General features: G+C 37.6%; 1 long non-coding RNA gene across 3 annotated transcripts; it reads left to right on the top strand.

The window, feature by feature from the left end:
* Positions 1-25,888: 25,888 nt before the first annotated feature.
* LOC136290571 (uncharacterized) lies at positions 25,889-85,667 on the top strand. 3 transcript variants are annotated; one of them, XR_010721222.1, is made up of 4 exons: positions 25,889-26,028; positions 58,962-59,037; positions 77,180-77,292; positions 84,702-85,667. It is a non-coding gene; the product is annotated as an uncharacterized lncRNA (long non-coding RNA). The 3 variants fall into 3 exon arrangements; XR_010721221.1 differs by lacking the exons at positions 25,889-26,028; positions 58,962-59,037 and adding exons at positions 72,406-72,489; positions 72,616-72,726; XR_010721220.1 differs by lacking the exon at positions 58,962-59,037.
* Positions 85,668-113,252: the final 27,585 nt, after the last annotated feature.

Below are 113,252 nucleotides of genomic sequence, written 5' to 3'. Positions count from 1 at the left end.
GAGCGGCCGGAGGCTGCGCCGGGAGCGCGGTCTGGCCGGCGAGTCGCTCTGGTTCCCTCTCCGCCGGCGAGGGTTTGCGGTGTCCAAAGCGGGGACGCCTCCGGTGAGGCTGACGGCGCCTTCGCTCCTCCGAGTGTGTCACAGCTGCGGGATCGGATTTTTATAGGAAAACTGCTGCCGGCTCATCCTTTGGGCTCGGAAGACTTCAGAGCCCTTCTTGTGTTCCGTAATCTCCTGCACAGGAGTCCCACCTGCTCAGATACAAAAGAGAAATGCTTTTGCTGCTTTTTTCTTTCCCTTGTTTTTAATCAGTTATTTATTTATCGGAATAAATGAAAAGCTGCGGTTTGAAGAATGAAAGAGACAGGAAGCAGCGAGACGCGCCGCCGGCGGGATGCGGTCCCTTTGCAGCAGTCAGTGGCGGGGCATCCCGTTGGGCAGCGCCGATGAAATATTCAGGAGGGCGGCGGGGTCGGGCCGCGGCTCCGCCGAGCGCGGGGGCGGGCGGGGGCGGCGGGCCGGTCCCCGCTGGAGGGCGGCGGGGCGGTGCGGGGCGGTGCGGAGCGGAGCGGTGCAGCGGCCCCAGCCCCAGCGGGCGGCGGGCCCTGGGCGAGCCGCGGAGTTTAGAAACCGCCCCGGGAGGGGCGGGCAGGCAGGGACATGGCAGCACGGCGGAGAGGAGGGGCTGGGGGGGCAGGGGCGGGGTGGGCACGGGGCTGCAGACGGCCTGATGGGTTTGTTGGCCGTGAGAATCCCTTCTGGGGAGGAGGATGGAGACTTCGACGCAGGTGTTTGTCCGTGTTTGAAAGGCTGGAGACAAGTCTTTAACGCGGGTGGTATTTATACATTTTATGTGCTGTAACTGATACAAAGCTGATTTGTGTATTTCTAGGTATATGATACAGTATTTACAATGTACACGAAACAATCTTACTGTGTTTTCAAAAGCAGTGCTTAAGACCTGTACTCGGTTGCGTGCTGCCGTGGTCCCAGCCGGACGAGCTGCCCACTGTGGCAGCAGTAGGGGAGCCTGAGCTGGCTTTTGCGAAGGCATTGCTACTGAAGTAGGCGAAAGCAAACTGCTCAACTCTGTTTCAGAAACGAAGGTGACAGCCAGATGGGTTCCTTAAGTACTGATGAGCAGATTTGTTAAAAAAAAATAAATCACGATTTCTTAATGAAATATGTCTTATGCAGAATTGCATCCCGTATGTATTTGCATGTGAGTATAAGGAAGTAAATTTGGTGCTGTTTGCTTGCTCTTGCTTTGTTAGTTCTGCACCTCATAAATTTTGGGCTGATTTCAAGGATATGAAACAGAGGGTATATTTTGAGATATTAGTTCTCAAACAAAGAACATTCCTCTAGGTTCTGTGAACATAGCTGGGCGGGGGAGAATGTGCTTATGTGCAAAAAGGAAAAATATGCAGCATTTATTTCAGCCATTAATACTGAAATGTCAGCGTTGGGCAGAAGAGTTGTGGGACTGTTGGGAACTGAATGTCCAGGAATTGGAAAAATCACACTTTTAATCCAAATGTATTCCTGTAGCATTTAGCAGTGTCCAATAAGGAGCTAATCTCACTTGAAGCCTGTCATGGTAGACATGCATATTTATCTTCTCTTTGGATTCTCTGATGTTCTGGTTAAGAGAATCCTGAAGCTTTGGTATAATTCGGTTTAAAAATCTGACAGTCATGAGATGCAATTCCCTAGGAAATGAGGCTTCATATATGTCACTGCCTATAAAACTGTTGGTCTTATCTGCACTTCCCTTAGCCTTTGGGTAGCCAATATGCTTAGGCGTGCCGTTTTCTGGCTGGTGTCACAAACAGGTAATTTCTCTAATACAGAGATGAAAAGCAGCTCCTTGAGGCTGAAAGCAGTTAATGAGTGCACAAAGGAAATGATTTATAGTGTGGGCTGAGTTGTGTCTTACGTACTTTTCTGAGACAAACTCTCAGCTGGGCTATCTCCTTTGCTTCTCCCCCATAAACTACTAGGCGGTTCTTAAGTAGGAATTTGCTTGTGGAAGCAGCTCCTGGTAAGGATACAGAGACTATCACTTCATATTTCTGCTGCCTTAGTGTTATCATCATTTTCTCAGACAGCTTCTTTGGAAGATGAGGCTCATTGATCTACCCCTTTACCATGCCAGCCATAATGCACTGGTTTTTTTAAGACTCCTTTTGGCAGTCATCTTTACTAAATTGAAAACTTGAGTTTGCATAATTTGAATTCTTTTGAAATTTTGTCTTTGACAGCATTGACAACAACATCAACTTTTAACTGAATATATTGTTTCATGAACCCAGGCTGAATGAAATGGGACCAGGCGTATCACTTCCAGCTGTTCACCCTGTCTGTTTGTTGCCTGGCTGATGGTGTGCTGGTGGCCGGCATAGCTGTGTTGCATATGAAGCAGGTAGTCCATGCAGCTTGCAGCCTGCCACTGTGCAGCTCAGAACTTGTGCTGATCTATATTACTATTTTGATCTGTACACTGGATTGCCTTTATGCATGACTCAGCTTCCTGTCACGGTAGCTGCCACCTCTGTGAAAGCTGAAATGGACAGATGCCTCAGAGTGGTAATCTCTTTTGCTGCCCAGCTTCAATCTGTTTGTGTTTGGGGCTCAATGTCCTAAGCTTTAGCACCTGTGAATATAAAATGCTGGGAATGAAGTACAGTGAGGCTGAAATGAAGAGGATAAAGAAATGACTACAAATAAATGAATTTATTGCTTTAACTGAGACTTTATCAGTATGAAAACACTCTGGGTGAACTCAGTTGGGAGATTAGTTGGTAGCTTTTCTCAGATTAAAAATAATTACTTTGTTAATTCAAAAAATTAAAACAATATCAAAAAAACATTTTGTAAACCAAAGTAAAAATCATGTCTAGGGTTCTTCGGTGTTTGTTACAAACATACATCAAAATGACCCTGTTTCATGTTGAATAACATGTTTTTTAAATTGTTCATTTAGAATTGTTATGTTAGAATCAGTGTCTGTATTTGTATTTGATCCACACTAGTTATGTGGAGGCCACCTGGGCAGAGGTTCTTGTCCTGTGGAAGATGGTGGAGTTTTGCCTGGAGGCATGAACCCCAAACTTTCACCCTGACTTTATTGTACTCATAGCAGATCTACAGTGTCTGTCATTAAAATTAGTGCAGGAAGTATCCTTCTGTCAAACAGGAGTTAAATCAGATCTGTAATTCTGCAAGTCACTTCATATAAATATGGCTTGATCATTAAAAAAAATAAATCTGCATAGTAGCAGAGAATCTCTGAACATATGCACTTGGTGTATGTTTTTTTCCCTTTCAGTGTAAGTTTTCTTAGTTATCCTTCTGTCCTTATTTGCTCCAAGTTGAGTTACATTTAAATGAAGCTACAGAATTCATTTCTTGGTAAAACACATTAGTGAAGTCTAGTTGTTCCTGACGGCCTGATGCTGCTGTAATTCAAATAGAGTAGTGCTTTATTTCTTGGGTAGTCCCACAGGAAATGGTAAGATACTGAAGGTAGGAAGAACAGTTCAGTAGTCCTGGTTCACATCCATCATGGTCAGTAAAAAATGCACCAAGTTGTTTGGCTTAAACCCAGCATGATAAGGGTTTGCAAATTAAAACCAGCTCTCTGAATCAAGTTGTTTGAAAATGAGCATTACCAGATCAGTTCTACTGTGCTGAAGAGCTTGGGAAGTAACCTGAGTGATATGCTACAGATAGTGTGATGTGAACTTAACTATGAGAAACACTTATTCTGTCTGCAAGCTAAATATAAGTTCTTGTTCATATGTGTTCTAATACTTAAATATATATTGTGGGGTATGCAAAAGCACTTGGTAGTAGTTCAGTTTCAGTCTAACTGCTCAGTACTTCTGTTTGAAGGCATACCTGTAGTTGACACTTTCAGAAAACCTATACCAAGTATGTGACAGGGTCACAATAGTTGAGGGGTTTTATTTATATCTTTCAAGTAAAGTATTTTGCTGTGCACTAAAATACAGGCACTGTGGTATATACCTGAAATACCCATCAGTTCTCCTCAGATATTTAGAGCCTGATTCTGCCAGGGGCTGCATGTGCAACCTTGCTATTGTCTTCATTCCAAACCAGTAACTATTTGCAGGAGTTAGGAAGGCAAAGTTTTAAGATCAGGTCAAAAATCAAGGATTAAGGGTCAGCAAATTGACCAGCATCTCACCTTTCATGTAGAAATTAAAAGACTCCTGTGTAGAGTTACATCATCTGATGAAATAGTAACTCAGAGCTGAGTGTTACTTTGCTGCTCCCTAGCAAGCTGGCCCAGTTTTACGAGCAGGCGACAAAGGCAGTTGCCTAGAGCGACAGACAAAGGGAGGCAATAAAATCACATTCTAAGCAAGAACGAGACCCTGTGACTCTGTGCCTGTTTTTGGCGGCTTAATGAGGACTCAGTGCATTCCCCAGGCACCATTTGCCTCAAGGTGCTGATGTGTTGAGACTGAGCAAGCTCCTTACTACAGGAGGTATGGCCATGGTTTTCTGTACATCCCATCTATTTGTGCACGTCTCTGCTTCAACTTGCTGCTGCTGAAACTAAGTGGAGAAACTTCATGTGCTCCTTCTCTGCTCCTTTTTCTTGACAGTGCTGTATTACTTTTGCCAAAATGGTTGGATTGGCAGGAGAGCAGGGACAGCTGTGCTAGAGACTAGAGAGCTCACAAAATTCATGCTTCACTAAAAATCCCCTTGTTATTATTAGCCTTGCAAATTAGGAATGACAGGCTGTTGAGACTTACTGAGTTTATATTTATGTCAAGAAACTGATTGCAAGAAATAAGACATGTCTTAGTAAATCTTACATGTGTACTGGATTGTGATACAGACTTTTTGCAGCCATCTCAGGGTTCAATTAACACTACTTGATGTAGGCTTCCATTTTCCACCCAGTTTTGAGTGCTAAAACTGTTTCCTTCCTTTGCTTCACTGCTTCTTCTCTGATACTTCTAGACTTCTGGGATGGATCTCTTCCATGCTGTGAATAGGTTGCTGTATCAGGCTTTGCTAATAGACTCGTCAGAGACTTCAGTATCACTGACCACATGGTTAACAAGCTGTAACAGAGAACCTGTCTGGAGTGACAGTCATTTTGCCCTACTGCTTTTCAGAGGAGCTGCTTGGAGCAGCATAGATTTGTGAGCTGACTGCAGGGACTGAGGTGACACTGTATTGGTTTGCTTTATGTTCACAGTTGGTTTGTGGTGCCATCCAAAGGCATGCACTGAAAACATTGCTGGGTCAACCTTTACTACACATTGAGGTCTGTAACAGAAAGATAGAAAACGTGTATGAATTACAAAAAAAGAGACAATATAGTCTCATCAGAAGTCATAAGAATTTGGAAAACATACTACATTTCATTAGACTTTGCAACTTTAGTTGATCACTGTGTCATCAAAAGGAGATCTATGGGAGGCAGATTATCCCACATTGGTCCACTGGAATGTTCTTACGCTTTGTAACGCCTACATTACTTCATCTAAAAGAGGATGCTAAACTTGGGTCTCATAAAATAAGGACAAGTTTAAGTTTCCATATTTTTAATCCAGGAATACATTCTTTTCTTGTGGGTGAGCCTGTAATAAAATCCTGCTAACTTCTCCATTTTCTCTGTATAATTTCATGAAGATTTTTTTTCATTTCCCTTTTGCTATTTTGCTTTTGAATATACAGTAATGGGATATGTGTTAGGTTTTCGAATCACTTCACTTTCACAAATGCTAAGGAGAGGACTCCAGCCTAGAATATGATTTCCAAATATGGAGGGATAAGAACAATCCTGGCTTTCAGGAGATGTCAAGCAATGTGATTATGCACCTGTACAATACACAGATATTTCAAGGAAAAGAGAGAGGTTAATACCTGATTGGGTTTGTACCTTTGTAAGCACAGCTGTACTTTTTTCCCACCTCCAAGTTCCAGTTATTTTATTTTAAATCCTGCCTCCTGGGAATCTGCCTTGACCCCTGACTTGACAATGTACTGGAAATTGAAGACATCTGCACCCTGCATTTTTTGTTTGTTTGTTTGTTTGTTTGTTTAGGTTTTTTTGTGTGGATTTTTTAAAAAATTTAATCTCCTTTAGAAATTTTCTGGTTTTTTTGAAACTGAGCAAGGAAAACATAGCCTTTTCTCTAATGCTGTAAGTAGCTACATCGCATCTATAATTTTATCTCACACTTGATTAAAAAGGTTCTTCAGACCTAAAATAACATGATTAATTTTTTGTGTGTGTTAGTTTCTACTGGAAGATTAAAAGAAGCCCTTTTAATTCATACAGCATTCTCTGGCACACATATGTAGATGTACAGTCCCCAAGCACAGGTGCATACACACATGTACACATTCCAAAGACACACAAGAACATATGGATAACTAAATTCACATGGAGTACCCAGTAATGAGATTTCTATGTTAGTAATTCTAATTTGCCTGCATGCCTTTAAATTTTACTATGTTGCACATAAGCGTTATAGCAACCTATAATTAACTGACCCAGTACTCTCTTTTACAATCCCTTTTCATAACTCAGTGCAGAAAAGAGGGGCGTTCATTTAGTGAACAATTTTGAGCTTTTTGTCAAGGTGTGTTTGGAGGAGCGCTTTCAGGTCATTGTGAAGACCCTTTTAGAAGCAGGTTTTTAACTTGTGAAGTGTCCTGTATAATTTCCGAAGTTAGTAAGTATATAAGCATTTCCATAAGCTGAGGAACACCCAAGCCAGAGGAAGTTTCATGTTTCTTTATTGAAGCAAACTTGTTCCACTGAAGCACAGGAAAACTAACACCTAAAGTATCAATTAATTTTGGATGCCCTCTCTGAGACAGCAAGGACTGCATTTTTTCAGAGTAACTGGTATTAGATATTGAGTACAAGACATGATTTTTTATCAGCTTTGGTTGTAGCTGAGAGTGTTCACTGTTTTTGTATACCAGCCTTAGGACTTCCAAGTCAGATCCCCAGAAAATGGAGAACCTAGAGATTTTTAATTAGCATCCTAGGAAATCTGGGGTAGAAGCCAGGATGAAATGTCATTCCCTCCCCCTCTGCAATGTTAACTTTCTTAGCTGTGAAAGTGGTTCTTTCCTGTAATTCTTTGCCTCATTCCTAACCTCAGCTAAAAATAAATTTGCAATCTGCTTTATTTTGTGGTCCTGCATCATTCTTAAAGGTAGTTACAATAAAATAGGCAAAATATGCTCCCAAGTGCATTTAACTTACTCATTAAGCCTCCTTAGCCCACCCTCTGAGTCTTCTCACATACTTGTTCTGCTTCCCTAGGGACTTTATCCTACTCTACTCTCCATTTCTTTATCCCATTCTGCTTGTCTTAACCAATTTTTTCATACATTTCCCAGATTCCTGTCCAATGTGTTTGTCTCTTTCCATTGCCCAGCACCTATTTTTCCCCTTTTCTAGCTACAGGTCCTCGTTTTGTGCAATGTGTCTGTCTTTTGTTCCTCCTCCTCCTCTTTTGCCCACCTTGTCCTCATTTTTTTTGGCCAACCACTTTTAGTTCACCTCTCCCTGTGCTTTCTGGGGTTCATGATTTCCCTTTGCTGTTTTGAGCTTCTCTTCTCTTCTCCCCAGTTCCCTGTTTTACTTCATTCTTCCCTTTCACCAAGGGCAGTGGGGTGGCCCCTGCTCCTCCCTGACAGACTTCACTTCTAGGATAGTGAAAAGGAGCTTTAGTCTTCTGGAGTACATACTGGTGGTGGTGACAAGTGTTCCCATATGATGAGAACATTTGAGATAGACCTAAAGGCTTCTGGGTCTTGAAGTTGCTTATGGCAACAAAGGGGATATGCATTGCACTCTCTCTGGGGAAATGCATTCCAAATACAAACCAGAAAGTAAAGGACGAGGAGGGACAGAAGGCTGAGATGATTCTCTGAGAGTCTGTCCAAGTTTCTGTGTCACTGCTTTTGCATAGATTGTTGTGGCAAGGAATCTTGGAATCATGTCTGAAACAGAAATTAGGGAGAGGGTGAGCCTAGGGAGAATGTAGATGTCTGCAGCTCAGTTAAGAGAGGCCCATCTGCTGTGCAGGGTTTCATGAGTGTTTTCTTCTTCTAAGTGAACTTTACCTACTGCACAAGTGGCAAGTCAATTTTAGAAGCATAAGTCAAAATATTCATGTGCAAGGTTGCTGGTGAATAAAATTTAACATTCTGATTTTACATTTGTGTCTGTGTATGTATATTTATTCATTTGTGCACATTACATGGAAAATAAAATCACTGCTCTCTGATGTGTTTGTGCGAATAGAAAATGATGCCATTTGCACTCCATTCTTAATGCGATTTTATGGGATTTATTGACATGGCAAGTTTATTTTAGATGTATGAAGACCTGGGGGAGTGGGATTATAATAGCAACATTAATTTGTCTTCTTAGTGCTAAGAAAGAAATATTGAAGAAAAAGAAAAAAACCACTTGCTAAGCTTTGTTTAACCTGCAGGGGTTCTGGAAAAGCAGCTGTCCCTTTTAAAAGTCTTATTTAGTATATGCCATCATTTTTCATCTGGATCCTGAATTGATACTGCAGCTGTGCTGGAGGAAAAGGAAACTTCCAGCTTTCTAAGTCCAGAAGAATGTACTTAATCTTGGAGGCAAGCAGTGAGAACAAAAAGGAGTGTCTTTACATGAATCTGATTATTCTGGCACAGAAGTGGTGGCAGTGAATTTCTGTGTCTAGTCTACTGTTGCTAATAGTGATTTCTGTAAGCTGATGGAGCACAGAGTACCTTATTATCAAATGTCTTCACAGACATGTTTTGCAGTCATTGCCATGTCACAGTTGTACAGTGCTGTGCTCTGAAGTGTTGTGAACGCCCTTAGGCAGCCTCAATGTAAAAGCATTTGCTGAAGAACCATGAAGACAACTGTCATCATCCAAGGGTAAATTTTAATTCAACATAATTTTTACCCATAAAAAGAATTGGTCATTTGGTGCATTGCTTCAGTAAAATGATTTTTATTTACTTTTTTTTTTACAGATGCAAGAATAGTTTAGTCTATTCTTGGCAGTTAATAATATCTGCTGAGCTATTTAAATAATTCAGTAACTCTCTTCCATGAGTTATGCATTGCTTATTGTAGGGAATTACATCAGTCTGTCCTTTTATCAATGTAGGTGTGTGTAAACCAGCAGATGCAAAAATAGAATTATAGAATCATCAGGGTTGGAAGAGACCTTTAAGGTTGTCGAGTACAACCATCCACCCAGCACTTCTCCAGTAGCCCCTAAACCACATCACCCAGTGCCAGATCCAGATGTGTCTTGAACATCTCCAGGGATGTGACTCTACCACATCCATGGGCAACCTATTCCAGTGCCTGACTACCCTAATAGTGAAACTTTTTTTTAATATCTAACGTCAATCTCCCCTGTCTCAGCTTAAGGTCATTTCCTCTAGTTCTCTCACTGTAGGTATGTTGGAAGAGACCAGCCCCCACCTCACTACAACCTCCTTTCCGGTGCTTGTATAGAGCAAAAAGCTCCTCCCTGTGCTTTCTCCAGGCCAAAAAAAACCCAGCTCCCTCAGCTGTTCCTCATAGGACATGTTTTGTCTTATGAGGAACAGCAAAAATATTTTAGGGCTCCTAGCTCTACAGTCATTGAAGGTTGCTGTTAGGGTGAGATGATGTACCAACCTCTTTTCTGCATTCCCTTTTCTTGGAAAAAAATCTGCCTGTTTGGGCTGGATGGGAGCAGCAGCAGGCCCCAGGCAGAGACAAGTGCCTGGACACTCACTAGGTGCTTAACTCCAGGCACCAACCTCTGACTCAATCTTTGCCAAGTTTTCTGTGAGCAGGTAAGTGTGCTGAACATGCCATTTGATATTTCCTATCAGTTGAGCTGCCTGATGGATACAATCACTCAATTTTTAGTTTTCCTGTGTAAGAGAGTTGGCAGATGCTCTTCCAAGAGACACAGTTTTCTCTTGTTTGTCTGGATGCCAACTGAAACCAGTTGGATGGCTTTAAATCTTTTATAAAAACAACTATGTAAAAGCTTTGCTTTAAGGTGTCCAACTACCCACAAAAAAATCTAAAAATAATGATTTCCCTCTTCTTCAGAATTAGAGCTTGTTCTCCCAGTAAAGTGTGTGAAATTGCTTTATTGACTTTTTTGTAGCCACCTTCTATTGACAGAAGTGAGGCCTGAAGATGTGAAGGGAGAGTTCAGGCGTGTTTGGGAAACCCAACCCTGAATTCTTGAGTCTCAGTTGAGGTGGTTGTTTTTACTCTTTTTCTGTTTTAAAAAAAAAAAAAAAGGAATCAAAGCAATTGAAAACATTTTATCACTCCCCCCACCCAAATGAATTTGTTTTTCATGAATGGACATAAAAACGTGAAAGATGAGACATGTCTTCCTTTGAGGATGTGAGTACTCACACCTGGTGTTTTCAGTAGGACACAGAGCACAGCTGGAACTGGGATGAAGCACATACAGTTAAACAAATTCTTAAATTTGAGTCAGGAGGATGATTCCCTCCAGGCCAGGAAGGCATTGAGAGTATTTACTCCCCAAATTCTCATGCTCACAGTAATTTTGTGTCTTTGTAGTGCTGTATGCACTACAAGGTATGGAGGCTTCAGTTTATTACTGGGTATTGAAAAATGTGTTAAGGTGTATTATAAATTGCTGCTAAGTAAAATGGTTTTCCTTTAGGTTTTCTTTGCCCCAAGTATGTGTTATATATTCTCTTCAACTTGCTGATGGAATTTTCTACTGAATGAGGTATCGTCAAGGTGTCAGGACTTAACTTCAAGGCTTGTCAACATTTGCTGTGGCTAAACAAGTTTATTAGGACTAGCTCATCTGAGAAATTTAATGATATAATTCCAGGTGATCATGATGCATCTTTGGCTGCTGCTGAATCTTTAGTTCCATAATTGCTAATTTAGGTCATTCAGCCTTATGGTTTATGAGAGCCTAGTTCCTTAAAAAATAATTCTTTCCAAGGATTTGCAGAAGCTAGAGAGTCAAAACTGCAGCTGATGACTGAATAGGTTTAGCAATAAGTTTATATGCATCATTTCCTCATTAGTAAGCTGTGAGGGAGCTGAGATGTAAGCTGTAGTATCTCCTCACCTCATGGGAATAATGGAAACATTAGAAATCATGAGAAAAATATGAGCATAAGACCCTGCAGGTTGCACTGGATGTATTACAAATTTCACTAGTTGTGATACTTAAAATTAAAAAAAACTTTTTAAAAATTGAAATAGTCTAAATTACCAAATCAGGATTTGGCCAGGACAATGGACTTGAGTCTACTAGTCATGAGATAACTACTTTTGGTACTGTTATAACACAACTGCATAAGATGTCATTTAACTCTTCACCTGGAAAATAGCATTTCGATCCACATTCTCTGCTAAATTCAACTTGTGGCATTGTACCACTGAGAGCAGATAGTTGTTACAAGTTACCATGGCACCTCCTTGGTGATTTCCACTTCATGGTTCCCTTGAGCAGCAGTATCTTTTGAATTTTTCACAGCACTGCATCCTGGAATGGTGTGTTTGTACTGTGCTTCTTTTTCAATTTTCATTTTAAGGTATAACACCAAAACTGAGTTTTTAAGATTGGATGTTTCTCTTTGAAGACACAAACTTGAGGTGTGAAACCTTAGCAGCTCAGAGCAGGTGCTGGGGCTATTTGCATTGCTGTCTGTCTACCTCTGCAGCACTGCTTGGCAAGTAATGTGGTTACAGTTTGGCAGTATTTTGGGACAGCAGTAGCACAGAGGTTTCTTAACATAGGTGTGATCTTTATTTAGGAATGAATTAAAGTTTCATTCTTCATATTGAAGGTGTCATAGTGGTTGCTTGCTGCTCTCCAAAGGAGATGGGCAGCTGAGCTGTTCAGAATATAAAAGCACAGTTCTGAATAATCTGTGGAGCAAATAAGTGTGCCTTCAGAGTGCAGAAATATCATGATTGTTCAGAGAAAACGGCACTGAAAATATCTGTCAATAGTAAAGTCTCACAAAATTTAAGCTCATAAATTTATTACAAACTTAATTATATATCATAGTGAAATGTATAAAGCTGTTTACTTTGTACTCTTAAGGGCTTTTGGGACATTTTGAAACAGTATAGAAACAGATGGCACCTTATAGCTGTTACATTTCAGAGTCTTGCTGTGTTATCAAGACGCACTAAGTTGATCAATGACAATATTTTTTTTGGCCATATAGATTCAGCTCTCTTCAGTTCTCACATCTGCCTCCCCAACTGAGGCTGACTCCTATCTGTCAGGACGTGCTGCGACTCAAGGGAGATTTTCATTATGTACACTCAAATAGCCATTTCTTCAACTGACACATTATTTTCTCTGAAATCCTGTTTCCTTAGACCCTGTAGAAAAGCAATGGAGTGAGAGATACAATGAATTATTTATTGTAGTGACTGGGTCAGGTATGTGGCAGTAGTGTATTTCAAAACAGTGAACAGCTGTGCAGTGAATAGCAGCAGCTTCATGTGATTTTCTGCTTATAGTGGTTTTTCAGTCTCTAAGAACCAAAATTGAGAGTATATATTGAAGTGGATGATGGAGTGTTTTCCTGTTGTCTGACATGGCATGAGCTCTATCTGTTCTTAAAGCTCAAGGCTTGGGGAATGCTCTTGTTCTGTCTGGCCTGGTACAGGCAAACATTCAGCTCTGCCTGCGGCTTCCAGAGTAGCCCACAACTGAGGAAGAGGAAGAACTGCTAGGAGAATGTTGTGTGGGAAATCCAAGTTCAGGGAAAGATTGCCTGGACTTGGAATGTTACTGTGGCCACTTGGGAGAATATGCAGAGGAGGATCCTGTCTGTGGTCTACCAGGAAAGGATAGTACAGGAGGTGTTATGATCCAATTTTTGTGATTATTAGAGATGCCTCTACCTGAATTAAGGTGCAAACAAGACTATATGCCAAAACCAATAGTAATGAATTTATTTAATAGTAAATATGATGTAGAGAGAGATAGAAAGAAATAGGGAAAAGAGAGTGAGGGACAGAAAGAGAGTGACAGAAAGACAAATTAAATAGAAAGATAGTCACCACTTCTGAAGATCCAGTGGTGTCCCACTAGTCTTCTGGTTTTCTCAGTGGTGACGGTCCCACAAAACACAGAGCTCAGTGAGTTAGGATATGTTCAGGTACAGGTGGGAAGGCCCAAACACCTTCCCTGGGGGGAGTTTTACACTGCCTTTTGCAACACTGGAACACTGGATCTGTTGCAGCATTTGTGGATTGCGTGCAGTCCTCTGGTGAAAGGTCTCAGAAATGTGTCTGAGGGGCACTTCAGGGGTCTTTGATGGTTTGTGCACCCTTCTGAGACATGACAGATGCCTCTCATGTGAATGTCCCATGTAAATGTGATCTTCCCTTTGGGTAGTGAAAACATTTACAACCAAGCTAGTTTATATAAGAGAAGACAATTGGCATGATAAAAAGCACCATCTGCAGGGTCTGCTTTGTATCTGGCCCAAAACTTGGCTTGTAATCTCTGGTGATGGATGTTCACTCTTTCTGCTTTATGCAGACCAGAGATTTTGCCATCACCCCAAAAACTCTCCTGCTCCCTCTTGGTTCTTGGGGAAGAGTGTGGAAACCCAGACTCATCAAATGAGTCTGTGGGCTATAACTTCCCCTTGCCTTGTTTACATCTTTTTAGACCTGAGATAACTGGGCTACAGAACCACCTTCGTTTTATCTCAGGTTCCCTTCAGGTGGCTCAACTCACAGTCCGATTTCCCAAAATCCAGGAGGCATACTGGGTACATACACCTCAGGAAGGGTGGGCTTTGGTGGTGCAGATGAGCAGTTGCTTCTTTGCACACTTTGCTACAGTGGACAAAGTCCTCTGGTGATCTTAACCGTGTTTAAGAATTATGATTTTTAAGTCTCTTACAGGAGGCCAAAGAGCACACACTGTTGGGAGGGTTCCTGGGAAACCATGAAGGGGGTCCATGGGAAGAGACTGCCTTCCATTGGTTTAATAGGCTAAGCCTTCACTGCTACATAGAGAAAGTAGTCCTATTCTCCTGATATTTTTCTGGAGTTGGTGGCAGCGGATGACTTGTAAGCTTTATCAGAAGCTACCAGACCTTGATATGACAGGAAAAAGCAAGCCCTGGAATATATATTTACATGGATCAGCCGATTTTCTCATTTGTCCAGAGTGTTAATTATTCCTTTGGAAAACAAAACAAAACAAAAACCAACCAAAAAACAAACAAACAAAAAAACCACCAAAAAAAAAGACAAAAAAACCCCCAAACAACAACAACCACAACCTATTTGAAGACACTGTAAATCCGGGAAGCACACAGCTGTCATTTATTTTTCATGAGAAAAAAGGAAAGGTCTATTTTTGTTCTTAAGCAATCTTTTCACTTTCCTTCTTTTAAAAAACAATGAGAGTTAATGATTAATAGACACAGTCCACACTGCTGCCAGCAGGAAGCCAGCATAAGTGTGGAGGAAGTCTAAATAATTGAAGGGAAAAGGTGACAGAGGCAGCCATTAGTTCTTTTGGATAAGAAATTCTTTATTGCCTGGCTATTTGCCCAAATAAAAGGAAAAATCTACTGTTTGAGCAGCACAATCTGTAGACTTCATGATGCACTTCTCTTGGGGACAAAAGAAGCAACAGGGCTCAGTCTTTTGAAATTATTAGAAATTGGTGCAAAATCCCCTCATTTTTGATTGTATCACAACACATTGGGTTTGTGACAAACCAGCTTGTCAGAAGTAACTGGGCAGCATTCCAGAAACAAACACACTACAGCAGAATGAATGCTATCACACTGGACACTTGCCTTCACAGAGTGGCTCACCACCTAGACATCCTGGTGGTCACAGGATGGTAATTTTTAGAAGAGAAGGAGGGTGGTATTTTTTAGGACTAAGCAAAACAAAGTGGCAAATGTTGAACAGAAAACTAGCTTCAGTAGTTTCACCAAACTGGGTGGCAAAACCCAAAATTATCCAAAATAAACAAAAAATAAAATAAATAAAAAAAAAATTAAAGAAAATAAAAAGACTAAGCTTTTGTTTGTTTTCTGAATTGTGCATTCTGGACCTCTGTGTCATGGGATTAAGTGGAAAATATTATTTTATATTCTTGTGAGGAATGAGGATCTTTTCTGACATTTTTTGAACAAACTGTGGATTACTGTCTCATCTGACACTTTGCATAATTTAGTTTCCTTTAATTTCTAGTCATAATTTAACAAGTTTCACATCACAGGCTGTCCTGTCTTCTGTAGAAAAGGTTTTCTAGAGGAGCTGTTAAATGTGCTCATTTAACTTGTGATGTAAAATGAGAGAGTGGAAGCAGCAGTTACTTCCAGGTCTAGACAGCATCACACCTTGGACAAAACTTTCCAGGCCTGTGAGGTGATTGCAACAGTAGCAATGGTGCCCTGTGCCCTGAAAGGGCGTGTGTTGCTGCCTTTCCCTTTGGTGTAACAGCTGAGTTCTCTGTCAGCTGTTGTGTTCTGGGGAAAAGATGTGGTAGCAGGTATAAAGAGAACCATTCAGCAAAGTAAATTTGAGGTCCTTAACTGTGGCAGGTTTTTTAAAGAGTTTGTGTCTGCTACTATCCTCCCTCTTGATGAGGTCTTGATGCCTCTCCTCAGCCCTGGTGATGCCTCTCCTCAGCCCTGGTGTAGTGCTGTATGCTGTTCTGGTCTCCTCAGTACAGGAGGGACATGGATCTCCTGGAGAGAGTCTAAGAGGTAGTGAAGGGCTACAAAGATGATTAAGGAACAGGAGCATCTCTCTTGTGAGGAAAGGCTGAGACAGCTGGTAGTGTTTAGCCTTGAGAAAAGATGACTGTGATGGGACCTCGCCAATGTGTGTAAATATCTGAAGAGAAGATGTGAAGAGTCTGGAGTCCAGCTTAGAGGTGCCAAGCAAAAGAACAAGAGGCAGTGGGCATAAACTGATGTGCAGGAATTTCCACCTGAATGTAAGGAAGAGTTTCTTTAAAGTTCAGGTGACTGAGCACTGGCACAGGTTGGCCAGATAGGTTGTGGAGTCTCCTCTGGAGATGTTCAAAATCCATTTGCCTACAATCCTGAGTAACGTAGTCTAGGATGACCCTGTCTGAGTAGGGAGGTTGCACCAGATGACTTCCAGTGACCCCTTCCAACCTTACCTGTTCTGTGATTCCATGAACTAGAATTAATTTTTAGCACTTTTTCATCCAGGATTTTCTGAAAGTTTTTTAAAAAAATCTATAAAAATACAAGAAGATCTGCCAAGCATCAGTTTGCACTTAATATTCTGGTGAAGACAATGTTTTCATTGCACAACTTTTTTTCTGCACAGGCATTTAGGTATTTATACATGTTCACTAAGTGCTCATCGAAAGGAAAGGCTGTGATTTTGTATAACATTAATGGCTCTTCACAACTGAAGTTGTATGTCTGCTTCATGTATTCCAGAAAAGTGCAGAAACAGCATAAAGGAGGGTAGTAGAGCTTACTGCCCATTTAAAGGAGTGTTAAATGAAGGGGAATCAAAAATGTATGATTCTTTTCGCAGAGCAGTCACACTCATTGATAACAGAAGGAACAAAGGCTGAAGAGAGAAACTGTAGTCAAAGGATTTTATTTGAGAACATATGATAGTACGAATTCCTTGGATGTCAATGAGAAGGCAAAACACAAAACTAGAGAAAAAGCAGAAGAAGCAAACAAAGTCAACCAAGAGATGGTTATAGAGCAGGAAAGAGGCTGTGGCAGGAGAAAGATGGTTGAATGCACAGGAATAGGAAGAGTTCCACAGTCCAGACTCAGAAACATTTAGCTTATTTACAGACAGCCCTTTATGTTATGTCATGAGTGAAAGTCAATGATATAATCTGTTGCTTATTTAAATAGTATTTCCTGGAGGTATTTTGCCTTCAGAAACTCAGGATGTAGCAGCCACCTTCCCACAGTGACAGTCAGTGTAGGAAACTGCAGAGAGGCCGTGTCCTGATCCCACCACTATTTCCCATCTGGTAAGGCTGAAATAATTTTCCTTTCCCTGCTTAAAAATGTTGCAGCAAAAGGCAGTTGCAAGAAGATACCAGAGCAGTTCCCAAGGGAAGGGTCTCAGAGATGGGGTTATAGAAAGATGTGGGGCAAAAAAAGCACTTTGAAGGATGAAACTTGGAGGGGATCCTGAGGACCTAACCTGGGATCATCTAGGTGTTAAAGAGGGGGCACATCTAGTCTTGATGGAGAGTAAATTGAAGACTTTTGTTGAATTGAGTTTGCTGAAGCAAAACTCACATGATTACTGTGATCTTCTACAGGAGGTGAAATATAACTATTTATTTTGAGAAATATTTTTATGCACATAATTTGTGTATTTAAACTGTTGCAGCAGTTCTAATGCTATTCCTAACAGAACTAAATTACAGAAGAGAGGCTTTGTTTTTATTCATCAAATAACACATAGTAAGTCTTCAGAGATTCTCAGTGAGACTGGAGAAAAAGTAAAAATCATAATTGCTACTTCCGTTATGTTTCTTTTCCAATCCTGAGTTTTTTCCTACCATTTTAATATCTTCGAATTTGATAAATTATTTCTAAATAGAGAAAAGATGAAAACTGCCAGAACTATCAGTAAGGCTGCTTACATATTATAGTTTGTGAGGATAGTTTTCATTAAAACCCCACTATATTTAGAAAAAACTTGGAAGCTGATTTATTAAGTTTCCTCGGCACCCTGCAGTTCTCAATGGATATTTTCCTGAGCTCCTGGGACTTCTGTAAGTCTCTCCTCATTTTGCACAGGAGATATTGATGTATCAACCAGCTTGCTTAAGCTGATGAGAAAGTGTGCTAGAGGTAGGTACTACCAGATTTTGAATCCAAAACTAGTATTTTAAATGCACATTTTGAACAGGTCACTGCTCAGATGGATCACCAAAGTAATTGCAATTTGATTTCCTCACATGAATCTGATTAACGTAATATTTTCAGTGCATCAATATACTTAACTTATTCTATTATCTTGTGCTTTTTTGAGGTAGAAAAGGTGCTGCAGGTGCCTTTTACGTTCATTTTTTTCAGTTGGCTTGCAGAGTTTAATCAAGTTTTATTCACTAAAGAGTATTTCCATCTAAAGAGTTCTCTTACTGACAGAAAGGTCAATGACATCATAAGGGAACCATCAACGTTTTCACTCCACATCCATCCTCTAAAGTTTAAAGACACTCCTATTCTATTTGTTAGCAAGAACATCCTTAACCTTTCTCAGAAGCATAGGAGAATCTTTTTGTCTGTTTAGTGGGAAACATCTGTCTTTAAAGCTCTCAGCTCTAAAATCTGGTAAGTAGGCATAGGTGTAGGCTTTTTCGAGATCTGCTGCTCATGTACAGATGTGCAGGCATTAATATGTTGTTAGTAAGCAAGGTCACTGATGAAGGCTGGGTCCTTACCCTCTGTAAGTATATGGTGATGGAATTTTTTTTTTTAGATAAGAACTGCACCAGAACCATTTTGTTTTCAAAAGTTACTAAGTAAACCGTTTTGAAATAATCGTGGGGTTTTTTCAAAATTAAAAATGGTTGCTACACTTTGGTAATATTCTGTGAACTTCTAACGCTTTTCTAATTCATATTGGCCAGATGCTGAATTCACTGAGGAGTGGTCTAAAATTCCAGAGTTTGTGTTGGATAGAGGTGGGGGTTCTAGATTCCCAGCTCCACTACAGAGCCAGAAACTTGGGTTATTTATTAAAAGATTCACCCTGAAAGTGTACACCTTGTAAGAAATGTGCTCCTGTCTTTGGGAAGGTTCTGGGGACAGGCACACCACAGAGGGATTTTGATTCCATTATGGGCTCCATGACCTAGAACACTCAGGCCTAGAACACTCAAGCATTTGGCAAAAGATTGTCAAGTCCAAGACATTTTTAATAAAAGTTTGTGTTCCATACATTGACATTTTCTGACAAGTATTCATCAGAACATTTCCACTGAATTTAATTCCTAAGTAACAGAAGCCATAAAATTTCACCAAGCAGTCCTCAACAATAGGATGTATTTGGGTCAAACTACAACATGCATCTCCAGTGCTAAATTAATATCCTCTCTACTATTGTTAGTCCAGGCAGCTCATAGCTAGTCAAAGCTCAAGATAAGATGATATTAAAAATTATTGAGCAGTGGCTAAGATGACCAGAGAGGTATTGGTATATCGTGTAATTATCTTGATACGTAACAGAGGAGGCTCTGTTATTACTTATTCAACTTACATATTACATATAGGGGAAGCCACTTACTATGACTCTGGGCTCATTTACATGCCTTTGTCTAGTCAGAATTAAATGCAAATTTTATGAGAAAAGTAACCTTGAAATGTCCAACAAAAAGTATTCAGATTATTCAGAATGAGAGCTTATGAACAAGGATGATTCTCTGTTGATTTAATTATAAATGGCGTGGGCAATAATTTAAACATGTTTCCGTGAAGAACCTAAAATCAGATTTTTAATATATTCTTATAGTAGATAACTGTAGGTTTTCTTAGGATTTAAGCTTAAGTCCCATATTGTATTATCACCACCATATGGATTATCTTTGACTCACCCACCTAGACACCGCAAACTGTTGGTGACAACGTCTGGAGCTCCTGCTCTGATTCCATGCTAGATTATTTTAAAATAGAGATAACAACGTTTCAGACATACCGTCCATAGATGTGACTGCTGTGGGAGCACAGTCTGACATAACAGTACAGCTACTTTACTGCATTGCTGGAGGGATAAGATTTTTACCACCTGTTCAGATATGAATGATACATTTACTCCTCATATCTCTATGCTGAAAACTCATTTTGCTCTGAAGATAAAAGTAGCTCCTTCTGTCAAATCACCAAACACCCTCATTTCCACCCAGGAACCTGCTGACCCCTCAGAAGCAACCCATTCCTCCCAAACTCAAATCATCTGTTTCCAGATGGAAAAGGTCCACACAATGGAGCAAAATTTTGAAGAAAGCGATTAGACTAAAACTACATGCATGCCCTGGTTGCTACATTTTCAAATTGCCCCTAATATGTCAATCTGTTTAGAACAGATACTTACAGGGTAGTTGTGGCTCTCCTGTGGGAGGAAAAAGTGTTTGAGCTTTTTATGAGAAGAATGTCAGCCTTATTAAGAGGTTACAGAACAGAGTGGAAAAGGTTTATTTCGTATCCAGAGAGTAGGTGACAAATATGAAGGAGGCTAAATGCCAGGTGAAAAACAACCTGACTTGATCTCAACTTACTATTTATACTCTCTGTCATATTTTTCATTGTGTACCTGGATGATTCCAAATCTAGTATATGTCAACACTGCATGCACTGGTAGGTACGTATGAAAGTGGAGTTGGGACATAGCAGAGAGACCAGCCATGGGGAAGACCATATAATCCCTACACTAAGGAAAATGTGTTTCTTGAACATATACTGGAGTATGTTCTCTGTGTAGCAGGCCAGACCAAACCATCCATACATAATATGACAGTGCCTTCTGGGGAGATATTCAGTCTTTAGAAGTAATTAATACTTAGAAGTCCAGAAAGCGGAATTTAAGAGGCTACAGGAATGTCTCATTCTCCTAGGAATGTATTTGCTATTATAAAATCAAATTATTCATATTGACACTTAAGTCTCTTTCATGATTTTTCTCCTCTAAACAAAATTTTGGCTGAAGATTTTGTTTAGAAGCCAGAAAGCTCTGCAGAAGATAGGAAAAAAAAAAAAAAAGGCATTGGCAAACTAGATACAGTTAAGCTAAATCATACTATGCAGATCTTCTGTAAAAAGTTGGCTCCAGAACTTACTGTGCTCCTTAAATTAGGTGTGTAATAGAAAGCAAAATTATTTGCACTGTGGGTAGATTGATTTCTTGTTCTCTGAGATATGCCTATTGTGGGAGTAATTCTTCAGTGTCAGTTTAGCCACAATATTTATATGTGTCTGCGCACCTCTTTGGAGACAGAACTGACAATCCATCCTGTTAAAGGCTTAAATATTTCTTTGATACTAAAATATTTTTCTTTATTCCATAAATACCTGGTACCACTGAAGTGGGATATACTGCCTAATGTGACAGTGAGCAACAAACTTGGAGCCAATGGGGGATATCAAAGTGAACCTTTTGCAAAGTAATTAATGTGATAAAACTTTAGAAACACATTCTGTAGGCTTATAAAAAGATCTTTCAGCATTGCAGATACCTGGCAAAAGTTTTTGATTCCTGTAGTTGGCTTTAACAGCTATAATGGGGTATTTTTAAAATGTTTCAGGAACTTTTGGCAGTGCTGATCCCAGCAGAACAGTGAATATAGTACTGTGTAGAACAAACACTTTTCTGAGCGTTTATCCACCCACCATTTATGTCTTGACCCCCAAACCCCAGTTGCACTGGCCTCTGCAGGGACTGCGCCCTTTAGATTTACCTGAAACAGAATTGTAGACTAACTAGGAACTTACTGTCCACTTAACCATAGCTCCTCTGAAGAGGAAGAGGGGACCTTCTTTTGAGAGGCTCTCATAAATTCAGTGGATGTTGGTTCAAAGTCATCTCTTCCCTTCATGCCCCCATTCTAACACCCAAAACCCAGGCTAAATACTGCAGATGGAAAAAATGGCCTCTCTGATTGTTCTTGCAATGGGTTTTGTATAGTTAGGAGAAGGTACTTACGTCTCAGACTTTTTAAAATAAAACACAGAGTTTCAGTAAAAGTAGCATTATTCTGGTAATTGTATTCACATACTAATAAATGCATTGTGCACTCACTTCATACTAAAATAGGAGTATCATTTTAAATTAGTCTTCTCATTTAATTTTCCTTTCTTAGTATTTGCCGGAGGAGTCAATATGTTCATTCTTCATCAAGCAGAAATTCAACAGAAGTAAACTTAATTGGCATTTGAACACACTGTATTTACCTTGTAGAATTTTACATGAAGAAAAATATGTGCATTATGTCACTGTCAGATTGCTGTCCCATGTAAGACATGAGGACAAGTTTGATCAAGGTAATATTTGTAAAATACAAGACAAATGTTATTTCAAATGCATGCTGATATTTATTGACGTCTTGTAGAGTCATCATTGGATTTAATTCAATATAAAGGTCTGTGATAAAAACAACAGCAACAGCAGCAACTCTTACACTGCTGCTCTTGCTGCTTTGGGGATTTTAGCAGTACTACAGAACAATTGCCAAGGAGGAGAAAAAGCTTTGAGTACTCAAATTTTGACATTGCACCAGAAGAAAATAAAAAGAAATTGGCAACTTTTTACAAATCAATCTTACATTTCAGCTGGAGGGGAAAAAAAGAATGTTAACATGTTTCAGTATTTGACATGCTATGTATTTAAGGGAACATTTTAAGGCTATTCATGATCTATGATCTGTTTAGAATATAAGACACCACCCCAACTGGTGTTACTCTTTGACAGTCTAGGTGTATTTCTGAATTGAAACTCATGAAACTCACTTTTTTTTATTATTTTTAATTTTGTGATCTTTGCCTCTGTTATAGACTGTATAATTTATTTTTCTTCCTTTTTTTAAATGTCACACCAATGTATGTTAAAACATACACTGGTATGACATAAAGGATGTATTACTGACTTTTGAATGAATGAATTTTAACTTAATACCTATGGTGTGTCATTTACCAGCAGATAAGCCAAAATTTGTGCTATTTAGTTCACCAAGAGGTGGCAGCCTTCACTCAAGTCCCTCCAGACTTGTTCTCTGCTACAGGTTCACCAGATGTGTGCCTGGCATTGACAAGTGTGTGCAATGGTTGGTGAATCTCTGAGGTGGATCCTCAGACTCTCTCAATGCTATTAATATTCTGTATTATTGATTGATAATAACTGGGAAAAGACAAAATGTGTGTCAGCTATTGTTTGTTTGTTATAATTCTTTCTGTACAGAAAATCGAATGGGAAGAGTTTTAGGGAGGGTTTTTGTGGGTTAGTTTTCTAAAAGTCAGATATCCAGTTTAAACAATCATTTGGGCTGTGACCATTCACGAGAGAAAATCTCTACATTGCATCCTGAGAGTCTTTAGGATATATGAATTGAATATCTGGTTAAACATGCCCATTCCTGCCTGCAGGCTGTGGAGGAAACTGAGGTAACTAGTTTAGAGTAGGTCTGAATGTGAAGAATGAAAGTGAGATGTCCTGAATATTTGTGTCTTTAAATTCTATCTGAAGACAAGCATTAATTTTCATATTTCTTCTAAGGTCTTGTGGACATGTGTATGAATGAAGGGAACCTGAACAAAATATTCCTGCTGATCTTCATTGTCTCCTATTTATATTAGGAAGAGATGGTAAGAAAGAGCACATCCCATTTTTTCTGGAGATTTTTCAACTTTGAGAAGACAACATTTTGATGGTTTGGGGAAGATTCCATAAAATTTATAACTAAATAAATTTTCTAAAATGTTATTGAGGCCAAAGAGTATCTGAGGTAGGACTACATATTGTGAGATTTTGATTCCTTATATTTTGTTTTGTGAAACTTACAACAGCTTTGATTTTAGATTTTCTGACCTATGAGGATGAATACTGATAGAAACCAGATTGAGATATGATGCTCTGTTTGTGATTTAATCTCCCATATGCCTTTTGAAAGCAGATAAGTAATTTCCATCATCATTTGCATTAATAAAATTCTGGAAAAACATTTTGGAGAGTGATTTCTCTCTTGGTCATAACAGTTCTTGACATTTGCAGAATTCCTTTGGTAGCTGAAACAGAAACATCACAGATGAAGCCATGGAAAAGCAGAAGAGTTGGCACAGATAATCCAGATGCAGTGACTGTAAGAATAACACAGCTATGTGCCATGCTGCCAGTGTCTCATTAGATCACAGCACTCTTCCCCTGTTTCCGTGACCCCCACTGACACTGTGCTATCACACAATATTGGCTTTCATTCTGGAGGTCCTTGAAAAGGTGATTTAAAACATGGGGGGTAGTTGCCAGTGTTTAAACTGCTCGCCCATTCCCCAGTTTTTACACTAGCAGTTTTGAGGAAAGTAGATGTATTTTATCTGTGATGGTGATGCTCCTTGTAGTTTTCTTATTTCTAGAAATAAGATCTGAACTGTACATTTGTAATAAGAAACCCTGAAATATATTTATAATGGTCATAGTATTATTTGTGCACTTCAGAGGCTTCTCATTCTGACTGGAGACAACGTATGCATGTCTTAGGCTATTCAAATAAATGAGTGTCTGGGCTGGAATAGTCTGCATAGGGATGAAAAGGAGAGGAAGGTTAAAAGCTAAATGAGATCATTCAGAAGATTTACAATCAGCTGTGAAAGCTGTTTCCCTGCACTAAAGCTAATCAAGACAATGAATTTTCATGTTTGTCTTGTACTGCAGAGGAAATTGAATCAGATATCTCCTGGGGATTCCATTATTATTTGGTATTCACACGCTGGCACCCACACTTCTTCAGCTGCTGGCAGTGAGAGAACTTCGATGCACACACAGTAACTAGGCTTCTTGCAAGAAAGTGAAGGAACAACATTTCCCAACAACCCCCAACATATATTACCCAATGCAGAGAGATCCAGCACTTAGAAAATGAATGTGCTCATTCGCACCTGTTGGGTGGTCCAATTTTGTCAGCTGTATGGGACAGAGTTGGGTTTTCGGATCCCTCATGGGCTGTATTTTGTTCTCACGGCTAGGAGTAAGAGAAATGGTTGTTCCTGACACAAGGAGCTGGTTTGCTGGTGGATGGGGTGATGATTGAGGCTGGTGACAAGAGGTGAAGGATTTGTACCTGCAGCAGCAACCATAGTGGTCTGCTGTGGCAAAGCACAACTGGGGCAGAGACAGGAGGAGACACTGTTCATGCATCATGCCTTTTAAATTTTTTTAACATAAGCCTGCTATTCTATTGCTGTTTCAATTCTTTCTTTTTTTTCTTTTTAAGAGGGGCACAAAATAAAAAGTGACCCCCTCTTTAGCCCAGGACACCCTTTTAGTGCCTTGGGTAAAGAGAGAAATTACAAAGTAATAATTTAACTGAAACTATAATATACATGCCCAGCTAAAGTTAAAGCTGGCTCAGGTCATGTGTTTTAGAAGATTAGTCTTGGCTGGGATTAACTCTCCCTGGTGTTAGCACATGTTTTGGTAGTTAAGACTTATTCAGTCAATTCCTTTCTGGTATCTCAAGATTCATAAACTATAAGCCAGTCTTTGGTATTTCAGAATCTGCAAAAGGCTTAAATCAGTAAAAGAAGAGTATTGAGCAATTCCTGGGACATCAAAATGTCACAGAATAACTGTCCTGTTTTTATTAGGTCTAGAAGATATAACGAAGATTCTTTTTTTTTCTACAAAAAGAATGTGAGTTAGTATTTGATTTAAGAAAGCATTTTCCAGGTTGCACAGAACTACAGTTTCCCATAGATCATTTGAGGAAAGCTAGAAAAATCCTTCTGAGCTGCTACTTCATATAATACAGTTTTATGTTGTACTCAATTCAAGGATTGTATTGTACTCAACACAAGGACTTCTTAAAAAGCAATGCCATTAGCTTTCTCTAAGTAAAAATAGAAATTGGGCAGGGTTTCATTAGAAAGAACTAAGTCATTGACAGTCCATCTCTTTCTAAGCTATGAAAGCCAGTTAAAGCTGCTATAGACTCATATAATTGCAACTAGTCAGCCCCCCCCTGCTGCCCCATGGAGCAGGTGTTCCCCATCCAGCTCTAATGGGAAAGTGGACAGGCCAGGTGACACTTGCACCTAGAAATAAGGAGAGGAAAGCAAGACTACTCTTCATGGGCTTTTTTCTACTTTGTCTTGTGTTCCTTGCCTCTCTTGCAGTAGGAAAGGTAATGGGAGGATTGGTTTGCTGACACTGGTGAGAAATGCAGTAAGTGGACTCTAAGTTTCTGTCTGCTTGTTGCCTGGACATCAAAGGAGAAAAGGGTAAGTAGAAGTTTAGTTTTCCATGAGCTAAGGAAGAGAGACAGACAAAAGTTCCTAGAGAAGGGTGCTGGATTGCTTTTTGAGAAAAGCTCTAGGAAGTAGGGTTAGAAAAAAACTAGAGGAATCTTTTAGGTTTGCTCATGTTTGTGGTGTTGTAGTATGTGTGAGCATATTTGGATTTTTATTTCTGAACACAGGAGAGATAGTCTGTGAATGTTCCTGGCTTTATATAAATTGAGAAGGAATCTGTGACTCCTTTAGGAGAAGTTGGAGAGAAATGTAATAAAGTGTACAGCTATGTGAGAAAAGAAGCTGTAGCTTATTGATGATAAAGGAGGTGTAATCTACTGGCTTGTGATGAGGAGTTTTCCATGGAAATAAAAGAAGGAGAAAGAAAACTTAATAAAAAGCCTTCTGGGTAAACTTTTTATGATTTTCCACTTGGGATGAGCTCACTCTGTAATGCTCTTCTACAGACATACACAAGCTGCCTTTAAAAGACACTATGCAAAGGCTAAAGAAGTGCTTTCAGGTGTTGTAAGGTTTGTAAAGTGGCTATTGATGAAGAGTCATTCAACTGCATATCTGATACCTTTGTCAGGTGATTGTGCTTACAGGTTATCACTCTGCTGAAAAAAGAATCCATGCAAATGTGTGAAACTCTGAGCAATATTTCTGTTTTGTGTGGTAATTATTTTTTTATGTACAGCAGCTAGAGCACTAACAGTGTAGTCAAGTTTGAACAGGCTTTTCTGTGGAGATGCTTTTTGCTAATGTGCAAAATACTTTAATGATTGAAAATACTTTGAATTGTGACGTATTGAAACACCTCCTCCTTCTCGACGTGCACACCTCATGCATCCTGGTTTGCTGCTAGCATAGTCAGTTGAACTTGGATGTCTCTATCCTTCTTACAGCAGGGGTTTGTGTGTGAGTGAATTTGGCTCTCCAAGATGCTTACACTGCCTTTGCGTGTGGCAGGAGAGAGAGCAGATCCTTTGTCAGAGGAAGGTGAGGGGTAAACAGGGGCTTGCTTGGTTTTTAATTTAGTAACCGCTAACTAGTTAGTAATCACTCAGTTGTGCTGATGGGCTGATTATCCCTACCTGATTGCAGAAATAAAAATGCTATGTCCTTCTTCTCACTGTTCTCTCAATTCAGCATGTTTTACTTGGTGTTGAAGTCTAGCTGTCCCCTAAGACAGCCAGGATATATGCCTTTGCAGTCTGAGTACTGTTCTTGTCCTGCTTGGTCAGCCATACGGACAAGTGAAGCTTATGTCTGGGGTCTGGGTGAGTGAGCAGGGGTAGTGGTTTAAATTTTGCAGCAGCTTCTTGAAGACTGGCCTCTGCTTTTGTGGAAGGCTTACCCATGAGGTAACTGTGAGCTTCTGTGAAGGAGTTGCTCAAAATCTGTGCAGTGAAAACTCTTTAAACCTTCCCTTGATGGAAGGAGAATTGGTCACTTAACAACATCTGAAAGTTGTCTATATGAGTATAATGGAAACACTAAAGTGCATAGTGGTGGTTACGAATTTTGGGAGTTGAAAGCAAAACTTCCAGCTCTAGTAAACTGACTTGTAGTTGCTTATGTTGTCTATGAATTCCCAGCCCTCTCCCATGCCTTTTTTATAGATGCAAAAGAGCTCTGTGTGGCCTACAGGTGTTGGAGCAGAAGAATACTGGGCTCTCTTTCAGGTGTCAGACATGTGCCCTTGCTGTAAAGGGGGTTTTGATACTGTGATTTGTCTTGAGATTAGCCAGGTGCTGGTGCAAAGAGGTGCTGTCCTCAAATGTTCTGGATGTACTTGAGCTGGAAAAAATAATTTCTCACTGAGAGGGGGAGAGATGCCATCGTTTAGATGTCACCCTGTCCATCAGGGTTAGATTATGCTAAAGCTGCCTCGCATTAAATTGTATTTGGCTAAATTACCCATAAAACTAATATTAGTTTCACCCCTTGTTCATCTAGCCCTGAAGTTCCTAAGCATTGAAATGGTTCTTTGGTATAAGCAGTACAAACACTGTTATTAAAACAAGGGGTGAACCAAAGTCAGTGCATCAGAAAATATGACTATTATTACATTCATTTTCTTATATTAAGGTATCTAATTGTGATGTGTAGTGATATCGATAATAAGGAACTTTACCTGTGAATTTTCAGGGAAACTGTATACTTTTGGGAGGTAATAATGCAAATGTAGTAGTATCACGAGGTCTTCCAATACCAAGTTTTTTTTTAAATTAAACTCTTGCTTGTGTGATTTTTAGACTTCAGAACAAAGTATATGTTAGGTCTATCAGGAGATACCTGCCACAGAGGCTGTGGGTGGTTTTTTTTTTTGGTTTTTTTTTTTTTTTTTTTTTTTTTTTTTTTGGTGGGGGGGGTCTGGGGTGTAGGAAAACATATGTTGCTATCTTATTAAGATTTGGTTATTTTTGCAGCAGGTGAACTGAGAACCCTTAAACTTGTATCTTGCTATAGCTACTCCTGTGACTTAGTGTGCTTCCAAGACATGAAGACTTTAGAAACACTGCCTGGTCTAGATCCCTTCCCAAACAGTGTCTGTGCAAAGGGAAAATGTTAGATGAAACTTTTGTTTGGGGAGGTTGGAGACCTCATGAATGCTTGCTGTATCTTTAACCCTTTTCTGGTTTAGAGGATTCAACTATAATCAGGTAGGACCCCAAGATCTAAATTGGAAACTGCAATAGCCTGAAACATGAAATAGAAATAAGCTTCATATAGTCAGTTAATGTAAGTCTTAAACTGGCAGAAATTTGAGTAAAACTGTCTTCTATAGTTTCAGATCTCATTTTTAAGAACAGTCTTATTTAGTACCTTTAGATGGTAGTTATGAATCTTATCTGCCATGCTGGTTGATCCAGTAGTCACATGAGACTTGAACTAACAGGACATGTCATCTTCTGGGGATGTTGGAGGAAGTCTTCTGGAAGAAAAATCACAATGAGGTATCATTTTGATCTCTCTCATGGGAATGCTCTTATTACCATTGGCTGGTATTCACCAGGAGTACAAAAATCACTGACTTTACTGAAACGAAACAAGTCACTTGAAGTAAGGCTATGTGAAGAAGATATTTGAGATAGAATTCATTAGACTAACCCCTTTGATAGAGTGATTTTTGCAACATTCTAAAACTGCAACTGCTTCTAAATTTCAATGCAAAAATGTACGATATAGAGAAGCCCTGTAAACCACAAGAAATGATGCACTGAGCAGGAATTGTGCTGGTCATACAGTGATAATTTTTTACCAATTTTTAAGTTTTTCTCCAAATGCCTAGACCAATTGTATTTCAAAGAATTCTTGAATCCTTCTAGTGAAGAAAACTGAAATAGATCAGTGATATTGACCTTTGTATAAAACTCAAACTCGATTAGAAGAGGAGCCTTGAGGCTTCTTTCTAGCTGTCAAACTTGACCTTTCAGCATAGTCTGTTTTGTTTTGAACACAGATTTTCACATATCTACATATTCATGTCAAACTGATGCTCCTAGTGTCAGTTACTGAGTCAGGTATTCAAAGCAGAACAGCAAACAATTTTTGGTAGCCAGCAAGCATTCTGCACAAGATACAATCATCTAATACAGAGTAAAATCTCATTTCAGCATGAAGCCTGTTGGGTATCATACAAATTATAAGTAATGGGCATGTTGGGATACGTAGTTTTAAAAATAGCTTCAGGAATAGAATAAGCAATCTTTACTTTTATTCTTGCTGTGCAGACGAACTATGAAAGTTTGTTTTATTTCTGTCTCTGTTAGGCTGCTTAACAGGACCAGATGGCAGCCCATGAATTGTGGTGTAGCTAGAGAGAAAATAGGCCCTCGTCACAAGCAGCTAGTCATGAAAATTTAAGGGCTGTATTAGTCTTGATATAAATGTGCATATAAATCTTGACTAAGTGTTGATGGGTATAATTGTGCTGGCTTCAATACACTACCTTGTTTGCTAAACAGTGAATTAGCTGAGGATGAAGCTGCTCCTTCAAAAATAAGTGATTTTATGTGAGCTGGACTAAAGTAGGTGTGCTCACACTTCCAGCAATTAAAACTTTGACTTTGTACATTTCATGTACATTACAAGTTCAGTGGTGGAAATTTCCTGATTTTTTTAGTTTGGCATTTATTCTTAGAATTCTAGCTGGTGAAACAGAGTTTCTGTTTGCCTAAGTGTATTTTTGTTGCAACTGTGAGCACTGAGATTTAACTTAAGAGTGAAATGAATATGTTACATACAGTGGACTCAAGCAGCAACAATGTGTAGTTACTATTAGATTATTATTTAAATATTTTTATGGTAAAGCGGTGAAAGAAATTTGCAAGGATGTAACGTACATTTCATGTGGTCCTCAACCTTGTGTGTTCTTTCGTTCTTCTGTGTGAACTCTGTACTTTATTTCTTCAAATTTCATGAATGTATTTAAATGTAAACGCTTTTGCCCTTGCTGTGGCTCAGTATGCCATGTCCTGTGCGGCAAATCCAGAGTTCGTAATAAAAAGGTCTGCTGTCTGTCATTGGTAAGAGAAAATGGAATTGCGAGTTCTTTATACAGGTCTGTTGGTGAGTACTCTTTCCTGACAGTTCTACCTGGTTTGGCTTCCAGATTATTTAAACATTCTTCCTGTGTTCCAAAGGGGTAGTCCATGGAACTCCTCTGATAATTGGAACTACCAAAGTCTAAGCCTCAAGTTGTCAGCCTAGTGTCTGAGGAAGGGAAGTGAGCAGAGAATTAGGTTTTTACCTTTCTGCCAACTTCCCTGAAGCTGAAGGGATCTGAATTTTCTGAGACAGGTGGTCTTCGTCAACTTGAAATTGACTTGGGTTCTAAAGCTTACTTTTTCTAAGGCCTTGTAATGTGTATTGAGAGTAAAATTTTAAGTGTATTGGCTTAATTTTATTCCCTTTTGGGAGATGTGCTGATTTTAGTTAAGGATGCATTAAGAATGAAATAACCAGCTTCATGTTACACATGATCGTTCACTAACTCTCCCACTAGGGAGGGTGAAATCTGAGTCTTAAAGGCTTGCATTAAATGCTGCCTCAGTGGCTGACACTGCTGCCTGAAAGGTGTGCGGGTGGGTTATTTTCTTTAATGTTCTAAAGCCACTAGAAAATTAAAAAGGATATCCCTGTCTGTAGGGAAATCTATGGGATTAGATGAGACTGCTTTTGAGCTGAAGGGTTACTGTATTTGATTTGCTTTTAAGATTAAGACCAAAGACAGATGAGTACCAAAACATGTATGGTTTGTCAGTTGTGAACTGGCATCTCTGTGGAAATGAATTGGAAAGAACAACAGACTTGACAGAACAGTTCTCATATGCACAGTACTGCCAGGGCCACTAAATAAATGTGAGATCTCTGTAGGTAGGATTTAAGAGGTTTTAGAGCCTTATAACTTCATTTTGTTAATCCAAAGTGGAGATGAAGTAGTAGTCCTCCCTGACCTTGCATGGATTACGTTATAAGTGCCTGGATTTATGTTGCTGGCTGGCACTGTGATAGGGTTCCACTTTTCCTCTGCTTGGTGGTGGGAGGCCAGTAACACCCCAGTTTTGTCACAAGCCAAACTAACTGGGTTTGGAAGCCATCCTGAGCTTTGTTTCTGATAGCTAGTTCAAAGCTACCTGCCATACTGACTGCAGATTATTAATTTGGGTTATGCTTGTATCGTTTTGTCTGCATCTGTCTGGAAAATTTTGTGTCTTGCACATGGCTTGTGTGCAGATCACATGTGAGGTTAATATAGTGACCTACTGAGCTGATGAGGGGAAAGGAAATAAAAAGAAATGAGAAACTAGTGCTCTACATACTTTGGAAAGTAGCACATTTGGACAGCAACACTCTATATTTAACAGGATATCAATCAAGAGGTCACTCATGTGGAATTGTTTGTGGATAAAACTGCCCATGAAAAAGGTGTAAGGAAGAGAGATATAGATGCAGTCATATAAAAAGTGTCGTAGCTGTGGAAATAAATGCAGATTCTGTGAAAAAGAATATGCTTGAGGTCAAAATGGTCATGTGCTTATTTAACTGATGATATGAAAATCAATCCAGTTTATTGGACAAGAAAGCATGTAAAATGGGAATTTTAACTCTGAAGATCAGTAAGAATAAATGGTTTTAAGCTCTATTGCATAATTCACGATTTCACTGACTTATTTTTGTTCAAGAGTTAGGAATACAGAAGGATTATTGCATATACCCCTACACTTGTTTTCTAAGAAAAAACACATTCTGTATAACGACAATATAGTGGAAATTTTAAAAGCAGCTGTAGAAAAGATGTTAATCCTTTTTTGTTGCAAGTAAACACTTATATGAACTGAAACACTTTATAAAAAAAGTACTGATTAACATTCCAGTTCCTCTTAATGAAAAGCAATCACTTATCACTTCTAGTACATTATAAATAAACTGGTGAAAAGTACTTATACTCTTATTTACTGTGAAATGTGTATTTTTTGACTTGTATTTTTTCATCTGGGGGCTGTTGGATCACTATAGTCCAGCATTTGTCAGAGTTTTATTTTTTAAAATCAGCAAAGCACAATATTTGGGTGAAAATATGGGTATCTTAAGAGCAAATCATTATAAAAGAAAGTAATCTGTGAACTAGTTAATATTGTGACTAAATTTTTAGTAAACATATAATCATGAGAAGAACCAGTTGGCAGGCTATTTCTTGTCTCTTTCAATGTACATATAAAGTTAAACTTCCATATTAGTATTCTGTTTTGCAATAAAAAACCCCAACTTTGTACACATTAGGCAAGAGGTGTGGGGAAAAGAAAATGAAGTCTCTTCTATTTCTACTTTTTTTTTTTTTTTTTTTTTTTTTTTTTTTTTTTTTTTGTTATAGTACCATTTGAATATCATGCAAATTTAATCTTTAGGCTGTATGAGGCAGCACTTGCATTCTACATTTGAAATGGCTTCCAAGTGACTCAGCCTCTTCCTGATATTTTCTGCTGTTTTTGTAAGGAGAGAGGAATTAACATTTAAAAATAGGAAATGAAGCCATTTCTGGATGAACTACTAGGTATTGAATCAAACTCTAGGAAAGGCATATAAAGAAATAAGAGATTTTGGATTTTTTTTTTTTTTTTTTTTTTTTTTTTAGTAACATAAATTCTTTTCCTTATAGACCTGTGAAGAGCTATATTTATGCTATACATATTCATGCTCATTTTCTCTTAAGCCAGATCAAGGAATGCATCATTTTCTTACAGGACTTGTCAACTTTAACCTAAAAGATATTCTTCACTGATGATATTTATGGATTTGAGCATTTTCAAAACTGAATTGAAAGGAGAGCAGACTAAAGTTTTAATATGACAAAGGGAGAACTGTAGTATTGCTGAATAAGGAATGCATTACTAGAGATCATGAGAGTGGTCCTTCATTTATTTGCACCTGGTAGGCTTTAAATTAGCAGTTAAAGCGGGTATTTGCTGCAGTTTCTTGGTAAACTTGCAGCCTGTCTTCACAGGTGGTAGTGATTACGTGTGTTCATGTAAAGTGATTTATGCAGCATGTAAGTAAATCTAAAGGAACTATTATGACAATTATGGCATTTTTTCTAGTCAAAACTGAATGACTTCTTCCCCACAACTAATGCCAAGTCCCTCTTTACAGCTAGCAACTAACTCTCTTTGCTGTAGATTGCCTGCTTTGGTGAATTTATTTTGTTGTGTCTGCACTATTCCTGACGTGGTTGTGTCCTGGATCATGTTGAAGACTAATAAAATTAAGTAGCAATGACTAGCTGCTTTAGAATGAGCAATTAGTTCTCTTTGCCTGCTGTACCCATGACGATGTGCAATATTTTCCCAAGAACTTATTTAGGACTTGGTTGTGGTGAGTTCATGACCTAATTTTAGATATGGTCGGGTCTTGTAACATTATATCCTTAGTCTAACTGCAGCGGCTATTTGTGTAAATGACGGTTTTCTGAAGAAGCTTCTTTCTTGCTGGATTTACCATATGTAAACTATATTCTTGGGAGGTTGTGGTCTTTATGAGAGCTAGAAGACCACACCAAGTGTGTGTCTGTAAAGAAAAGCAACACAGTTCTCAAACCTTCCCCTAGGCTGCCCAACAGCATTTGGGTCAAGTAAATTAAATAGTGAAAATAAAAGAGCCAGTTAATTCAATGACAGCAGACACAGAGGTTTTGGGGATTTTTTTTGTTTATTTTTTTTATTTTTTTTTAATTTTTTTAAATGGTTGGACTATTCAGCAGCACAATGGAAGTGTGCTGTGACAGCCCTGGAGCAAATGACAGTGGAAGTAGGATCCAGTAAGAGAAGCATAATGTGTTGGTTTTGACTGGGGTGAGATTAATTTTCTTCCCGGTGACAAGTATGCTTCTTTGTTTTGGATTTGTGCTGGAAACAGTGTTGTGATAACACAGGGATGAGGGGTGCTTTTGTCCTAGCTGAACAGTGCAAAGCCTTTTCTGCCTCTCACCCACCCCGCCGGCAAGGAGGCCGGGGGTGCATGAGGTGCTGGGATGGAACACTGCTGAGCCCGGCTTACTGCACGGATGTTCAATGAAGCATGGTCCAGATGGCAATATGCTCAGCCAGAAAGTGGGGAGAGGAGAAGGGGATGTTTGGAGTGATGGTGTATGTCTTTCCAAGTCACTGCTATGTGTGAGGGAGCCCTGCCTTTGTGGAGATGGCTGAACATCTGTCTGCCCTTGGGAAGGAGTGAATCAACTTAAGTTGATTTGCTTTTACATTACCTGTTAAATTGTCTTTATCTAAACTCAGGATTTTTTTTTTTTCCTCAATTTAACCCTTCCAGTTTTCTTCTCCATCCCATTGTGTGGGGCTTGTTTGTCAGCTGGGGTTAAACCATGACACCTAGTCAGTGAAATGGTCAAATGTTGATCATTTTATGTTCTATTTGGGATCTCAGAATGGGTTTTTATTTTATTTAAGTGTAATTAATGTGTGTCTGCAAGCAAACTGAGTTTGCGGAAAATGTAAATAGCAAAGTTCCCATTTGAATGCAGGTTTCATGCCTTCTTGTGATTAATTACAAGTTGTGATGTGATAGCAATTTCCCATTAGAATCGGGTAACAAGAACCTTGCTTTTCAGAAATATGTGAGCAACAGTTAAACGTTTATAGCCTAATGGTATTGTGGCTGGGATACCTCCAAAAGTACTTGCAAATACTACTTGACATGGAGGCAGAACAAAGGAGGAACCTTAGCTGTGTGGAAGTCAAATAAGGGTCAAATGGATGAAAGGATTTTTAGAAGAAATAAAAATAGAATGATCTAAAAGCAGCAGGTTTGCCTCTTCCTATTAGTATTTTTAACGTGGAAAATGCATCACTGGTCTGCTTGAGTAAGAGTGTGAAATGCTTTTAGGCTCAACTTTATATAGTGATGGAGTGTAACTGTAAGATGTGATTTAAAGAGGAGGAAACTTGCTTGGTGCAGTTGTCTTTCAGACGTACATGTTAAAATCATTGTAAATGTATGAATAAAGAAGGATGGTGGTGTGTCATAGGCTGCCCTTTCTCCTGACTTGCTGTCTTGTATCTGTGCTTTCACTTTTCTAATTTTTGTTTAGGAAAAAAAAAAGAAAAGAAAAGAACAACAGAAAATAAAAATCCACAAAAGCTTTTTTACCCAAAGTGCTTTTTATCTTCCCTGGAATGTCTGGAACTGGAGACAGAAATGAAAAGCATGTGCTATAGCAGAGAAGTCTTAGAGGGTGTCCTTTGATCTTGAGAGTTGCCCTTTTCTAAAGGTGTAAAAAATCCCTGGAGGTTATTTCACCATGCATTACAGTAAAACAGTGAAATAGGTGAGAGGCTACCTGTGAAACAGCAACTGCTGGTCTGCTGCCTCTCCTGCTTGGTGTGCAGGTGCTCAGGTGAAGAGTGCCTAGGGGATGGTACCTGCAGTTCCTGCTGTCTCCTCCTTCTACCTGTCTCCCTCTCCTGTAGTGTCAATAAAATTAGAGCTCCTCCAGAGGGGTTGGGGTTATTGCTATGAAATGGAGAGCAAAGGCAGGAAATCCTTTTGACCATGCTGAACTGGGGGAGGGTGGGCCCAAGATTTATTCTTTGGATCTGTAGCTCTCGTGTTGCTCCTGAACTTTTTTTTATTTTGTATGTTTATAAGCTTTTTTCATCTGTACTGAATGAATTTTGAAGGGCTCTTTAAGCTTTAATAGTGTCATTTCTTGACTAGCTATGTTTAAATAGGATAAAAATGTTGAAACCAAGTGGGCAAAATATTCATGTACTTAGGAGTTCCAGAATAAAATCATAAAAATGGTTTAAAGCCCTTACGACTGTCTTATCATGAAGGTAAAAGCATTATATGGAAATGGTAAAGATGTACCATCAGCTTAATTGAAATATGAATGAAGGCATCAATGGAGTGCTCTAAAGTATTTTAAATCTGTAATTGCAATAGACTTGCTGTGAGTTGATGAGAGAGCTGTTGTGATGCCGATATCAGAAGACATATAGCGGGCTTCTGAAGCATATGTGAAAGACCAGTTTTCACTTACCAGAGGCATGTTTATCTGAAAATCTAGTTGATATCTGAGCTGTGAAAGTGTGACAGGATTAAAAAACTAGACTGTGTGTTAAATAAAACCCCACCAAAAATGTTTTTTTGCTCTTTCACTTGGTTTTATCTGGGTGGGTATCACACAGGATCACACTGTAAGACAATTTCGTTGTGTATTGTAACCATAATATACTTAATAATATATTTAATGTGTGTATGTGTGTGTTGGTATTTTTGCAACCAAAAAATTTCTATTTTGTGCCTATTTCTGATCTCCTCTTGGGTCTTTTTCCAATAGTGTAATTATTGCTTTTAAAGATTAATATTCCTACTTAATACTGTTTTTCAAGGCAGTCAGGCTTTGAGGACTACATTTTTCTGCACAGGTAAGTATTTCAAAGGGGTTGATACAAATATGCAAACTTAATAAAATCTGTTAATTTAGAAACTTAACTGGCAATTTATTACTGTCTTGATAATGGCAAAGCGAAGTGCATGTTCTTTCACAAATCCTTTCCTAGCCAGGGAAGGAACTAAGTTGCAAAGGTTTATCAGAGGAGGTACTTTATTTATGGCTGTTGGATGAACTTTAATGTTTTCCCTTCATGAGATATCCATGTAGTTCTGAAACACCTGCTATGGATACTCTAATTCTTATTATTTTTGAATTAGAAAGTTGTCTTGGAAGATATATGGAGCAGTTTATATTAAAAAAGTGAGATTTAACTGAGAAATAACTTAATCCACAATTTCAAGTTCAGTTAAACCAGCAGCCTGTTTGATTTGTAGAGAGACCATATCTCTTTTTTGAAGAGAACATATTCCTTGTTCTCTTTAGAGTTTTATCCTTAATGTCCATTGGGGAAAAAGAACCTAATAAATACAGGTTAGATAAGTGACCCTTTCATTTTTTAAATTGCTTTCTTAAGGAATTATATCTAATTTGTGACTCCCATCAAAGAGTATGCTAGTGAAAGCAGTTTTTTGAAAGCAAATAGAGGGAGGTGCTAGCAGTGATTGTATTGCAAAGCAAGGAGACATCTCTGCAAAGCCGACTGTCTAATGAGGGAGAGAGAGTGTTGGCTGCATGGGAAGAGGTGACATTTGGTTTCATGAAAGCACTCTAGGGTTCCTGATGACATTTGTTACTTCCTCAATAATTTAAAATCAGGTGGTGAGTAATGGTGCTGTATTTATCTACCCTTTTTAGATTGTTAAGCAACAAATTGCCTGAAGTTGAGGGAAATCCTTCATGTTCACCAAAAGCTGTGCAAGGCCAGTTCAAATGTAAGCATAAATAGGTTTTCAATGTGAGTATCTCGACTGATAGGCTAAGCTTCAAAATCCTTTCAATGTGAAATGATGAAAAAACCTTACATATACTTGCTATTTCCTTAAGTCCTTGTCTGTGGCCTTTGCCTTTCATGCTGTTAGTGGATTTTTATTTGGAGACAGGGTTATTGGATCTATAAACTTCTCAATGCTCCAGGGCTGGTTTCTCTGATAGTCTTGCAATTCTTAGCAAAAAAGAGACTTGGTCAAAGAGAGAAAGCGTAACAGTTGAGGTGCAATTAATTTTGAATGCTGGAACTCATTCCAGCCTTGTGTAAATCTGCATTATTTGAATACTGACATGCCAGTTCATCTTTCCACGATTGCAGGCTGCAACTGGAAGGTTCTAGTTTAATCTAGTTTTAAGACACTTAGGTGTCTTAAACTGATGATAACTAGAAGGCTTTAAACTGATGATAACTAGAAGGCCTAAAGGAAAAAGCCCAACTTAAGGATATCACTCTGGTCTCTCTGAGCTTGTTACAGACCTGTACAATTTTGGCTTCACATCAGCAGGCTCTCTTAGAAGAGGAAGTAGGTACACAAGTGATACTTATTCCCCAGGTCTTTTACATTCATGTCATTCTTCTATTCACTATATTCTTCTATACATTATTAGCAAGGGCTTCCTGAAAATTTTCTTTGCCTCTGGCAGCAGAGGTGACAGCCTTAAGGACACTTGTAGAACAACTGTATTGTTTTCCTGCCTATTTCTTCTAGAGCACTGACATTCTCCATGTTCCTCTTGGCATGTAAGGTTTTTCTCTGTGTTGGAGCTACTCTGTATCAGTAAAAGCTGATTTCTGAAAGAAAGGGATGAGTGGATTTATTTTCTGTAATTAACACAGAATTGTTGACTTCTGCTTTATTTATGACTGACTTTATGAATGATGGTATCAACAAAAAGATTGAATGAATCCTGTTTTTAATAGGAGCTAGTTTTACATGTCGGCCAAATAAAGGTTAAATTAGAGATTAGAAAACATTAAATTATTTGAGATGTGATGGTTTTCTTTATTTTCAATTATTGGGATTCAGGATTTCTTCATATGGAGGAGCTGAGTGCATGTTTATTTCATTATCTTTCTCTTGGTTTAAAATATTTGCTACAGGATATGCTGATTGTGGAGACTAGGGTGATCAAAGCTGAGGTTTGAAAAGAATTCATAACATTTATTTCAAAGAGAATAAATAAAATGGAAATCCTTTTTCAAATATTTTGCCAGTCAAAGTGGCATTTGAAAGTTAGCTGCCCATATAAAAGTGCCAGACAGGCTTTTCCAGGCAACATTACACACTTAACTAATTTTCCCTTAAGAAATCTATGTGCTTTCCCTCAAGAGTCCAGTGCACTTGAGGCTGCTGTGATTCACACTATAAATAACATAGGGAGCAGTGTCTTGGGGCTGGATGATTATTGCTAGGAGAAAACGACTGGAATAGTAAAAGATAATGGCTTGTATGCTCTTGAGAAGCTTGGAAACTAATGGGGGGGGGGTGGAATCTTGTACTGAAAGTGTGTACCCCATCAGAAATTAAAAACAAGAGTGTACCTTATTGGAATTTTTCATGGATAAGGTCCATAATAAAGGTTCTGCAGCAAATCCTTTACTGTGCATTTGTGGGATTGTGGAAGACTTGTTAGAAAGGACCTGGGTAGGTCATCTAGTTTGAGCTCATGCTCAGGATAGGATTGTGGTCAATGTTAAGTCAGCTCAGTTGTGTGGTCTAGCCAAATCTTGAGAGCCTTCAGGACTGCAAATTCCATGACAATCTTAATGAATCTGTTCCAGTGCTACATTTGTGTCCAGAGGCTCTGTCAAATATTCAGACTGAATGTTCAGAAGCTGATGACTGATCCAAGTGATTTACGGGAGTGGCATCCAGTGAACTGTTTGCTCATAAAATATGTCAATAGAATCACGGAATGATTTGGGTTGGAAGGGGCAAAATATCGTCTAATTCTAACACCCTTGCCATAGGCAAGGACACCTTCCACTAGTCAGGGTTGCCCAGGGCCTCATCCAGCTTGGCCTTGAACACTTCTAAGGATGGGAAATCCTCAACTTCTCTGGGCAATCAAAAAGATTTTTGGTTTATTTTTTCTTACTGGGGCTTGTAAAGATGTATACTTGTATACTAGAACTGAAACATGATTCTAAGTACTTGTTTCAGAAGCTAACACCAAGTGTGAATGTAGAGTTACAAAAAAAAATATTTTCTATTTAGCAAATACTATGATTTTTAGAAAGTATATATTAAATTTGCTATTTGAAGGTACAGTAGGGAAAAGGTGAGCTTTTCCTGTCACATGAGCTCCTATCATGCAAATATTGCTAAATTTCTTAATTTTGGGGTCTTTTTTTTTTGATCTCAATTTAACGGTTTTGAGTCAATTTGCGGAAGGTAGTTAGGGTAGATTTCACAGAAAGAAGCTTGATCAAAAGAGCTTGTGTAATATAGTATGACTTTGAGTCATGATGATAAACATGCTGTTTGTGGACAGTATCATAATTATTATAGATTTGATTTTACTTTTAGAATACCAAATATGTTTTAATGTATTTCTTTTTCTGTTACTGCATATGGAATGCTATATATGGTATCTTAAAGCTCCTGGAGTATGGCCACTTTTCTGCTTTTGAATGGTTCATCTCCAAAGGCCTTAGAGTATTTCTACTATTTTACAACCAGGAAAAATCATTAGTTGTTAACCTAGACCTTCATGTTTGCTACATCATGCATAATTATTAAAAAAAAAAAAAAGATAAATACTGTGACTTTTGGTGAGAACAAAGACTATAGCCATGCTTAGTCCTTGCAGCTTTCTTAAAAAGTAGTGTTTTCCAGTCCAAAGCTGGTGCAAGATCCTTGTATTGGTTTATCAGAAGAAACACAGTGGATGAAGCTGCTGTTCTTTCTACAAATACCTGTAATGTGTTATCTCTTTTCCAGATGCTGACATTTAGGCTACATCTGCATAACATGAGGCACTGTCCCTGTAGAGCTTTGAATGAGGGTGCTTAGATGATCAAACTGTTAGAGATGCATCACAGCACATAATCTTTGGGATAAATAGTCCTGTAGAGAAGCAGAAGGTATTATTCAGGGGAGTGCTGTGCTAATTTTGGTTTCTTGTTCTGCACATATGCCCTAAACTCTTCTTTCTTCTAAATAACATGTAAAATATACTTTTTTTCCTTATCAACTATGCAGCTACATCTTTTTTTCTAAAAATTTCCCTGGTTCTTTTAATGGGAATATGATCCAACAAAAGAATGCATAAGTAGAAATTCAGCTTAGCCCAGGAGATCACCAACTCTATAAGCTGCTTTGCTGTCACTTTTAAATGAGAGGAATTTTTTCTTGCTGTGAATAAGGCCTTCTTGGGTGTTGGGGTGGTGTGGGGTTGAGTTTGCTTTTTTTTATTTTTAAAATTTTATTTATTTATTTTTTTTTTTGTGGATGGGTGGTGTTCGAGCAGAGTACTGTTCTTTTCCTTCTGATAAAGGCAGTGTGAGTGTATGGGCCAAGGATGTACTTTCTATTGATGAATAAATCTTCACTGGCTTTATTTTACACAAACGATACATTATTTGATAGTATGAGATGTAGTAGTCAATCAGTAAATCTTTAATTATACTAACTATAGTAAATGGATCAGTTTTATGTGCAAATAGGGCTGCTGAAGGTAATTTCTTTCTACCATCCCCAGATATATCAATTTAAAATGCTTAAGCATTTTTTTGATTAAAAAATTCCTAGTGAAATTATAAAAAGTATTTATTACTTTCAGGGTGATATGTTATTGTTAGCAGTGTTCTGGAAATGGTTTTGGTAGCCATATGAGAAATGAAATAGACCTTTCTGGTGGGTACATTGAAAAAGTTTTAGTAAGATTTAATTTTTAAAAGCAAATGCATTTCTATAACCAAAGCTCTGCTGTCTTTACTTGAGCTGGATCATATTAACGTAGGTGTCCTATATTTGTGTAAAACTTCTTATTGCAGTTTTAAGACTGAAAATGAACTTCGGATAATCTAGTGTTAGATGAAAGAGACATCTACTCTTTGCATTCTGCTTCTTTATAACTTCATAAATTCACAAGCAATGACATGGTCTTAAAATTATAAACAATTCAATGTTATTTTCAAACTTATATTGACTTTTATTTAATGGCAGTCACAAAATGAATATCAGGTTCAAGGAAAAGAGCTTTCAGCTGGACTGTTGCGTAGGAAAATGTGATCTCTAGAAACAATTTCTGTTAGAATGAAGTAGACTCCACTGTAAAGCCTTTCATGCACCATGTGAGCACAGATGTGATTTATTTGATATTATCAGTAACTAAGAAGTAAAGTTAAGCTTTGTTTTCCTAGTAAAACCTTTTGGATGTGTTCATTGAAGGTTTGTCTTTGTTCTGTGAGTCTTGGACTTTGATACTCAAACACATTTTTAACATTCTGAATGTTCCTGTCTGAAGCCAGGCAGCTGTGGTTGAACCATGTGAGCCTGTGGCAGGTTTTGTCCAACAGGTGGCTGGAGGAATACAACATACTGTGGGTAGCTGTAGAGATTTCTCTTTTCTTTACAGTCCAAATTGACATGTCATGACAGCTTAATATTTGTTAGCCAGCAGATTAGAGCTTCTCAAAATGCAAGCAAACACTGTGGGTGGGTACACAGTAATGTGTTTAGTGTAAGGCCACTTGTACACTGAGCACTTCACTGCAGAGTTCTATATAAATAGCTGCCTCCAAATAATTTTCTTTTCATTTTAAGTCAAAAATTTACAGATCTCTTTGTTAGGTATGTATTGAAGCACAATCTTCAGCAATGGGGGTAGAATTAATTAATTGCTTCATGTGCTTGATTGATAGAAAATTGTGACCTAATGAAGCTGTTACATTGATTTAGAGCATTTGATTCTTGCCAGTCTTTCACTTAAATATCTGTAAAAAACAAATCTGTGTGTGTTTGCAACAATTTCCTCAGTGGAGAGACCTGCTTTTTTTTTCCCCTTAGGATGTAGTTGTAGGCTTGCTTGCATAGATGATAATTAAAAAAAAAATTGAAACTGGACAAAGACTTATTAGATACAGGTTGGTTTAGAGCTTTATCTTGTGGAAGTAAGGAATTGAGGGAACAAAACTTGAGCCTGAATGGAGCCTGAGAGTAGTATTTCTTTTTTATGGTCTAACAATTACTGTGTAATCAAATTTGGAAATGCTCAAAATAACCCCCTAAGGTTTGGTTCTGTATCATCAGCATTATACTTACGTAGTAATTATTTCATAAGAAAAACGTATTCACCTCAAAATGAGAAATGAGTTAATGTATTACTGAAACTTCCTGAAATGGATGCCTGACTCAGTAAATTCATTTTATGTTTGAACATTTAATCCATCTAAAGATTTTCTGATAGTGTTCCAGAAGTTAGCAAGTAATAGAAAATGGATTAATTTATTTGTTCATTTTTTTGGCTTTGAGCTGCTTTGCAATAACTGATTTTCTTAAAAAAGAGAAGAAATGCAACTTTGTGTAACTTTTGCTGATTACCACCATTACTGTGATAACTTTTACGTGTGGCCAAAATAATTCTCTTCTGGAAATGCAGAATCACAAGACTTTAGTTGTGTGGAATAAAAAACATGTCTCTAAGGACTTGCAGTTGCCAGACCTCCCAGAGGGAAAAGAAGTGTGTGTGGTCTGTTGATGGGGTGTGCCTCTGCTCATCCAGGTCTGCAGGAGAGCAGGAACACCATGCTCAGAAAAAGAATCTGAAAACAGATGTGAGGTGAACGGATTAAAATGTTGCATTTGCGCTGAACTCTCACCTTGATGTCACTGTTGTTACCTCGCGCTTTTATTGGTATCGCCTGCACGCTGACCTTCAATCTGCCTTCATCTCAGAGCCAACTGGCTGCCTGAGCAATATTGCACTGCAAACGAAAGTGGGCAAACTGGCTTTTCTCACATTCCATTCCTATGGCAATATGAAAAACTTAAGTTGCAGTTCAGAGAAAAAGATTAGAAGATATGTGGAAGTAAAATTGTGTGGGGTAATTCAGTAATAGCATTTGTTTCCCCCCTACTCTCTCAGATTCATTTGGCTTCCAAAATATTCCCCACTGAACGTCGAGAAAATGTTTCGGTAGCCTTTTAAAAATGTGTTAACTTTTAGGATTCATCATCCAACGCTGGGAAATAGTGAAATATTTTGTTTAAAAGAAAAAAATCCCCACACAATAACAAAACCTGTTAAGTATTCTTGAGTATTAGAGTAAGTGGAAGAAGTCCAGGTGATTTCTTGGAGTTACCTGTTGCCAACAGTAATCATAATTTTGTTTTATTTTTGAATGGTGCCAATTGAGTTTTCAGTCTCAGCATGGGTGGAGTTAACGATAAAATGTTCTCTTCTTTTCGCTTTCAGAGATTAGAAAATACAGATTAAACTGCTTTATGCTGTGCAACCCCTCATGACCCCATAATTGTGTTCCTGTTCTAGCAAAATATACAGACACAGTCTTATGGAAAAAGAGATAAATTTGTTGCTGAGAAAGGCACAGAAAAACCCCAGGGTGCCAAGTTTGAATGCTCCAATGCTAATTAAGACAGTCATGCAGATCTGGAAACAGTTAAAGATAAGATTGTGCCTTTCCATCACTGCCATTAAACAGAGGCTATTTTTGGGCATTATAATCAAGTCATCAAATCTGTGTATCTAGAAGAGGACTGAAATTTGTGCTCTGAAAGTAGAAATCCTTAAGAATTGTGGTTCTTTTGAAGATGTAATTCTCTACTTAATGTCAGGAAGATATTTCTAGTCTTTAGAGAACGTTATTATTCCAAATATTTGTATCATTCTTCTAGTTTAAATTTTGTTTTGAATTTGTGTGTTATCCAAGAGGAGGGGGCAAAGACAATGAAGGGGATGAAGCATCTGTCTTATGAGAAAGGCTGAGTGAGTTGGGCCTGTTCAGCCTCGAGAAGAAACAACTGAGAGGGGAGCTCATAATTGTCTGTATCAGAAGGGAGGATGGCAGGAGGATCTCGCAAGAGCTGGGATCTTGTGGTTCCAAGCAATAGGACAATAGGCAAAGGGCAGAAACAGATGCAAAGGAAGTTCCACCTGAATATGAGGAGGAACTTCTTTACTGTGGGAGTGACCAAGCACTGGAACAGATTGCCCAGAGAGGGTGTGGAGTCTCCTTCACTGGAGATATTCAAGAACCGTCTGGACACAATCCTGTGCTGTGTACTCTTGGATAACCCTGTTTGAGCAGGGGGATTGGATCAGATGGCCCACTGTGATCCCTTCCAACCTGACCCATTCTTTGAACAGAAAAGGGAAAACAAAAGAAGAATCAGAACTCCTATCTTAAATAAGTGTGGGGTTTTTTTGTTATTTTTTTTTCCACTTTAGTCTAACTCTCTGGAGAACATCTCTTAGAGGTGTATCTTATAGAAGGATCTCCTAAGAACTAAAAAGGAATGATTTTTAGAGCCTACTAAGTGGTTAGAATATTAAGGACCTCTATAGCACAGATGGCTTGATTCAATTGTATAAGGGAGCAAAGTGAGCATTCTTAAAATATTTGCTTCTTTTAACATGACTTAGCAATGACATCTGTTCAAAGGCTCTTTTGAAAAAGGCAGGTCAATGAATCACTGTGAAATTCCAAATTAAACTTTGCTATTTTGGTTTGTTATGATTGGCTCATGCTGCTTTTCTGGGCATACATGGGCTATTCTCTTCAGTGTGAGAAGTGATTAGTATTCTGAACTACAACAACAGAATCTCATTAAAATCATTAGATATCTTTGAGTCTACTGGCAGTGCTTTAACTTCTGTCTTGCCAGTTGTGACTCAATTTTTTTTATACTGTAGAAAGTTTTGTGCTGGGGTTTTTTTTCTTTGTTCAACTCAAGAGAACTGAAGTATTATATGATTGCAGGACAAAGACTGAGACTGAGGCAGTGACATTTTCAGCATCTGTATTTCCCTGGGCTGTTGTCTGATGTGTAGTGGCTGGTTGGGATGCACAGAGTACCAGCTGTTGAATTGCTGGAGCGAAGGTGCTTACCCACTGCTCCCAACTGTGTGCTTGAGAGCCTGTTTCTGATACCACTTCTTCCAGGGATCATACTTATGTAGCCTTGTCCAACTACTGAGAAAATTTTGATGTAATTAATTTTTTTGCAGCCAAAATTATTTGTTGTATAAACCATCTCACCATTTGCATAAAAGCTTCACCATTAGGTATCAGGAAATGACTGTGTAGGTGTTATGTAGTTTGGATCTTATATTTTTAGAGAGGATCACTGCTGCAAAGTACTGAGGAATTGTCAGCATCCATCTTGTGGAAAGCCAGCATGAGTAAAAATAATCACCACCTGCAAGGTCTTTTTAACTTGCTATTTAAAAGCCATAGGTTACTTATTTCAACATCAACAAGAATATAATGGAAGACTAAATGAAAGCTGACTTGTAAAGAAAGCAAGCCCGATGGTCTGATTTTAGAGTGTGATAATGTCTCACATGTGCTGTTTGAAGGATTATGAAAAAGGTGCTCTACATTTTCAGGAAAGTCTAACTCAAAAATTAGAATTTGAGGTGTTCTTTACTTAGATTGCAGTTGTTTAATTTCTTCATGGACCACAATGGTCCTTCAACTTATCTGTCACTGGCAACATCATAGAATAATTTAGTTTGAAAAGGAGCTGTGGAGGTTGCTTTAACCCCTGTTTAAATAGCAGGAGGTTGGAGATGCTCAAAAATTACCTGGACAATCTGGGGTTTGTCCGGTGAATTTTGATTGCTTCCAGAAATAGTTTCCACAATCTCTCAGGGCAACCTATCCCGATACTGGACTGCTGCCACGGTGAAATTCCTGTACCTAGACAGAACATCCCTTTTTGTAACTTTCTTGCTTCTGTGTACTTTGCAGAGGAGTCCGGGTCCATCTTCTCTGTATGTTCCCATTAGGTGTCTGCTATCTAATTTCATTAAAAAAAAATGAACAAATAAACCTGCATAAGGCGGCTTACAGAAAAAAACCCTAAAAATCTACACAGCACAAGATGTACCTAAGATGCACAGCATCTTAGCTTTTGGAATGGCCCTAACTGCGCATGAGAACTCATTTGCAGCTAAAGACATGTGTTGGTTCTATGGCGACATTCACTCGTGTAGGGCAAAAATGCCCAAGAAATTAAAATGTCTGACAAGCACTTACTTAACCTGAATAAAATTAACAAATGTTAATGCTTACAGAAGACAGAGCTGTCTATAAGTCTTATTGAATGGAAGAATGTGCAAGTATTTTTTTCCTTTTTGGTAAAAACCCCAGAATACTTAATTTCAGAATGTACTGCTGGTGAAAACCAGTTATCTTCTATATGCTGTAGAACTGGGATGTTGTATTGGGAGTGGGGCTCAAAACAGGGATTCTATAATCTCTAAACACTTTGAAAATTGACTGTAATGTTCAAAACAGGAAACTATCCTTTCAGCTTTCTTTGAAAGTAAAAGGTTTTGTTTCTTTTCAGACTCTGTAAGAGATGTAAAGAAGGAAATCTAGGCTGTTTGAACTATTATGAAGCCATAAGTGTAACAAACACATACTGTATTTCACTGTTTCAGTTTGCACTTTGAATCGTCTCATTTCACAGAACAGATACCATAAAATTTGGCTTGATATACAGTATCTTAGAGCCCTTGGGACTTCTATGACTTCAGCTACTGTAATCTTCTTTCTGTTTCTTATTCTTTACTTGAGTTCTTGATTCCTGTTATGAATAAATCATCTTGCTCCTATATTTATTACAGCTTGTATAGTCTGAGGGAGTCATGCTCAGCAATGTACATTATCCCTCTTAATTTTCTTAAGTCAAACTTGCTTTGAGAATTACTTTGCTTACAAGTAGATGCTTTTTCTTTAATATTTTTCTGATTTAGTTACTTACTAAAATGTAGTCATTGTTTCATAACCAATATAGAGAACAAGATAGCTTGTTTTGTTTTATAAAGAATTTTGACTTTTATGACAGATTCCTCTGGCTGTTCTCCTAGTTGAAACTTTTTTCACAGTTGCTCTGTAAACCGTAAGCAAAATGTTGCTGAGTGTTGAGACATGGTTTCTGCCATAACAAATTGCACCTTTAAATTATATCATATTTAAAATACAAATAAACACACAAACCTGTTCTAGGTAGAACCTGTTGAACATGTCTGCTGTTAGTATCAGCACTGCAACAGTAAAATATTAACATCTTGGCTTAATATTACCTGGACCTTGCTATGTCTTAGCACATGCCTGGATTCTTGTCCCCGTGTGCTTGAGACCTTGTAATGATATTGGCCAGAAACATGAAAGATTTAATATGAGGTTTCTATAAAAGTTCTTTTGTGTTCCTAGAAAAAGTGTCTTTCGTGTCTGAAAATGTACCAAGTATGCAGCTTTTAGATAGAGCATAAAGATAATGTGAGGGATGGGGAGGGGTTACTGCAGAGGAAAGAAAGATAGTTCCTTCTGAACCTGAAACTTTCCAATAGATATGTCACAGATTTGAAAAGCAGAAAGGAAGAATAACTTACAGGAGCGGAACAGCAAAACATAAAATATTAATTACTTGAAGCTTCATAGCTATGACCATGAATAAATGGTAATTAATAAGGTTGCTGGGAAGCATCTGATGTGAAGGTCAGGCTGGCTTATGCTGTAATCAATGTATAAGTAATTATATTGCTCTTTCTAATTTCTCTAGAAAGAACTGAGCTGTGAAAATAAAGGCTTGTAAAAATTTGTTGGAATATGCTATGTTGTTGAAAGTAAAAAGTGCCATGAAAGAGTTAGAGACCAGACACAGGATACAGAACAGGAACAAGAGATGGATAAAGACACAGATGCATCCACAGAACTCCTGCAACATGAAGTGCTAGCTGGGGGATAGCTGTGAAATTGTAGCTGACAACAGAAGCTCCGTGGTAGGAAAAGCTGTATCATTAGTGCTCTGCAAACCTTTTCAAAGTAAGGCACAAAGAGGAAAGCTGAATTAATAATGCTGAGGCCGGGTGCTCTTAAAGAAATGGTAAATGGCTGATATAGAGCTTTATGAAGTCCTGGTTACAACTTTACATGTAACAAAGCTAAAGAGAAGTTGCTTTTTCCTTTTGAATTTCAGCCCAATACATTGCTGTAGCAGATCAAAGCTGTTTGAGTTTACACTGTAGGGATAATCCTTCTTTTACAAGTGATCTGCTGTGACATCAGGCAGCATTTGTTTGTGTGATGTGAGCTGTGGCAGTAGTTGTCTGACAACTTCTTGTGTTTTTTTGTATTTTCTCATGTTCCAGTGGTTCCAGGATGTGACTGTAGGCATGTGATGTGGATTTTGCTGTCTCTGTTGCCAGGAGCGATGTTATACAATGCCTTTCTGCAAACATGTAGTCTGTAACATCAGCAGTGTTGCCATGGCATGTCAGTGCTCTCCTCCTGTGTCCATTGCTAATGGCCTAGAGCATTGTAGAGAAGAAAACCCCAAATATGATTGTTGTTATTAATATATTGAAATATTTCAAATGTTGGCTTCTTTTGAAGGCTGATCAATCTCTGTTAATGAACTTGTCTCAAGATCAAATTTCCTTTTCTGGAGTTGTTCATTCACAGTTCTGAATATGCCCTCTCCTGTGTGTGGCTCGGGCACCATGCAGCAGTCCCTTAGCCCCTATAAAAGATCACAAATCCTAGCCCTGCCCTAAAAGACACTGATGTTCAATGTTCTACCAATTTTTCCTGCTTTCTGTCCAAATCTGCCATGCTGCATAAAGCACAAGCTCCAAGGGATAATGGAAAAAGGGCCATAGCTCTACCTTTCTTGGTCTGTTCTCAAAAGGCACTGAAGTGAAAGTACCTGAAGAGCTGTAAAGTCTCTCTTCTTTAAGTTGTCTGGCTTTCAGCACAGTAACAGATTTGTTGTTCTAATGTTGTAAGCTCAAAATTACAATGTTTTTTCATTTAACATTACTGCATGCTGGGAGGAGAAAGAAGATCATGTCTCCACACCTGCTGCTTTCATGTCTTGTTAGGAGACAGTCACTTCATGGAAAACTTCATGCTGAGTACTTAAAATAAATAGCAACCCGCTGCTTGCATTTCTTTTTAAAAAAAGTCAAGCATAATAAATGCCAGTTCACTGTAAATTAATGTGAGAAGGAATGCCCATTTCTTTTAGTGAATTGTTGCTCTCTTATTTATTTAGTTGTGGAGTGATGCTGTCGCCCTCTGCAGATAATTTATCAACTAGAAAATCTCATTAGGTTTATGGCCATTTCCCATGATTTTCAGAGGTGTCTAAGGCCTTCAGGAAGAGGGTCAACAGGTAAATGAATTGCTCTAATGGTTTTACTGGCATGTCTTTCTTGCAAACATCTGGTAGCCTCATGACACTACTGAAGGGGTTATGAGATGGTGTGCTGGTTTCAGCTGGGGTTGAGTTAATTTTCTTCACAGTAGCTAGTACCATGGATATGTGCTGAATGTAGGGTTGATTTATAGAGAGAATTTTGGTATTTCTGATCAGGAGGAGATCAAGATTTTTGTTATTGCTGGTCACAGAGCCAAGACATTTTCTGCTTTTCATAATGACAAGCTACAAGTTGGGGATGTGTGGGAGGCTGGGGGCAGACACAGCCAGGACAGGTGACTAGAATTGACAAAAGAGATATTCCAGACCAGGTGACATCGTGCTCAGTGTATAAAGTGGGGAGAAGGATTAATGGAAGGATGTTTGGAGTGATGGTATTGGTCTTCCCAAGTCATAGCTACTGGTGAGGGGACCCTACTGTTCTGGGGATGGCTGAACCCCTGCCTGCCCATGGGAAGTAGTGAATTAATTCCTTGTTTTGCTTTGCTTGTGTGTGCAGGTTTTCCTTTCCCTATTAAACTTTGTCTTAGCCCATAAATATTTTACCATTTACCCTTTAGATTTCCTCTCTGATCCTGCAGGTGGGAGAGTGAGCAGCTTTGTGGGGCTCGGTGGCCAGTGGGGTTGAACTGTGACAAGTGGGCAGCTTATGAATGGCAAACACTCCTTTGAATGATGAAAGAACAACCAAGAAAATATGTGTTGCAGATCTCCATAAGAAATAGTATGTCTTACTCAAGTGTTTGGATGTGCCTAAGTTGCAGAATAAGCCGTGTTGGAGAAGATACACAAGGATTGAGTCCAGCTCCTGGCCCTGCAGAGAACTATCTGCAAGGTTCACACCCTGTGCCTGAGAGTGTTGTCCAAATGCTTCTGTAACTCTGTCAGGCTGGTGCTGTGACCACTACCCTGCGGAGCCTGTTCCAGTGCCCAACCACCCTCTGGGTGAAGAACCTTTTCCTGATATCCAACTTATACCTGCCCTGACACAACTTCAGGCCATTTACTCAGATCCTGTCCAGAGAGAAATGGAATGTAGAGTTATAAATTAAGACAAATCCCATATTTTATAAGTTTAGATTTAGAATAGCTCTGTTACTTGTTTTTCTGTGAAAACAAGATTAGATGTGTGTGTTGAATCCATGCATTCTTGGTGAAGGCATCTTTATAAGTGGTCCAATGGCTGCAGAAAACTTTTGCAAAAAAGAAATGCTTTCTTTTGTATTGACTCTGCTCACAGCATCAATTTAGCTGCTGATTTGAGTTACCAATGATTTCCGAGTATAAACAATTTTTAGGTGTGTTAGATTGATCAAATTACAGTCTTACAAGTGAAGGAAAACATTCAGAAAATATTTCCGTAGGAAAATGTGATGTGCAATGCTGTTGACCTTCAGTCAAGTTGTTACAGGGTTTCCTAGCAAAATCTTTGATATATGAGAATAATTCCTTTAAATAAAGTCTCAGCAGCTCCTCTGAACTAAAATCCAGTAGTAAAGCAATAGCATTTAATTTTAGTCAGGAAGAGAAATAGAAACAGAAAACTTTGGTGAATGAGGATGTGAATAAAGAGATAATGAAATCCCCTTTTTGGAACATACTCTTTGGTTTGTATTACATTTCAATGGCCTGTCCATCCAGGAAGGTGAATGAGCACTCTCTCATGGGGCCCTCTGTACCTCTCTAGGGAACTTGTGGGAGGACTGAGGTAATTCACACTACTTATTCCTGCTGATATTAAACAGGAAAGAGGCTTCCAAATATTAATTAGGAAATTCATAGAGAATTCATAGATTTGCAAAAACAATGGACTTAATTATTGGATTTTAATTGTAATATATAATAGGATTATTTCAAAATTGGTTTAAGTTGTCAGTTGAGTAACACTTCAGAAAAGTCTGCTGCAGTGACAGCAGGCACTGAATTTGCTGCAGCAAGGAAATCTATTCTGAATTGCTCTACAGGTTTGCTCTTGGTGTTGGCTGTGGGAGTAGCTGTGGGCATTTACAATGCAAATGAGAAAGGACATCTTTCACTTCAGATCTAGTAGATGTTAGCAGATTTCATATTGAAAGACTGAAAAAACCCATAATAGTCCAAGACTAGACTACTACCCACTGTAGTCCAAGACTGTATCTTCTCACTGATCACCTGATTGTTTACTGATGTATTTTTTTTCAGTAAAACTAAATGTGCAGTTTCTTAATCTAAAGCAGCTGTCTACCCTTTATTGAAGGAGCACTTGCTTGTTTCTCCTAATCTCTCTGGAACATTAGTCGGTCTGAGTTTTAAAAAGAATCTACCTCTGCAGTTGGGAATGTAATTTGATTTATCTCTTTTGTTTTATTTCCCATTGACTATGTAATAGCTGTTTGTCTCTTAAAAAAAAAAAAAAAAAGTTTTATCACTATACAACACAAAAAAGGAGGGAAAAATATAGACATGATGGGCTTGAAATGCATGTTGTACCTTGACAGAAGTAGGAAATGGTCTCTGGTTTTGAGAACTTCAGTACCAATTACGGAAGTGAACTTTATAGCAATTTAGCTATATCACAAATCCATTTTGAAACAGGAGAAGCAGCATTTCAGAAGTTCTTCTAAAATGATTTATGTATTGGCAAAGTGGTGACTGCACAGAAAAGGTGAGAGCTGCATCATTTGCAGAGGACATGAGGATGGAGCAGAGATTTTATGAGAAGCTAACTACAAGGAGAAGCTCTGGCAGAACAGAAAGAAAAGCCTATTTGTACCTAAATTTTCCCTTTAGATCTTCAGGATATTCTTGGGTCAACAATGGGGTTGAAGAACTGTGACCTTTATTAAGATTCACCAAAAGTAGATCTCAGTAGGATTTTGGATGAGAGTGGGTGTGTGGGGGAGGGGGATGGCATATTGGAATGTGAAGGCTTTTTTTTTTTTTTTTTTTTGAGCAGAGTGGGCAGCCTGGAGGGAGTGTGAAAAAGTAGCAGGAGAAGGAGACAAATAGGCGTTTCTGACTAAGTTGGTGTGACAGGAGGCAAGGTCCAAGGGATAATTTAGGATGATAAACCTTTAAGACCAGACCTGATCTGGTATGGTAATGTGGAGGAAAGTACTGTAGAGGTTTGAGGGAAGGATGAGATTTGGATAAAGAGGGAGATTGAACAGATGTTTATTAGAGTTTCCAGAAAGCAGTGCTATGAGTACTGGGATGAAGTTTTAATGTTTTGAGTGTGGGTGAGTGCTAAAAGCCATTGGACAAAGAAAACTTAGCTACCCTTCATGCTGATAAAAGCTTAGTGAACGTAATGTGACTGAAAGCATGAGGTGTTTTTGTGTTGCAAAATTAAGTAATGATGACAATAGAGGGGGTTTGTCAGAAGGAAGGGAGAAGTGCTGATGTGAAAGGGAAGAGGTATATTTTGTCCATAGCAAGCTTTGGCTTGCCCCCACTCATTCAGGACATGTGCTAGCTGACAAAGGAGAGACCAGATAAATTAATAGGTGCAAAGGCATTAAAAATCTAAGGAGTAAAGCAGATGGGAGACTGTCAAATAAGAGCACAATAGGTGAGAAGCAGCAGACTTCTCAAGACTTGCAAGTTCTTAGGAGACAGGCACAGCAAAAACCGAATTTCAAATATTTTACTGCCCGGCAGCCATTGTCACCTAGCTATTTTCACACCACAGTCCAAGCTGGTTTTTCCTTACCTTATGTTATAGGTGGTATTGTGAATCCTTAACTCTCCTGCACAGGAGAGATGAATATGTCTTGTGTTACGTTAAAATAAATACTTTGCTTGAAATGCAATTTGATTAAACTAATTAAAACAAAGCTGTTAAAACTCTGAACACCTGAAAAAATGTATTTTGAGTTATAAAAACCTGTAGGTAAATTCAGGCCTCATGAGCTCATATTTCTCTATGGCAATGGAAAATTGCCCTACAACTTAATTTTTGCTAGGTCAGTGTTTTCTTTCCATGGAGCAATATCCAGGCTATTGGGACCTTTTGATATACTGAAGTTGCACAGAGGTCCTATTCAGAGGTCTGGTTCTTTCTATGGCATCTGCACCAGAACTGTGTAGCCTTGGCTTCTTGTGGTACTTGTGACCAGGCACATGCTGTCAGTGGCCCTACTTCAGACCTGCTGATATTCAACTGGGTTCGTTTTAAGGGGATCAGCTCAAGCTAGGGGGAAGAAGATGAGTACCGTTTTGATATCTGGTCTTTTTCTTTCTGCACTTGAAGGATCCTGTCTATCAAGAGAGGGATTTGTATCAGAACTTGTATCACAAATGTCAGTCAATTGGTTTCCTTCAGTCTAAAACTTTCAAGCAGCTCAGAAGTACACCTAAAGCCCTGAACAGAGGATGATATAATAGTGGTATTTAACACAGCCCCGTATCAATTATTGTATAGCACTTTCTTGAAGCAGAACTGGCTGTCCCTTGCCCAGAAGATTTGGCTTCAATGTAAATAAACACTGAAGATTTCCTGGAAGAAAAATCAGATGTGATGGTGGAAGAGCCTGAACATGCTCCAACTAAGACAATTATGAATTTAGATAAAGTTAGTGTTTCCTTTTTTCCTTATACTTAATTATGTCTGTTTCACAATTCAGGTTTTCTATCTTCTTTTCACACTAAATTTTGTTGTTAAAGATCTACAAAGTTAAAAACAGTCTACCTTTTTAACTGTTTTCTTCAGTGAGGCACTTCTGCCATTTAATTTAAATACAAAAGCTGTATGTTTATGTCATTCCATTTGTTGACATAAAGCTGGTGCAATTTTAAATATGATGTAAGTGGAAAGGGAATGAAGGCAGTCAAATAAACACGTCTCCATTTTCTGTGGAAACAAACGTACAAAAGGCTTTTAGCAAGCCTCAAGCAATGCCTGTTATGAGATTATGCACCATAATATTATATTATAAAACATTTAAAAATAGTGTTAGTAAACCATTAAATCTCCTTAGACAGTTTCATTTTGACTTTTGTGTATATGAGCTTTTAAAGTGGTCTTAGAGACTGATAAAAAGTTCGCAAAGCAGCAGTGAAGATTTGGTGCTGCCTTGATAATCCTGGGCTGTAGTGACACTTGCAGTTGGATAAGGGCCAGGAAAGGCCTGCAATTGTCCTGTGCAAATGATGGCTGCAACAATTCCCGTGGCTGTTCATTGTTGGACACTGCATGGAAAGCAGTCATGAACCTGTGCCTTCTGCTTTATACTCCTGTGAAATCAATGAGAGTTTGACATCCTTAGTAACAGCTCTGTACATGTAATTCACTCATATACACCCTGTCTTATTTGTAAGAATTACTGGTGGAAAAGAAATCTAAAACATCTGTTCTGCCTGAGTCAGATATCAAGCTGTTTGTCAAGTGGCATCTGAGAGATTGCTGTAGTACAGACACATCAGCTTTTGAATTTGGTAGGGATCACTGGCATGCTGCAGAAAAGCCACTTGGCAGATGGCAAGTGAAAACAACTTCTGTCCCTAACGAGGTGGGATGACTTTAAATCACTGAACCGAATGTAACAAAAAACTTTTGTCAGTTTTCCAGTCTGACTTAATATTCCATAATAGCTCAGTTTGAATTTTTGGGTAGAATTTGTGCATCTTAATTTTTTGGTACTTTCTTTTTGTGCTTGTTCCCATGGTTTTGGTTAGTTGCAGAGAAGATTTTTTTTTAAAAAATTAAATTTTGGTTTGTTATTTTATTTTGCAAGCAATAGAAATTGGTAAGTTTTCATGGGGATTTGAATTACTCATGTAAATGTGTGACAACAGACAGGAGGGATAATATTCTTCCATTTGCTTGATGGAAGTCCTTCCTCTTATGCTTGATTTTAATAAATATATATATATATATATATAAATAAATTATTACTGTTTACCACGGTCAAGAGGTCATTTATATAACCACTGTTGTCAGTTTTAGAGGGCTGGTGTTTTTCATTTGTGTATAAGTGCCTGAATGAAACAGGTTTGGAAACTTAGGCATTGGTCTCCTTTCTCAAATCCACTGTCATTTTGCTATGAAAAGGTAATGAGAAATTTTAGAGTATTAAGACAAAGGTGGGGGACCACATCTGCATGCTTTAGGACAGCTGGGAACAGGAGATGTGGACTTTTGTTAGTGATTCTGTGTACTTTTATTCTCTTTGAGACTTGACCCTATATAGCCCTTGTACAAAAATATGTTAAAAGCCAGAAGTTGTCAGTCATTCTACTTAAAGACCCTTGAAATTTGGAACCTGTATTTTTAGAATAAGGGGTGCCAACTTTTTCCTTGTGTGGGAAATACTTCCAAATAGTACTTAAATTTCCCTACACTTACATAGTTGTGTTTTTTTTTTTTTCCTGAAATATTGAATCATGAATATCTGGGATGAAAATCAAGCACCTGGAAGTGGTAGGTGATTAATTTATCTACTTTTCTTAAAAATGACATTCTGGTATGAAGAAAAAACTTGGAAAGGGAGAAATTTTTCCTGTCTGGAACACCAGCTCTCTCAGGCACAGCAGAACAGCTGTTGTGAGACTCTGCTGGAGGTGCTGAGTGGGCTGTGGTGCCATGCAGTAACCTACAAGAAGGGAAACATATTGTGAATAAAAATAAATATAAATGTCAATGATGATGAATTAAGGTTTGTTTGCAGACCACATGGGAATGTTTATTTATGTATTTTAAATACATATATATAAAAACACTTGCATATGGAGAGGCATGTTCAATGCAGAATGGAATATGAAGAACAATCAAGAATTGTACAGAGGCCTTTAAGTTATTAATAAGGAAACATGATTGAGAACTATAAAGTATTTAGACTATTCAGTTAAAGGAAGAAGTCATGAAATCGTAAGATGGTTTGATTGGGAGGGACCTTTAAAGATCCTCTAGTTCAACATCTTTGCAATAAGCAAGGAAACTTTCCACTTAGACAAGGCTGCTCTAAGCCACATCCAACTTGAGCCTGACAATTTCCAAGAATGGGGCATGCATAGTTTCACTGGGAAATCACCATCTTCATAACAAATTTCTTCCTTATATCTCCCCTCCTTTAGTTTAAAATTGGTGCGCTTGTTCTGTCACACAGACACTCAAAAAGAGTCTGTCTTCATCTTTTTTACATGCCCTTTAGTTGTTCAAGTTCTGTATTACCATCTTCCTGGTATCTTCTCTTCTCCAGGCTGAACAATCCCTCCACTCCAAATCTGTTGTCATATGAGAGGCACTCCAGACCTCTGACCGTTTCTGTGACTCTCCTCTGGACCCACTCTACCAGGTCCATGTCTTGTGGATCTCAAAGCTGCATGCGGCATTCCATGTGGACTCACATCAGAGCAGAGAAGAGGGGAAGAACCACCTCCCTCAAACCTTTGCCATGCTTTTGTTTTTATGCAGTCCAGGACACAACTGAATTTCTGGACTATAAGTGTGCATTCCTGGCTCACATCCAATTTCTGACAGAAGTAAAGGTAGATGACGTAGTATCTGTTGTTCACCCATTTCCCAGCAATTCAGTTACTCCAGTAGCTGGAGTGAATTTTTTTTTTTACTAACCAGCAAGTCATTAGTTGGAAATAATAATAATATAGTAGGGAGGACTATAGCTATTAATATAATATGAGCAAGACCAAAAGCTAATCTAAGTTTTAGCAGACTATCTTTGATACAAATAGCATGAAGAGTATAAAGTGTATAAATTGATATTTCAACAAGAAATTATGCTCTAAGTTTTTTGATGGCTTCCCTTTGTTATTCAAGAACTAGCAAAAGTGATCTACCTTGTGGATTCTCTATCTTAGAAGCATAAGTCTTAAGAGCAATTTTAAATCCCAAATATATTGATCATATTTTCAACTGCTGGAAACTGACATGGCTGTGCCTTCAGTGAAATGATGTTCAATTAGAAGAGTAAAAAATTTTACCCTTTATTCTGGAGTAACCTTTAGCACATATGCTTCATTGCACTTTTGGGACAAAGGCCTTTATTTACAGTTACAGGTTGCAACCAAGAGAATGAATGGAATAATCATTCTTTATTTATACCTAGTTACTTATCGTAGTCATTTTCCATGAGATCAGTCATCTATGGAGACACATAAAGCAGTGCAAAGTAGTGTTGAATGAAATAAGTGAAATGAGATGTTTTGGCAGCAGATCAAATCCATTTTCAGATGTGGTGAGGAATGATTGCTTTAGTATTCTTCTGTGTACTACAGCTGAAGTTTTCATAAGTATAAATGCTAATATAGTACTTGATTAAAAATTCTAATTCATAGATTTTTTTCTTTGTTAAAATGCTTTTTTGAAATAGAGAGGAAAGACTGGTTGTGCAAACTGGTAAAAGTGACTTAAAGTCATAAATCTGTCTCGGATTATATCTTGGAGTCTTAATAGTTTTCAAGCTCTCATCTTGTCATACATGTTTATTTCAGTTACTGAAAGAGAAAAGGTTTTCATAAGATGAACCTTTTTCTCTGAAAACATATTTTTTTCTCTTGCTGAAGTGGGAGCCTATTCCATCTCTTTGGACACTGTTTTAGAAAAGTATTTTATTTAGAAGCACTAAAAGGTGTTTTTAAAGTGTGATTCTATTTCTTCCTAGCTCCTGAATGATGTTTGCTTTGTCTACCACTGCAATGAGAAATTACTGAAAATAAAATGGAAAATAACCTTCAGTGGTAAATATAAACTTGTTATTCTGAATACATGTTAATTATTCTCTGATACATGGTGTAAATCTTGATCTCTGCTGTAGAGGTTTTTCTTATGGGGAAATATAAGTGAGGAAAAAAAGAGGTTGCACAAAAATGGGAGAGTCTGTTCAAAAAGTAGACAGATACCTTGATCTTTTTATCCAGGTTTCTAGAATGTTGTGCTGATTATTAATCTGAATATTGGATTTTTGAATTAAAGCCAGCCATTCTGTAACCTTGTGTGTAGACGTCACTATTCTAGCAAGGCAGGTATATTAGTCATTCACTACATACACTTGATCTGGATAAACTCAAGGTTTTAAACGATGAAAAAAGATGGAAATGTATCAGCTATCCTGAAAGTGAGAGTTTCAGTTACAGAACTTTTAAACTCAAAAAAAAAAAAAAGGAAGAATGAGTAGGATTTGGAGCTAGGCTGGAAAATATCATGTCATGGGTTAGGCAAAGTAAGTTTAGTGCAGATCTAGATGCTGGGGTGGGTTTATCTAAGAACAGATGAGCTGAGAACTTTTACCCTGCTTGACTCTAGCTCACAAGAGCTTCCTCACTCATGCACAGTGCTGCATTCTCTAGGTCTTGCTTTCTGTTCCTGACAAAGGGATTGCTGCTGATCCAGGGAGGTTGGGCAGAAGGTTGTGGTTGCTTCTGTGGGGATGCTCACAGTTACACAGCTGCAGTCCCTGGTATTAAAGACCAAGGTTCCTGTGCACCACTGGCATTTCTCTCCATCTCCAGTTTTTTCCCCAGTATGGATCAGTTTCTTTGTGTCTCCTAGCTCTCCTCTTGTTTTCTAGACAATGTCTCTTTGGGAACACTTCCATTTTTCCTCTTTACAGAACCCCAGGTCCCTGGTTATTTTTGTCTAGAGAGTCTATGCGCAGAAGCACAATCTGTGATGAGCTTTCTAATCTATAGTTATGTCTTATCGTTTTTTTTTTCTTTTTTTTTTTTGTGAGTTGGTGAATTCAGAATGTGCTGCTTTTGTGTAGATGTTATCAAAACATGCAATCAGCCCATACTGGTTGCAAGTAGCAGGCTTTGGCTTGAGACTTCAGAAATTGTGTTTTGGATACTCACTCCCTCCTTATACACCCCCATACCCTCTCCCCAGTTGTGTGCCCTTGTGTTCGTATTCACAGCTTAAACTATGTATTTTCTATAGTTGTGGAAAATTGAGTCTTGTGATGGACTGAGTTCAAAACTGCCTGTTTGGTTTTGTCTTGAGACCAAGGCTGAAATGGAGACAGTGTGTGATTACCTTATTTTGAATATGCAAATATTCACTGCTCTTTAGTCAAGGGAGCAAGACTTGTGACAGGCCATTACTCATTCCTGTAATTATCTTTTTGAACTATAGGTACGGAACCTTGTTTGAGAGCTGGTTTCAGCAGCATTGTTTACTGTGATTTCTCAAGTGCACAAAATTATTTTCTAAATTAAGCTGTTTTTGCATCTCCTTGAGAGTAAAACATAGCTTTTAGATAAATATGGAATGAATTGTAAGAGAGGTGAACCTGTTAATTTTTAGTGGAATGGTTCTTCATATTAGGCATCAGCTAAACTGCAGGTCAGTGTAAAAGTCTGGCTGAAGTTTTAAAGGACCTCAAGCAGAGCTGGTTACATTTTTGCTTTGAAGCCAGATTTTCTGGTACAAAGTACTATAAATTTTTTTTCTTAAAATATCTGGTTTTGCCTTCAAACATCCTGAGGTTGATATTCAACAGCTGTGAATTTCAAGGTAGTTAGCATAACTCTCTCAGCAGGAAAGTTGTCCTTCCTGACAAAGATGTCACTGTCAGTGTTATTTTCTCTTTGACTCACATCTGCTACAACTGCTGTGTTTTTATTCTGACAAGTCAAACAGGTGGATATCAGACAAAAGCTCTGTCTCCCAAGGTGGAATCAAGTGTGATTCTAGGAGCAAGTAAAATTGCTAGCATTTCTTTGCATGTTTAATTTCTTTTTCTGGGTATTGTGTAAAGAACCCAGAGGGGCACGTTCTCCAGACATAGGATCTTTATAAAAATTATGGCTTCAGATGTGTTTTTTCATAACACATACAATATTTTCAAGGCCCATGAAAATACATACTCCTTTCCTTTGTGAATTAACTGAGTAAAATCTGAAATGTTGAGCACTTTTATAGAAAGCAAAGGTTAGGTTTGGTGATGAGCACCTCAAGAAATGTGCTCACTCTGTCAGACTGTTAGGATATGATAATTTTAATTAAAGGCAGTGAAGAAGGGATCTAAATGTTAAAGGCCCTACATCCTCCAGAAGCTATTTCTGCCTTGAGGTGTTTGAGAAACGGGGTACTTATAAATGCTGTGAAGTTATCGTTAGTACTCTGGCTGCAGGTAAAAGAAAACAACAGGAATTTAAAAGAACCTCACAATCTCAGGAGGTAAAATTCGGATGCTAAATTGGTAGGAGATAGCAGCAGAGTACATTAGAGAAGTTTTAAAATTCCACATTACAGAAATAATTTCCATTTCACTTTCATTACATTTGTCAAAGTCTATTTCAAGAATGGATTTTTTTTTTTGTTTCATTTTAAGATTAACCTAAATCTCTGTGTAAGACTTTCAATTGCAATTGTGACCACTTGAGTAATTAGAGAATTAGAAGGAAAGCTTTGTGAGCAAACCAAGGCATTCTAAGTGGTTCTTGAAGATGGAATAGCTTCTCAGGTGCATATATAATTAAGAAGGCTTTTTTAATTCTTAAGGAAAATACTATTTTATTTAGAATATTCTAGTCAGTTCTGCAGTTGTTTTTCTAGGATGCAACTACATACTTCTTTCCTCTGCCAAAAAAAAACCAGAAAATCACCAAAACCCACAACAAAACCCAAGCCTCACAGTAAAAAATTGTATTGTATATACTCTAAGGCAAGATTGAAACCAAATAATTTGGGGTATTTTTCTCCTAAAATTAAGACTGCTAGTTCCTAGAATATATGTAGTAGTTAAAAGTGTAGCTATTGATCATGCTTCATTCTTTTTAATGCTAGTATCTGGCTGCCTAATTCAGTATCTGAATGAGAAGTATACCTAGAATTTAACTTTCTAATCTTAATATATTGTGTCATTAGTCCCTCTGGGTCTATATACTGGATGACTTTTGTCCTTTTCGAATGTACTTCTTTGAAAACTTTCTTTTTACTATCTTCATGTCTGTTGGAATGATACTGCCTGGTGTAATGCCTTGTGGCTGGAGATGTGACTGTCATCCATTTTCCAGCTGTCAGGTCTGTTGGCTTCCCTGTTTCCTGCCCTGAATCTTACCAAAATCGGTGTAAATGAAGCAAAATGTGTTAGTCTTATACCGTAAGAATGCTGCAGAATCACAGTTATGGAATGGTTGAGGTTGGAAGGGACCTCTGGAAGTTTTCTTGTCCAGTGCTCCTTCTCGAGGCACAGTCATCCAGAGCCTGTTGGCCAGGATGGTGTCCAGACAGTTTTGAATGTCTCCAGGGATGGAGCATCCACAACCTCTGTGGGCAACCAATGAGAAAGTTGTTCTTGATGTTCAATTTGTGTTTCAGTTTGTGCCCATCGCCTCTGGTCCTTTTACAGTCATTGAAACCCTGATTCTGTCCTCTACACACTCTCCCTTCAGGCATATCTGTACATCAAGAAGAAGATCTCTCAGCCTTTCCTCATATGAAGGATGCTCCAGTTGCTTCATCATTTTCATGGTCCTTCACAAGAGTCTCTCCAGTATGTCCATATCTCTTCCTCTGTAGCGGGGAACGCAAAACTGGACACAGCACTTCAGTGTGGTCACTGCTGAGCAGAGCGAAAGGGTCACCTCCCTTGACTTGCTGGCAGCATTCCTGCTAATGCAGCCCAGGACAATGTTAGCCTTTCCTGCCACAAGGACACATCACTGGCTTGTTTTCCACTTGGGTAGTCTTCCTTTATTTGTATGCTATGTTTTTTGTCACTCTTTTCCCTGTGTCTAGGTTGTGGAAATAGGGTATTTTCAGTAATTATTTCAACCTTACTATGGCATGGTAGTTATCACTGTCAGGTCTCGGACATCCGTGTCCTTGTTTTCCTTCAGGAGACTACCAAGGTGCAAAATCCTTCTTAATTCAGTTCTTCTAGGCTTGAAAGGACTTACATATTGCTTTGGTTCAAAACAAGAATATTCCCTTCTTAAACATGGAAGGTAAATAAGACCTCTGTAAGGGGAATTGGTATATTTATTTGTATTTACCCTTGTGGTTTGTTTAGGACCCTTTTTGATTTGGTTGTTTTTGTGTTTGGGTGGTGTTGGTTTTGGTGTTTTTTTTTTTTTTTTTGTTTTTTTTTTTTTTTTTTTTTTTTGTTTGTTTTTTTTTTTTTTTTTTTTTTGTTGTTGTTGTTGTTTTTTAATTTTTTTTTTTTAACTTTTCCTGTTGTTTTTTTCTTTCTGGTTCTGTTTCAGATCCTTCTGGTTCTGCTCCTTGATTTTGTATATGATTGTATCAATCAACTCAGAGAACTGGAAAAATACTTTTTAAATGTGTATTTATTGTTCTTCAAAGAGAACTATTATAGAGCCAGTGGCTATTTCCAGGATGTAATTAATAGGAGTAGAGGTTATTTATTGCCATTAACACTAACTGTACATAGAGGAACTGCATGAAATCTGCAATTTTGCTAACCTTCCCTTGGGAGGTTGACAGAAGTATTGAAGATCAGTTCCTTTTTACTGTATTCTTAAAAATCACAATTTTTAATTCATCTTTTTTTTTCCAGCTCAGAGAAAACCTTTCTGTTGTGGGTATGTCTCATTCAAGTAGGCATTGTGTCTACCCCATCCACTATATCTTTATTGGGTGGTTAATATGAACTCTTCTGTCTGTGCTTCACAATTGCTATGGGTTTAATTTTTAGTGTAAAGAAGTTCTTTAACAGTTACAGATTCACAGTTTAAATTTTACTTGCATGTCTGTCTCAGGAAGAATGGGTGAAACATACCAGACAAAGGAACTGATGCAGCTGTGGGCAAAATATCTCTCTGTCCATAAGTTGGAGCATCTGACATCTCTCACTCATCACAGTGGACGGTAAAAACAGCCAGTTCTACATTTAAATCTTAAAGGTTTTACTTATTTCTTTTACTTTCCCTGCACTGTGCTGAAGATGTTGGAATTTGTTCAGTTCACTGTTTCATCCAAGTCTGGACTTTCAGATGACTGATCGCATTATTAGTCTACTTGTTTTTGTCCTTAGGGAAGAGCTGAATGGAAAGGACTGAGGATTCTACGCTTCTGAATTTTGAAGGGTGGTTCTGATTTACATTTAATTAAACTTTCTGGATACTTGTAGGTACAACAAATGTGATCTTCCTGTCAACATAAAAAATAACACTGCTGTACTTTCAAAGTTATTGTTATGTTACTTAACTGAAGATAAGAAATTTTGAATCATATTTAACTGTAACAGGATTTTGCTAGTGCATCTTAAGTCTGCATCTAATTGCAGAATGGTTGAGGTTGGAAAGAGCCTCTGGAGGTTATCTGACCCAACTGCCTGCCAAAGCAGGGGTACATAGATCCAGTTTCCCTGGACTATGTTCAGATGGCTTTCGAATATCTCCAAAGAGGGAGACTCCACAACCTCCTTGGACAACCTGTGCCAATGCTCAGTCACTCTAACAGTGAAAAAGGACTACCTGATGTTCATTTGGAGCCTTCTCTGTTTGATTTGATGTTCTTTTCCTCTTGTTTTTTTACTTGAGCACTGCCAAAAAGAGCCTCATTTTATCCCCTTTGCACCCTCTCTTTCTGTAGATCTATACATAAATAAAATAAACATGGACCTTCTCTAGACTAAATAGTGCAGGTCTCTCAGACTTTCCTCAAGATCCCATCCCTTCATCATTTTCTTGGCTCCTTACAGGAATTGATTCAGTATGACTATGTGTCTCACACTGAGGAACTCAGAACTGGACTCAGCCCAGGTTTGGGCTGATTGGCAGTGGCAACACTTTCCTGACACAACCCAGGACACTGTGATCCTTTTTTGCAGCATGGGCATGCTGCTGGCATATGACCAACTTGGTGTCCACCAGGACCCTCAGCTGCTTTCCAGCTGGTCAGTTGTCAGTGAATACTGGGGGACTGAGGTTATTCTCCCCACATGCATGTCTTGGCATCTTCCCCTTTATGAACTTCAGGAGGTTCTTGTCAGTCTGTTTTTCCAGAAGCCTATTTTTCCAGCTTGTTGAGGTCTCTGAATTTCTGCACAAACCTCTCATGTAGGGCAGAAAACTATCTATTCTGCCCAGTTTTGTTTAATCAGCCAGTCACCTTCTGGTGGGCTTCCATTTTATTCAGTTTGTGAACTTCTGACCCTCTTAAATGAAGGACCTGTCCTGCTTATATCAGTTGTAAGACAAAACGTGTAATAAAGTATGCATTTTACTTTCTTGTACTAATATTAAAGTTAACACTTGCCTTTTTTTTTCCTGTGGACTTAACAGCTGTGAGTATGAAGAAAATATATTGTGAAAAGCTTTTATCAAATGAACCCCATTGGCAGATAATGATTTAAAAAAAGACATTTATAATTCTGAATGCTATTAAGAAGATACCTGTCTTCAAGGAGGGGAAAAAAATATCAAAGATGAAAACCTGTAGAGGTGTCACTTACAAAGCTGGAAAGCATCATTATTTTCTTGTCAGCAGTATTAAATAATGTGCATCACCAAAAACGTGGTCATGTTTGACAGTCACTTATGTTACTGTTCTCACAATCTGATTTCCCAAATTTGGAAAGAAATATATTCTTCAGTGATTTAACACATATAGTGTTGTTCCCTAAAAAAAGAAATGTGTTTATTGGCAGCTGTGGATATCAGGAACTGCTGATTTACAATAATGAAAGTTTGCTTTAGTCTTCAGTCTATTCACACTCTGAAAAGCCTGTTCTTCCATGCAGGAAGCAGATGCATGTTTTTGCACATTTTTCCTCTCCATGAAAAATACGAAGATATCTTCAGGCAGAAGGTTAGAAGACTTAGCCATCTATGTCTCCCAGTGAATCAAGAAAAAATTTGGAAAAAAATGTTGTAGATGAGCATTACATGAAACAAAACTGATGATGTCTTAATTCACACACAAGAGAAAAAACCCATAGTGCACTTGCTCTAAAACACAATTCATAATGTCTCCCAGTCTACTTGAAAATGCTTTTGAAAGAAAAGTCCAACGTTATGTTTATGAAATCATTGTCCCTAAAATGGACATGTCACCTTTGCCTTGTAAGATTCAACTTTTGGGATGTTGCTCGTCCCATGGCTGTGTGTTATAGAGAGGGAAGAAAACAGGGACAGTCGTTGCAGGTTTTCCTTCTGGTATTCAAGTGTGTTGGCTATTGTGATGATGTTCAGAACATGGTATTTAGATTTCTAGTAACTCTTGACTTTTCTTGTCTGAAAAAGAAAGAATGTACAGAAAGCAGTGATACTGCAAGAAAAAAAAAACAAAAACAAACCCTACAACATCAGATTCGAGAGTCTTAATACATAATTCTGTAAGAATAATATTTTTAATTTGTGATGATTTGTAGTATAAATAGAATTCTTAATAGACCCAGACAAGATATACATTGCTGAACAACTGTTGGATTTAAAGCTCCCAATACTTCAAAAATCAGTAATAGGGAAAAGTAGCTAATAAAGATTCCCTGAGATTCACTACTCTTCCCCTCATCATTGTGTATTGAAGATTTCAGTTACTGCAAAAAAGAGCTTTGGGGTACCTTTATTTTTAACTAATTTTTGTTGTTCTGATCCATGAAATAGCACTCTTGCACACCTAGATAAGAATAATCTGTGTGGAAAGCAAAGCTGAATTTTCTTGCAAGATCGAAGCAAAATACCCTAAATATATGAAAGTTTTTTTGAGTATCAGGAATCTATCGCAATATAGTCAGGCAGCCTAACACAGGAGCCTGCTGAGGATTTAATGCCTGCGTTAGGAACATGGATATGTATGCAGCCCCTTGCTCTGCAGCCCTCCCCACTGCTTTATGACCTGGTTTCTACAGAGAGGAGAGGGGAGGGTTCAGAGTGCACTGAAATGTATCCTACTTTACATGAAACGCTCCATGGAATGACTGCCCTGTGGACAGACCTAGAGCCCAAGTGACATTCAGAGGCCATTGAATTTTAATGCAGTACCCTTGAACAGGAGCCTTTCTCTGTAGTCTTCTGACAACTTGCATTGAGCCTCTGGTCTTTGTGCACCAGAAAGGTGCCTCAAAGCCAAATTTTTGTTTTGTCTGCTTGCTCTGCTTCTGTGCAAGCAGAGTGTGTGTGAGTGGGTTTATTTGTGTGCATATGTATACTCCCAAGACCTGGTGTTTCAAAATTTGTCTGAATTCCAAGCATTTAAGGAAAAAAAAAGTAGATATGAGACATGAAAAAATATTCTGAGTAGCCATATTAGAGCAATGCAAAAGCAGTAAGCCTCTAATTCTTAAATAACAGGTCTGCCTTTAGTCAAAGGAAAACAAGTAATAGCAGCTCTGCTGAAGTCAGGGAATGTCAGATTACGGTGATGTGAGATCAGCAGGCACCCGGATTTTGCTGTTAATCATTAGTGGAATTTCTGTTTCCAATAGAATATAAAAAAAATTACGAATATAGACTTTCTTACTATTATTTCCTACTGCTATGATATGACTAAGTGCTTTCATGGTGGAATAAGGTGATGTGTCCTGGTTGTATTTTGAAACATTTTCACAAGAAGGTGGTTTGCTTGGTTCACAACTGTCTAACTGACTTGGTCTGCCATCTGTAATACTCGATCTTTTTTCTTTTTGGAGATTCAGTTTTGACTGTGTTTTGTTCTAATGTATGTTCCAAACTCTGTTTAGTGGAGATCACTGCTGGCAGCATGGAGTGATACTTTTAGGCTTTTGAGCTACTTTTTTGCTCAGTGTCTAAAGTGGGGAGAAGAAGGAGCAATAGGGGGCTGGGATGTTTGGAGTGATGGTGTTGGTCTTCCCAAGTCACAGCTACCTGTGATGGGGCCCTACTGTCTTGGGGATGGCTGAACTCCTGCCTGCCCATGAATTAAATCCTTCTTTTGCTTTTCTTGTGTGTGTGACTTTTGCTTTCTGTGTGGAACTGTATCTCAATTCGTGAATTTTTCTCCTTTTGTCTTTGGATTCTTTCCATGTTCCTAATTATGGTAGGGAACTGAGTGAGTGACTTTGTGGAGCTTGGTGGCTGGCTGGGGTTAAACCATACTGTTTGAATATTTTCTTGCTTAAGTGCTGTAGCTTATGATGGAGAGCTTTCAAGGATGTTTATTTCAAAGTTGCATAGAATCTGCACCCTAGGGGCATGTGGATGGAAAATGAATGAGTTCTTATCTCCAGCATGGACTAAAAGGTTTAGAATATTAAATTTTATTTTTTGTCCCCAGGGTTTTATGAGATGTGAGCAGATGGGACTTTGATTTCAATTGTAAGCCCAATAATGAAAGATTGGAAATCACACCATTAAAAAATTATAAGCAGTAGGTTATAAATTTTTATCACTTCCTATTGTTAATTAACCTTTAAAGGCTGATCATGTAGAGAAAGCCTGGGGTTTGGTTTCTGTGGGAACACTTTTTAGTAGTAATGAGCACCTGAGGATTCTTTTCTCTCCCAGAGCGAACATGACATTTCAATTCTTGCAGATTTGTGCATGAGGCCAACATCTTTCAGTCTTTTAAGCATAGCAAGAAATTTTGGTATTTTCTGTATAGAGGGAGAAAGGGCAGTGATTTTTTTCTGCTTAGGCTGGATGTGATTCCACTCTCACATTCAAGAATTAGTCTTCTGAATAGCAGTCATTTTCAGAAGTGTTGCTGGGAACCTTTTGCTGACATTTTGCCATCAGCAGGAGTAAAAATGAAAACCTGTAGTGATGGCTTCACCTTTACTTATATTTATCCAACTGGCTATGATTGAATTTTTTAGCCAATTAAAATTACTCTTTTCTTTCAAACAACTTGAACTGCACCAAAATAGACATTAAAAATAATGGCAAAAGAACACTATTTTAGGATCTTGAATGAAGTTGCTTGAGACGGTGCAGAAAGGTTATTGGACTAGTCCAGTTGTATATCTAGCATGAGCTGGATCCTGCAAATGTTTTGCATTAACTTGGATTTTCTTAAAAACTGTCTTCAGATGGTGGAAAATATAGTGAATAAAATGCATGAAAATGGCTTTTAAATACATTTTGATGTCAAGCATATGCAGTTTAAGAAAGATGTATATGTTTTCGTGTGTTTCTGATCATAGTGTTTAACAGAAAATGTGTAAGGAAAAGTTGCAAATACTTTCACAGGTGAGAGAGACAATGTTCTTTATCATGAAGTAATTGGTGTTTGGCATTTCCTCATTGGGATTAAACCAGGCATTTTCTTTTCCATGGAAAACTACAGTCTAGTATACCTCCCATGCTAAGAATTAGAATTTGTCTGTAGGTAAGTTGAATATCTTCTGAATTAATATGGTTACTTTGTGGTGTCTTTCCTTCTCTTTACTTCAGACTGGGAGAGTTTTCTGATATTCCACGGGGACATGAATTTAATAAAAATAATCTGTCAAATTTTTTCTTTTTATTAGCTCCAATTAATACCGTATTGTTGCTATTTGGTATTAAAAAATTATTATCTCTACCTATCTCAGCATGAGATGAGATAGAAATAATGGCCTGTCCATTTTTTTTTCACTTGTTTTATATTAAAAGACTTTTTTGGCTTTGTTTTGCTGTATTTTTATTGGCAGATACAGACGGCCAAATAAATTCTGGTACAGAGATGGGTCCAAGTCTACCTGGCTGGGACACATGACCTTTTCACAGATATAAGAGCAACATGAGGAAAAGGCCTCCCCCAAGCAAACAATAATCTGCCAGTATACAGCCAGCAGTATATATCCCATGTAGGAGAAATGAATAAAATTTGTAATATCTGACTTGTGGGAAATTCTCATCTTCCATTGTTTGGTTTTCATACCAACACACCAAGAGTCTGAAGCTTTTGATTTTTACAGGGTCAAAATTCTGTCAGTTTGACTAGGAAAAAAAATAAATTTACTTACTTCTTGGGAGGTAAGAAGTAGGAACTAAGGTGACCCCCTCCCAGGGAGGATTGCAAGAGATGTGATGCCACTAGAAAGATAGGACAGCAAAAGTTAGGAGTAATATGTGGTGAAAACACATATTCTCCTTCTGCAGTTTGGATCTGAGTTTTGCTGTTCTAGTGCTTTATGTTTCTGCTCCCTGTGCCAGTCTTTCTTTCAAGATGCTGAAGCCTAGCTGGAGCTAAAATAATTGAATTATGGTAGTAGCTTCTGAGTAGCAGCCAAAATATTCTCTGCAGTCAGAGGAGGCTTTTGATGCACTTGGCTTCTTCACTGTTTAAAAACACCTACTCTTTCTCAGCTTTTAAATTAACAGTAAGGAAATCTGAACATGAAGGAGACTGAGAGTTTGGAGAGGCTTCTTCTGGAGTCTAAATAAGCATCTCTAATCTTGGCAACTACTTCTTGTTTCTGATAACTTTTTGTAAGAAAGACTTGAAAAGAGGGAAACCTTGTGGTAAATCACTGAGGAGTATCCCTCAAACAGATTTAGTCTGAAGCAAAAAACAAACAAAATATATGGTACTGATGCTGGAGGGTGTCAAACTTGCTTCTCACTTGACTCCTATAAATATTACCCAATGAAAGAATAGGAGAATGTGACTACTGGATGTGCCTTAGATAGCTGCAATAGGCACAAACCACTGGCAGGGCATTGTAACAGCCCAGCCATGCTCTGCAAATGTCAGTACTAGTGCCACCAGAGCTGAGCTAATGACAGGGCTAACGATATTGGCAGCGGCCCAGACAAAATTACTATCTCAAGAATTGCTGCCTTCTGCTCTAATGATCCTGTAACAGTACTCACTTATTTTTAGATTGGTCATCATACAGCTTTTTCACAGAGCATTTTATCAAGTGAGTAAAAAGAAAGAGGAAGTATGAACAGTTAAATCCTCTGTTTCTTTCTTACTTTTCTCAGGTTTCTTATATAGACACTGTACTTTGAAAGCTTTACTTTTCACTGGATGTATACAATGACTTAGGTCTGAAGATACCTGTTGAAGGCCTTTTTTGGTTACAAAGTCAGCTTTTTGTGCACATTTTCTTCAGTGATATATGTGTCTGTGCAGCAACTTATTTAGGATGCTGGCAGGGACAACTTTTTGTATTTGGGAAATTGGATCACAGGATATAGAGGATTTTTTTTAACTTTTTGTAATACAAAGTGCGTGTCTTGCCTCTGGTCTTGCACCATTTCATACTGAATCACTTTCTTCAGATTTCCAAGGAAATTTCTACTTCTAAGTTCAAGGCTATTTTCTCAGGTTAAAAAATGCAGATGATAAACTTAATGTGGAAGACGTTTTTGACAGCCCTTAAGTGAAAGATTCCAGAAAACAAATATACCAGATGAGGAACCCTTGAGGGAAGGGTTCTTCAGAAGCCCTTGAGGACCTGTACAGCTATGAGGAACATCACAATTTGCTGATTTTCTGATGGTGGTTTTATGAGGTACTGGTTGATAAATGGCAGGGTGCAAATAAAAACACTCATCAGTATCCCATCTGTATGTCTGTGCATCCATCCATTGCCTGCAGTGTATGCATTTTCTCTGCTTAATGTGTTTCTGTGTCAGAATCTGTTTCATACTGTATTTCAGGTCCTGCTTAAGAAAGAAGCTGCTGACTGAAGTTCCCTGGTATATGTTACAGGAAAAGGTGGTGGGGATGAAGTGATTTGTTTTTTTCCCTCATGGTCTATTATATTAATATATCACCTCTAATCATATAGCTGTTCATAGTAGCAGAGCATGCTTGCAAAACTCCTGCAGTAGGGAGAATTTTGTGGTCCCTCTGTGGTTGCAGGGCTATATACCTGACAGAAGCTGGAAATAGTACCTTCCTGGCTCACTCTTGTAGGCAATACCCTTTCCATGCCTTTAACTTAGCATAGCCTTGGGTTATACATTTCCTGCTACTGAATTGTGCCTTTCAGTTGAGGGTGGGAAACAGGTAAAAAACCAGAAATTCTGCAAGAGTGTTATTGCTTCAAGATTGTCTCAGGGTGAGTTTTCTCCATTCTGCCTCAAAAGTTAGCTGGGATTTTTAAACCTTTTTCTGTTCTAAACTTTGGTGCTTCTATTTTCCCTGGCAGGATTCCCAGAGAATCTTCCTGTCTATAGAACAAGATGAAAAAGCTGACCTCAAAGCTGAGCAAGATAGTTGTATTTGATCCAGTTTGGTGTGTTCTCCTACTCACATCATCTGTGAAGCTATTTGTCTCTATTCATTTTTGCCTGAGTTGACATGTAATTCTGGAAGCAGCAGAGGTGAATGACCTTAGTTAAGCTCCAGGATATCTAGTGCCTGTTTTCGTGTGTTTTTAAAGCTGTTTTAGTTATGATGGAAGAAGCCAATCCCTGCCACCACTTCCTTTTCTCTCCTGCTTCATGCAGAAAGTGAACTGCAGAAGGAGGGATTCTTTCTAGGAACGAAAAGGAAAAGCAGGAGTTAATTCTCTTATGAATGAGAGAAGGGAAAAATCTCCCATTACTTCTCACCTCGTGGTAAGAAAGAGGTTTTGTTTTCTTTCAACTATGCCTCATGCCTGTCAACTGGCACTTGTCCTGGTGGTACAAGGTTTTCTGGTTCTGAGCTTCTTCTCAGTCTTGTTTGATTTTAATTATGATGCACTCATTATTTTTAGGTTTAGCTCTTTACATATAGCATGGCACTTGTTATAAAATAGTTGTGTGAAAAACAGACTTTACTTTCCAAAAATCTTCTTTTTCTATAGCTCAAGGATTCTTTTCTTGGTGTGGGAACAATTTTAAAATAGTTAGATGATACTATCTGTTTCTTAACCCTTCATCCTGGATGTGCACTTGCTTCATGCTAGCCTTTGTTTTCATTCAGCTGGCAAACAGAACTGTGTCTAAAACAGTTCTAGTTAAATACCATTTTCCTTCTTGTAAACACCATTTTCCTTCTTTTAATTAGAGACTGCAGCCATCTGAATTTGACTTTTATTTTACTGCCAGCTCTAAGAATATAAACAGTCTTGTGATCCATGATTAATGTTTTACTGTGAGTCTATAGGGGAGGTCAGGGGAAAAAACTCAGACCAAAAGAGTTCCTTGGAAGCTCTATACTCTTGAGCTGGGTAGGTGTAGCATGTCAGATATCAACATGGCTATCTAAAATTCAGTAAAATTATGCTGATTATTTCCTGTTTCATGAATAATTTTACTGTCAACTGGCACTGTTTGTATTTTAGTCCAGAACAGACAATGTGTGTGTGTAAAAAGCCAAAGTGTAAATGAGCCACAGGTACATAATCTCCTCTGGGGTTTGGCATTATTTAACAAATTATCAGGAAGCAGTTGTAGTGGAACTTACTTTTTCATCCTAGAGTTACACCTTACACGGCTGATGTTCTAGCTCAGAAATATAGAAATGTCTTCCAACAAAATGTACAGGTAAATTATCTATACTCGAATACTCAGCTAGAGCATCTTGAAATTACATATTCCATTTGTAACTTTCTTTCTAGTACTCCAGATTTGAGATTTCTGTGGCAAGACCTCTTCCCCTCTCATACAGAAGCTCTGTTGACTGGTGCATCTGAGCAGAGATTGCAGCCCTGCTTGGGCAGCGGTGGGGGCTGCTCTTAGCCAGCCCTGTGGGAAGTCAGCAAGCACTAAGTCCCTCATTTGAGGCAAAGAAGCAGTACAAATTCCTGAAGAGATCTGACAGCTGTTGAAAGAACTGAATTTTAGTTGCTCTTTAATATTTCAAGCCAATTTTTAGAATAAATTTCCACAGAAATTTGGGATTCCTTTCTGTTACATTGAAGAGGTTCAACTCAAGCCAACAGAATTGCAACAGTGCTGCAAAAAAAACCCAGAAAGAACTCTGAGCTTTGTGCTCATAAATCCATGTTCTGGATTTTAAGGGCTATGTTTGTGTTGTGTAGATGTAGGCATTCCTACTGTAAACACAGCCCCTTTGGAAGATGACGATACAGTTTTAATCAAATTAATAGGAGAAATATTCTGACATTCAGTTTGAAAGTAATTGAAGGTGATCAACATCTTATTAGGCTGATTATCCTAAAAACTATGAAATGGGTTTGGATATTGAGTAGTTTTGATTGGCTTGCAATAGTTTCAGTGACATTAATTTGATATAACTACCAGTTTTCATTTTTTACAATTTATTGGTCTAATCAGATTAGTGTAGCAAGGAGAAAGTAATTAAAAAAAAGTTTTGCTTCCTGAATATTTGTATGACTTTGAACACTTGTGTCAGGGAATCTACTCTCTCCACAAATAAGGTGGAAGTCTCCCCTGAATGGATCCTAGGATATACAAACTCCAGATAAATTTTTTTCTTTAACTTTTAATAAAATAATTGATAAGAAATATTACAAAAGGGCAGAAGACAAAAGTAATAGAAGTCAAATGACCTAAAAATCAAGATGACTCACAGTTTGCACTCTTTTTTAAATAATCAAGCAAGGTAAATGTGCTCAGTTTTTTTCTCTGAAGATTCATCTTACATTTCTGTCTGTTTTATGTGAATGACTTATAAGACTTCTTAATAATGATATCTTTCATCCCCATTTTAATGGAAGTGGAAAAGATGTGTTCTGTGTTATGTTAGGAAAGGAAGAGAACAATTACAACTGATTAGAGTAAGGCTTAAGGGGTTCTGGAGATCCAATTAGCCAATGATCCTGTGGTCATCTGGCTTTAGGGGCAGGTCCCCCCATCAAGGAGAGTGTCAGTGCATTCCTCACAATAAAGAAATGTGAAGCAAGTGCCAAGAGAGCCATTTGTACTCTATTTTATTCAAGATCCATAAAACTGAGGATGGCGAAATTATAGCCTTATAGCCAAAGGCCTTGAAGACATAAACATGGTGATTGGTTTTCCTCAGAACATCCAAACAATTGATGTTCATTAAATGAGCCCTGAATAAAAGGGGTTGTTCCATTTTTAACCACTAGATTTTTACAGTGGCTATTCAAAACTCATAATGCAGATGTACTCAACTGTTCTATGGCATTGAAAGTTCAAAATATCTCTGCCTAAGTGAGACAGTAGCATGCAATAGCTTAAGTTGCCAGGTGGAGTTATTGTACAGTTAAAACAGATCTCTGAAAGACTTCTGTTTTGAAGTTTCATTGTTTCTAATTTTTTCTAAGTATCCATGGAAGTATTATAGGGGAACTCTAAGAATTTTTACCCTTTTAATCATGGTGAAGGTAAAAGTACAATGAGAGGTATAGTTTATTTGTATTCCTATGACCTGTTTCTGTATTACAGCCTCTTTATTAGCCAAGTCCATTAAATGCTCTTTTCCCAATGGCAATAGGCAGACGTTCCAATAAACCTGTGTAACCTAGTTTACTTTGTAGCTCAGAGTGCGATGCTGAGATCTCATGAGGAGAGATGTGCCACTTCCTTGCTATTTTGGGAAGCAGTAACTGGAGCATTTACCAGTTTGCAATACAAACATGCTAACATTTACTCTTCTCTTTAAAATTGTTCACTTATCCATATTAACAGTGTGGGTGGCCTAGTTAGATGGGGGTTTGCCTTTGGTTCTCTGGTCTTAATTTGTCTTCTTCCATTCTAATGCTTTGCTCTTTTTATCTGCTACGCTTGCTTTTAATTTTCTCTCTTAGGAAATGCATTTATATTGCATAGTCTTTTGTATGTCCCTGATTGTGTGGGGAATCAAATGAAGAACAGAGAAAGACTATGTCAGTGAAAAGCCAGCATTAATAGGTCCCAAAGGATTACTAGGATTTATGACTACTTCCATTAGCAGTAGAATAAGTACTAAATATTGAGCAGTCAAGTAAATGAGAATATGAGGATACTGTGACTTATCTAGGATGATTCATTTTTTGACTGTAATCTAAAACTATTTTTTCTGAAGATAAGTAAAACTTTTCTCAACCTTCACATAGTACCTTTGCAGATGTGTAAAACAGAGGGTAAATCGGATGGCACTGAGTAAGTAATAAGAGAATAGACAGTTCTGAGTGCTATTCTCAAAAAGTTCTGGTATGGTATACTTCATGGTATAGGTCATTATAAATAGGACTGCAGAAGAGGCTTTATTTGTCCAGCTTTCTGGAGCTGCAAAATTATTTCAATTCCTGGACAGATCATTCACAGATGGGTATTATAAATCTACTAAATGAACTGGTAAGACTGTGAAACTGAGAACAAAAGAGACAATTGATGAAGTATACAAGGATATTAGTCCTTTAGTAGTCTGATGTGAAGTAACTTTCCCTTGAGGCTTTTCTGTGTGTTCAGATTTGGGCACATCATATGCTGACCTAGTCAGAATACTGTATAATCTTGCTAATAGCAACTCTTTGTCGTTTGAACATAATGTGTGGGTCAGAGCCAAGAACACAGAACCAGAATGTAACATCAGTTATTTAAACTATTAAAATGTATTTGTCTTGCTTAATCATGTTATTGTACTAAGTATTCTGAATATGGGTTTTTAGCCCCACAGCATTGGTGCAAATAAACACTGTCAGGAGAGCTGGATTGTAGATTTGGGATTGGTTTTTCTGTCCCCAGTTTCAAAAAAATTTACAAGGCTTTGTTTGGAATTTATCCAAGCAAATTTAAGCTGCCTAGAAGCTGGGTGTCCTGTGTAGCTTGCTGAGTGACAAATAGTTGCCCAGGAGCCAAGGGGATGAATCAATGGGGATGGATCTTGCTTTTCTATTGATTGCTCAGGCTACATGCCAGACTCTAGGCATCTAACTGTTTGGTGATTTGGCTTGGGTAATGAGGGTTGCACCATAATTAATTATTTTCATTTGTTTCTGGAGAGTGTTACTTTAGTTACTCTGGAGAAATAATCTTCAGAAACTAAGTTGCTGGTGACAATTTTTTTGCTGCTAGTTAAGAAATATATTGCTTATGCACTCTGTTCTGTTAGTTTTTATTGCTGTATGACCGAGCTTGCCTGTTATCTTTCCAGAGATGCTGAAAGGGAGGACAGAAAAATTACTAGAGGCAAAATATGATGGAATTTTAAACCCCATTTTGCAGTCTAAAACCTGTGTGCATTTTGGACAATCACGTCAGTTGAAGGTATCAGTCTGCTGTTTTTCTCTGACCTCACACTTTGAATGTCTCCATCTTGCCCTTCATGTGGGAGCAGGGTATAGTTCTTTTCTTCAGTCTGTCCATCAGCTCTTTTCCTTAGGGAACAAAAAATAATGGTTGGGCTGAAATTTTTGAGGCATGGGGAAAAAATTATGTTAAAATACAGTTATTGTATAGGAAATTTTGAGATAAACTTGTTTTTTTCAGCTTGAAAGTGCCATTTTTTTTTTTTTTTTTTTTTTTTTTTTTTTTTTTTTTTTTTTTTTTTTTTTTTTTTTTTCCAGCTGTGAGAAAATGTTGGCAGGTAAACAAGGCTTTGCTCCTTTTACAAACTAAGGCTTACAAGCTAACATTCCAGCCAAACCAGATATACATCTATTCAAAGATGCGGCATAAAGATAACGAGCTGCAGTGGTCTTGTAATTGTCGTTCATAACATGGTTTCTGTTTTCCTCCAGAGCAATTACTTTTGCATCACACACTACTCAGCAGATAATCTCTTCATTGACACTCATATCCAAGACATTCTTATTGTACTGCTGACTTGTAATAGCAGCCTCCTTGGGAATATTGTTCGGGTTATTTTTGTTCTTGTTTTTTCTTTCAAGCACATGGCCAGAAAATACTGAATGTTCCCAAAACAGGCTGATGTCTTCATAGATATGAGGTCACTTCAAAAAACTGATACAAAGTTTTAGGGTGTTTAGACTTCCAAGCAGAAGCATCTCCAGGGGGATGCATATTAAATGGATGTAAGAGGCAAAACAGTAAGTCAAGGAGCGGAATTGGTAGGTAAGTGGTATACCACTTGAGTATACTTTGGCAAGGGTGGGGGGAAGTGATAAGAAGTGAAGAGATGATCTGGTTATGCTCAAATACATCAGGACTAAGACAAAAATGCCACATGTATTTTGCAGCCAGACTTTTAAATAGCTTGGATGCCCTCCAGTAATTTAAATGAGTCTTTAGCATGACTCATGACCAGGCTGAACTTTGCCAGTTTCACTGCAGGGAATTTCTTCTATGTGAAGGTGACACTTTGCGGCCTGTATATTTTTGATGTTTTGGTACCTCCATGCCAAATAATCATTTCAATAGAAAGACCATTAGTATTTTAATATTGATTGTCATGTTTTACTTAAGACTATAGCAATAAGAGATATGATTATGGGATAAAATGAAAAAGTACAGGATTTGTAAAGTTTTTTTGATATTGTTACATCTTAGTACAGTATGTAAGGGGAAAGAGTGAAATGTGAGCTTCTACTGTTCAGAATATAATTTCCAAATTACAGTTATTCCAGTTATTGCTATTATTCATACCTTTTGTGAGCTTTTTTTTGGGGGCCTGAATTAACTTATGAGAATTTTAAAAAAGGAATTATAAGTCTCTTTTTATTCCACTGTGTATTATCTATCAGTGTAGAATCCCATGTCTTGTAATTCTGTAGAAACAAATAGCTGGTTGATTTTGAACCAACTTTGAGAAAAACTTGAAAAATTTTAAATCCCTTATTTCAGCTTGAAATGGTTTATCTTTGAAAAAAAATCATAAAACAAACACACAACCAACCAAAAAACCAACCAAACAAAAAAAACCCAAAGCAAAACAAACTAGTAAAAAATAAGATTGTCTAAACAAGAAAAATGCCCAAGCAAATACACCCCCCAATCAGACCAAAACAAAACATATATAGGTCCATGAATGTGCTGCCTTTTTTTTAAAAATTATTATTATTATTTTAATATTCTTAATATATTCTGCTTATCAGGTTGAATTATGTTTTGTCTGGTTATACAATGCACAGCCAGAAACAAACTTCTCAATCTCAGATATCACTTGGTTTGCAGAGTGAAGGCACAGTTATAGTGGCCTCACTTTCTGGTCAAGAAGAGTGTAGGTTTATCTGAAACGGACCTCAAACTCTGAAGCAGGGTTAACTCCAAAAAGTCAAATACTGTGGTTTTAATTTATTTATATAAATAGTTTGAGACTTGTGTAGTTCCTTTACTTTCCAGTATTGCTAAAACAGAAACACTCTTGGTTGACATGCGTGCCAGGTCCTGTGACCGAAGCCAGTGGGAAAGACGAGCTAAAATCCCCTGTATATCCCACACAACATGACCTTTTCCTTACTTAATAAGTTTCTAAAATAGCAACATCAACACTTTTTAGTGGGGACAGCAATGCTTTTATTTAGTTTGGACAAAGAGCAATTTCCCAAACAGCACAAAGATATATCCAGAGCAAGTTAACCTGTGTTTCTGAAACCACATCTTTTGTAGACTCACTTAAGTTTGCAACTGGTCAGATTTGGGCAGGTCATCTTGAGCCATCCCTTACTTTTGGTAAGGAATATTGTTACTCTATTACTACAGTATTTTGACTGAGCCAATCAACACTCTCGAGATTGAGTTTATTCAGTCAAACAAAATATGACTGACATGTGGTTACACATTTTCTTTCCTGGAAGTGGTTGCCACTGACAACAGGGTTTGCAGCCAGGATGTGTGCCATATCTGCAAAATACTTTGAAGTCAATTCAAGACTTAAAAATGAGTGCCTTCTTGGTCTGTGGTTACCCTAGTTGATTCATTTCCATAGGTCAGTGTGCTTGGTTGTCAGGTTTTCATTCTGTTCATTCAAATAGCTTTAACTTGTTTGATGTTACATCACAAGAAGTTCTCTGTAGATTTATGCTTTGTGTAATTCAGAAATTGATGCTAGCACTGAATTTTCAGCTTCCTAACTTTGATTCTTTAAAAAACAGCCATTATTTTAAAATTTTGCCATTTTTCTGTAGCTGTATGTTAATTTCTACCTGCTGTTTAGAGCTTTTAGAAATAAGTAGTCCCTTAAATATATAAGTTTGTATCTTCTGTTGTGGTTACCTGAACTGGTGTGTGGTGGTTGTTGTTTTTTTTTTTTTTTTTTGTTACAGTGGGATCTGAAGAAAGAAGTGGTTTGACATGCATACACCACACTTACACCTATGAAGTGCTAAGGTGTATTCATAAGTTACAGTAATATCCAACAGGTGGAAAGGACAAGTTATAGAGAAATAAAATACTGAGACTAAATTCCTGATTAATAAATCCATAATTAAAGCCCCACTGCCATCTTTGGGGTAATAATTTTTAATAATGCTGTTAAAATATATTCTAGTTACTCATAAAAATATTTATGGTATATTCATCTGTATTTTTAATCAGGCTTTACAGTAAGCATCTGTTTCTGAGACAAGCTGCTCAGAAGTTGTTTAATATTGCTAAAGAAGGAAAGAAAAATTTCTTTTTAGTTGGAAAGTTATATGGAAAACAATTTAAAACCTTCTTTTCTCAGGCTATGATATAAAGAACAGTTTTTCTATGTACTTCAGTTTTACATAACACAGTGCCTGACTGACACAGGTAGATAACACAAAGAGGATCCATGACAGACCACCTGGAAGTGTCCTTCACTATAAACAATAACACTGTGTGGACCACTAAATGGTAGGACAGGAGACACCGTATCACAGACATTTGCATACCCCAACGGAGTCCAAGTTGGCAGCCTTAGAAAGTGGGTGAAACTAAGTAAACTGATTTAACTCCATATTTAGGAAGTGGCATATACAATCTCCTCTTGAAAAATATGATGCTCAACAGCTTTGGAAATACAGTAATGTATTTACTTGTCTCAATATGGATTTTTCTACCCAGTTTTTAGGGTCCCAGTTCCTAATTATTGGCCTTTGGGCTGTGGGAATTGCAGTTCTTGACTGCTTTGAGGGAAGCTGCTCTCAGCATTCTGTTCAAGTTGTCTCTATTTTCTTCTCAGTTTGCTGTAATATTTTTCTTAATTTTTGAACTGTTCTGTATAAATGCCTTCTATAAAACAGATGGCTGCACTTCAGTGGCGGATGAAGTGCTGCCTTATATATCTAATTTGTAACCTTAAATGAACAGAAGCTTTATTTTAAATTGCTGATTTTCATGAAAGCAGTCCAAACCAGTTCACTAGCAAACTTTACATAATAGTGTCATGGCTTGAACTAAAATGGAAAGTCCTTAGTTTTGGAAAAAATCCTAAATACTTTACCATTTATACAGCCATCTGTTGTACCAAGGGTTGGATCTCTTTGTATGCTCTCTCTTCTAAACTTTTAGTCTGGTGTTTAGTGACTATCTTTCCACCTTCTTCAGAAAAATATCCAACAGCTTTTCCCATTGTTGTGTGAACAATCACATAATTACACAAATTATTTAATTGCATAATGCCAGCAGAGAAGTTACCTAAGTATTTCCTGCTTTCTGAGAGTTGTTGTTCAAAGTAGTTTTGGCTCACATAATGATGAAAAATCACAACAAGAGAAAATAGTTCATTTTCTCCCACGTAGGTCTCTATTTTTGGTATCTCAAGTAAGTTTAGTTTAGCACAGCTTCTGGATAGGATGAAATAAGGCGCAACAGTGTGAGACTGCACGTTGATTATAGAGCACCTGCAGCTTTAGGAGTCCTTACTCAGTGAAATTATATAAAACTCTGATCTAGTGTAACCGTATGCTGCTGTTTCAAACACCTCCAAAAATACCAACAAAATTAACTTTATACTAGTGATGTTTTGCTGCATGGGGATTTGCTGAGTACCCTGCTATGAGCACAGATGATATAAAAAGTTGAGGCAGTTATAACAGTGTTGTACACTCTTGATGGTTAGAAATGTAATGTGTTTTTGTCTAACGTGGATCAAATTAATGCTACAACAGTCCACAAATCCAGTGTTTAAGACTGCAGAATTCCTGCTTGAACACTTAGTTGGCAATTTTTTCTATTTAAAATCATAGATAATTTCTGAAACTTAATTTCTTGACTGCAGGTCATAATGCAAGTGAAAAAACCATTGGTAAATTATTATTAATTTATTCTGACTGAAAAATACTGACTGCTGGGATTAAGGGGGAAGTGTTATGCATGTTCATAATGAAACATCTTATAATTTACGTTGCAGTTGATACGTGTATGTGCACATATATTTGTGTAAATACACAGAAATATGTACATTACTCCTTTGCTCTTTTTCTCTCTCTCAGAAGAAAGGTATTTTTAATATACTGATTAATGGTTAAAATATTAATTAGGGAGTCATAGAAATTATTTAAGATAATTTTAAAAAGTAAGGAAAAATGAATATGCCTTCAAAGTGGCAGATCCTGAGTCGTGATTAAGCTAACAAGGAATTGAATCCAAGGTATGGGATTACAGAAGTTGAAGGCAAAAAATTGATCGTAAGAACTTCTCAGATTGCCTCCTGATGAATTAAAATTTAGAAATAGCTGGAGCTAGGTGGAATTTGTTTCAACAGCTCATTCAGTTACCTCTGGCCTTGCTTGCTTTCTTATCCCCTCCTTAAACTTAAGGGGTAATGAATTTGGCTTGGTTTGAGGAAAAGGATTTTCCTTTTTGACATAAAAGTCACTAATATTTTGAATAAGGATTTAGTCATAGTGAAGAGTAATTAAAGATTTGAGTGTACTACAACTTCTGTAGATCTTAAGATTCTGCAGACTACTGCTTTCTTGCTGTAAAGCCTGAAGAATGGCACCAGAAAGTATACTTGGGTGCAAAATAAGATAAGGATAAACTTTTTTATTATCATTTTCAACCCCCCCCCCCAGAAACCCCCAAAATAAATCAAAATCTGAAAAACCAAATGCCCTCTCACACACAGAGACAATTTGGACATGCTTACAGTCTTTCCTATTGTTTCTTCTGTTAAATATGCTCTTAATATGACAGAGCATTGAAATTTTCAACTGCCCCAGGGAAAAAAATTATGTCTAGGTAACAGCTATATATGGAAAAAAAGAAGACCAGATGCCTGTGGTGGCCTGATAAGTCACTGGATATATATGCTTAAAAAAAAAAAGTTATATTCCTTCATTTATCCTTGAGAAAAGGGTATTTCTATTATTGTAGTTGCAGACAAAGGTTATGAAAACATGGCTACCACATAACACTTGTCACTTTAATGGCTTCCTAAGCCTTTGTACTCTGCATAAAACAGTGATGTTTTATAAATAACAACTTGGATCAGGTTTAGCATGGCTTCCAAAAGTGTATCTTAAAATTCACTGTGATATCTCAAATTTCTACACAGTAGTGTCATCAGAGAGGTTAAGCTGAAATTTTGGGAAGTGAAAGTCTGTCTTAAATGTTTTGTATCTTTTCATAATAGAGCAGGGAGTAAAAATGAAAGCATTATCTTGTTTTGACATGGTTTATTGGATGTGTTCCTTAGATTTTCATCATTTGTGTTTCCTACCCTGTATGACCTCCCACTGAAGGATTGCAATGGCTGATTTACCAACATGTAAATGAAATTCCTTTTTATTTACCATATATAATATTCATAAGGCATTTCTAAATGATACAGTTTGGTGCGTCACACAATTAACTTCTTGAAGACTTTTTTCAGGACATAGCTAAGATGGTCTTCTGAATTGTCATCATGCCTTGCATGTTGGACTATTCCCATTTTCTTCTCATCTAATTGCTAGTCTGTTCGAACATTCTTTTTGGTAGAGGATGGAGTATATTCACTATTAATTGTCTGTGCTAATGTAAATAATAGTAAAAGATACAGTTGATAGGCAGGCTTTTTAGAAGTCAAGAACTAATAAAACCAAAGGTTAAAAAAAATTATTTTGCTGGGACAAATACTAGATTTTTTACTATTATATGAGCTAATTAGAATGATGGAAAATACTCACTACTTATACAGGGATAATTCTTTTGCAAAAAAGAAATCTGACTTCTTAAAATGTTCTAATATTCTATAAACAGCTATTTTAGTGGGCTTCTAAGAAAGTATATTTATATAGGAAAAATTTTGTAGCCTCATATGGTCCTTAAGTAGATGGGAGGTTCATTGAAATATTAGAGTAGAAAGTTAAATGTTTTCAAATCATTATGGAAAACAGAAAGGATTTGTTCAGAAAGTTGAGGTTCTGTTGGTTGTGTGATGAATGAAGCAAGGAATTTAGATACACACATGGGGATGTGTAGTCCTTGAAATCATAACAAAACATGATATTAGATCTCAAGCTCTGAGAGATATTGTAAAGAATAATTAGACCAGACTTGAAGAGTATTTGGGCTATTCTAGGAGGTACAAAATATATGCAGTGCAGTCTTCCTGTGGAAATTGCATCAACATGGATGTATCACAGATGGAATAATTCTCCTGGTGGTCTGTTTTTTCTGCCTGCCATATTGTAGGTCTATCACAATGCAGAAACTAAAGCTGGTAGTTTGTATTAAGGTAATATTGAAGTTTCACAGAAATCAAAGAATTTTCTGTGTTTTTTTTTTTTTTTTTTTTTTTTTTTTTTTTTTTTTTTTCACAACAGGAATGATGGTTACATCCATGTGGAGGAAAGAGTGAAGGAAGGAGGGATTCGAGTGTCCTCTGAGGCTGAGGAGGAGAAAGAGATGGAAGAAGGTGTATATAGTAGATGAAGCCTGCATAGGCAAAATGTTTGATATCTGGTTGGTCTGGGTTTCCTGTTGTGGTGTGTTTTTTTTTTTTTTTGTTTTTTTTTTGTTTTGTTTTGTTTTGTTTTGTTTTGTTTTGTTTTTTTGTTTTTTGACCATGTATTGCTTATCTTTGAAAACATGTATGTTTTCTCCCAAAGCTGGTTGAGCCATCTGGCCTACAGGGAGGCAAAAATGTTTCATAATAAAAATGCAATGCATTATTTATATTAATAATTCATTACAAAGTGACATATTTCATAATTTTATCAAAACGCTTCAAGTTGTTATTGAAATACAGGACCTGTAAGCTTGTGCTCATCTCAAGCTGAACATTTTCAGAAACCATTTTGGCAATCAAAGTATCTTTAGTGTATGGCCAGTAAAATAGAAGGATAGTTTTAGATTTTTGAGAGTGTGTCCTATATGTTTAAGAAGCGAACAATATTCAAGCTAGAGACTGTTTTATAGGCACTATAGGAAATATAGACACTACAGGAAATATTTGAAACTTCTGTTGTTAATAACAAAACTGTTTTTTCTAGTGGTATTTTCTTAGGATTGTCTCTCTCTTTAAAATGTGTGTCTAAGGTTTTCTCCCTAATGTGTAACTTTCTCCCTATGTGTAACTATTATTCTGCAGTATCTGAAATAAGAAAGCTGCCATTTATGCTTACACATAGACTGAAAATCATGTTTGAAATTGAAATTATCTCTGTGGGTATTTTTTCCCCCCTCAAATGCCTTATGGTAAATTTGCCATTTTTACTGAATTACCAATATATACTATGTTACCTTATGAAGACTTTGACTGTCTGAGGGTTTTTTGAATATGATTCATGATGCCTTTCTTTCCTTTTTCTTGTAGAAGCAGTAAAACAGATGTTCTTTCTGATTTCAGAAACAAAGAAGAAAAAAGGAGAAAATTCCTCTTGCTCTGATTATTTTGTAGTCTTACTATAGCAGAGATGGAACTCAAGACTTGAAAACTTGTTTCTCACCTCACTAGATATGATTATTGCTTTATTATTTAATTTTTTATGTGTTGGAAAATATGTGAGTAACTGTGTGAAAAAGATTGCACTGAATTTTTCTTTTGGATATCATACATTTATCATTGCTTCTTAAGAATCATTCTTTTCAAAAGAGTTTTACTTACTGCATAGCAGTGCCAAAGCCAGCAGCAGCGGGCTAAGTCTCAAAAAATGTATTTCATCTTTATAGCTCTGATCTTCTCATGCATCAGTAGAAAAGTCTGAAAGGTTGTAAAACTGCACCAGGCAAAAGAATGGGCCTTACATTGATTATCATGATTTGATAATCAAGGAACTGGTAGTCTGAAGTCAAGTGGCATATGATCTGTGATAGGGCAATTTCAATTATTCATGCTATTGTAGGAGGAATATTACCATGTCTATTGCTGCTGCTTGTACAGTGGCAATTCTCTGCTTCTGAATTTGTTTCTTAGAAGTAACTTTGAAGATGAAAATCAATTTGTAGTATACAAAATTGGAATCGTGTGCAACCAGGGGGTTATGTTCATGCAAAAAACCCCCCACAAAAATCTTTGAGATACCACTGAGGACTCTGAAATGACAGCTCATCATACCGGGGTGTCTCAGAAATCCATGCACAGTAAGCCAGTGGACTGGATAATTTACTCAGATTGTGCTGTAGCCCAGTATTTAAAACAGAGGACAGTGACGTGTGGGTGGGTGTCTCAACTCTTGTGTCCCCAAGACCACAATCCCTGCAAACTGTGCAGACCATCTGAGAAGTCTGTCTTTCTAGTAACTCCACGCTTATTCCCAGCAACCAAGCTGCTGATCCTGAAAGAACTGAGAAGCAGGTGTAAACTGACTGGTACAAATTAGATGAGACCTTTTAAATCTGTAAGAATGAAGACCTCTTTGAACTTGGCAGTGTATCTTAGGGAACCTAGCACCCTGATCAATTCAGGACAAGGTGGAGCTACCCACCTCTCAGCAGCCTTATCCTCTTCTCCTCTTCACTCTGTTAAAACACTGTGTGAGAAGAAGGAAGCCAAAACATATTTTGAGAGGTCTCCGAGTCTGGGTAAGCAAGGGACATGATTGAAAATCATGATATGGATAAAAAATTCTATTCCATCAAGTTTTTCCTGTCCATGTGTTCTCATGTAATCTGTTCTCATATAATAATGTTACAGCTGATGTATTGCATTTGAATGATTCTCGAAATTGAAGCAGTTGTCCCTTCTTTGTGTGGTTTTCATTCTGTTTCATTAAATCTAATTTCTTGCTCTTACCCTGTCTTTAACAACCCAACCTTTAAACTTTCTAGTGAATACTCCTTCAGGCATCCTTGCTTCTTCCCTTTGCTTTTCTTCTCCTGATGGGATGTGTTTCATTTCTGGCTTTTGTGAGAGTCTCAGTGGTCTGTGCCAAGAGTTTAAATAACAAATTTGATTAAATTAAAAATATGTGTTTTCAGCTCTTTGGAAAACAGATTGTCTTTTGTGCACAGCTGTCATCCCTGTTTGGGTCTTCTAACTGCTACAGACTAACAAATATTAATAGTAAATATTGCACAATAGATGAGACATGAGATTTTATGATAGGTTTTCTTGGATTAGATTTAAAGGTAAGGATTTCACTTGTCTGGAATATCTTAGAGAAAACAGTGGTGTATGAAGGCGTCTCGTTTCAGTAAAAACTGAATGTGTCTTAATTTTTCAGGTAAATCAATGTACCAGATAGTAACCCAAAGTTTCCTTAAAGATCTAAACAAAAGAACTATCTCAGTTCCATACAATGATAAGGATGGAGAAAAAAACCATCATTCATTACATGATAATAAACAAAAAGGCCAAAAAAAAAAAAGCTTAGCTACTAAAAGTTCCTTTGGAAGAATGGAAATATTGTAATTTAGTAGGAAAATATTATTGTATAATCAAGAAGGTCATATAAGTCTAGACAGCTGTAAGTCTGATTAGATTATAACCTTGCAGACAGATCTTTTAGTATTTTTTGAAATTTGAAGGAAATTATTTAAGAAATTTATGAAGAGGTCCATCTCAACAAATAGCTTGTCTACTATGGGCTTCCTATTTATTATTTTTAAATTTCAGTGAAGATCAGTAAGAGAGTGATTTCAGGAAGTAAACACCTAGAGAGAAAATATCAGACATTCTGGAAGTCTTCTAGTTGGAATGAAAAACATTTATTTAAAAAAAAAAAAGAGAGAAAGAAACAGAAAAAAAAGACTGGTGATTTGCACATGAGATTAAGAATAACCACAATATATCAGGAACATAATTTTGCCTTTGTTTTGCAAAGCACAGAATACAAATGTATTTTTAAAAACGTTAGGCAGTATAAAAATAAATAAATTGCAGATGATTCAAATTATGCAAATCCCATGAACAATAATCATTGAAAACTACACTTTTATGTACATGTTCTGCTTTGCTTGGACCAGCTTCTCTCTCTGCTCAGTTTATAGAGGGGATTTATTATTTTAAGCCTTTTTAAGGGTTGATCTTTTGGAGAATGTTATGGGGGAAAAAGGTATTCATACATAGCACTCGTATTTTTCTCATTTTTTATTAGTATGATCATGTTCTGTTTTGAGCTGTTTCATCCTTATGAGTTGGAAGTATTGTTAGAAATGTTTGATTTCAGAGCAGCTGAAATAATTAATGAGCATATAGAAGCTGCAATTTTGTAGAGATTTCTGGGAAAGTGAAGCTTTTCTGGATATTAATAGAAGGGAAGTGTTTTAGCACTTCACAGTTGCTGGTAATTACCTTTTCAAGAGTTGTGATTTTCTCTGTTTGGATCCTAGATTTTCTTTGGCATAAGGCCTCTTGGCCATCACAGTAGTTCCTATTCTCATACAGAAATGTTTAATTGACTTAAATTTGGAGAAGCGTTTGGAATGATTTTCTACAAATTGCACAAACATCTGGAAAGACTTTAATAGGTGGAGCTGGTTCATGAACTTGGTAGTCTTTCTACGCTTGCATGTTGTGGACTGCTAGCCAATATAGGCTCTTGGAAATGGCAGTTTTTGGCACATTGATGTCTGTTGAAAGTAGTTTTTAAATCAATGGAAGAAGGAAGTGAAGAGCATGCTCTTAATTTCATCTGATTTCTTGCTCTTATCCTCTCTTTAACAGTGAAGTGCAATTTATTCAAATGTGAATTAAGTTTCAAAATTGTCCAGCTAAGGGAGAGTAACAGTAGATTGGATGACCTCCAGATCCTTTTAAGCTTTCAGTTTTCTTCCACTTGATGATATTACAAATAAATTAAAAAAAAGTATCATAGTCTTTAAAAGTGATCTGGTAGCCAGTGAGAAGAAACTTTTACCTTATTAAAGATCCAAGTAGCTGCAGAATTTCACATACTTGGAACTCCACACGTCTTAAACCCAAACTACTTTTTAAATTCTTTAAGATCAGTGTTTCTTAATTATTCTTTCAAGCTGACCAGTAAATCCTTTTATCTTAGCCTTTGGAAAGAACTTATCATCAATCCCATCTATTGTAGAACAGAAGGGCAAAGATAATGTCAAAGTATAATCACAAAAAAGAGCTAGAAATTGGCAGTTTATTGGTTCAGACAGATATGAAGCAATATGTTAACATGGGAGCTGCCACATTATTATGGTGACTGTAAATCTACTTCTCCCTGATTATTAATTCCTGTGATTAACATATTATTCACAGAAAAGAAGTATTTTTTTCCTCTAGAAAGTGAAAAACTCTAAATTTTTTGCCATAAGATTTTTTTTTTAATTTTATGAAAAGATGGCAGGGAATTGTTATGCTTTTTTATAATTTGATAAAAAAGCGTTTCACTGTCAGGTGCTCATGAGAAAAGTAATGTGTTGGAAATTGGTATGGAAATTTAAGGAAACAACAGTGTAATTTTATTATAAATGGATAATGGATAAAATGCTTTTGATATCTCATCTAAAACAGCCATGCATATAATTTAGACAAATTTCATCTCTCTGCTTTGGGAAAATGAGAAGTTGATTTGCATTTTTTAGCAACTATGCTCTCTAGTAGCACAAATTCCTTTCAAGCTTTTGCACGGTAAATGCTGAACTGCTACCTCTTTCTTATGTCTACAAAAATGAGTGTATTTTCATTGCTCATCACATTATTTTAGTGTTGAATAGAACTTATGCTGACAAAATTGTTTCCTAGTTTTGGAGTTGTCTGACACTTTTTCCCTTGATTCATCAAAATAAACATGGTTCAGTTTCAATTCAGCAATAAAACAGGGTTATGAAGAGAATTCTAACTCAAATAACATTGTAAGTTTTCTCAGGTTTCAAGTATCTTTTCAATTCTGTTTGCTAGTTTAGAAATGTAATCCTCTCTGGGTTTGGTGAATTTGTGATTGCTTTGAGGAGTTTTTTGGTTACAGCTCTCAGGTCTCTTGGGTCACTAAAGATAGAAAGTTAGGGAAATTGTTCTTAAGCAAGGCGTGTTTCTGATGAAATCTGTAATGGTATTTGAAACATGTGAATTTCTGCTTTATTTAGTTAACTGGTCAAGGACTATGGAGTATAAAGGGAATAACCAGGAAAGTGATAAATATGCAGGTGCAATTACCAACAAACAGATGATAAAAGAGAAAATAACAAGCACTGAAGTTTTTCAGCTACTAACCTGACTGATAAGCCATTAAACAAAGTATTCAGGTAGCGGTGTTTTATAAGGCTGAATTTGGCAAGATGAATCTTAGCTTCATGTCAATGATTAGTACAGAAAACAGTCAATATAACCCAGCAGCTTACTAGGAAAAGTCTAAGGAGTATAGATCAGGACTAAAGGGAGGGGAACAGTCCCTGTATCCAAGCAACTCAGCAGGAAAAGTCAAAAGATAATAGATCAAGACCAAAAGAGAAGCACAAAAGGACTCAGTTCAGTAACACCATCGAATATGTGCCCACTGATGCCTCCCCAAGAATTAATTATGTTTTACATGGTAGTGATGTGGTTAAACTGGGTGAATGGGTTCTTGTGGTAACAGGGAATATTTCAAGTAAATAATACTCTTAGAAGGGTGCAGGTTTTTTCTGCTGTAAATAGTGGGACAAGAAAGTGCTGTTTGTCTGTGTGGGCGCAGGTCCATCATTTACTGTGAGGTTGAGTGACAATTGGCACAGGCTGCCTGGGGACTTTGCAGATCTTCCCTCTCGCAGATAGTCTGGATTTATCTGGATATGGCCCAGGACAACTGGCTGCAGGTGGCCCTGCTAGGGCAGGGGATTTGGACCCAATGACCTTGCATAATCTCTTCCAAACTCAACCATTCACTGACAATTCACTGTGTTGAAGCTGTAATTGCCAATGACCTTGATAAACAGCATTCTCTCTAGCTTGAGAACGCAGAGTCTGAAATATCGGTATGTGAATAGTGACCAGCAAATGCCATTAACTAACCTCTGTACTGTCTTCAGCTTCAGTTAGCCAGGCACATTTCAAATGTCTTGCTTATTCTTCATTCTTAGGAGAAGAAATTATATTTTTACTTAAATGTGTGTTATGCTTTTGTTTGCTTATGTTTACACTTGCTGTGATATATATTGTGCTTAAAGGTAAGCCCAAAGGAAAGTGTCTTTTTTTTGCGATGGAAAATAGTGATATTGTGAACTGAACGGCTTTGCTCTAAAGAAAGTGGCTGTGGTTTCCTATTCTTATTTTTATTCTCTTGAAGTCCTTTTTTCCTTCTTTTCACTTGTGGAGACAATGTGGTTCTTTCAGAAATGAGTTTTATGCTGAAAGTTACTAGAGGGGTTACTTTTAAACTCTAACAGGTTTCTTTCATTTTAGTTTATATGCTCTTTATATGCTCTCTTGAATTCAGTCTAATTAAAAAGGAGAAATTAATCTGCATCAAAAATAAGTATTAGAATTTCAATATCAATACATAAAATATATTTTTCCAGTTTTTACTGGTTTTTTAAAAAGAAACCAAATAATTTGATGTCTTTTTAGTTTATGTGTTACATGATATTTATAGATACTTTAGGGAGCAATATTTTTTATTAGTATTAAAAATTACAGAATTTAAAGAATTGTTTACAAATTTTTCTTTTTATGTTTTTTCCACGTGTCAAATTAAAGTCTCTTGAAAACAGTGGAGTTTTTCTTAGAGCTGTAATGTTCAAGTAGCTAATGAACAAAAATTCCTCTTTAATCAGTCATATATTAAAAAGCCATTTGTATGTGATTTTCTTTACCTTTGAGGATCAATATATGAAAATTTAATATAAGAGCTCTCCTGATTTTTTTAAAAATCAGATAGCCCATATCCATACCAACCCCACCTACACTTTGACAATGTTAAATTTAGGAAAGAAAAAAAAAGGTGAAACTCCATGTGTTTTGCTGTATTAAAATATTGCTTATGCAATTTTTCTAATGAATAATATCATTGTAGGTTATAAGTAAATATGTTTTTCTTCTCTCTTTAAATTCGTATCTGGTAGTCTTACCAAGAAAACTTATACAAGGTTGGTTCTTCATACCAGGTGAATGTTCAAAGCACTGTTAAGGCTTGTTCCTAGAGCTGCCAACGATGAAATCATAAACACCAAAACGGCAATTGTTTTTTGCAGTCTGTGGATCTAGGCTAGTAACTGACTGGAATAAACTACTCAGGAACAAGGAATATCTTAGTGCCTGTCCATCTGAGAGTGGCCATCATGTGTCCTCCTCTCCTGCAGGATGAGAACAAGGCAGACAAGGGCTGTGTTAAGTTGAGGGAATGCCAGAGGCGAAATAATGCATCTTGTTAAGAACTAGGACATCACCTTCACCTTAGTGCTGTGTTGGCATGGTTACCTAGCTCAGAGCTGACTCGTGCCTGGTGGACTCAAGGACTAGACAGAAGGGGTATCTACAAATCTCTCTATTGGATGTGTCCTGTGTCTTCAACAGTCACTGAGGCTTAATGGTTGGAGATCTTGACAATATTCAGTTCCAGAGAGCTGCTGGAGATATAGTTTGTTTTTCTCTATCTCAGTCCTAAATAGTCCCAGTTGTACATTGTGTTGAAATAGTTTATCTATGGCTTGCTGGGACTTGTGTTATATCTCCTTGTTTACTGTTAAAAAAAAAAAAAAAAAGGGTGGTGGGGGGGAATGCCATGAGAATAGACTTGGGAAGAAACAAACTGGAAAAACTGGAAATCCAAGTGTTATGGACCAGCACTTTCTGAAATTCTAAATTATTTTTAAACAAGTGTTTAAAAACCAAAACCTACTCTTTTCACTGTCCTTCACCTGTATCAATCAGTTCTGCTGGTTTCTACTGTTACCAATTGTGAATGGCAGGTATTATTTTCTATTTGGAGGGCAGTGGTCACCTAGCTTGCTTGATTTTTCTAAACAGTGTGATTTAAAAGGGCATATCCTATTTAACCCTAGTAACCTGGAAACATATAGGGGCAGATCCATTCAGAAATAGTGTGCAAGTTCTCGGGGACTCATGCACAAGCTCTGAGTTTATGGCTTGGATAGCTTTCACGGAATGTTTAACTTTAATGGAATATTCTGAGTTGAAAGAGACCCACAAGCATCAAAGTAGAAGCCAATTCCGAAAGAGGTTTTCCTACTTTTCAGGAAGATTTTGCTTTCTATCCGTACCTTTTAATGTGACTTAGCATGGTGCATTTGTCTGTTTATCTGTTTACTCCTGCAGCAGAGCGTTAGACATGTGTAGCATGACTGGACAAGGAATCCAGCTGATCTGGAATGATGTTGGATCCATTGTGACTCCACAGAGCTCACAGGTACTTGGTCAGCAAGATCCATGCGTGTGCTGGGGTTATGGCATGTGAGTAACTGATTTTGCTCAGTACTACAGTACGTCTTGATGGTGTCAGGTTTCCAGAGATAAGTATGGAAAATTAAACCTGTATTCAGGATGGGGTTAGTTCTGCTCCAAGATTTTGTTGAAAATTTTGAGGGTTGATTTGAGGGTTTGCCCCATACTTTTGAAGGGCTAGCCTGGCAGAAAAACGGCTGTAATTAATTTGAGCAAGACTGCTCCTTGAAGGTGTTTTGTAAATCAAAAGGTTTAATAAGTAAAATAACAAAATAACAAATGTTACAGAAAAAAAATAATAAGCTGCGCAAAAGTGTCTGAGAAATCTCTTGCACCTTGCTACAACACCTCCAAAAAGCCTGGAGTTTCTTTGTTCTTTCTTTGGCCCAGTGAGAGTAACAGTCTTTGAGTTACATTCTCAGAGTCCAATCCACACTTCTGGGCTGGCTCTGAGCCAATTACAATGAGAAATCCACAGAACTTTCCAGCTAAACTTCCTAACATATCCAAAGGTAAATTGAGACTCTTTCTGTATGTGGAAGCACCTGCTGGAGGTGTGGGGTGCATCACTACAGGTTGATAAATCTGCTAAAGAAAAATTTGCACCTCATCCTTACTGAAAGGAGACATGAAAAGTATTTTTTATTTTTCTTCAGTACTGCAGAGTTTCTGGTCAGGAGTCCTGAATTATCTTTAACTCAAATTAAAATGTCAGTGGCTCTACCGAGCTCATTACAGAAAGCATTTAACTCTGTCAAACCACTTGCATTGTTCTGTGAGGGCAGACAGATATTGATTTGCACATAGAGTATTTCCTCTGAGATGCATGGTAGCTACGGAGTGCTCTATGTTGCTATGGTCTCTCTTATTTTCTTTAATTAAAACATGACACTGGCTGAGCGAATCTTATTTTAAAATATGTTCTGTTCTCTTGCATTTCTTCCTTGTGATGGATTGACTATGGGATTCTTTTTCTTTCAGCTGATAGTTTCTGAGAAATCATTGATATGTGTGGCAGTAAACCAGGCAGCAGTTGCTTGTTTCTTTTCTGTCTCTTTTTTCAATAGGTCCCAAATCAAATGCTGTCTTTAAGGCCAGGCCATGCCTGTTTTTGCTGGCTATATTTGCAGCTATTGTAAGAAAAGCAAAGTGACGCTGGCCTTCCTTTGTAAGGAGTTTTCAGAAATTTGCAATTGCTTCCTGCTAAGATTCCTCCTACAGAAAAGCATGGTATCTTCCTGACATTTAAGACTTGCTCAACCATTTATTTCTTTAAACATTTCTTTAACCCTTTTTTTCAGTGATCTTAGTGGGAAAATCAGAGATCAATACTATCATTTTATTTAACCCTTTTAAAAGTTATTATCCTAACTAAAGTAGTTGGCAAGTTTCACCTTAGTGGGGTTAACACAGGTAGCTGAGGTCAGAGTATCGTACAGGAAATACTGATCAAGTTATCACTGTTCATATAAAATAATTCTAGAACCATAGAATGGTTTGGGTTGCAAGATCACCTAGTTTCAACCAAAAGATGAAAACTAAAATCCAGTAATTGGTCGCATAATGGAGATGATTTTCTTGACATATATGCTAGACTTTTTTTGTGTAAATGCTGGTAAAAAGCAAATTAAATCACTACCTTAATTTCCTTGTGGTATATAATTGTCATATAGTCTTATTGTTACTTAAATTATATAAATATAACACAAGCATGGTCAGATCAGAACACATAAAAGTAAAATTAAGTATTCTGTGCCAAAGCATATTTAGAAATTCACTTTCCTTGTTGTTTTCTCTTTCAGGTTATAGTTGTTGCTTTCACAGTTTTTAAAAGGACAGTCTATGCATAATTGAGACATATATCTCCCTAAGATTCAGATAAAAGTTGTTTTCCAAGTTCATTTTAAGTGTAGAATGAGGCTGTTGAGTCTCAGTTCTGCAAAAGTTTGCAGGTACTTAAGTTCTTGACCTGATCACATTTAAATACTTGAGTGGGAAAAGTTGCTTCCATAGGCATTCCTAAAAAGATGGTACTGTAATCTGCAACCTCATTAGACTATGTGGAAAATTATAGAACAGTGGAATAACAGCCTTGTAATTATGATCTATAATTATTGTGAAATTACATGAAGCTGTACCATTCTACCTCAGCTGCTACCCTACGACCTGAGATTTTTATGGGAGAGAAGGCGGCCTCTCCCACTGGCAGTCACTAATATTCCTACAAAAGCAGTTCATAGGGCAAAAGAGAAGTTATTCCTACTTATTAACAAATAGATTACAAGGTCTAATTATCTTTCAAATATATCAGTGAACAATAAAATGAAATAATTAGGGTCAAGGGATGGCCTGCTTCTGAGCAGCCATAAATTACAATATGCTGGCAGAGTTCTGAGGACAAATTAACAAATTCTTACGATGATTTTGTCACTGTAGAACAGGACTTGCTCTTTCCATCTATTCTGGATGATAATAGAAGAAACGGACACCTTGTAGCTGAATTCGGTGTAATTGACATCTTTTGTCTTAGCACTGGGTCTTCATGGTATAGAATGACAGACATATCTAGTCACAGCATTATGCATTGCAGCTCTTCACAGAACACAAAGCTTTTCATTCAGTGAATTAGTTAACTTTTTTTTCTAAATGCCAACTTTTGATGAGCAATCCAGGTTGGCAATTGCTATCTGTTCAAACTCTCACATCAGTCAAGTCCCAAGCAGTTATTTTAATCAAAAGTAGAATATATTGCCCAAATGAGCCAAAGCTATTTCTAGAAGTAAAACTAGCAACACCAAACACTTAGTGTACAATAAATTACCTTATATTACTTGACAGATAATGATTCTAGACTTGGAGCAGGTAATGATTAGAGACTTGGTGCTGTAGTTAACAGCAGCTTCTAGCATGGTGGATTTTTCCTACAGTTCATCTATAATAAATACAGCAGTGTGAGAAACATAAGAATTAAGATTCAAGAAATAAACGTTCAGTTTCCTTCACAGTTTTACATTTAGTTTTATGTGTTAAGATTTGTTCTTTGACCATTAGTTTTCCAATTTCTCTTTTCTCCTGTCAGAATCAGCTGTGTTTTGCAGCATCAGAAAGATTTTGGTGCACTTGACTGCCCACCAGGCTGAGACACATGCCAACTGACCAGCCTTTGTGAGCTCTGATAGCTGATAGTGATGTGATACAGACCTGCACAAGTCACAGTAATGGGTTTTGACGGGTTCTGTGAATTGTTAGTTTTTCTTAAGTGTTATTCTTGTCACTATCGCCTACGGCACTGTGAGCAGAATGACAAAACAGGCAGTGCAGCTCCATTAATGAGCTACCTGTGCTGTTCATACAGGAGAGCAATCAGCCTTCTCTTATTTCCCCAGGATATTAAATTAAGGTTGGCAGTGCATGCATAACTGCTGCTGAGGCCTGATGCATGGGCTTACTCTGCAGTCCCCTTAATTGCATCTATACCTGTAAGCTTCTAAAATAACCTGCTTGTATCTGCTGAAGAGATAGCCAGATCAATTTGGAAGCATGTAGGTACAAAACCAATATATATTGTACCTAAATGCATTTTTTAGAACAGGAATATACAACCCAACACCAAGCTAAGCAGAGCAGTTGATATGCTGGAGGGAAGGGCTGATATCCACAGGGAATGTTACGGGCTGGAGAAGTGAAAAACTTAAAGTTCAACAAGGCTAAGTGCAGGGTCCTGGACCTGGATCAATGCAATCCCGATATAAGTGCAGCCTGAGTGATGAATGGCTTGAGAGCAGCCCTGTGGAGAAGAGCCTGAGGAGCACCAGTGTTTGAAAATCTAGAAATGAGCTGGCAGTGTGTGCCTACAACCCAGAGAGCCAACTGCACCCTGGCTGCATCAAGATAAGTGTGACCAGCAGGTTGAGGGAGGTGATATTGGCCCCCTACTTTTGTGAGACCCCAGCTGGAGAGCTGTGTCCAGTTTTTGGCCCACAAGTACAAGAAAAGCATGGTCCTGTTTGAGTGGGTCCAGAGAAAGGCCAAAAAAATTATCACAGTGCTGCAACACCTGTGGACAAAGGCTGAGTGAGCTGGAGTTTCTTTAGCCTGAGGAAGAGATCTTATTGCACCCATTCTGTCATTAAAGTGGGCTTACAAGAGAGATGGAGCAAGAATTTACCAGGTCCTGTAATGACAGGACAAGGGCACCACTTGTAAAAGAAATAATAACCTCATTGCATTAGGCCTTCTGCTTTCATGTAACAAGAAATCATTTTTTCTAATGAGTACATGGAGGTAATACATCCCAAGAAGAGCAGTGGCATCTGTGGTTGTTCTGCCAGGCCTCTATACAGAAGGTTGCAAAGCACAGAAGTCAGGGTAGGTCCACATGCAGTCTGCCTGAATTCCCTGATCTGACACCTGGTTTAACAAGCTATGTCTAGCTATAACTCATTAACTGTGAGTTACAAAGCTTAGTTAACATAATTAGATTACATTCAGAAATGAACTTTGAATCTTGTGCCGTGGTGCATTCTGTGAACTCTTCATTTGCATCATGTTTATGGCTGTGTTGATCTCAGTTTCTATTTGGGCTTTTTGGTGTTTGCTTTCCCCTTATGTTTCATAAGAAACTATATTCCATTAATGGATAATTCCAGATATAGAAATTGTGAACTTTTCAACCCTACTGTGTTTTGTAAAGAAACACAGAAAGAAATTAAGTCAGCCTCTGGCTGTATGAGTCAAACTAGGTAATTGCCCCATAACTATTTGCTCATTGTAGTGCACAAGTGGAAGACCAAGTAACAGCACCACCAGGAATGTGTTCCATTCAGAGATATTCAACTTTATCTTGAATCAACTCTGTGTGTGTGCACCCCATGACAGAATAGTAAATCCTATTTCTTCTGTTCTGGTCTTGATCATTGTCAGCCATGATGGCCTCTCTGACCTGTAGTGAGTGAAGGTAACAGGGTATCTCAGACAAACAGCACAAGTAGTCATCCTCTCAGTCCTGATGAAAATGCATTGTTTCATGTCAGTTGCATCTGTGTAGCTTCTTGGTAGACCAAAAGGGGAAGAGAGTATTCACCATGCTGTTTTCTGAAGGAAGTGTCTCATCTGATCAGTTTAGGCGTTGGCTCCTAGATGCATTCTGCTTTAATATAGATGGAAACAAATGTATATTAAATGATTTTCGTTGTTTTAAAGTGCTAGAAAGATAAACAACAATATATTTATAAAAATTATATGAAAAGGATGACCTCTTAAGAGACTTATGGGAAGCTGTAAGGCCTGTGGTGGTGGGGAAATAATACAGTTACAGTCAGTTTTGGTTTAGTGTTTTCTGCATGTTTTCTCTGGCAAGAGGCAGGTAGAGCCTGTGTGTGAGAAATTGGCTTGCAGTAAATGGGATAGTACAGTTCTGTAAATGTTACAGAAATGGGAATGCAGGTGATATCAAGAGGTGTTACGGTCACTTATGCCATATTTAAATAAGCTCTCTGAACAAAATACACCTTTACCTGTGGAAGATGCTTTTTTTTTTTTTTTTTTTTTTGAGGGACAAAGCAGCTGAGTTGGGTAGTGTTAGAGTTGTCTAAGAACCTGCATCTTGGATACTGCCCAATAAATCTTATAATAGTATGGTAAGCAGGTTCTGTCATAATGATTATGAGTGATGGGCATTGTCACAGTTGCCATGTTTGACTTGCTGAATCATACACTTCATGGAATCATCAAGGTTGGAAAAGACCATCAGGATCATTGTGTCCAACCTTGAAAAGTGATCATACACAAAGAGCTCGTTTAGCTTTGTAAAGATGCCAATGTAACAGTTTCAAATGTGATTGGTCATCTAATATTGATGTATTCTGTTTATTTAATTTGAAATTATGTACCAAGGAACCTCAAAGACTTAAATAACAGACCTGCCGCAATTACAGTTGTAGTGCCTGTTTTAATAGGCAAAACATAGGAGATTCATAGCTATTTTTGCCAACTTCATCATTCTTTGACCTTCTTCAAGCATGTAGCATTGCATATTGGCATGCCATTAAAATAGGCAAAGATGCTCTGTGTGGTGGACAATCTGCTTGCTTCCCTGGTAAAAAGCTTTTTCTTTGCTTTGTTTATATCGGTACTCTAGCACCAGGCAGTGGTGAATTCAAAATAAAAATCAATTAAATAAACAGTGTGTGTAAATAAAAGGTAGTAAACTCACTTGATTGACTTTCATATCACAGGAGTGAAATCTCATAGACTTTTTTGCCTGGATATAACCTTATTCTGTTATTGTGTTTTCTTATTTTTAGCCTAGCTACACTGATTATATATTGGCAGAAGCATTCACTACCTCTTGTGTTAAGTGTAATACCATCTTGTACCTAGGACTTACAATCTGACTTTGTACTCAGATAAGTAGAGAGGAAGTAATAGTGTCTTGTGTAACTTGGATGCTGAAGAGTTCTGGAAGCTTGTGTTATTAATCAGCCTTTTCCTTGTCCTGGCTTTGAATTAAGAATATTTTTAGCTGCAAACACTGACTCGTCAAAGCCACAGTTCTAGAAACTACTATTTGTAGTTTAAAGAACTTTTTTTGCTCACAGAATTGTAGAGTGCACCAATTTTATTTTGCACTTATATTTGCACAGCAGTGGAAGACCTTCAAGTAGTCCGATGAAAAATCAAGGATACAGATTCATCTTTGCTGATTGTGATAAAACCCTGGGCTTGCCTAGTATGGGAGTATTAAATGAGTAATTCTCATCCTCTCCCTTTATTTTCATATATATTGATAAATCACTGCATCTCATTTTCTTCTGTGGAAATTAGTATAACAAGAATATTGATTTGCTTTACGTGGCATTTAGAACTGTTAGATCATGCGTCCTTAAAAATATTCTAGCATCATTAAAAAACTCCAAACAGCACTCCCAACAACTGAAGTTACTTCTGTATATTTTATTTTCCTAAAATATCTTTGAATAATTATTTAATAGCATTTCTTCAAAAATTACTAGGTCTCAAGAGAAAATTGCTTCTGTAAATCAGAGTGAACTCTAACATTTATGAATAATGTGAGAAGCTGTTTCCCCCTCTCTTCTCACAATTTTATTTGAGAAATTAGATATATCTGCAGCCTCCCAATTTGATGTGATTGTTAGAGTTTAAATTTCTTTCATCTGATTACTATTTTTTTTTCCAGAATTTTGGTCATTGGATAATAGCTTAATTTCCTTTGACACTTATGATCATAGATTCTAAATTTTATATTCTCACTTGTAGGCTTTCATTAAAGAAATGTAGAAAAAAAATTATAGTCAGACAGAACCCATTTACTTAAAAAAACCCCCAAACCATTCAGAGACTCTGCAGTCCTGTGTGGAAGATCTCCCTTCAGCTTTCCAGTATCCTAATTTTAAAGGTGACCTTCACAGAGGTTTAACCAGGGATTTAGTGAAAGAAAAACATGTATTTGCAAGGAAGCCAGAAAACTGACTGAAAAGTGCAGCATGGCCCATCATCTGTAAGAAATATCCTGCTCTGCTTGTCGGAATTGCGCTCTGAGCACTTCTGCAGGAGTCTGATGAGACTTGACACATCTAATCCTGTTAGGAGGCTAGAATTTTAGCCTTTAGTTTTGGGTTGTAAAATATTTTTGGTGTTCAAGGAAATATTTATGAAATATACTAACTAATTTGAAAAATTATGCTTAAAAGAACAGAAATCTATTAATTTCAACCAGATAAAAGTCTGGACCTTAAAAAGATCCAACATATTTACTCTATGCTTATTTTCCTGACTTTCATATGTCAAGTGAAACATAAGTACTGCACTGTAATATATATGCTGATAAAAAGATATCACAACAGTTTTAATACAGCAGAAAAGTAACAGAAAAAAAATGGCATTACCTGAAGGATTATGCTGTAGAAAAGAAGCAACTAATAAATGCAGAGGTAATAAGGGCAGCAATTTAATTAGACATTTTACAGAAAGGGAGCTTTAGTTCTAAATATGAGCTGCAAGCATTTAATTATTTCAACTTCTAAATGACAGAAAACACTGCAAATCGAATTTTAGGCACATTTTGTGGACTCCCTTGTGTCACATGTCACATAATAAACTTTAAATAGGCTAAAAGCATCAAAGGCATAAAACGTCAGTTGCAGCTGACTCAGAAGTTTAACTCCTTTTCAATATTACCAATAGAAGAAGTGTCAATAACCTTTATACAGCTAAAGTTTCAGTGCAATTTCCAATAGAAAGGTTATAAGAGGTAGAGATCTTTCAGGTCATGGGCCTTTTCTTTTTTTTTTTTTTGTAGTTAGTTTGCTCTTTTTACTTAGAGGTATTTCTCTCCGTTGATGTGAAATTTTCTGTGTGGAATTTCTTATGTGAGTACTCAGGACTCCCAGATGCTTTACAGTTGAGTCCTAATTTTAAAATATGTTTTATTATCTGCAAATGGTTTTTAAAACATTGCTCACTCTCGCAGATCATTCACGATTGCTAAAGATCAGATGCTGCAGGTATTTTGCTTAATAAAACAACCATGAGACAGTCAAAAGGCTGTAAGATGTTAAAGAGTTAGAAGAAAACAGAATGAAAAGGGGAACGTAGCACAAGACACTGGAACTATTTGTCTTTCTCATGTCTGAAGTGGAACAAAGGCACTGAATAGAGAAAGCAGGTTTCCTTTCACTGCTCTGTATTGAATCTTCTATCTGTGAGATGAAAGAATGTGAATAAGAAAGGCTTTTCTCAGCACCCCCAAAAAGCTGAGAAAAGCTGATCATTCATAATGGAGATTCCTGCTGATAATATCTCTAAAATTCTTAGACATATTTCCTGAGGCAAATTCAAGTTACCCTTCTGGTGACTTCTCACTAAAAAGTGGCTGACACCTAGTTCTACTGGCATTTGTATGGTGTATATGTTCTATTATCAAGCAAACATAAGAATATATTGGTGCACCAGCTTTGTCCTTGCACACTGGTCCCAAGATACGTAGTATTTTGATCATTAGAAATATTGGCTTTGTGCCTCTCATTACACGAAAGACATTGAGGTGTGGGCGTGTGTCCAGAGAAGAGGACAAAGCTGGTGAAGGATCTGGAGCACAAATCCTATGAAGAGCAGCTGAGGGAGCTGAGATTGTTTAGCCTGGAGAAAAGGAGGCTCAGGAGAGACCTTTTTCTCTGCAACTGCCTGAAAGGGGATTGTAGCAAGGTGGGAGTCAATCTCTTCTCCCAGGTAATTAGCAGTAGAAATAGGCTTCAAGTTGCACCTGGGGTGTTTTAAATTCGACATTATGAAAATTTCTTCACTGAAAGGGTTATCAAGCACTAGAACAAACTGCCTATGGAAGTGGTCGAGTCACCAGACTTGGAAGTATTTAAAAGATGTGTAGATGTGGTGCTTAGGGCTGTGGAACTTAAGTGTACTATTTAGTGGTGGACTTGGCAGTGCTAGGTTTATGGCTGGACTTGGTGATCTTAAAGATTTTTTCCAACCTAAATTATTCTAAAATTCTGTATGTCAATTTATTCGTTCTCACTATCATTTGCTCTGTTATCTTTCCTCTTCCTCTATTATTTTAAAAATAGAAGTAATGTGCAGAGAAAACACTGCTCCATCATTTAATGAGACTAAACTTTAAAATTAGAATAATTTAAACAGTGAAATAGGTTTCTCAGACAAGGGAGTTTCGGGCCTGAATGAGAAAGTATCTACCAACTGTGTGTAGTTACAAAGGCCTGATTTTGCCTTGAAGTTAGCCCTACTTTGGGTAGGAAGTTGAACTGCTTGCCTCCCCTGAGCCATCCTCCAACATAAACTTTTTCTGTGGGGGTATGATGTGCAACATGTTCTGCTCCTGCATGTCATTCACCATGCAGCAGCAGCTGATTTTTCTGCAACTGTCAGAAAAGTAAAAATGTATTAAATATTCTGACTTACAAACCTCATAAAGATAATACAATTTAGCAATTAATACAATGAGAATCATTTTGGGCCACAGCTGCCAGTTTCTTCATGTCAGTTCTCTATTCTGTTTCAAAACCTAACATTTTTCCTGTCATAGAATATGTGTAGATATTAGTTTAAAGACTAGATAAAGCATTACAGAAGGTGAAAGACTCTGAAGACATGCTGTACACTAGTATCACCTTTATCCCATATCTCCTTCCATGTGCTACACTAAAGGAACAAAAGGTGAGAGAACCTGTAACGGAATCTCAGTGGTTTCTCCTACGTTCCTGATGATTTTACAGTCCACTCCTTCTCTACGACTTTAATAGTCCCTAGGGGCTTTCATTAATGAAAGATGATTCAGGACTGTCCTTGTTTGTCCAAGTTTTGGTAAAGAATCAAGCTGATTCCCATGAAGTAGCCCATGAAGTAATAACATGAGCAAGGTCTCTGTTTCATTATTTAGCTGGTGTGCAGGCCACAGGATGATGCTTCTGCAAATGGAGGATCCTTGATGTACTCTAAGATGAAGCATTATGTGAGAAGACTGCCTGTAAATGAAAAATTTGAGAAGTCATTAATTTCTCATCTTTAGGGGAACTCAATTGTGGATTAAAGGGGAAAAACCCCAGTATTTTGGGCAATATACGATTTCCTTTGAGATAGTGCACAAAAATAAGGACAGTAAATTCAATCTTCCTATCTTTTTGTGTTTCCTTGAGTCTATCGCTTCTTTGAACAAAACTGTGCAAAGTCCAGCCCACAGCAAGTCCTAACTGTACTCTAAAAAGCTCAAGGCTTTATCCCAAGTCTGACTATGACCCTACAGAGAATGCCACAGAAGAATCACTGCAGTAGCCTTGCTACCTGGTCAAGAAGCTTCTATCTGGACTAAATAAAACCTAAGTATGTCTACAAATTGGTAAAGGAGACGAAGTTTAGCTTGAGTTATGGGTCTGAGGCACTCATATGTGCTGGTCTTCCAGCATAATATATAACGGTAGTTCTGCCTGTGGTATAAAGCAGAGCAGGATCAGCTTCCTAAAGTGTTTTATTTTTTTTTCATATTTCTTTTAGTAAAAAGTTTTAGAAACTTTTTGTCAGAAACAGCTAGAGCTTTTGAACAGGTGTATTGTGGATAGGTAGTTACTGGCAGCTGGGTCATAGCTGATCTTTTCTTTTTTTCCCCTATAAAGAATTGTGTGGCAAAGTTGAAATAGCAATAAATAGGGGAAAAAAAATATTTTCATTGTAGATAAAGCTCTTACCATCAAGTAGGAACTTTGATGTATTTGTATAAGAAAAGTTAGAAAAGAATGTTTGAATCATTCATCATGAAGCATTCTAAAGTTAAAAGGTCAAAAGTTTCCCAGATCTGTCAGTAAAGAGTCTCCAAAGCCAGAAGACTGCCAGAAACGTGCTCAGTCCAACTTGATTTTGACCACTGGGAGTGCTGAAAAAGAGGAAAATAAGTAAAAGAAAATAGCTTCAAAATTAAAGGGGAAAAGTAATTTTCAGTTGGACATTTCTTTAGAAAGAATTGTTAAATTTTGACTGTCCCAAAATGTATATACAGCTCTGAAAAAATATGAATCCTAGTAAGTCTTAAAAGCAGATAGAAGTAAAATACTTCTGCAGCCTGCATGTTGCCTTTTCTATGTGCTTCATGAGATGAAAAAGTGAAACTAATAAACAAAGGAGTCAAAGGGCTCTTGGGTGTCTCATAGAGACAATTGAATGTGTCTTTCTGTGTTATAACTTGAAACATGACTGAAAGTGAAGGAAAGTTTTATACAATAAGAAAGATAATCTAAGCTTGCTACAATATCTAGGGAAATTACAGCATCTGGAAGCAGGAGATCTTTAAGTGATACTGCTGAATCCAGGACCATTCTTGTGAATTATTACAACTCTGTTAAATTCTTATCTTTCTGCATGTTGCAGAAAGCCCTAGCAACTACAAATGAAAGTAGTTCTTACTTTGTTTTCTGTTGAGAAAATGACTTGGAATCACACAGCTTGGAATTCTATGGTTTCTCGGTTATGTAGTAAACGTAAGTCTTTCTGAAGTCTTGCTCAAGTATCCTAAGTAATACCTAAATATGACCTATACTTACAAATGTTTCTACTTTTATGATTTTATTTTTCAAATATACCAAATTAGCAATGTTTTTTTTTTGAAGTGATTGTATAAATATTATCATCATAGATATATATATGTAAGTACATACATACACTGCATTCATTTGGGAGTATTTCCTCTTCTTTTCCCACATTGCTACTAACATGTTAGATTAGCACACTACTGTATTTGGCCTTATATTTCTTTTCCTGGTTCTAGTCTATTTCTATGTTTGAAATCTATTTCCCATCTTATTTTGGCTTCCTTCTCATTTGTTCATGTTTTTCTTATTTCACTCTCAACTTCTGCACTTCTTTTTAATTTTTCCTACAACAATAAATACTAATATGCAGCTCTGCCCTCTTAGGTCAGCTTACAAACCCTCCAGGATTTGTCATGCTGTCTTCATCTTTGAAATCAATTTGAAAATCTTTCATGAGTGATCTTGAATTATGTGCAAACTTTCATTTCCAGTAGGATTTTTGCTTATCACTTTATGCATACACTCTATGTGTGTAAAAAATGTAGCTACATATTATTTTAGTCTGCTTCTCCATTTCCTTAGGCTGTTTTCGTGCTCCTTTTTTTTTTTTCCTTTGCCGCTCTCTTCCCCTCACCTCCACCCCTTATTTGCTAATATCGCTCTTTTTTCTCTTTGAGTTTCTTCCTTACACAATAACTTGTGTTCCTGGAAAATACATCTGTTGCAAAGTCTCTTGCTGATTTTTCTGTTTCTGCTACTTCTTGTGGTAATGACAAACCATGAAATTACCTAAGTCATCTCCTGCCTTCTCTGTACTATACCTTTAAGATTCCTAATTACGTAGCGCAGAATGATGACCTTTACTTTGGCTGCAAAAATTCCAAGGGAATTCCACCCCACCTGCAAACTGCAGGATTACAGTTAAATCCTGTGTGATCCTGCACTTAAATATTTGGGGATCCCTGACTTGCTCCTGTGCTGGGCCCTGGAAACTGAATTAGATATGAGGCAGGATATTTTCTCTAGGCTTCTGGGATAAGTGGCTAATTCAAACAAGCATGTTAAAACCACCCAACAGAATTCTAGTACTTACTCAGAGGTCTTGCATCCCACAAAAAAAAAAAAAAAAAAAAAAAAAAAAGCCTAGTCTATTCCCCTGAGTCCCTTTCCTTGTCTCAAGTGTAGGGTGTGTCCTGATCTGCCAAATGAATCATCCCTCTGTGCCTTGGACTGTGCTTTGTGGGAAGTACTTTTAAGATAGAATTATCATCTTAGAAAATGTTTAGGTGTCTGTATTTTTTTTTTTGGTCTAAAGCTCTAAGATTTAGAATGTCATCCATAGACTTTTTGAGCAGCCATCACTGTTTCAGCCATCATCACCTTTACTCAATTTCTTATCTTTGGTTACTGTTGTGTTTCCTCATATCCTTTTTTGATAGCCTCAGGCAGGGTAAAATGTGAGTCCTAAAAATGTTCTTGATGGTATAGGGAAGAGCTTTACATGCCTGGATTTTGGCAGCAGTGCCTCTCAGTAAATGTGATGATATGGCTTGAATATTTTTCTCATAGAAAGAGCAGAGCCTCCCGGAGTGCTCTAAATAGAAACAGAGTAACAGAATAATTAGGAAATGGCTATTATGCCTGAAATTGTGTGTGTATCTGTTGAGGAAGGATTACAGAGAGCAGGGAGTGCTCTAATTTATTTGGTGTGCATATTCTTGCAAATCCAAAATATTTTCAGATATTCCAGGTGATGTTGAATTCTGGCTAGCAAGAGATAACTGCTCAGTGTATTTCTCCTACTGCTAAAGCTATTTTTTTCTACCATCTGGAACTTGACCTTATGAAACAAATAAAACTTTAGTATGTTTTTAAGGGCTTTTTTTTCCTTAAGCTTAACCCAGTAATGTGTTCTTCCTTGGCGGGGATAAGGTTATTCAATATCATGATTTGTGTTGGTGTAGAAATTGTGGAGGAAAACATAACTACTTTTAAATTGATTTTTATTTATTAATTAAAATTCTGCAGAATTTTCAAGGTAAGTGTTTCTAAGATAAACCGAGAAACAGTATCTGTCAGTAGGAAGAATTCTGTCCTTAAAACCTTAAAAACTCTCAAGTTTGGAGTAAAAGCAACATTCATTCTGCGTCTAAATTAATTTGTAGGAATAAGATCACTGGAAATGGATATTTACACCTAAACAGATTTCTCTGTTTTCAAAAACTGGGCCTCATTTGGCATTCTGATGTATTAGTACCAATTTTTGTTTTGTTTTCTCTGATATGTATTTTTTTAGAAAAACATACCCAGTCAGATTGCCATACCTGTAGCATATTTACCTTTACTTCTCTCTTGAATTTTGTAGACTGAAAGCAAATATTTGCTCTTTGGATCTGTAGCTGATATTGTGACTGTTTTGAATCCCACAGCCAGAATGGATATACTGGGTTAAATGAAGCAGGCACTGAAAGGTCACACTTGATAGCTGGCATAACCTACCAATTATTGTGTAACAAAACATTTTTCTTGGTAGCATTTTTTAATAAATGCAGGTGAACGATTCAACAGTTTGAGAAAGATGTACAGAATATTTAGAGATTTGCAGAGCTAGAAGACTATGACTGCTATCTGTAAGTGTAATGATTCATAAGAACTTCTGAGAAAATAGTAATGCACTTTTTGACAATAATAGCAAACAAAAAGAGTAATCTCTAGTAACAAGATTTAATAAAAGTAGAGACTGCCAAAATAGACACACTTGTCACTGTAAACCCATGGGTTTTACAGAAAGATATAGTCACAAATTACACATAACAAAAATATTTATTCTATTGACAGCAGAAAAATTTCTCATCACCTGACTTATGGAGCGTTCAGACTCCCCAAATTTGTTCATGCTTTGCCTGCTACCATTGCATACTAACTAGCAGATATTTCTAATTTCCAATTTATTATTATTCCTGCAAGTCTCTCTCCAAAATAATTAAAAAAGATTTTGTCTTGCAGATGTGTCAAAATAGCAAGAAACAGAAGTGATATCCTTGTACTAATTTTTCTGAATAGCTGAAGTAAGCTTACATTCATTTCTGTCCTATAACAAAAGCTTCTGAGTCTGTGTTGCTTAATTCTTAGGATTCTGTTATGTATTTCAGGGCTCTTTGTCATATGCCAGAAATGAAACCAATCTCACAAAGATTGGAAGATTGGAAAAGATAAATCCATATCTATTAGTATTTTTATTTTAAGACATTATCTGAAAATTTTGATAGCATGATTTAGTTGCAGAGATTTCAAAATAGCTGTTGATACATTAATAGACAATATAGATGAATCAGGCAGAAATCTAAAAAAAACCCCAAACACAAAAAAAAAGCAAAAAAAGGGAAAAGCTCAGGACTGCTTTCCAGAATTTTGCTGAAACATTAATGACTCCTGTCCCCAGGTAAACAAACATTTATCCCACTATAGAAGGTTTGTATTAAACATATGGAATAGAAAGACAGAGAGGTTGGTCCTTGCAAATTTTGTGTAGAATCTCTGGTCCTCTGGGATGGCAAAATAGAAGTGTGCAGCAACTAGTCAGATAAAATTTCAGTAACAGGTGATACAACAAGGGAAAGGACTCCAAAATTACCAACAAGCTGAGACAGATTGGTGCAGTCAGCACCCAGTTAGCCTATACACAGTCACTGGGCTGGTGTCACCAGGGCTCTATCAAGACTAAAAAGTGGAGCCAGAAGCTCTTGTTAAGGCAGAAATACCCTCTCTCCACATCACTTTTTCTCCCAAAACAGAGTGGATATCTTTTTTGAGTGAGGAAAGTGCCTTTTTACATGCAATACAGTAGTGGCTATAGCAGTTCCTTGGCCAGAGGGAATTTCTACTCCTTCATTCCTGGCCATCTTTCTAAAGGCCAGGCTGTTTTTTACACTGGGTAGCACAGGGCACAAATTGTGGAGGCAGACCTGGAGCCAGTGAGAGGAGGCAAGGTTTGTTGTCTTTCCTCCTCCCTGCAATTGATCTCCATTTAAAGTTACATGAAATAGAAGGACAGAGTGCCTGCCCTGGCTGGAGAAAAGCATCAGCCTCGCATGAACAGCCCCACAGATGGTCACTGGAGCACGGGGCAGTGGAGACATGAGACTGAACCCTCTCACTCTGGAGGGCGGGGAAGGCCCCACTCCAACAGCAGTAAATTTTGGACAGAATGAAGGGGATTTGCAATTGTCATCCATCTTTTACAAGAAAGTGGTCCTCAGCACATCAGTTACATGGTGCGGAGATCTGCTGGAGCCAGAAGTGGTGGAATGCCCAGCTGTGCAGGTGTGAGGTGCTGGTGTGCAGTGGAGCTGTAGTAAAGCACCCCACACTGGAGCAGATGTTTCCATATAGGGAAAGGTTTAAGACTCACCCTAAGACCTTTTAAGGGAAAGACACTAGAAGTTTCTCTGCTCTCCTAGCAATAATTGCCTCAGTGCCCGGACAAAAACACTAATAGGTTTCTTTACCTGTTCCTCAAAAAAGTAGCTATTCTCTACTGAGCTGTTTGCCAAAAAACCCACCCAAATCATTCAATACTTAAGGGAGAGCATGAGGCTTCTCGGTGTATTCTTGGGGTGTTGTAGCAGGTGTATGGGACCTGTCCCCACACTCTGTTTGCCTTTGTTCTTTGTTTTTATATTATTTTCTTCTTTTATGAAAACCTTTTGGCTTTTTCAAGACATACTCAGCTATGCTGTCTTGCAAAATTATTTAAGCCATTTTCTGTGAGGTGCTGGATACCCTCAGAGACATTGAACCCCCCAGAACTTATAACACCTGACTCATCCAGAAATTCAATATGGAGTGACGATCCTGCGTTCACTCGAGGTGCAGGACATCAGGGCTGGTCCATACCAGCAACTCTCTGTGTCTGTTGGATATAAGACCAGTTCAGGAATTAGATTTCTTTATGGCAGCAATTGATTGAGGGGTAGGAACAGTGGTAAAATTCAGGATCATGCTTCTGGCCTCCAGCACTTTTCCTGCCCCTTGCAGGTGTAGTGCTATGATTTTATCTGGTACTTCACCATGGGCTGTGTTGGACATGGGACAAAATGGCTCTTCCCTCAGTAGCTTTCATTTCTGTAGGATTATAGCTACCTGAGGGCCTAGATTATTTCTACTTAAAAATAACATAAGTGTCTACTATGTGAGAGTTATTTATATATTCCAGTGTATCCTCTTCTATTTACTGACACATCATACTGCTCCTTTCTCTTACCAAAATGTTTATTGAAGCAGGGTACTCCAGTGTGAAACAGTGCTTGAGATCTTTTGAGTTCAACCACAACTATCCAATCTGTATTTCAGAAGTGCCATTTTTCTATTTCTGGTGATAGCTGTTTATCTGATTAAGTCATATAGTGTTTTACTGAGACTTTAAAAGAAAAATTGAGTGGGGTGGATGCACTGAGGCAAGAGGCAAAGAAATTATAATCCGCCTGGAGGTGTCTTTCCAGAAGGTCTCTTGAGCCTCTTGCTCATGGTTCTCTTCTATGGAGTCTGAGAGATTTCAGGAGAGTCTGTGAAAGAAAGTCTGTGACAAATCAATCAAAATTTTAAAATTAAACAACCAATCCGTTCAAAGAAGCCTTTAACTTAAATTTAAGTAAAGATAAAGGTTAGGTTATTTGTGTGATGCATACTTTGTTTGTGTCTCAGTTTGCTCCATCTCATACTGGACTGTAAATGGAATTGAACATGCCCATTCTCATCCATGTCTTCTACCATGTGGATTTTCCACAAAATCAAGTCTTCTGATTCCAACTTCTAAACAACATTTTTTATGATAAATTATTATTCTTTCACAGTTTTTATTACCAAAATAATAGCATTAGTTACTCTTCAGAGAGATTTTTGCCATGAAAAGCAAACTAATTCAGAGTTTCATCATTTGGCAATCCATGTAACTTATGATTTACAGGGTGTTTGCCATTGTGGCAATTCTGCGTATTCTGCAGCCCTTTGCCAATAGTAGGAAATATTATGTAATAAAAGCAAATTAAGAAAGAAAGAGTGGGTAGTTTAGATATTTAGAACTGGAAAGTAGTCCAGATTGTGTCATGAGTCTAAACAGTCTCATTGCTCTAGAGCAATTACAGAATTAAAAGACACAAAACTTCTACTCCACCAACAATAAACAAAGCAAATCAAATAGTCCTTCTGTCCTCAGACAAGGGAATTTAAGGTTGCAGCTCTAGCTTTACATCCTGTTGGGCTTCCATCTAAAGTGTAAGGAGGGGAGTGTGTTTAAGAATATGTGAAGCAGGTAGACCCTGTCCAGTGCCACTTAGGCAAATGTGCCTAGCTAGAGTGCCACATGAGTGTAGGGTAACTAGCAGGGTAAAAAGTGGTTTGGCCCCCTGACTCATGAGTTGTGAAGCTGCATCTAAACTACAGTTTTGGATTCCCAGAGTAAGGGAGATGTTAATGTAGTGGAGCAAATGTAACAGATGGCACTAAAATGAATGAAGTGTGTAACGTGCAGGAGAGATGGGTTTGTTCAGTCATAAGAAAGCTAAATGGGGATCTTACTGCTGTTATCAGCTACCTAAGGGAAAGCTATAAAGGTGAAGATGGATCCATCTTGTGCACTCTAAATAGAAAGAAGAGGACACAAGGTACAACAGAAAATCGAATTAAATATCAAATATATGTTTTACCATGAGAGTGATCAAATGTAGGAACATGTTTCCCAGAGAGGCTCCACATAGAACCTTCCTCTTTGGAGATATCTGACTTAAATAGGTAAATATCTGAAGAAACTGATCAAACCAGAACTGATATGAATCAAAGACTGGAGTAAATGCTCCTCAGAGATCCCTCTGGGAACTCTGTGGATATATAAACAGACTTATTACAGCTGTTGTTTAAGAAAAAGATGCAATAACTACTTTGACAAGATAACATCTGTGAACGTTTCTGAGTAGTGCTAAGCAGATGTTGCCTAAAATGAGTAGAGAAAAACCATCACAAGTGCAGAACCCTTTTCTGAAAACCTTTTGTACCTTTTAGATGTTGTAGGGGTTATTTTTCTGTACATACTCATGGAATCTTTGAATATCCCGGGTTGGAAAGGACCAGCAGGAATCATCAAGTCCAACACCTGGCCCTGCACAGGACAGCCTTGAGAATCAGATTATGTGCTTGAGAGCATTGTCCAAATGCTTCTTTTACTTTGGCAGGTTTGATGCTGTGACCGCTTCCTTTGAGTGCCTGTTACAGTGTCCAACCAATCTTTCTGTGAGAAACCTTTTCCTGAAATCCAGCCTAAACCTTCTCTGATGAATATTTGTGCTGTTTCTTTGGGTCTGGTCACTAGGGAGAAGAGATCAATGCCTGCCCCTCTGCTTCCCCTTGTGAGGAAGCTGTAGACTGCAGTGAGATGTCCCCTTCTCCATGTTGAACAAATCAAGCGACCTTCTTATGCTCTGATACCCAAAACTGCACACTGGCCTCAAGCTGAGACTGCGCCAGCTCAGAAC

This window comes from Chamaea fasciata, unplaced genomic scaffold, assembly GCF_029207755.1.
Source record: "Chamaea fasciata isolate MVZ Bird 193981 ecotype frontalis unplaced genomic scaffold, bChaFas1.0.hap1 SCAF_6, whole genome shotgun sequence".
NCBI classification, from domain to species: domain Eukaryota; kingdom Metazoa; phylum Chordata; class Aves; order Passeriformes; family Sylviidae; genus Chamaea; species Chamaea fasciata.
Note: the sequence above shows the minus strand (reverse complement) of the source record. Positions and strands in the feature narration are given on the sequence as shown.